The 130,780-nt window shown below is 48.2% G+C and overlaps 1 protein-coding gene across 2 annotated transcripts; it reads left to right on the top strand.

Annotated features, from left to right (window-relative positions):
• Window positions 1-33,511: 33,511 nt before the first annotated feature.
• LOC149429348 (sodium-coupled neutral amino acid transporter 3-like) lies at window positions 33,512-123,790 on the top strand. 2 transcript variants are annotated; one of them, XM_089666513.1, is made up of 16 exons: window positions 33,512-33,649; window positions 78,470-78,568; window positions 84,049-84,127; window positions 84,971-85,086; window positions 90,340-90,413; window positions 90,636-90,728; window positions 92,236-92,317; window positions 99,296-99,378; window positions 101,986-102,044; window positions 102,809-102,979; window positions 105,149-105,228; window positions 107,122-107,222; window positions 110,329-110,453; window positions 114,509-114,653; window positions 115,883-115,986; window positions 117,115-123,790. In XM_089666513.1, exons 2-16 carry the CDS (start codon window positions 78,480-78,482, stop codon window positions 117,217-117,219), a joined length of 1,506 nt encoding a protein of 501 aa, XP_089522639.1. In that variant the 5' UTR covers window positions 33,512-33,649; window positions 78,470-78,479; the 3' UTR covers window positions 117,220-123,790. The 2 variants fall into 2 exon arrangements, with proteins under 2 accessions (XP_089522639.1, XP_089522638.1); XM_089666512.1 differs by lacking the exon at window positions 33,512-33,649 and adding an exon at window positions 58,479-58,531.
• Window positions 123,791-130,780: the final 6,990 nt, after the last annotated feature.

Below are 130,780 nucleotides of genomic sequence, written 5' to 3'. Positions count from 1 at the left end.
ATGTGCATGCACCTTTTGCAAAAAAAAAAAAATTTTTTATTATAAACGCACACATTTTTTTACAAGTGAGTCTGAAAAACATTCGAACCACGATGGTGAGTGTGATGCCAGGCTCCTGCAGGCTCTTCCTCCAGCTCTATGTCTGGGATTTCACTTGGAGAGTTGGAGGAAGTGTCAATGGACTACGAATTCAGCGATTACCACACTCGAGTTCCATTGAGAACCACAAGAAATTGTGGGAAGCAGAACCTCCACATGCTGTCAGGGGGGGCCTTTCTGGGGGTGGTGTTAATCTGCATTTCGCTGTCATAACCCTAAATATGAGTGTAGTGCTCCATGATCAGTGGATGGTGTGTACAATGTCAGGCTCCTGCAGACTCTTCCTCCAGCTCTATGTCTACAGGCTTTCAGTTGGAGATTTGGAGGAAGTGTCATTGGACTACAAGGGCAGGGATCACCACACTCAAGGTCTATTGAGAACCACAAGAGAATGGGGGGAGAAGAACCTCCCCACGCTGTCAGAGGGGGTTTTATGGCGGTGGGGTGGGTCTGCTTGGCCCCATGTTATATGTCAGATATGGGTGTAGTGCTCCATGATCAGTGGATGGTGTGTACAATGTCAGGCTCCTGCAGACTCTTCCTCCAGCTCTATGTCTACAGGCTTTCAGTTGGAGAGTTGGAGGAAGTGTCATTGGACCACAAGGGCAGGGATCACCACACTCAAGGTCTATTGAGAACCACAAGAGAATGGGGGGAGAAGAACCTCCCTACGCTGTCAGAGGGGGCTTTATCGTGGTGGGGTGGGTCTGCTTGGCCCCATGTAATATGTCACACCCCAGATATGGGTGTAGTGCTCCATGATCAATGGGTGGTGGGTACAATGTTGAGCTCCTGAAGACTCCTTCTCCAGCTATATGTCCGTAGTAAGGTATGGGCTTTTAGTTGGTGATTTGGAAGAAGTGTCATTGGACTATAGGTCCAGGGATCACCACACTCAAGGTCTATTGAGAACCACAAGAAAATGGGGGTGAAGAACCTCCACATGTTGCCAGAGAAGGCCTTTATGGGGGTGGGTCTGCTTGTACCATGTTATATGTCACTCCCTAAATATGGGTGTAACGCTTACCCCAGAGGAGCCGATTCGTATGACAGGTTCTCTCTTCTTTGCCATGACTATGAAAACTACTTTGTCCCCTCTGACGCACCTGGTTAGGCCCTGAGATTCTTCAAACACCTATGAGCTCAGGCATTAGTGTACCAGTCACAACTATAATAGCATATAGGAAATAGGTACCAAGATAATAGTTGTGAATGAAGTCAGTATATTATCACAAGACAAAATAAGTGGCAAATTCATAAAAATCGATGAACAGGTAAAGGAGTTCATATGAATGCAATAAACTAACAGACATGAATACAAGGCTATAGTATAGCAATTAATCCAGTTCACTGTGCTACTAGGCAAAATTACCCTAATATCAGCAGCACTGGTGAAGAGCAGTATAAACAATGAACAGCATGAACAGTGAGGAAAAGTCTTACAGTACCCCTCTGCAACAAATAATCAAAAAGTGTCCCAGAATGCAGTCTGTGTATAACCCCTTTAATGTAGGTATATGTATAATTCCTGAAAGGAGTACCCCTGAGAGGCAATTGTACAGTATCCGGCGCCTGACTTGCAAACTTCAGCCAGCTAACGGTGGGGCCCAATCTGTATGGTAGTGCACTTTGATTACCGTCCTTTTAAGGCTGTATGCGGTGATCAGTTTTCGAGGTATAGGCAAATAGGCCTTCTCCTCTGATACTGAACTGCTAAACAGCGGTACAGTAAACACAGCTGCACCCGTCCACCAGTTCTGACACCCAGCAAACTTCTGGTCCTCAAGTATCCGATCCTTGATCTCTCAGCCCTTGCAATCCAGTTCTCACAGGCTAAGTCCCGGCACACCAGTCCTCAGTAGCTGGTTTCCAGCACTCTGGTCCTCGGTGGCTGCTTCCACTCTCTGCACACACAATATACAGGTCTCTCCAGCTCTGATCCCTGCACAGGAAGACCCTTTTCTCTCTCTCAGAGCACAGGAAAGCTCTCTCCTCGCCCTTCCTCTCACAGAGGTTTACTGGGCATTGCAGTTTGCATCCTCATTCACTCCACAGAACAGTGTTTCCACAGAGACTTCAATTCCCACAGTTCAGTGTGGCTGCATCATCAGGTCTCCCTAACCGCTGCAGGTAATGCCAAACGGTAGACAGCTCCAAGAGGGGGGATGGGTAGAAGGAGTGAGCAGAGGATCCCAAACAGCTTGTGCTATCAGCAGTAGAGACAGTGGCAGGGAGTCCCCAAGCTTCTCTTCCTGGTCTCCTAGGCCAAGGACCTGGCCACATGGCCGTAGCTTCAGCAGAGAGCCATACAGGGGATCAGTTCCAGCAAGGGCCCCCTCGCCATGCTGATCACCGAACGTGCCCACATCCGATTCACCCAGCTACCTGGGCCCCGTACAGGAGAACTGGTGGTGCCCCCTCACCATGCCGATCACCCAACTTGCCCACATCCCATTCACCCAGCTACCTGGGCCCCCCTGCTGGGCCCCGTACAGGAGGACTGGTGGTGCCCCCTCACCGTGGCGATCACCCAACGTGCCCACATCCCATTCACCCAGCTACCTGGCCCCCCTGCTGGGCCCCGTACAGGAGGACTGGTGGTGCCCCCTCACCGTGCCGATCACCCAACGTGCCCACATCCCATTCACCCAGCAACCTGGCCCCCCTGCTGGGCCCCGTACAGGAGGACTGGTGGTGCCCCCTCATCCATGGCCCTGACTCCACCTATTACATCACTACAAGAAGACTTTGCTGCAAAGGGAACCTAACACCCAATTACATGATTCCTTATTATCACCCCATCTTCAGACAGAGCCACCTAGTGGCAGATTAGCTAACTGCACCTGGTTACATACAGGTTAGGCAGGATAGGTAACATTTTTAACAATAATTAGACTTAGGCTTTTCCTCCATCTTATTGGTGGGCTATTCAGCCTTTAAAGAGCCAGACAACATAGGGATGAAAAAAACACTTTGGGTTTAGCTGAACATTTTTTTGCTTTTAACTCTTCATGGGCTATGTAACTGGTATCGTGATCTTTGCCTACACACCTCGGATATTAAGCAGTTCTTCCCACTGACACCAACAATGGAGCACTATTCCTCCCACTGATACCAATGATGGAGCACTATTCCTCCCACTGATACCAATGATGGGGCACTATTCCTCCCACTGACACCAATGATGGGGCATTATTCCTCCCACTGACACCAATGATGGGGCACTATTCCTTCCACTGACACCAATGATGGGGCATTATTCCTCCCACTGATACCAATGATGGGGCACTATTCCTTCCACTGACACCAATGATGGGGCACTATTCCTCCCACTGACACCAATGATGGAGCACTATTCCTCTCACTGATACCAATGATGGAGCACTATTCCTCCCACTGACACCAATGATGGGGCACTATTCCTCTCACTGATACCAATGATGGAGCACTATTCCTCTCACTGACACCAACGATGGAACACTATTCCTCCCACTGACACCAATGATGGGGCACTATTCCTCCCACTGACACCAAATATGGGGCACTATTCCTCCCACTGACACCAACAATGGAGCACTATTCCTCCCACTGACACCAGCAATGGGGCACTATTCCTCCCACTGACACCACCGATGGGGCACTATTCCTCCCACTGACACCACCGATGGGGCACTATTCCTCCCACTGACACCAACAATGAGGCACTATTCCTCCCACTGACACCAATGATGGGGCACTATTCCTCCCACTGACACCAACAATGGGGCACTATTCCTCCCACTGACACCAACAATGGAGCACTATTCCTCCCACTGACACCAACAATGGAGCACTATTCATTCCATCAACACCAACAATGGGGCACTATTCCTCCCACTGACATCAACAATGGGACACAATTCCTTCCATCGACACCAATGATGGGGCACTATTTCTCCCACCAAAACCAATGATGGGTCAGTTATTCCTCCTACTGACACCAACAATGAAGTACTATTCCTCCCACTGACACCAAATATGGGGCACTATTCCTCCCACTGACACCAACAATGAGCCACTATTCCTCCTACTGACACCAACGATAGGGCACTATTCCTCCCACTGACACCAACAATGGGACACAATTCTTTCTATTGACACCAATGACAGGGTACTATTCCTCCCACTGACACCAATGATGGGGCACTATTTCTCCCACCAAAACCAATGATGGGGCACTATTCCTCCCAATGACACCAAAGATAGGGCAATGTTTACTCCCGCTGGACACCAGGACATTTTCTACACCCACTGGCCAGAATCCGGCCCCCTAAAGTCTGTAGGACAGTAAGTTTGGGCCCTTTGTTTGGAAGTTTTGGAGACCCCTGATTAAGAAGTTGGTGAAAGGTGTGTTTTCTTACTTTTGATAAATAGCACATTTGTAGTAGAGATCCTTGTATCCGGCCAACTAAGGAGGTACCAGGAACAGGGGGACTTGATTCCAAATCAGGGAAGGCTAGGGGTTCATGTCTATGATACCCCTACATGTCAAACCCCACATTGCAGAAAACGAATCCCATCACACAGACATGAGATATATGCGATCATTTCATATATAGAGAGAGAGTTATTCATTGGCACGTAAAACTCAGAGCTGATGTCCAAGTATCGATGGAAAGTTTGCACTATACACGTTCCTCCGATTACGTGGTTTTTGATGGCCACCAAGTCATCCAGAGCCCAGAGAGGCCGAATGGTTTTGGAATTGTGAAGGATACAAATAGTGACCCCCCTATATAGGGGCACCACCCCGGGGACAGTTCAGTTAGGTGCAGGGCGGCTGTATTTACTCTTTCCACTAGATGGCAGCAGAGAACTTACACATTACAAACATTTTAAGCACAGATCAGACAAGATGAGCTAATGAATGACATATCGCTGACATATACCGCAGCGCCGTACAGAGATCGCTGACATATACCGCAGAGCCGTACGCAGATCGCTGACATATACCGCAGCGCCGTACAAAGATCGCTGACATATACCGCAGCGCCGTACAGAGATCGCTGACATATACCGCAGAGCCGTACGCAGATCGCTGACATATACCGCAGCGCCGCACGCAGATCGCTGACATATACCGCAGAGCCGTACGCAGATCGCTGACATATACCGCAGCGCCGCACGCAGATCGCTGACATATACCGCAGCGCCGTACAGAGATCGCTGACATATACCGCAGTGCCGTACAGAGATCGCTGACATATACCGCAGCGCCGTACGCAGATCGCTGACATATACCGCAGCGCCGTACAGAGATCGCTGACATATACCGCAGCGCCGTACAGAGATCGCTGACATATACCGCAGCGCCGCACAGAGATCGCTGACATATACCGCAGCGCCGCACAGAGATCGCTGACATATACCGCAGCGCCGTACAGAGATCGCTGACATATACCGCAGCGCCGCACGCAGATCGCTGACATATACCGCAGCGCCGCACAGAGATCGCTGACATATACCGCAGCGCCGCACAAAGATCGCTGACATATACCGCAGCGCCGTACAGAGATCGCTGACATATACCGCAGCGCCGCACGCAGATCGCTGACATATACCGCAGCGCCGTACAGAGATCGCTGACATATACCGCAGCGCCGTACAGAGATCGCTGACATATACCGCAGCGCCGTACGCAGATCGCTGACATATACCGCAGCGCCGTACGCAGATCGCTGACATATACCGCAGCGCCGTACAGAGATCGCTGACATATACCGCAGCGCCGTACAGAGATCGCTGACATATACCGCAGCGCCGCACAGAGATCGCTGACATATACCGCAGCGCCGCACAAAGATCGCTGACATATACCGCAGCGCCGCACAAAGATCGCTGACATATACCGCAGCGCCGCACAGAGATCGCTGACATATACCGCAGCGCCGCACAGAGATCGCTGACATACCGCAGCGCCGTACAGAGATCGCTGACATATACCGCAGCGCCGTACAGAGATCGCTGACATATACCGCAGCGCCGTACAGAGATCGCTGACATATACCGCAGCGCCGTACAGAAATCGCTGACATATACCGCAGCGCCGCACGCAGATTGCTGACATATACCGCAGCGCCGCACGCAGATCGCTGACAGATACCGCAGCGCCGCACGCAGATCGCTGACATATACCGCAGCGCCGCACGCAGATCGCTGACATATACCGCAGCGCCGCACGCAGATCGCTGACATATACCGCAGCGCCGCACGCAGAACGCTGACATATACCGCAGCGCCGCACGCAGATCGCTGACATATACCGCAGCGCCGCACGCAGATCGCTGACATATACCGCAGCGCCGCACGCAGATCGCTGACATATACCGCAGCGCCGCACGCAGAACGCTTACATATACCGCAGCGCTGTACAGAGATCACTGAGCCAGGCTGTACCCGTGGGAAGGTCTTGGTTGGCCACGGTGTGATCCCGGCACTCGGTGCCCCCCAGCCAGGCGCCCTCTATATCACCCAGCGAAGAGCTTATGGGATAGATCCGAGTGATCCTGGAAATCCTCCATAAGCACACAGAGTGATCATTAGAAGATTTGCTGATTACAGCGGTAATTGTCGCTGAGCTCCGGTTCTGTGCGGATACAATTGTGGTTTTGCTCTTTCTATGTCATAAATATACAATTCAAGTCATCGGGGTCTAAAGAGTTCAACTCAGCAGCAGAGGGTTGAGAGGGTGAGGTCCTGGAGATCAGAGTGCCCCGCCAGGACTGCTCAGTCCTCCTTTACCGAACACATCAAATGCCTTTACAAACCCAGATATGACCATGTAAAAGTAGCAGTGACACCATCACTGCACTGTACATAGCCTGTGCAGAGTTGTGGGAGGGGCCCAGGAGGCCCCACCCACTATAGGTTGCCTGCAGAAAGTAAACTACCGAAGGGGGGGGGGGCGGACACAAAACCAACCATTCTGCATAAGGAGAGAGAGCAGAGATGAGGGAGGGGCCAGGCAGGCTCCACCCACTGCAGGCTGCCTGCAGAAAACTGCAGGAGGGGCGGAGACAAGACCAGTCCCCCTGCACAAGGAGAGAGGACAGCAGTGAGCGGTCTATATTCCAGGAAGTCTCACACTGGATGACGGCTCAGATCTGGAAGAAATACACCGAGCTCACCGAGATCCCAGAAGAACAGAAGAATAATAGGAAGGAGTATAGAGAGTATTCACCTATCCCAGAGCTCAGCTTTAAAAAACAAAAACACATGATAGGATTAGGTGTTATTTTTCTGTTCTGATCAAATGTTCTTGGGGTCTTTCCTCTTAGGATCGAATGTTCTTGAAGTATTTTCTCTCCTGATTGAATGTTTTTAGGGTATTTTCTCTTAGGATGGAATGTTCTTGGGGTCTTTCCTTTTAGGATCGAATATTCTTGGGGTCTTTCCTCTAGGATCGAATGTTCTTGGGGTCTTTCCTTTTAGGATCGAATGTTCTTGGGGTCTTTCCTCTAGGATCGAATGTTCTTGGGGTATTTCCTCTACTGGTTGAATGTTTTTATGGGCATTTTTTAAATTGTTTCAAGGGTATTCTAGGGTATCAAATGTTCTTAAGGCTTTTTTTCTTCTGATTGAATTTTGCTTACGGATGTGCATGTTCTTGGGGTGTTCTCTCTTAGGATCGAATGCTCTTGAAGTATTCTTTCCTGGGTCAATGCTCTTGGGGTATTTCCTCTTCAGATCGAATGTTCTTGGGGTATTTTCTTTCCTGATTAAATGTTCTTCGGGTATTTTCTCTTAGGATGGAATGTTCTTGAAGTATTTTCTTTCCTGGGTCAATGCTCTTGGGGTATTTCCTCTTGAGATTGAATGTTCTTAGGATATTTTCTCTTAGGATAGAATGTTCTTGGGGTATTTCCTCTCCTGGTTGAATGTTTCTAGGGAATTTTAAGGTATCGAATGTTCCTAAGGATTTTTTTTCTTTTCTGATCAAATGTTTCTAGGATATTTTAGGGTATGGAATGTTCCTAGGGTATTTTTCTTATGAATGTTCTTGGGGGTGTTCTCTCTTAGGATCGAATGTTCTTGAAGTATTTTCTTTCCTGGGTCAATGCTCTTGGGGTATTTCCTCTTCAGATCGAATGTTCTTGGGGTATTTTCTTTCCTGATCAAAAGTTCCTCTGGTATTTTCTCTTAGGATCGAATGTTCTTTGGATATTTTCTCTTCTGATAAAATATTCTTGGGGTATTATTTCTTACGATTGAATGTTCTTGGGGTATTTCCTCTCCTGGTTAAATGTTTCTAGGATATTTTAGGGTATCGAATGTTCCTAGGGTATTTTGCTTATGAATGTTCTTGGGGGTGTTCTCTCCTGGGATCGAATGTTCTTTGGATATTTTCTCTTCCGATAAAATGTTCTTAGGGTATATTTGTAATTGTTTCTAGGGAATTTTGCTTATGATTGAATGTGGGGTATTTTCTCTTCTGAATGAATGTTCTTCGGGGATTTTCTCTACTAATCAAATGTTCTTAAGGTATTTTTCTCATCTGATCGAATGTTCTTAAGCTATTTTCTCATCTGATCAAATGTTCTTCAGGTATTTTCTCATCTGATCGAATGTCCTTAAGGTATTTTCTCATCTGATCGAATGTTCTTCAGGTATTTTTTCATCTGATCGAATGTTCTTAAGCTATTTTCTCATCTGATCGAATGTTCTTAAGCTATTTTCTCATCTGATCGAATGTCCTTAAGGTATTTTCCCATCTGATCTAATGTTTTTAAGGTATTTTCTCATCTGATCGAATGCTCTTCAGCTATTTTCTCATCTGATCGAATGTTCTTCAGGTATTTTCTCATCTGATCGAATGTCCTTAAGGTATTTTCCCATCTGATCTAATGTTTTTAAGGTATTTTCTCATCTGATCGAATGCTCTTCAGCTATTTTCTCATCTGATCGAATGTTCTCAATGTATTTTCTCATCTGATCGAATGTTTTAGGATCTTTTCTCATCTGATTCAATGTTCTTAAAATATTTTCTCATCTGATCGAATGTCCTTTAGATATATTTCTCATCTGATCGAATGTTCTTAAGATCTATTTTCATCTGATCGAATGTTCTTATTTATTATTTATTTATTTATCGAGTTTATATAGCGCCAAAGGGTTTGCTCAGCGCTGTACAATAGGGGGGGACAATACATGAAACAGAACAGTAACATCAAACAGTACACAAGGGGTTAGAGGGCCCTAAGATCTATTTTCATCTGATCGAATGTTCTTAAGATCTATTTTCATCTGATCGAATGTTTTTAATGTATTTTCTCATCTGATCGAATGTTCTTCAGGTATTTTCTCATCTGATCGAATGCTCTTAAGCTATTTTCTCATCTGATCGAATGTCCTTTAGATATATTTCTCATCTGATCGAATGTTCTTAAGATCTATTTTCATCTGATCGAATGTTCTTAAGGTATTTTCTCATCTGATCGAATGCTCTTACAATTTTTTTTCATCTGATTGGCGCAGCAAATCGTCTCAGAGGCAAGTTATTCGCTGTGTTGTGGGGGGGAGGGGTCGCAGAGGTGAGTTATTCGCTGCATTGGGTGGGGGTGGGGGGGCGCTCTGACAGTTTACATATTTTCCCCGTCGCTGATAGTGGCCCGGCGTGCTGGGAACTTGGCCATGAGAATCCGGCTTCATATCCAGATCTGGTAGGTGACATGAACGGCTGTGCCAGGTCAGGGCCGCGGTGTGATCAGCCAATCAGAGAGCAGGGATGAGGGGAGTGCAGGGGGCCAGGACGGTGCGGTGGGGGTGTGGGACCCGGGGGGGGGGGGGGGGGGGAGGCGCAATGTATATCAACACACTCTGTATTTATAGATTTGTGTGTAAACCTGCGAGTGACAACAAGGACACCTTAATGGCCTCGTAAATAGAGAGCGTCATGTGACCTGAACGCCGCCGCCGCGTTCGCACGTGACAGTCCCATGACCCAATGAAGGGTTCACAGTGCAATGATCTGGAAGAGGCGGGCGCGCTGCGAGAGCGGGAAACACCCACCTACCTGGAGAGACGAGCGCAATTCAGAACTTCTCCTTTCCCCGACATTTCCCGAAAAATCTGGAGATTTCAGCAACAATGTATCAAATCGGGCAAAAAAACGTAAAAAGTTTCCCGAAACGCGTGACAAAACGTGCATTCGGCAGCTCATTTCAGTGCCGCAAACGCACTACAAATACGTGTCGCACCGCAGCGGCGTTCGTTGGTATGTGGCGCGCGGCAAAAACACTCAGTGACCGTAAAGGCCGCCCATTGACACGACTCGCTCCAAAACGAAACGCGAAGGAATGCAAAGCTAATGCTGCGGTCGCGCTCTCGCGTAGTGGGAATAAGCACGCCCGCTCGCCATTTTGGTTGAGCGATTTGCACGCGATTTTGCGCTCATTTCACTTCACTTCATGGGCTGCTGGAAAAGACGCTCGTGCTCCTTTTTTTGGGCGACCAGAGCAGCATGTTTTTCAAACTCGCGTTTCGCCTCGATCGCCAGAATCGCATCGCATTTGGGGTGTTCAGGTGCTACCCATTATAATGCACCCGAAAAAGCGGTGCGGTTCTGATTGTCGAGCGATAAATGGCCACGTAATCGTGTCGCGTGACAATCGCGCCGGAGCCGCATTGCGTTTGGGGTGCCATTGATGCCCTATTCACACTACGGCATTTTGAATCGCGGGCAGAATCGTGACGCTCTGTTACAATGAAGGGAATCTACGGCTCCAATCCCACCGCACACAAATCGCATGTGATCTGCAGGGAATGCGGTGCGGTTCCTGAGGGAATCACATGTGATGTACCGCACCGCATGTATGTGAACACGGGCTTAACGTGTGCAAAAAAAAATTGCCCCGGACAGCAAGTGGTTAGAGGGCCGGTGCACTTTACGAAAAAGTTTCCCCCAGGAAACCCCGCCCACCTACCCACTTATATCTACCGACCTGCATTGTGGTGACAGAGCTCCAGCAATACCATCAACTTATCTTCACTGCCATTAGGGGGCGCTGAGAGACATTACAGGCAATGGGGGGGACAATGGACATGGACCCGGGACGTATCCGCTCCAAACATCCATCATGTGACCCCACACAAGCCCCAGGGGTCAGGTGTGCGTAATACACAGGTTGCAGGGGTCAGGGGTCTGTAATACACAGGTTGCAGGGGTCAGGGGTCTGTAATACACAGGTTGCAGGGGTCAGGGGTCTGTAATACACAGGTTGCAGGGGTCTGTAATACACAGGTTGCAGGGGTCAGGGGTCTGTAATACACAGGTTGCAGGGGTCAGGGGTCTGTAATACACAGGTTGCAGGGGTCAGGGGTCTGTAATACACAGGTTGCAGGGGTCAAGAGTACATAACGTGTATAACGTACAGAGTGCAAGGGTCAGGAGAACATAACACACAGAGTGTAGGAGCCAGGAGTGTATAACGCACATAGTGCAAGGGTCAATAATACATACCACACAGAGTGTAGGGGTCAGGAGTACATACCACACAGAGTGTAGGGGTCAGGAGTACGTACCACACAGAGTGTAGGGGTCAGGAGTACGTACCACACAGAGTGTAGGGGTCAGGAGTACGTACCACACAGAGTGTAGGGGTCAGGAGTACATACCACACAGAGTGTAGGGGGTCAGGAGTACATACCACACAGAGTGTAGGGGTCAGGAGTGCATATCACACAGAGTGTAGGGGTCAGGAGTACATACCACACAGAGTGTAGGGGTCAGGAGAACATAACACACAGAGTGTAGGGGTCAGGAGTACATACCACACAGAGTGTAGGGGTCAGGAGTACATAACACACAGAGTGTAGGGGTCAGGAGTACATAACACACAGAGCGTAGGGGTCAGGAGTACATACTACACAGAGTGTAGGGGTCAGGAGTACATACCACACAGAGCGTAGGGGTCAAGAGTACACAACACACAGAGCGTAGGGGTCAGGAGTACATACCACACAGAGCGTAAGGGTCAGGAGTACATAACACACAGAGCGTAGGGGTCAGGAGTACATAACACACAGAGCGCAGGGGTCAGGAGTACATATCACACAGAGCGTAGGGGTCAGGAGTACATAACACACAGAGCGTAGGGGTCAGGAGTACATAACACACAGAGCGTAGGGGTCAGGAGTACATACCACACAGAGTCTAGGGGTCAGGAGTACTTAACACACAGAGCGCAGGGGTCAGGAGTACATAACACACAGAGCGTAGGGGTCAGGAGTACATACCACACAGAGTCTAGGGGTCAGGAGTACATAACACACAGAGCGTAGGGGTCAGGAGTACATAACACACAGAGCGTAGGGGTCAGGAGTACTTAACACACAGAGCGTAGGGGTCAGGAGTACATAACACACAGAGCGCAGGGGTCAGGAGTACATATCACACAGAGCGTAGGGGTCAGGAGTACACACCACACAGAGTCTAGGGGTCAGGAATACTTAACACACAGAGCGTAGGGGTCAGGAGTACATAACACACAGAGCGTAGGGGTCAGGAGTACACACCACACAGAGCGTAGGGGTCAGGAGTACATAACACACAGAGTCTAGGGGTCAGGAGTACATAACACACAGAGCGTAGGGGTCAGGAGTACATAACACACAGAGCGTAGGGGTCAGGAGTACATAACACAGAGCGCAGGGGTCAGGAGTACATATCACACAGAGCGTAGGGGTCAGGAGTACATAACACACAGAGTGTAGGGGTCAGGAGTACATAATACACAGAGCGTAGGGGTCAGGAGTACATAATACACAGAGCGTAGGGGTCAGGAGTACACACCACACAGAGCGTAGGGGTCAGGAGTACATAACACACAGAGTCTAGGGGTCAGGAGTACATAACACACAGAGCGTAGGGGTCAGGAGTACATAACACACAGAACGCTGAGGTCAGGAGTATGTAACACGCTGCAGCCAGTGCCTGGTTTAGAGGTAACTAACGCACAGGAGTCGGGGGGTTCTGATGGGAACACTAATGTTAAGGTGGGCACTCTGGTGAGGACACTGATGTAAGGGGGGGGGCCCTGATGTGAAGACCCAACAATCGAGTTTCATGTATGGGGGCTGCTCGAATGAAATCTTTTTGATATTTTTCCCGCCTGATGCTGTGAAATCTGCAGCCGGAGATACAATAAGCAGATTATGTGAAAGTGTTTGAAGTTGTAATCATTGTGACCTCGGGGTGCAACCACCACCACTCACCGCAGCCAGCAGGGGGCGGGGTAAGAGCTGGGCCGGGGGTGGTACAAGGTCATTGGGGAAAGGCTGCTGGGAGGTGAGAGCGCCATGGCTGACAGCGGGAATATCACCAACAACGCACATTACCTGCGTCTGGGGTTTGTACAGAGCTGAGATATACTTTACATTTACAGCCAGGGGGCGCAGCTTTGGGCTCCTTTACAAGTATCAGGCTACTTACAACTGCTTAGCTGAAAAATCCTTTGTTTACAGAGCTCAATAGCTGAAGTTCAATGTACACACACAGCTGAACGAGTCTTATGAATAATTCACCCCGCCCCTCCCCCCAATCCCTGATTTTCAGTCTTGCACAGGTGTACTGGCTCCTCCCCTCCAATTTTGCACAGGTGTTCCGGCTCCTCCCCTCCAGTCTTGCACATGTGTACCGGCTCCTCCCCTTCCAGTCTTACACAGGTGTACCGGCTCCTCCCCTCCAGTCTTGCACAGGTGTACCTGCTCCTCCCCTTCCAGTCTTACACAGGTGTACCGGCTCCTCCCCTCCAGTCCTGCACAGGTGTACCAGCTCCTCCCCTCCAGTCTTGCACTGGTGTACCAGCTCCTCCCAGGTGTACTGGCTCCTCCCCTCCAGTCTTGCACAGTTGTAACGGCTCCTCCCAGGTGTACTGGCTCCTCCCCTTCAGTCTTGCACAGGTGTAGCGGCTCCTCCCTCTCAATCTTGCACAGGTGTACCGGCTCCTCCCCTTCCAGTCTTACACAGGTGTACCGGCTCCTCCCCTTCCAGTATTGCACAGGTGTACCAGCTCCTCCCCTCCAGTCTTGCACTGGTGTACCAGCTCCTCCCATGTGTACTGGCTCCTCCCCTTCAGTCTTGCACAGGTGTAGCGGCTCCTCCCTCTCAATCTTGCACTGGTGTACCAGCTCCTCCCCTCCAGTCTTGCACAGTTGTAACGGCTCCTCCCAGGTGTACTGGCTCCTCCCCTTCAGTCTTCCACAGGTGTATCGGCTCCTCCACTTCCGGTCTTGCACAGGTGTACCGACTCCTCCCCTTCGGTCTTGCACAGGTGTACTGGCTCCTCCCCTTCAGTCTTGCACAGGTGGCTCCTCCCCTGGACTGGACCGGCTTCCTCTGATGTCACTGCACACTGGGAGCTTCTCACAATGTGTATTAGAAGCTGCAGCCAGTGAGATAGAGCTCCGCCTCATTTCCTGGCTGGGGGACGTCTAGCAGCATCTAGTGCTTTCATCCCCAACCTGACTCTCCTTGGCTCCGCCCCTTTTATTCATCGGATTCAAGTTCTGTCAATCATAGAGGCTCAGCATCACCTGTGGGTGTTATCAATGCAAATACAGCCTTCCTAGAAACACCCACTCCTCCAGACTGACACCCGCCCACCAAGACATTTTGATATTTGCATAACTCCTCCCACTGCTTACATCAGGGCTGGGGAGCTGTGATGTTTTCAGGTAGCCATGTACAGCCCCTCCCACCAGCCATCATTTTTAAAGACATACAGTATATTTGAAATGTATTTTTTCAAATATTTTTCATATATTTTGTAATAAAAACGCATTTGAACATGCAGCGTATATATATATATATTTATCTATTTATTGAAACATATTGAATACGGCCAAAATTGTAACATTTCAAATATATGTCAATATATTTGGGAAGAGTATTTTTAAAATATATTTGCTACAATGCTACAATTTTGGCCATATTCAATATATATATATATTTTTATTATTATTATTACTTATTATTATTTTTAAAGAATCTTAAGAATATATTTTTAAAAATATATTCTTCAGATTTTTTTTTTACATATATAAACGTCATTTTAACATATATCTGCAAATGTAAAATGTAGATTTGTATTTTTAAAGACATATAGTATATTTGAAATGTATTTTTTCAAATATTTTTCATATATTTTATAATAAAAACACATTTTAACATACAGTATATATATATATATTTATTGAAATATATTGAATACGGCCAAAATTGTAACATTTCAAGCATATGTCAATATATTTGGGAAGAGTATTTTTAAAATATATTTGCTACAATTCTACAATTTTGGCCATATTCAATATATTTCACAATATATATATATATATATTTTTTTTTTTTATTTTTTTTTTGTTATTTTTTTTTTTTTTTTTTTTATTTATTATTATTTTTTAAAAATCTGAAGAATATATTTTAAAAAAATATATTCTTCAGATTTTTTTTAACATATATAAACATCATTTTAACATATATCTGTAAATGTAAAATGTAGATTTGAATTTTTAAAGACATACAGTATATTTGAAATGTATTTTTTAAAAATATTTTTCATATATTGTGTAATAAAAACGCATTTCAACAGACAGTGTATATATATTTATTGAAATATATGTTGATATATATTGAATACGGCCAAAATTGTAACATTTCAAACATATGTCAGTATATTTGGGAAGAATATTTTTAAAATATATTTCAAATATATTTTTCTTCCATATGGGACTGGGCGGGGCCAGGGACCAACAGGCCGGCAGGCTGGGGAGGAAAGAGCTAGAGGATGTCGGACGTCCACCAGCCGGGAAAGGAGGCGGAGCTCTATCTGATTGACACTCCTGGGTCTCTAATCATGTGAAACGCTCACAATGCTCCTGCTATCCAGGTATCCTGTGACCTCTGCTGAGGATTTGGGTCAGGCGAGTTTTGCTGGGCATCCGAATAGAATGAATTGGGAATGCTGACTTGTGTCGGAGGGATTTGTGCGTTTTAACGATCGGTCCTCTTTAAAGATCGCAGCTGCAGTTTGCTGTAATCCCCGCAGTGTATATAGCTGACCTGGAGGGGGGGGGATCACATTATAGAACAATGTCCCCTCTGTTCCGGAGTTCCTAGAAGCTGTCAATGGGGTTAACCCTTCCCGCCCCGGGGGGAGGGGGTGTCCGCCATTCCTGCCGCCCCGCCCGGCGAACAACGGGTGCCTCGTCGCGCTGTAATCCCGGGATTAGAGGGGCCGGATAAGCAGCTTTCTGGAATGAAGTGGGTTCAGTGGATTACCGCGGACACTCCGAGTGTTTCAAAGCCGCAATTCCATTTTCTGTGCCGCCATCATCGCCCGACGCATTCCGCGCTCTTTGATCAGCACAACCGCAATAGAAAATGAAATCCGTTCTTATAATCCGTTTTACAACAAGGCAGGTGTATGTATTAAAAAAAAAAAAAGGATAAAAAAAAAAAACTGGATGACGCGTTTCAACCACATGATCGAACGCGTTGTGAACGAGATAAAGGTCGACCCCTTTAACCCCTCGTCTACCAAGACACATTTATAAACGCCATGGTAGTCACGCCGTTGAAGCAAGCTCGCGGCCGCTTGATTTTTTTTTCCAGCCACGTAAAAGTGCTCCAGGATGTAGAGCCGCCCGACCGGTGCGGCGCTGAAATCGCGCGACTTTAAAAATGCGGGTCGGCGTGCAATTTGCACCTCCGGTTTAATTTTGCTTAACAGAAGTCTATGCAAGTTGCGGTGAAATCGGAGGGGGGGGGGAGGGAATGCAGGAACCGCTTTCAAAGTCGCCGCGGCTCGTGGCAATTTGAACGGTTCCGTTGCTGGCGATGGGGTGCGATTTTTTTGGAACTGTCCAAACCAGGGGTAGGCAACCTGCAGCTCTCTAGCTGTTGTGGAACTATATTTCCCATGAGGCATTGCAAAGATGACAAAACTGACAGTTACAGCTTGACTTGCAGAGGCATGATGGAACTTGTAGTCCTGCGGTTCTCAGGTTGCCTACCCCTGGTCCAAACGCATGAATGAAGGCTAACAGTACATTGAGAGCCCATTCCCACCAGGTGCGGTGGAACTGCGTTGGGCGCAATATCGCCGCAAGACAAGGCAAAATGCCACGCCTCCTAAGTGCTGCAAAAAAAAAAAATACTGCAGGCCATACTTTTTCAGTGCAGCGCAAGGCAATTCATTGCCTCGCACTGTGCGGCAGCCAATAGCATTTAATGAAATGTCACTATTTCAATAAAGTTTTTTTTTTTAAAGTGAAAAGTGCGATGTGCTGCGATTGGTGCCCTGGCACTGCAGTGATCCCACTGCATCGCACACTGACTGCTGTGTTGTAATGCCATAGGCCCAGGGGCGTCCCTAGGGTTGGTGTCACCCGGTGCAATAACACTTGGTGACACCCCCTCCAATGATCCCTGCAGGATGGATCGGATCTGCGGATTGAGTATAATGGATCGGAGTCCGATCCATTATGCTCCCCAATCCGCAGATCCCATCTATTCTGCGGGGATCATTGGGGGGGGGTGTCACCAAGTGTTACCGCCCCGGGTGACACCAACCCTAGGGACGTCAGCTAGGTTTCACCTGGTGTAGCGCGCACCCAGGGGCGGACTGACCATTCGAGCACTCAGGCACTGCCCGAGGGCCCAAGGTCAGTAGGGGGCCCCATGAAATGCCCCTGGTATCTTTTTTATAGGCTTTTTGGAGTGTGGGCAAGGACACAGAGGCCCCATGATCCCCTATTGCCCAGGGGCCCTATGAGTTGTCAGTCCGCCCCTGCCCTCACCTGCCTCAGAACACCACTGCATAGGCCATAGAAGAGTGCCCCCATCCCCTCTCACCAGCGGCACCTGCTGATGTTCCCAGGAGTAAATGGCTTCAGGATGCCTAGCGGATGCAGGGCTGGGACAAGGGGTGGGCAGAAGGGGCGGCTGCCCTGGACACAGCATGTATTTTAGAAATGGGGGGTGCCACAAGCTCCTCCTACTATAAATGCTGACAGTTGTAGTGACGTCACTATCACTTCTTTTGTCAGCTCAGCGCTGGAAACAACAAGGAGAGGAGAAGAGAGCCGGGAGGAGGCGCCGCCTGTGCTCTCTCTCCCATAGCACATAATGAAGGGACCACAATTTGGCATCTTTGCCCTGGGTGATCTTGTCCCGACACTGAGCGGATGCCCTGTGATCCTGGAATGTGGAAGCAACAAGGATTGTGTCACTTCCAGGGTGTCATGCCTTGGCTACTGTCGCCAGTGAAGCCGCTAACCAAGCATGATCTGTGCCTGATTAGCTGCAGTGGAGGGCCAGGATACATTGTTAGCCCTCTTGTGATAGCAATAAAGTTACACAATTGAAAAAAAATAATCATGCCAAAAAAACTCTTTTATGTAAGGCTAGTGATGATATGACGCCATTTATGATCACATCATTGTTTGGCTCCTTTTTAAATCCTAATGAGAACAGTAATACCCCTGGATCAGAAGTCTCCTCCCTCGGATCAGAAGTCTCCGCCTCCTGGAATGTTTGGCCTCGGTACAGGCACACAAGGGGACACACACGGGGTACAATGGCAATTAAACGGTTAATTTCCCACATCTGTGGCTTTTTAAATGGCAATTAGTGTCCGTGTATAAATAGTCAATGAGTTTGTTGGCTCTCATGTGGATGCACCGAGCAGGCTAGATACTGAGCCATGGGGAGCAGAAAAGAACTGTCAAAAGATCCGCATAACAAGGTGATTGAACTTTATAAAGATGGAAAAGGATATAAAAAGATATCCAAAGCCTTGAATTTGCCAGTCAGCGCTGTTCAATCACTTATTAAGAAGTGGAAAATTCGGGGATCTCCTGACACCGAGCCAAGGTCAGGGAGACCAAGAAAGATCGCAGTCACAACTGCCAGAAGAATTGTCTGGAATACAAAGAAAAACCTCCCACAGGAGGAACACAGGCTGCTCTGGAAAAAGACGGTGTGGTTGTTTGTTAAGGAGCACAATACAAAGATACTTGAACAAAAATGAGCTGCATGGTGGAGTTCTCAGAAAGAAGCCTTTATTGCGCCAATGCCACCAAATACCAGGGTACAATATGCCCGACAACACCTCACAGCTTCTGGCGCACTGTAATCTGGAGTGACGAGACCGGAACAGGGCTTTATGGTCACAACCATTAGCACCATGTTTGGAGAGGGGTCAGTAGTGACAACAATACCATCCCTACTGTGAAGCATGGTGGTGGATGGTGAATGTTTTGGGGGGGTGACCTCTAAAGGCACGGGAGATCTTGTGAGAATTGATGGCAAGATGAATGCAGCTAGGCAGACAATTTGTATTCTTCTGCAGGAAAGCTGAGCATGGGACGCTCTTGGACTTTCCAGCAGGACAATGACCCCAAGCGCAAGGCCAAGCTGAACCTCCGGTGGACACAGCAGAAGAAGGTGAAGGTTCTGGAGCGGCCATCATGGTCTCCTGACCTTCATATCATCGAGCCGCTCTGGGGAGATCTCAAACGTGTGGTTCATGGAAGACCACCAAAGACTTTGCATGACCTGGAGGCATTTTGCTTGCGGTTCATGGAAGACCACCAAAGACTTTGCCTGACCTGGAGGCATTTTGCCAAGATGGATGGGCGGCTCTACCACCAGCAAGAATTTGGGGGCCTCATAGACAACTATTACAGGAGAAGACATGCTGTCATTGATGCTGAAGGGGGCGCTACACAGGATTAGGGACTAAGGGGAGGCAGACCTTTGAGCACAACTGTACACAAGCATTGCCTTCTGAAGAGTGATCTGTGGTCATTCACCTTTTAGGCAGCTAGGAGGTGATGTCTTACCTCCCCACTGCTTCTTTTAACTCCAAAAAGCCTGCACCACATGCAGCAAATGCAGTTGTGGTGGGGCCCCATTTACGTGAATGGGTTGCATTCAGTGGGTGGGATCATTCTTGCCACTCGTGTCTATAGATGTGGCTAAACCACTTGTTTTTACCCTCCACCACCACCATCACCACCATCACCACCAACAACTGCAACTAGGCCTTATATCTGCCCAGAGTTCGGCTTTAATGTCACAATGTAATACAAAATTCCCACAAGAAGCAGAGATAATCTACAATGTCCAGGGCTCTCGAGTGCTGATTTTCCACTGATACCTACTTGGCAACAGCAGTTTAAAGAGTATAAAAAGTAGCGCCATGTATACAATGTTTCTGGTCTGATCTGATCTTACTCTTCCTGTGATGGATCGGCTTCAGTGCTGCTCGCGGTATGAAGGAACATTGCTGCTGCTGACGCCATAGACTTCCATCATGTGAATGTCATGTGGTTCATCTGGGAGTAATGGGAGCAACTAATGGGGACATTAGGTAACACAGATCTGTTTAAGCATCAATATTTATAATATAATTGTGGAAATACTGGTTCTGTCGGCTGTAGGAAACCTACCAAGGGCAGAGGATGAACCCATACAGAGGGTAAAGGACGATTCCTTTAAGGGAGGAAAGCAAAAGAAAATCTGGTTGGTTGCTATGGGTTACTGCACTTTGCTCTGCTCAATAATCATGGACCCACTCAGGGATGCTGTTAGAGATAATGGGGCCCCATACAGCACACCTGACAAGCTCCCCCCCCCCACCCCCAAAAAAAACAAAAACAGTTTACTATGCTTCAGTTATGAATGAACACAGAAAGTGATTGGTACTGACCACTCATAGTGTTCATTCAGGAAAGGAAGAGGCTGGTAAATGTGACATATTTACCGGACCGCTCCCCCACTCTCCTGTTGTGCGCTTGCAGGTGCCGGTGGGAAGGAGAGGAGGGAAGCCGGCAGCACTGTGGGATGGGGGGGCGTACGGGGGTCCTGGGCAGAAGAGGGAACCGTATGGTGCACAGGGAGGGTGATGGGTGCTGCGACGGGGGGGCGGGTAATTTCTGGAACCGATCCCCTGTATGGCTCTCTCTGCAGCAGCTGAAAGCCAGCGGGAGGGAGAAGAGAAGAAGCTGGCTTTCAGCAGCTGCAGAGAGGGCCACACAGGGGATCGGTTCCAGTAATTTCCCCCCTCCCCAGGGGCGTCCCTAGGGTTGGTGTCACCCGGTGCGATAACACTTGGTGACACCCCCTCTGATGATCCCCGCAGAATGGATGGGATCTGCGGATTGCACATAATGGGTCGGACTCCGGTCCATTATGCTAAATCCGCAGATCCGATCCATCCTGCAGGGATTGTCGGCTTTCTTTACAACTTACCTATTCGTGGAGCGGGTCCGGTGTCACCCCGTATAGGTTGCATGCCGACGATCCCCGCAGGATGGTTCCGATCTGTGGATCTGTGGAGCAGGTCCGGTGTCACCCCGTGTGGTAGGCGTCACCCGGTGCGGCGCGCACCCCCTGCACCAGCCTAGTGACGCCCCTGCCCCACCACCATGCCAATCTCCCTTCCTTGACCTCATCTGATTCACCCAGCTACCTGCACCCCCCTGCTGGCTTTGGCCCCCCTATACAGGAGGACTGGTGGTACCCCCATATCCATTGCCCAGGACCCACTGAAGGGGGTACATTAAAGGAAAAACGAAAATGGAAAAGGAAAGTACTGCCTTACCTGCCACAAGGTTTGCAATCCTGGCCAGGCAGGATTGTGATCCAGGCACCTCTGCCAGACAACACAGCCAGGTCTTGCACCCCCCCAAAGCAGCAGCTTGGTCAAGGACACCCCCCCCTTCGCCTTTGGTCGGACAATGAAGGAACAGCAGTGAGGTTACCCCTGTGTTCTACCCTCCTGTGTGCATGCTTGTAGTGTTAGACTGACAGCTCTGTGCAATGCAGTCCTCACTGGCTCACAATGCTGTTGCACTGGCTGAATCTTTACTAAACTGCTGGTTAGACTTTGGGGATTCCAGGAGAAGAGAATGAAGGTTTTCACCCACGCCTCCCTTGGATCTACTGATATTTATAGACTGCAGGTCTCTCAGCCTCATGTGTCAGACAATGATGATGATTTACTAAAGGAGTTAATCATCTTCAATTATTAAATTGTAGCCGAATTCCTCACCGAATCCTGTGCAGAGGAAATAAATGGGATTTTGGTTTCCTGTGAAAATGATCTCCTCTAGTTAATCAGCTCTACTAAGATCAGGAATCCCTGAGATCTCTGTGTATAAAACATTGGCTGTGTGGATGTCTTAACCCCTCACACCGGCACCGTGAATGCATGCCGCACTGCCTGTAATATAAGTATCTCCTATGATCGTCAGCTCCATCTAGTGGCCATAATACCGTATGTTCCTGAAATACCTGAAAAAAAAAAAGAATACTGAACTATGGGCTGTAGATGGAGCAGATGATCAGAAGAGATAATCACATTACAAACAATACAACGAACATTCGTGGAATACAACGGATGAGGAAGGATGGTGAGATAATTGGGGATTCAATACAGATATCACAGAGATAGAGAGGCAAGCAAAGAGAGAAATAATGTCCCCGGACTCCCCTCCTATCCCCCAATATTATCCCTTACCCCCAATAATGTCCCCGGACTCCCCTACCATCCCCCAATATTATCCCTGACCCCCGATAATGTAACTGGACTCTCCTCCCATCCCCCTTATATTATCCCTGACCCCTGATAATGTCCCCAGACTCCCCTCCCATCCCCCTTATATTATCCCTGACTCCTGATAATGTCCCCGGACTCCCTCCTATCCCCCAATATTATCCCTGACCCCTGATAATGTCCCCAGACTCCCCTCCTATCCCCTTTATATTATCCCTGGCCCCCAATAATGTCCCTGGACTCCCCTCCTATCCCCTTTATATTATACCTGACCCCCAATAAAGTCCCTGGACTCCCCTCCTATACCCTTTATATTATACCTGACCCCCAATAATGTCCCTGGACTCCCCTCCTATCCCCTTTATATTATCCCTGACCCCTGATAATGTCCCCAGACTCCCCTCCTATCCCCTTTATATTATACCTGACCCCCAATAAAGTCCCTGGACTCCCCTCCTATACCCTTTATATTATACCTGACCCCCAATAATGTCCCTGGACTCCCCTCCTATCCCTTTTATATTATCCCTGACCCCTGATAATGTCCCCAGACTCCCCTCCTATCCCTTTTATATTATCCCTGACCCCTGATAATGTCCCCAGACTCCCCTCCTATCCCTTTTATATTATCCCTGACCCCTGATAATGTCCCCAGACTCCCCTCCTATCCCTTTTATATTATCCCTGACCCCTAATAATGTCCCTGGACTCCCCTCCTATCCCCTTTATATTATCCCTGACCCCTGATAATGTCCCCAGACTCCCCTCCTATCCCTTTTATATTATCCCTGACCCCTGATAATGTCCCTGGACTCCCCCCCATCCCCTTTATATTATACCTGACCCCCAATAATGTCCCTGGACTCCCCTCCTATCCCCTTTATATTATCCCTGACCCCTGATAATGTCCCCAGACTCCCCTCCTATCCCCTTTATATTATCCCTGAACCCCGATAATGTCCCCGGACTCCCTCCTATCCCCCAATATTATCCCTGACCCCTGATAATGTCCCCAGACTCCCCTCCTATCCCCTTTATATTATCCCTGACCCCTGATAATGTCCCCAGACTCCCCTCCTATCCCCTTTATATTATCCCTGACCCCTGATAATGTCCCTGGACTCCCTCCTATCCCCTTTATATTATCCCTGACCCCTGATAATGTCCCTGGACTCCCTCCTATCCCCTTTATATTATCCCTGACCCCTGATAATGTCCCTGGACTCCCCTCCTATCCCTTTTATATTATCCCTGACCCCTGATAATGTCCCTGGACTCCCTCCTATCCCCTTTATATTATCCCTGACCCCTGATAATGTCCCTGGACTCCCCTCCTATCCCCTTTATATTATACCTGACCCCCAATAATGTCCCTGGACTCCCCTCCTATCCCCTTTATATTATCCCTGACCCCTGATAATGTCCCCGGACTCCCCTCCTATCCCCTATATATTATACCTGACCCCTGATAATGTCCCTGGACTCCCCTCCTATCCCTTTTATATTATCCCTGACCCCTGATAATGTCCCTGGACTCCCCTCCTATTCCCTTTATATTATACCTGACCCCCAATAATGTCCCTGGACTCCCCTCCTATCCCCTTTATATTATCCCTGACCCCTGATATTGTCCCCGGACTCCCTCCTATCCCCTTTATATTATCCCTGGCCCCCGATAATGTCCCTGGACTCCCTTCTATCCTCTTTATATTATCCCTGACCCCTGATAATGTCCCTGGACTCCCTCCTATCCCCTTTATATTATCCCTGTCCCCCGATAATGTCCCCAGACTCCCCTCATATCCCTTTTATATTATCCCTGACCCCTGATAATGTCCCCAGACTCCCCTCCTATCCCCTTTATATTATCCCTGACCCCTGATAATGTCCCCAGACTCCCCTCCTATCCCCTTTATATTATCCCTGAATCCCGATAATGTCCCCGGACTCCCTCCTATCCCCTTTATATTATCCCTGGCCCCCGATAATGTCCCCGGACTCCCTCCTATCCCCTTTATATTATCCCTGGCCCCCGATAATGTCCCCGGACTCCCTCCTATCCCCTTTATATTATCCCTGACCCCTGATAATGTCCCAAGGAAAGGAAAGGAAAAAGAAAAGGGAATGGAGAGGAAAGGAAAACAGAAAGGAAAGGAATGGAATTTATTTTAGGGCACACTCCTGGGGATTTTGGGTGGAATTGGAAGCACTGATATGGAAAACACAGTACAGGGTGAAGTCAGATATGAAGAATTGTATTTCTTACTTTGAGCTCTGTGACCGGACCTTTCACCCCCACATTCCCCTCCTGTGAATCCACCTAGACCTTTCTCTTTGCCCTCTTAACTGCTCCCTGTATTGACACACAATGTTCCAGTCCAGTCTAGACCGCCATTGGGTTATCTGTCCTTGGGACCAGATTCCAGCAGATCACGCTAAACACACTTCACAATTTATCTCACAATAGAAGTTAGTTAATGCAAAACTTTAATTAGCCATCAATAAAGACAGAACAATGCAGAACATGGGGGTGTGGGGGGGGTGGGTAGATGTGTGCTTTCTGAGATTGAAACTATGAAACTTTTTTATGTTTCCCATCATTGACCACAAATGACATTGTTAAAGAAGAATTCCAGGTAAGGATATGTCATGCATACACGGCTCGAAAAAATGAAAGGAAGACTCAGAAAACCCATCAGATCTCAATGGGGAGGAATCTCCTGCTGGATCTCTATACTGACATGGACGGGGTGATGTGTTGGGAACGTAAGGACGCCCCATCGTTTGATGGAAATGATCGACCTACAGAGGACTGAATTCAAAGACACCCCAAAATCAAAGTGAAAAAATGATGCGGCAGGCGAGTCCATTTTGCTGAAATGTCATTGCAACAACTCAGAATGGTCCTCAGTAGTTTGTGTGGTCCCCACGTGCTGACAACGTCGGGGGAGGCTCCTAATGAGACCACGGATGGTGTCCTGGGGGATTTCCTCCCAGATCTGGACCAGGGCATCACTGAGCTCCTGGACAGTCTGAGGTATAACCTGGCGGCGTTGGATGGACCGAAACATGACATCCCGAGGTGTTCTATTGGATTTAGGTCAGGCGAGTGTGGGGGCCATTCAATGGATCAATTCCTTCATCCTCCAGGAACTGCCTGCATACTCTCCCCACATGAGGCCGGGCATTGTTGTACACCAGGAGGAACCCAGGACCCACTGCACCAGGAGGAACCCAGGACCCACTGCACCAGGAGGAACCCAGGACCCACTGCACAAGCGTAGGGTCTGACAATGGGTCCAAGGATTTCATACCTAATGGCAGTCAGGGTGCCATTGTCTAGCCTGTAGAGGTCAGTGTAGGCCAGCCTTTTGCAACCTTTTAAGCATGGAGGAACCCTCGAAAAAAAAAAGTTCAATCTTAGGGAGCCCCTGCTAATAATGACTATATCTACAACTCCTGATATATTATTGTGAGGGTCAGTGGGAACTGTGCTCCTTATACTGGTCTTTGGGAAGAGTGACCCCTTTACAGACAGCTAACAGGATCAATGGTGTCAGTGGGCAGAAATTTCTCAAGGAACCCCTAGGAACCTCTGGGGGAACCCTTAGGGATCCACTGAACCCTGGCTGTGAAACCCTGGTGTAGGCAGACACAGCTCAGGGTGGCTCCAAAGGCTATCTCCAGAGAAAGGAGCCACCCTGAAACAGGAAACCTGGGGCAGCAGTCATGGTACCAACCTAAACTGGAATATGGGCGAGGATTAAAGTGACTGCAAAGTCTTGTTTTTTCGATCTAAAAAAAAAAATTAAAATAACAAAGAGGTTTACGCTTACCTGCTCTGCAATAGTGTAGCACAGAGCGGCCCCAAACCTTCTCTTCTGGGGTCCCCTGCCATTGCCCTTCTGTGTCTACTCCTATCACAAGTCCCTTGCAATGGGGTCAGATGCATGGGCTCGCCCCCCTAGTGGGACTGTGTGTGTCCATAGACACACACAGCCAGGCTTGGCCCAGACTCCGGCTCTCTGCTCACAGTATTTGATTGACAGCAGCAGGAGCCAATAGCAGTGAGACCTGGAAGACGGGAGAAAAGACCAGCAACGGGGCACAGAGCTGAATTAACAAAAGTTTTAGGAAGAAAGGGGAGGTGGGGGGGGGTTAACAGCCGGTGCAAGATTTCTTTTACCTTAAAGCAGAATTCCAGTCAAAAATGTTTTTTTTTTGTACCATGCAGAGGGGCTGTGCCCCCCACTGGATGGATCAGCTGCTCATTTTTTTCTAGGGGTGAGGACAGAGCTCATACTCACCTGACCCACCGATCGTATGGAAAACTGTGCTCCCCCATGGTCCAGCGGTAGACTGTTCCTGTCTATGGAGTGTACTGACATCAGGAACAGTCCATTTATACCAGACCTCTGGACCATGGGGGGGGGGGGGTTCAGGAGCTGAAAGGACCTGTCTTGTGTGGGTTGGATCAATAAGGTCAGGTGAGTATATCTTCCGTGTCCTCTCCCTGGGAATAAAATGAGAATTTACCCCGTGCAGTGCTGGCACAGCCCCACCGCATGGGCAGCACAGTGGCTAAATGGTTAGTACTTCTGTCTGGCAGTACTCGGGTCCTTGGTTCGAATCCCAACCATGGCACCACCTGCCTGGAGTTTGCATGTTCTCCCTATGCATGTGTGGGTTTCCTCCGGGTACTCTGGTTTCCTCCCACACTCCAAAGACATTCTGGTAGGCTAATTGGATCCTGTGTAAATTGGTCCTAGTATGTGTATGTATGAATGTGAGTTAGGGATTTAATTAAGGGTTAGGGACTGATGTGAATGTACAATATATATGTGTAAAGCTTTGTGGCAGCATAAGTGCCTGAAATCAATAAACATTCCCGGAATTCTGCTTTAATGCATAGAATGCATTAAATTAAAAAAAAAATCCTTGGATCTTTCCTCTGAGCGACCAAAGCGGAATTCTTGGCCTTCCTTTGGAACCGCACAACGAAGCATATCTCCTACCGACTTCTGGCCTTACCCAAAGAACAGGGGATCCTAGGGTTCCCGGATCCCTTCAAATACTTCTACGTAGTACATATGTCCCATACCCTAGACTGGATCAAACATAGGTCCGAAAAAGGAATGGTGGACCTGGAGAAATTTTTGTCACTACTCCCTTTACCGACGCTCCAGTGGCAAATATTACCTCTCCCCCCCAGAGGTCAAAATGCATCCTACCATAGGGACCACAGTGGCCAACCTGGCCAAAGAGGGCTGCCTAAGCTCCACAGTGCAGTCTTTATCCCTAATGTCCCCGATCATAGTGGCTCAGGAATTCTCCCCAGGAGTGGAGGATGCAAGATTTCGGGCCTTTCTATCCAATCAATTCAACATCCAGGACTTCTTAACGCTAGGCAGATGGCGTTCCATTTCTGAGATCCGAGAGACGCTCCCCACCCCCTCTAGACCTCTGGCGGGCTACGCAAATACGCCACTTTCTTTGTACCATCAAACTGAGCAAGGTACACTTGGGTAGGATTTCGTAATTTGAGCAACTTTCCTCACAAACCTCCTCCTTACGTCACACGCTCTCAATGACCTGTGATTTCCAAACCTCCAGAGGACTACGTTCTACCTTTTCTCTAGAAATGGGAAAGGGACATGGATAAAAACTCTGACTCCTGTGCAGAAAGCTCGGGTTCTCTCTTTTCCTTGTCCAGCCGATTCCAAGAGTCAGGCTACAAACTGCTGACCAGATGGTATAGGACCTTCACAAGATCTTCCCACTGGTCTCACCGTTGTGTTGGTGTTGCCAACAAGAGACTGGCACGCTGTTGTACATCTTTTGGTCATGCCCCGCGCTACAGTCCTTCTGGAAAGACGTTGAATGGATGATCCACAAACTTACCGATTTTTCTGTGGACCTGAAGTTTTCCTCCTGAACCTCACTCCCTTACCTAGCCGTAGGTAGAAGAAGTCCTTCCTGATCCACTTACTCAACGCAACCAGAGTGTGTATTCCACTGAAATGGAAACAAGCTGCCCCTCCGACGATTGGCCAATGGACAGCTGTACTGAACGAGATTAACGAAATGGAGCGATTGACAGCGGCCATGAACCATAGAGAGGAACTGTTTAGGAAAACATTGGTTTTATTGGCATGACTTCCAATGCACACAAGACTATGCTCTGCTTCTGTCTTCACAGGTTACATAAGTTCAGGCCCAGTGAAGGCTGACTAGGCTGTCCTGGGCATGCTATAGACGGGACTTCAGTCTCCTTCCCTCCTACAAACCCTTTTCCCCCCTAACCCTCCCTTCCCATATCCCTTTTTTTCCCCTCATCCTCTCTCTCTCTGTTATTCTTTCTCTCCTTATTCCCCCCCCATTGCTATCTTCTGCCTAATTTTCGCTTTAAAAATTTAATTCTAGACAGGGGTCTCCAAACTGCAGCCCAAGGGCCGGATGTGGCCCTTTGCTAGCCTTTATCTGGCCCTTGGGGCACTATTTCTCCCAATGATATGAAGCAGTGTTCCTCCCACTGACACCAACAATGGGGCACCATTCCTCCCGCTGACACCAACAATGGGTCACCATTCCTCCCGCTGACACCAACAATGGGGCACCATTCCTCCCGCTGACACCAACAATGGGGCACCATTCCTCCCGCTGACACAACAATGGGGCACCATTCCTCCCGCTGACACCAACAATGGGGCAGTATTTCTTCCACTGATAACACTTATGTGGTACTATTCCTCACATTAATACCAATGATGGGGCACTATTATTATTATTACAGGTACTTATATAGCACCATCAATTTACGCAGCGCTTTACATATATATTGTACATTCCCATCAGTCCCCGCCCCTGAGGAGCATAAAATCTAAGGTCCCTAATTTACATTCATACATACACATACTAGGGACAATTTAGACAGGAGCCAATTCACCTATCAGCATGTCTTTGGAGTGTGGAAGGAAACTGGAGTATCTGGAGGAAACCCACACAGGCACAGGGAGAACATGCAAATTCTAGGCAGGTGGTGCTGTGGTTGGGATTTGAACCAATGATACTAGTACTGCCAGGTGGAAGCGCTAACCATTTAGCCACTGTGCTACCCTACTACTCTTCCTCCTACTGACCACCATGACTGAGGCCATGTTTATTCTCACTGATGCTGGGACCAGAACATTTTTTACCCCCCACTGGCCACACTCCAGCCCTCTTAAAGTCTGAAGGACCATAAGCCAGCCCTTTGTTTGAAAAGTTTGGAGACCCCTGCTCTAGAGGCCCAAACCTGCATGGATGGGACCCAGGTTAATGCTCAGGAGGGGCGGCAAAGAGTTTGATTAAGGTCTTCTACCTGATATTTGGCCATTGATAGCACTTACGCCTTATGTTACTACCAGGGGCGTATTTACCACAAGGCATTTACCTAGGGCGGCATCTTTCAGGGGGGAAGTGCTGCTCTCCTAAAGAAAGGATGGAAGAAGAGACACACACAGCATTGGGACCAGCTGGGATCTGAGAGAGCCTGCGGGCTGCTTGATGGTGTATGCAGAGCCCGACTCTTGTTCCCGGGGATGTCCGGAGCTGTGAAGGTGTCTTCTCGCTCACTGGGGTGGGGGAGAGGTTGCCAGTGTATGGAGGCTGGTGGTAATGGAAGGCTCTCTCGGGTGGGGGGCTGGGGTGTTGTTGGTCAATGTCAGGCACTCTTCATGGGGGAGGGGGGTGTTGGTCAGTGTCAGGGTCTCTCCGTGGGGGGGGGCATTTTTGTGTTGCCTAGGGCAGCACGACACCTAAATACACCCCTGGTTACTACCCGCTGCTTCAAGTGAGTTGCAGTGAGACACTGATTTTCACGACATGGTTGCTACCAATGTTTGTATTTTGTGCTGATAAAGTTTCTTCCTGTCCCGCCATGTTGGGTGGAATTTTCATCATGATGTTGTAACATGTACTGCGCGGAAGAGTGAAATAAAAATGTAAATTTAAAAAAGAACAACAAATCCTTTAACGTTTACAATCACTTTAAAAGATAAAAAAAAAGTGGCATATTCAAAAAAATTAAAACCTGGAGTAATATCACTTTATTGTCATTCATTGGTGCCATCCAACAAGAAATTTCTACAAATTCTGATACAACTTCATCCAACAAACCAATCCAGACTCTTCACAGCAAACAAAGCTCATTGCTGCTGCCTGGCCACTGGATGGCGCTGTCACATTGGCCAATCTGATCTCATTGGAGTAGGTAAAAGATAGATATTATACAGGCCAAGAAGACATGGGGGGCATCAGAGGGCCCAGAGAGGTGGAGTGGCCACACACAGATACCCCCCCCCCCCCCCACCATAGCCATGTGCAGGGATAAATCTGTCCATCCTTTAAACAGTCACCTCAGCCTTGGGAATGGGATTCCGCAGCATGTGTGGGACTTCGATCATTTCCTTGACTCCATACAAAAGGAAAGGATGGGCCCCTCGAAGAAGAAACGTTTCTGTGTTTTCACAATTATCTGAGACCACTGCGGGGGGCTCATTATCACCCCCTGGAAATATGCACATGGCTGACTGCAAGGTGTAATAGGGGGTCTGTAGAAAAGGGGAGCAAAAAGAAGTATGTACTGAGGGGAGAATAGAGGGGTCTGGAGAAAAGGGGAGCAAAGTGAAGTGTGTATTGAGGGGAAGAATAGAGGGGTCTGTAAAAAAGGGGAGCAAAGTGAAGTATGTACTGAGGGGAGAATAGAGGGGTCTATAGAAAAGGGGAGCAAAATGAAGTATGTATTGAGGGGAAGAATAGAGGGGTCTGTAGAAAAGGGGAGCAAAATGAAGTATGTACTGAGGGGAGAATAGAGGGGTCTGTAGAAAAGGGGAGCAAAGTGAAGTATGTATTGAGGGGAAGAATAGAGGGGTCTGTGGAAAAGGGGAGCAAAGTGAAGTGTGTATTGAGGGGAAGAATAGAGGGGTCTGTAGAAAAGGGGAGCAAAATGAAGTATGTACTGAGGGGAGAATAGAGGGGTCTGTAGAAAAGGGGAGCAAAGTGAAGTATGTATTGAGGGGAAGAATAGAGGGGTCTGTGGAAAAGGGGAGCAAAGTGAAGTATGTATTGAGGGGAAGAATGGAGGGGTCTGTAGTTAGGGAATGAATATCAGGGTCTGTAATGAGAGGAGGATAGAGGGGGCTGTAGAGAAGGGCCAGATATAGGGGTCTGCAGTGAGGAGGGTAGGAGAGGTCTGTAGCGATGGGCAGGATTCAGACATCTGTAATGAGGAGGGTTTCGGTGTCTATAAAGAAGGGTCGGAAATAAGGGTCTGAGGAGGATGGGGTGGAAGGGGGGTCTGTAGTGAAGAGTAGGGGTCTGAGGTGAAGGGAAGATAGAGGGGTCCGTAGTGAGAAGGATGGTGGGGTCTGCAAAAAGGGGCAGAATATAAGGGTTGGCAGTGAGGGGAGGATCAGTAGAGATTGGCTGAATGTGGAGGTCTTTAGTAATGGGCTGGATGGGGGTCTGTAGAGAGGGGTATAGAAGTCCATGGTGAGAAGGGTGGTGGGGTTTGTAGTGAAAGGCCAAATATAGTGGTCTGTAGTGATAGACAGGATAGGGGCCTGTAGTGAGAATAATAGAAGATGGGGGGGGGGTCTGTAGTAAGGAAGGTGGTGGAGCCTGTAAAGAGGGTCAGATATAGGAATCTGTAGTGGGGAGGGTAGTGGGGTCTGTACAGAGGGTCTGTAGAGAAGGGCTGTATATGGGAGTCTGTTGTGATGGGAAAAATGGGGGTCTGTAGAAAAGGAAAAGGACATAGGAGTCTATAGTGAGGTGGGTGGTGGGGTCTGTAGAAAAGGGTCATATATAGGGATCTGTACTGATGGGTAGAGAGGTCTGTAGTGAGAAGAAGGAACAAGGTGTCTGTAGTGATAGGAAGGATGGGGGTCTGTAGTGAGGAGAGTGGTGGGGTCTGTAGTGATGGAAAGGATGGGGGTCTGTAGTGAGGTGGGTGGCGAGGTCTGCAGTGATGGGAAGGATGGGGGTCTGTAGGGAGGAGGGTGGTGAGGTCTGTAGTGATGGGAAGGATGGGGGTCTGTAGTGAGGAGGGTGGTGGGGTCTGTAGTGATGGGAAGTATGGGGGTCTTTAGTGAGGAGGGTGGTGGGGTCTGTAGTGATGGGAAGGATGGGGGTCTGTAGGGAGGAGGGTGGTGGGGTCTGTAGTGATGGGAAGGATGGGGGTCTGTAGTGAGGAGGGTGGTGGGGTCTGTATTGAGGAGGGTGGTGGGGTCTGTATTGAGGAAGGTGGTGGGGTCTGTATTGAGGAAGGTGGTGGGGTCTGTATTGAGGAAGGTGGTGGGGTCTGTATTGAGGAGGGTGGTGGGGTCTGTATTGAGGAGGGTGGTGGGGTCTGTATTGAGGAAGGTGGTGGGGTCCGTAGTGAGAAGGGTGGTGGGGTCTGCAGTGATTGGAAGGATGGGGGTCTGTAGGGAGGAGGGTGATGGGGTCTGAAGTGATGGGAAGGATGGGGGTCTGTAGTGAGGAGGGTGGTGGGGTCTGCAGTGATGGGAAGGATGGGTGTCTGTAGGGAGGAGGGTGGTGGGGTCTGTAGTGATGGGAAGGATGGGGGTCTGTAGTCAGGGGGTGGTGGGGTCTGCTTTGATGAACATGATGGGGGGGGGGTCTCTGAAGTAATGGAGGGGTCTCTGTGGGAACATACTGAGTACATGTAGAGGGGGGGTGAGGGGAATAAAAGATTCTTTCATGCTTCCTCCCCACCTCTCTGTGTACAGGGGGAGGGGCCACCAATCATTAACTGCACACACATAGGGGGACGGACCTTTAAATCCTCAGTCAGTGGCATCAACAGTCAGCTAGTGGAGTGCAGCTCAGCAGCTCCATCGCCTCCCTGCCTGAGATCTAATCTATTCCTTTCCCAAGTGTGGAGAACAGAAAGAAAACTTTATAACAAGGTGAGACTCCCCTCCTGTGTGACCTGTCAGTGCTGAGGCCCCCCCTTTATTTATATTATTGTAAAGTTGCAATGTATCTCTCTGTGTATGGGGATCCTGGGGAGGAAGAATTTACAATGTAAAATGTATCGTCTTCGGATCTCACATGTGATGTATGTATATGTATATATTATGTGTATATAGTATCCCCCACCCACAGTTGCAGAGCCACATGTTGCTGAGTGAGTGACATGTGTCCCATGTATCGGGGACTGTGGACTGTGGAGTGCATGGCTGGCCTCTCGCAGGATCTCGGTGTGCAGGTCCCGATGTCCCTCTGCTGGCTGCAGGTCTGGATCTACATGGATCTCATTAGTGTATGGAATGACATGTTCCTGACATGGAGGGAATAAGTCTTCATAAATGACCGATAATTCGGCAGAAGGTTCTGGATAGAGGCAGGCAGGGAAGTCCGGGGAAGTCCTGCTCATGCTTGGACTGGATTTCTGTTGGTGGATCTGATTGTATCCTCCTGACTGTCACCTTTACATTTCTGACACATTTGTAGAATTCTCCCCATTATGTCTGCAGGGTATAGCGCTCTGGTTTCTCTCAGTCTCTTTCCTTTTTTCTTTTTCTCTCTTTCTACCCATATCTCTCTGTTCCCTTTCTCTCACTCTCTCTATTTCTAATTTGCACTTTTTCTTTTTCTACCTATTTCTTTCTTTCTTTCTCCCCCCCCCCTCTCTCTCTCTCTCTCTCTCTCTCTCTCTCATTTTATCTTCTTTTCTCTTTTTCTCTATCACATTCTCTCTCTCTCCCACTATAATTCTATTTATGCCTCTATCTATCTATCTATTATCTATCTATCTATCTATCTATCTATCTATCTATCTATCTATCTATTATCTATCTATCTATTATCTATCTATCTATCTATCTATCTATCTATTATCTATCTATCTATCTATCTATCTATCTATCTATTATCTATCTATCTATCTATCTATCTATCTATCTATTATCTATCTATCTATTATCTATCCATCTATCTATCTATCTATCTATCTATCTATCTATCTATCTATTATCTATCTATCTATCTATCTATCTATCTATCCATCTATCTATCTATCTATCTATTATCTATCTATCTATCTATCTATCTATCTATTTCTCTCTCTTTCTTTCTCTCTCCCACTATATTTCCACTTCTCTCCCTTGCTGTCAATCTCTATCTTCCTCTTTTTATCTCTCTATTTCTATATCTCTTTATCTCCCCCCCCCCCCCCTTTCTAGTTCTCCCTCTTTCTCTCTCCCTCTTTTTATCTCTCTTTCTCTCTCTACTTATTTCTCTCTCTCTCTTTTTCTGTCTATATCTCACTCTCCCCTCCCCCTCCCTCCTTTTTATCTTTCTTTCTCTCTTTTTTCTAATTTTTTCTTTCTCTTTGTCCTGTTTTATTCCATCCCTCTCTCTTTTTCTCTATCACTTTCTCTCACTCTCCCACTATAATTCTATTTATATCTCACTATTTCTATATCTCTTTATCTATCTATCTATCTATCTATCTATCTATCTATCTATCTATCTTTCTATCTGCCTCTTTTTATCTCTCTCCCTCTTTCTCTTTTTTTTCTATGTCCCTTTCTTTCTCTCACTCTGTCTCTCTCCCCTCTCTCTTTTTCTCTCTATTTCTATCTCCCACTTTTTCTCTTTCTACCCATTTCTTTCTCTCGCTCTCTCTTTTCTCAGACTCTCTAACTTTTTCTCTCTATCTTGTTTTCTCTACCCCTCTCTATTTTTCTCTATCACATTCTCTCTCCCACTCTCCCACTATCTATCTATCTATCTATCTATCTATCTATCTATCTATCTATCTATCTATCTATTATCTATCTATTATCTATCTATCATCTATCTATCTATTATCTATCTATCTATCTATCTATCTATCTATCTATCTATCTATCTATCTATCTATCTATCTATCTGCCTCTTTCTTTCTAGGTCCCTTTCTCTCTCTCTGTCTGTCTCTCTCCTCTCTCCCTTTTCTCTCCATTTCTATCTCCCTCTTATTCTCTCTCACATTCTATCTCTCACCTTCTCTCTACCTTATTGGTTCCATGCACACTAGTGTTTTTCTTTTTTTTTTAAGCTAAAAAAATGCTGGATATAAATTGTTGATAATAGCGAGTTTTAGTAGCGTTCAGAAGCATTTGGAGTGTTAGCATTTTATTAGCATTTTTACAGTACATGTAGAGGAAAAAAGCTAGAAAAAAGTTGTTAGGAGTGATTTAGTAGCATTTAGCACCGTCAAGGAGAATTTAGCATTTTTGTATTCTGTTGGAAAAACGCTCCCAAAAACTCCACAAAAACAATTTTTTTTTCTGATCCTAGACGCTGAAGCTCAAAAAATGCCAATAGCATAAAGTAGCGTGCACAGACACATAGAAGAACACCATTTAGCTTCTAGAAGCAGAGAAAGAATGCTGATAACAGCTTCTAGGAGCTTAAAAAAACGCTAGTGTGCACGGAGCCTTGTTCTGTCTCTCTTTTTTTTCAGACTCGCTTTCTTTCTTTTTCTATCTCTCTATATCGCATTCTTTCTTTTTCTTTCTTTCTTTCTTTCTTTCTTTCTTTCTTTCTTTCTTTCTTTCTTTCTTTCTTTCTTTCTTTCTTTCTCTCTCTCTCTTTCTCTCTCTCTTTCTTTCTTTCTCTCCTCTCTCTTTGTCCCTCTCTCTTTCTATCCCCTCTTTTTTTTCTTTAGCTCTCTTTCTACCTCTCTCTCTTTTTTCTATCTCTTTAACGCTCTCTCTTCCATTATCTTTCTACTCATGTCTTTCTATTTCCCCATGCTCTCTCTTTTCTGATATCTCTCTTTTTAAATCTGTTCATCTCTTCCCCTCTCTCTTTCTCTCCCCCTTTTTTCTCAGACTCTCTCTCTCCCTCCCCCTCCCCCTCTCTCCCCCCTTCTCTCCCTCCCTCCCTTTCCCTCCCTCCCTCCCTCCCTCTCTCTCTCTCTCTCTCTCTCTCTCTCTCTCTTTCTCCTCCCCCCTCTCTCCCTCCCCCTCCCCCTCTCCCCCCCCCTCTCTCCCTCCCTCCCTTTCCCTCCCTCCCCCCCTCTCTCTCTCTCTCTTTCTCCCCCCCCTCTCACCTCTCAATTTACATTTTCTTTCATCGGTGGTATTGACGTCTTGCTGAGATATTTGAGTTTTGAAAATATTCTAAAAATTTGTGATATAAGAAATCATCAATACCAATAATTCACTAAATTGACCAAAAAACAAAATGTCAATCATTCATCATCATCTGGGCAGACCCGCCATGGATTTCCCTGTGTAGAATCTGCACACTTCCCAATCTGTCACTTCAATAACTGGATTATTGGCCGTTGGACAAGGATATCATCTAATGAATGGAATGTGAAGGAGATTAGCTCCCTATAATCTTCAGGATAAATTATCAAATTGTTGGAGCTGAAAATTCTTTGATGGGTTTATTTTCCTCCGCACTCTGAGCTCACCGATTGGGATTCTTCATCAGATGGCTGAAACAATTATAAAAATTGATCATTCTACCTGAAGTGGGATCTCCTTGCCATTCCTGTTTTTTTTTTTTTCGGTGGCAATAATTTCCCATCATACGGAATCATTGTTCCAAAGTAGTCTTGTGATTTCAGAAATTTTCAGATATTTTCAGCTAATAAGTATCTATGGGGTAGCCGTCGCTTTCCATGTATTTGTAATTCAATATATTGCTGTGTGTATAGGATCTTGGCTCAGTATGGAGCTATTTCAGATACATTGTATGGTATTTATATTGTGCTGTTATGGTTTAGAACAGCATTTCTCAACCTTTATTGTTCCAGAGGAACGCTTGAGAAAAATTTGAGATCCTAGGGAACCCCTTCAAAACTAAATTCATCTTGGGTCACTGGGAAAATGCCTCTTACATTGATGGTGAATGGGAAGAATGCCCACCTTACATATGGTATTGGTGTCGTCTGGCTGGATCTGTAAAGTGGTGTTAGCACTGGAACAATGCAGGTACCATCAGATGGGAAGTCAATCATCCTCTGCTCAAGGCAACCCTAGCAACCTCTAGAGCAGGGGAGTCAAACTCAATTTTATCATTGGCTGCATCAGCATTATTGTTGCCCTTAAAGGGCCAGTTGTATCTGTAATACTAGATATTCAGAGCACCCCCCCCCCCCCCCTTACATCAGATGTGATGTCAAGAGTCCCCCCACCATCAGAGGTCAACAGTCCTCCCCCCTCCCTTATATCACAGTGCTTGTGCTGATGCTCAGAAGAAGCTGTGGGCAGAACTGGGAAACATAAAGTGCAGGGTCTGGAGGAGGACCAGAGGAGGACTGGAGTCAGCTGTCGGAGTCTCCTGAATGCTAAGACCAGGGAAGGTAGAGATTTGGGGCTGTTGTGGCTGCACAGAGAGAAGCAGGATCTTTAGGAGGAGTTCTGTCCTCCTCTCTCCTGCTGACTGCTGAGACAGGTCGAGGGAGGGGTAGAGACAAGCCTCTCTGCAGCTGCACAGTGAAGCGCAAGATCTGGAGGAGGAGTTCTGTCCTTCTATCTGCTGCCGACTGCTGAGGCAAGGTGGGGGCGGAGACAAGGGGGTTGACAGAGCTTCAGGAGAGGTGCGAGTGCCACATGAAATAGCCTGGAGGGCTCATATGTCCGCGGGTCTTGTGTTTGACACTTGCTCTAGTCTAGAGGACCCTAAGGGATCCACAGATCCCGGGTTGAAGTAGATGGTTTAGAACATAAAGCAGATTTTTTTTAATAATTAGTTGTTGGGTATAATGATACATCAGTGAAAGTTCCATTCATGAAGGTCCTGAATAGTATAGCTCAGTCCAATACTAGTGATACATTAGTGCAGTTGTGTTCCAATTGCAGCTGTTTCATGTATGCCCAGGGGCGGACTGACCATTTGGAAACTCGGGCACTGCGCGAGGGCCCAGGGTCAGTAGGGTGCCCCATGAGATGCCCCTGGTACCTTTTTCATAGGCTTTTTTGAGTTTGGGCAAGGATACAGGGGCTCCATGATCCCCTATTGCCTGGGGGCCCCATGAGTTGTCAGTCCGCCCCTGTGTATGCCAGTTACTTCATTTAATGGTAATTATCTGTACAAGCCCCCCAAATACTTTAAGAATCATAGGAATCAGGTTGTCTGTCACCAATCCCCGAAAGTACAGATAGCTGGATCCACAGCAACACAAGCAATGGGCATCATATATAATTCATATATGATTGCGCAGAGTGAGAGGTCAATACAAGGCAGATTACCCAACTGGTGCCAGAAGGAAGCAAAAAGCAAGCGAGGTCTCTAAAACATCAAGGTTTGGGGGTGAAACCTTCTGAAGACTAGAGGTCTTTCCTAATGAAGGGGTTCACGTCGAAAGGTTGAGGGTGCTTTCAATGTATCAAGACAAACCCCTACATCAGGAGAAGACCAAAAACCTTAAAACGTACTTAATATGGTAACTATATACATACTAAACAGCTAAGCATCTATGGACACTTGATCATCACATCTCCATGAGCTTGCTGTCCCATTCCAGTACCATGGCCATACAATTAAAAACACAGCTATGCAACTTCCATTGACAAACATCAGTGTACAAAGACATTGTAGACAATCGTACTCTTCCAACCTTGTGGTAACAATTTGGTGAAGAACCTTCTGTGTTCCACCATGACTGTGTCCCTGTGTACAAAGCCAGCTCCATAAACACATGGTTTGACCAGCTCGGTGTGGAGGAACTTGAGCGTCCAGCATAGAACCCTGACTTCAACCCTACTGAACACCTTTGGGATGGAATAGGGAGCCAGTTCTTCTCATCCAACATCAGTACCTGACCTCACAATTGGGCACAAATCCACACAGACACACTCCAAAACTTTTTTGAAAGTCTTGCCAGAAGAGTGGAAGGTGTTCTAGCTGCAAAAGGGGCAACTCCATATTAATGGCCATGTTGATGTCCTTGGTGAGGGGTAACTCCTTATGAATCATCATGGTGGATGAAAACTCCATATTAATAGAAGGGGGTGACTGCATATTAATGACCATAGTGAGAGGCAACTCCATTTGATGGCCATGGTGGGGGCAGCTCCATATCGATGGCCTTTTTGGTGGTGGAGGCTGTAGGAACAACTACATGTTAATATCCTTGGTGAAGGCTAACTCCATATTAATGGCCATGGTAGGTGACAACTCCATAGTAAGGGCCATAGTAAGGGGGGGGCACTCCATATTAATGACCAGGGTGAGCGGCAATTTCATACTGATGGCTATGGTGAGGGGAAACCCCATATTGATGGCCATGATGAGGGGCAACTCCATATTGATGTCCATGGTGAGGGACAACTCCATATTGATATCCATGGTGGGGTACAAATCCATATTAATGGCCATAGTGGAGGGGGAGTGACTCCATATTAATGACCATGTTGAGAGGCAACTCTCTATCATTGGCCTTGGTGAGGGGAAACTTCATATTGATGGCCATGGTGGTGGTGGAGTGGGTGAGGACCACTCCATGTCAATGTCCTTGGTGAGGGTAACTTCATATTAATGACAATAGTGGGGTGGGGTAGGGGGGGGTGACTCCATATTGATGGCTATGGTGAGTGTATAGACTGCATGTAAGGGACACATACACTATACTGCCAAAAGTATTGGGCCGCCTGGCTTCCCATGCACGTGAACTTTAATGGCCTCCCAGTCTTAGTCCGTAGGGTTCAATATTATATTGAGTTGACCCCGCCCTTTGCAGCTATAACAGCTTCAACCCTTCTGGGAAGGTCGTCCACAAGGTTTAGGAGGGTGTCTATGGGAAGGTGGGACCATTCTTCCAGAAACACATTTGTCAGGTCAGGAACTGATGTCGGGGGAGGAGGCCTGGCTCGCAGTCTCCGCTCTAATTCATCCCAAAGGTGTTCTATGGGGTTGAGGTCAGGACTCTGTGCAGGACAGTCAAGTTCCTCCACCCCAAACTGGCCCCTCCATGTCTTTATGGACCTTGCTTTGTGCACTGGTGCGCAGTCATGTTGGAACAGGAAGGGGCCATCCCCCCAGCTCTCTACACACTGTTGTTGGGCTCCTCTGAAGGCCACACCAAGTTTGGTGGTCTTTAGCTATTGACTCTGCAGACAGTTGGCGACTTCTGCGCACTGTGCGCTTCAGCATGCGCTGACCCCGCCCTGTCATGTGACGTGGCCTACCACTTGGTGGCTGAGTGGCTGTTGTTCCCAGTTGCTTCCACTTTGTTATAATCCCACTAACAGTTGAGCGTGGAATATTTAGTAGTCAGGAAATGTCACGGATGGACTTATTGCCCAGGTGGCCACCTATCACGGGACCACGCTTGGAGTCACTGAGCTCCTGAGAGCGACCCATTCTTTCACCAATGTTTGTAGAAGCAGTCTGCATGCCTAGGGGTTGATTGTATACACCTGTGTCCATGGAGGGGATTGGAACACCTGAATCACATGATTGGGAGGGCGGGGCCAATACTTTTGGCAGTATAGTGTATATCTGTCCCTGTGTACATATAGAATTACACACTATACAGAGGACGAGGCTCATAAAATATTAACACAGCAGTAAGCTTTCCTTTATAAAGTAGAGGATCAAACAAATGTCGATGTGCATCTGCCAAGGTTACTTCTGATTCAGGGGCGGACTGACCATTTGGAAACTCGGGCACAGCCCGAGGGCCCGGGGTCAGTAGGGGGCCCCATAAGATGCCCCTGGTACCTTTTTCATAGGCTTTTTGAGTTTGGGCAAGGACACAGGGGCCCCATGATCCCCTTTTGCAAGGACACAGGGGCCCCATGATCCCCTTTTGCCAGGGGGCCCCATGAGTTGTTAATCCGCCTCTGTTCTGATTGGTTGCTGTGACACAGAAGAGTTCATGGCGTATATTACAAAGATTCACCATGCATCTACTGGAGGTGTTTCATCCCGGTTGCATGTGCTTGAAATGAATGACCTCCAGTGCATGTTTGGTAGTCATGTAGTGCATGTTTATAATGATGGCAGGAGTCACGGCAATGTTAATGGTGGGATTGGAAATTTTTAGCCAGTTCCATGACAGAGAAATCCAGTGAAGGTACATGCATCGCCTCGGATGATCTGCACATGTGGTATATGTGAGTGTCCCAGTTGCAGCTCACCAGGTACTCAGGAAATCTGCCTTGTGCAATGTTCTAGAACAGGGGTGTCAAACTCCATTTCATCACGGGCCATATTGGCATTATGGTTGCCCTCAAAGGGCCAGTTGTGTCTGTAAGACTAGATGTCCAGAGCACCCCCACCCCCCATTACATCAGATGTCAAGAATCTCCCACTCTTTCTAACATCACCGTGCACCCCCTTTGGGGGCAGAGCTGGAAAACAAACTGCAGGGTCTGGAGGAGGACCAGAGGAGGAGTGGAATCAGTTACCAGAGTCTGCTGAGTGCTGAGACCGGGGAAGGCAGAGATGAGGGGGTGCTGCAGCTGCACTGAGAGGTGCAGGATTTGGCAAAGGAGTTCTATTCTCCTCTCTGCTGCCGACTGCTGAGACAAGACGGGGGCAAAGACAAGGGGCTACCTGCAGGAGAGGTGCAAGGGCCACAGGAAATGGCCTGGAGAGCCAGATTCGGTCTTGTGTTTGCCACCTGTGCTCTAGAATGACAGTAAAATCAGAGATGACCGCATGGATTCTGCTCTTCATGGAAGCACGACCGCACGATGTTTCGGGTTCAGTTGGTTCTTCATCGGGTGACATGCTAGATCTGCGATGACAGAATAAATGGGATAATTGTTGTTATGATGCGGTCCTGTGTCGGGAGAATTGGACATTCAGCCCGGGTTCATGCTGATGCAGCGCAGCACATAGCATGTGATTCACACCAGAACCGCTCCTCATCCCTGTGCAAGTCACATGCGCACTCTGTGCGGTGCAATCGGAGTCGTACATTTTGTATGGCTCAGATCGCATCCGCTCCAAAATAGTGCAGGACCCTTTTTTTTTTTTTTGGTCCGCACTAGAATCGAATCACACAGGCATTCACACCTATGGGATCCTATTCTGCGCATCGCACCGCGTTTGCGAACCGATTTCGGGGTGTTATTAACTTAACATACAAATCCGCAGCGGTTCGCATGAACAGGGTGTGGTCATGATGCGGAGCAGAAATCACACAGTAAACGCTGCAAATTCTGCGGATCTGGGCTCAAGAATAAAACCGACATTCTCCTCATCAGGGCCAAATATAACTTAGAGCAGGGGCCCCAAAGTTTGTAAACAAAGGGCCACTTTACTGTCCATAAGACTTTTGGGGGGTCGGACTGTGGCCATCGGGAGTAGAAATTGTCCCGACATCAGTGGGAGTAAACAACGCATCTTTAGTATTACGAGGAGGAATAGTGCCAGATCATTGGTGTCAGTGGGAGGAATAGTGCCCCGTCATTGGTGTCAGTGGAAGGAATAGTGCCCCATCATTGGTGTCAGTGGGAGGAATAGTGCCCCATCATTGGTGTCAGTGGGAGGAATAGTGCCCCGTCATTGGTGTCAGTGGGAGGAATAGTGCCCCATCATTGGTGTCAGTGGGAGGAATAGTGCCCCTTCATTGGTGTCAGTGGGAGGAATAGTGCCCCTTCATTGGTGTCAGTGGGAGGAATAGTGCCCCGTCATTGGTGTCAGTGGGAGGAATAGTGCCCCTTCATTGGTGTCAGTGGGAGGAATATTGCCCCATCATTGGTATCAGTGGGAGGAATAGTGCCCATTCAATGGTGTCAGTGGGAGGAATAGTGCCCCTTCATTGGTGTCAGTGGGAGGAATAGTGCCCCGTCATTGGTGTCAGTGGGAGGAATAGTGCCCCTTCATTGGTGTCAGTGGGAGGAATAGTGCCCCATCATTGGTGTCAGTGGGAGGAATAGTGCCCCATCATTGGTGTCAGTGGGAGGAATAGTGCCCCATCATTGGTGTCAGTGGGAGGAATAGTACCCCATCATTGGTGTCAGTGGGAGGAATAGTGCCCCTTCATTGGTGTCAGTGGGAGGAATAGTGCCCCATCATTGGTGTCAGTGGGAGGAATAGTGTCCCATCATTGGTGTCAGTGGGAGGAATAGTGCCCCTTCATTGGTGTCAGTGGGAGGAATAGTGCCCCATCATTGGTGTCAGTGGGAGGAATAGGGCCTCACTGCTGGTTTCAGTGGGAGGAGTAGGGCCTCACTGCTGGTGTCAGTGGGAGGAGTAGGGCCTCACTGCTGGTGTCAGTGGGAGGAGTAGGGCCTCACTGCTGGTGTCAGTGGGAGGAATAGTGCTTCACTGCTGGTGTCAGTGGGAGGAATAGTGCTTCACTGCTGGTGTCAGTGGGGGTAATAGTGCCTCGTTGGTGTCAGTAGCAGTAATCATGCCCCATTGCTGGTGTGAGGAAAGGAATAGTGTCTTGTATCAGTGGGAGGAAAAGTGCCTTGAGGGCCGGATAAAGGCAAGCAAAGGGCCACATCCGGCCCCCAGGCCGCAGTTTGGAGATCGCTGACTTAGAGCAATACAAGGTAGAATCATCATTAAAATAACGAATTACCTGCTGTAAAAATTCTAAGCTCACTTAACTAGAGGATCTGAGACTTTATTCACACGGCCATAAAATGTTCCTGATGGTATTACAGGTGTGTTTTCTAGGAGAAAGTTCGGTCATGATTGGTGGAACACTCGGGTATAGATGCGTCATGATTGGTGGAACACTCGGGTATAGATGCGTGATTATTGGTGGAACACTCGGGTATAGATGCGTCATGATTGGTGGAGCACTCGGGTATAGATGCGTGATGATTGGTGGAACACTCGGGTGTAGATGCGTCATGATTGGTCGAACACTCGGGTGTAGATGCGTTATGATTGGTGGAACACTCGGGTATAGATGCGTCCTGATTGGTGGAACACTCGGGTATAGATGCGTCATGATTGGTGGAACACTCGGGTATAGATGCGTCATGATTGGTGGAACACTCGGGTGTAGATGCGTCAGTATTGGTCGAACACTCGGGTGTAGATGCGTTATGATTGGTGGAACACTCGGGTATAGATGCGTCCTGATTGGTGGAACACTCGGGTATAGATGCGTCATGATTGGTGGAACACTCGGGTATAGATGCGTCATGATTGGTGCAACACTCGGGTGTAGATGCGTCATGATTGGTGGAACACTCGGGTGTAGATGCGTCGTGATTGGTGGAACACTCGGGTATAGATGCGTCGTGACTGGTGGAACACTCGGGTATAGATGCGTCATGATTGGTGGAACACTCGGGTATAGATGCGTCATGATTGGTGGAACACTCGGGTATAGATGCGTCATGATTGGTGGAACACTCGGGTATAGATGCGTCATGATTGGTGGAACACTCGGGTATAGATGCGTCATGATTGGTGGAACACTCGGGTATAGATGCGCCATGATTGGTGGAACACTCGGGTATAGATGCGCCATGATTGGTGGAACACTCAGGTATAGATGCGTCCTGATTGGTGGAACACTTGGGTATAGATGTGTCATGATTGGTGGAACACTCCGGTATAGATGTGTCATGATTGGTGGAACACTCGGGTGTAGATGCGTCATGATTGGTGGAACACTCGGGTATAGATGCGTCTTGATTGGTGGAACACTCGGGTGTAGATGCGTCATGATTGGTGGAACACTCGGGTATAGATGCGTCATGATTGGTGGAACACTCGGGTATAGATGCGTCATGATTGGTCAAACACTTGGGTATAGATGCGTCATGATTGGTGGAACACTCGGGTATAGATGCGTTATGATTGGTGGAACACTTGGGTGTAGATGCGTCATGATTGGTCAAACACTCGGGTGTAGATGCGTCATGATTGGTGGAACACTCGGGTATAGATGCGTCATGATTGGTGGAACACTCGGGTGTAGATGCGTCATGATTGGTGGAACACTCGGGTGTAGATGCGTCATGATTGGTGGAACACTCGGGTATAGATGCGCCATGATTGGTGGACATCATTTGTTTTTATGATCCTTTATTTCTCCCCTTTGTTTAGGCCTCATTCACACAGCTGTAAAAAAGTTACTAATGTCACTAACCACGTGTCCTCTAGGAGGAGAGCTCCTGCGTAAGGAGTAGTAAAATACTCGCATACAAAGTCGATGTGTATAAACGTGTATTCGTGCGGGAGGAGACTTTATTGTTCCTTTTTGTTAAGACTTAAAGTGATACTAAAGTCTTGTTTTTTGTTGTTTTTTTTTTTGCACAGAGCAGCCCGGACCCTCCTCTTCCTGGGTCCCCCGCCAGTGTTCCTGGCTCCTACCCCCTGTCAGGTGCCCCCACAGCAAGCAGCTTGCTATGAGGGCACCTGAGCAATCTCGCTCCTGAGCCACTTGATAGATTTTTTTTTTTTTTCGGATGACTGTCATACCACCGCATAGAAAATCGGTCATTCGCATGCGAAACTACATTTTTCACTGTTCAACCGGATTTTTGTTTGTTCACAATATTGTTATCGGTTATAACATCCTGCTCATCAACGAAGAGAAAATCAGTCGATCGTTTGCTCAATGAAATGTTTAGTAGGATTTTCTTACCGTGTATTCCTGGCTTTAGGCAGTACAAATCCTAAATGCACTCCCGCCTGTACATGCGTACTTGTAGTCGTGTGAATGAAACCTCATTGATTATAAAATAATCCTTAGAATAAATAAATTATACTTAAATAATAAATATACACATATATATATATATATACTGTGTGTATATGTATACTGTATGTGTGTATATATATGTGTGTGTGTGTCTGTATGTATATATATATATATGTGTGTGTCTGTATGTATGTATATATATATGTGTGTGTCTGTATGTATGTATGTATATATATATATATGTTATTATTATTAGTATAATTTATTTATTCTAAGGATTATTTTATTATATATACATTGTGCGTGTATGTATGTATATATATATAGGCACCACAGTGGCTAAATGGTTAGCACTTCCACCTGGCAGTACTCGGGTCCTTGGTTCAAATCCCAACCACGGCACCACCTGCCTGGAGTTTGCATGTTCTCCCTGTGCCTGCATGGGTTTCCTCCGGGTACTCCGGTTTCCTCCCACACTCAAAAGACATGCTAGTAGGTTAATTGGCTCCTGTCTAAATTGTCCTTAGTATGTGTATGTATGAATGTGAGTTAGGGACCTTAGATTGTACACCCCTTGAGGGTTAGGGACCTTAGATTGTATGCCCTTTGAGGGCTAGGGACTAGGGTCATTGGTTTGAATGCCAACTATGGCACCAGCTGCCTGGAGTTTGCATGTCTCCCTGTGCCTGCCTGGAGTTTGCATGTTCTCCCTGTGCCTGCATGGGTTTCCTCCAGTTTCCACCTACACTCCAAAGACATGCTGGTAGGTAAATTGGTTCCTGTCTAAACTGGCCCTAGTATGTGTATGTATGAATGTGAGTTAGGGACGGTAGATTGTACACCCCTTGAGGGTTAGGGACCTTAGATTGTACACCCCTTGAGGGTTAGGGACCTTAGATTGTACGCCCCTTGAGGGTTAGGGACCTTAGATTGTACGCCCCTTGAGGGTTAGGGACCTTAGATTGGATGCCCCTTGAGGGTTAGGGACCTTAGATTGTACACCCCTTGAGGGTTAGGGACCTTAGATTGTACGCCCCTTGAGGGTTAGGGACCTTAGATTGTACGCCCCTTGAGGGTTAGGGATCTTAGATTGTACGCCCCTTGAGGGTTAGGGACCTTAGATTGGATGCCCCTTGAGGGTTAGGGACCTTAGATTGTACGCCCCTTGAGGGTTAGGGACCTTAGATTGTACGCCCCTTGAGGGTTAGGGACCTTAGATTGTACCCCCCTTGAGGGTTAGGGACCTTAGATTGTACGCCCCTTGAGGGTGAGGGACCTAAGATTGTACACCCCTTGAGGGTTAGGGACTGATGTGAATGTACAATATATATGTAAAGTGCGGAGTACATTGATGGCACTATATAAGTACCTGAAATAAATAGCGATCAGTGGATAATGTTACAAATGATATACAGTATATAGTTTTCAGATATAGAAATATAGGACATAAAGTCAAGTGAGAGGTAACATTGTAGACACGGATGCTGAAGGATTGATAGATTCATAATAAATGGCAACAATGTTACAACTTAGTGAAGATGATTGGAAACATTCTAATATAAAATGACAACTAGAAGGATACAAATTCAGGATATTGCTTATAAAACAAAATGGGCTGCCCCCACCTCTTCCTATAGTTGATAATGACCCCCCCTTCCTAGAGTTGATAATGCCCCCCCCCCCCGCCCCCCACCTCTTCCTATAGTTGATAATGATCCCCCTGCCCCCCCTTCCTATAGTTGATAATGACCCCCCCACATCTTCCTATAGTTGATAATGACCCCCCGCCCCCCCTTCCTATAGTTGATAATGACCCCCCCACCTCTTTCTAGAGTTGATAATGACCCCCCCTTCCTATAGTTGATAATGACCCCCCGCCCCCCCTTCCTATAGTTGATAATGACCCCCCCACCCCCCCTTCCTATAGTTGATAATGACCCCCCCCCACCTCTTCCTATAGTTGATAATGACCCCCCCGCCCCCCCTTCCTATAGATGATAATGAGCCCCCGCCCCCTCTTCCTATAGTTGATAATGACCCCCCCACCTCTTCCTATAGTTGATAATGACCCCCCGCCCCCCCTTCCTATAGTTGATAATGACCCCCCCACCTCTTCCTATAGTTGATAATGACCCCCCGCCCCCCCTTCCTATAGTTGATAATGACCCCCGCCCCCTCTTTCTATAGTTGATAATGACCCCCCCTTCCTATAGTTGATAATGACCCCCGCCCCCTCTTTCTATAGTTGATAATGACCCCACGCCCCCCCTTCCTATAGTTGATATTGACCCCCCCATCCCCCCAGGCTGTATATCCTGGCAATGTGCGCGCTCCTTTACATGGCGGTACGTGCAGCGCAGGAATCATGCAGTCTGGATGGATTACAGTATTTCTCTCTTTCTATTTATCCAACATCAACACAGCAGGACTTCCAGGGACGGCTCTATTGACCCTGTGCTGGAATGTGCACCCCTCTGGTACGGCTTCCCCTCCAGGATAGTCACTCGGAACTTTTCATGATAATCTTCATTTTCCTTTTTTTTTTTATTCCTCAACATTTCCCTCCTTTAATGTTCCTTTCATTTCCTGCCCTCTAGGCCTTGCCCGCTTTTCCCCAGTCTTGGCGGTTCCCATTGCAGGGACCTGGGCCCAGTACGTACAGAGCTGGATGGAATCACCCCAACCTAACTGCAGCAGACTGCCCATCGCACACAATGCGGCACGGGATTTCCTTCCAAAAATGACAGCTAGGATATCGTTGGCTGGTTTTTCACCTCCGACATCACCGTGGTGTGCTCTGATCACTGGGGGGGGGGGAGACTGAGGAAAGGCTTCCTGCTGCCTGCAGCGGACTGATGATATCATCTCAGCCTAGGCCAGTGTTTCTCAACTCCAGTCCTCGTGGACCCCCAACAGGTCATGTTTTCAGGATTTCCCTCAGATGAAACAGCTGTGGTAATTACTAAGGCAGTGAAACTGATCAAATCACCTGTGCAAAATAATGGAAATCCTGAAAACATGACCTGTTGGGGGTCCATGAGGACTGGAGTTGAGAAACACTGGCCTAGGCAAAGTCACTGACTGTTTTTCCGCATTCTGCAGAAATGGGTTGCATCTGAAAGCGCACAGCAACACGTTAATGCCATGGGCTGCATGGGTTTTTCAGTCAACCCCCCCCCATGGGTTTACTTTTACAAAGAGATGCCAACCTGATCCTGCCGGAACTACCCCCGGGGTACATGCAGCCCTGTGCAGGGACCTGTGCTATAAACTGGGTAAACAATGACTTGTGATCCCTTTCTCAGCACTATTAGTGACATGGCTTTGTTTATGAGCAATGTTATGTGATCCCTTTCTCAGCACTATTAGTGACATGGCTTTGTTTATGAGCAATGTCATGTGATCCCTTTCTCAATCACTATTAGTGACATGGCTTTGTTTATGAGCAATGTCATGTGATCCCTTTCTCAGCACTATTAGTGACATGGCTTTGTTTATGATCAATGTCATGTGATCCCTTTCTCAATCACTATTAGTGACATGGCTTTGTTTATGATCAATGTTATGTGATCCCTTTCTCAGCACTATTAGTGACATGGCTTTGTTTATGATCAATGTCATGTGATCCCTTTCTCAATCACTATTAGTGACATGGCTTTGTTTATGAGCAATGTCATGTGATCCCTTTCTCAATCACTATTAGTGACATGGCTTTGTTTATGAGCAATGTCATGTGATCCCTTTCTCAATCACTATTAGTGACATGGCTTTGTTTATGATCAATGTCATGTGATCCCTTTCTCAATCACTATTAGTGACATGGCTTTGTTTATGAGCAATGTCATGTGATCCCTTTCTCAATCACTATTAGTGACATGGCTTTGTTTATGAGCAATGTCATGTGATCCCTTTCTCAATCACAATTAGTGACATGGCTTTGTTTATGAGCAATGTCATGTGATCCCTATAGATGCAGTAATAGTGATGGGACTTTGTTTATAAACAATGTCACGTGCTCCCTAGGTCAGCACTGTTGGACATGGCTTGGCTTTGTTAGTAAACAATGTCATGTGATCCTTATGTCAGCACTGTTAACCACTTGCCCTCCAGAGGATTTCTCCCCCCCCCCCCCCTTCTTGACCAGGGAATTTTTTGTGTTACGGCGCTGCATTACTTTAACTGACAATTGCGCGGTCATGCAACGCTGAACCCAAATTAAATTTACATCTTTTTTTCCCCACGAATTTAAGTTTCTTTCAGTGGTATTTGATCACCTGTGCGTTTTTAATTTTTTGCGCTATAAAAAAAAGACTGACAATTTTGAGAAAAAAACAATATTTTTGACTGTTTGCTATAAATCATGTTATTTAATTTAAAAAATCAAATTTTATCATAAATTTAGGGCAAAATGTATTCTGCTCCATGTCTGCCTCCCCCCCCCCCCCCACACACACACACAAATTTCTCCCCAATGCATTTTGCTTTCTGGTGAAATGTTTATTGTACTGACCCCCCATTGTACTGACCCCCCATTGTACTGACCCCCCATTGTACTGACCCTCATTGTACTGACCCCCCATTGTACTAAACCCCAGTGAGGACTGCACAGATCTTCGTCAGCCTCCAATCAGAAATGAGCAGCCGGGGAGTCAGATGGAATTTCTAGAAAAGTTCTCCGGAGAGTGGAAGTTTTAGGGAAATAGTAAACTCTGAGGTCGGACTTTATGGGCGATGTCATAAAAAGTGATTATTACCTATAAAACGGGATATTGTTCTTGTGGAAAGTGCTGAGCTGTCACTGTTCTGCCTCCGAAATTCTTCCACCTCTCACCCTTGTTAAATCCCCCTCCAGTCATGCAGGTGTACTGGTTCCTCCCCTTCCATCTTGCACAGGTGTACTGGCTCCTCCCCTTCAGTCTTGCACAGGTGTACTGGCTCCTCCCCTTCAGTCTTGCACAGGTGTACCGGCTCCTCCCCTTCAGTCTTGCACAGGTGTGCCGGCTCCTCCCCTTCAGTCTTGCACAGGTGTATCGGCTCCTCCCCTCCAGTCTTGCACAGGTGTACCGGCTCCTCCCCTTCCATCTTGCACAGGTGTACCGGCTCCTCCCCTTCAGTCTTGCACAGGTGTACCGTCTCCTCCCCTCCAGTCTTGCACAGGTGTACCGGCTCCTCCCCTCCAGTCTTGCACAGGTGTACCGGCTCCTCCCCTCCAGTCTTGCACAGGTGTACCGGCTCCTCCCCTCCAGTCTTGCACAGGTGTACCGGCTCCTCCCCTCCAGTCTTGCACAGGTGTACCGGCTCCTCCCCTCCAGTCTTGCACAGGTGTATTGGCTCCTCCCCTGGACTGAAATGACTTCCTCTGATGTTGCTGCACACTGGGAGCTTCTCACAATGTGCATTAAAAGCTGCAGCCAGTCACATAGAGCTCCGCCTCATTTCCTGACTGGAGAATGTCCAGCATCATCTAACTCTTTCCTCCCCGGCCTGACTGTCCCTGGCCCCGCCCCTTTCATTCATTGGATTTCAGTTCTTTAAATCAAGGAGGCTCACCATCACATGTGGGCAATGCATATGCAAATCCAGCCTGCCTAGGAACGCCCACTCCTCCAGACTGACACCCACCCATCAAGGCATATGAATATTTGCATAACTCCTCCCACTGCTTGCATCTGGATTAAAGTCTCTTGAAAGGAGTACCGGGGCAGGGCACTGTGATGTTTTTGGGAAGTTAGGTATTGCCCCCCTGCTAGCCCCTCCTACCAGCCAGGGGCGGACTGACAACTCATGGGGCCCCCAGGCAATAGGGGATCATGGGGCCCCTGTGTCCTTGCCCAAATTCAAAAAAGCCTATGAAAAAGGTACCAGGGACATCTCATGGGGCCCCCTACTGACCCCGGGCCCTCAGGCAGTGCCCGAGTTTCCAAATGGTCAGTCTGACCCTGCTACCAGCCATGATCTGCCTGCATTGCATAGAGAAGCGCAGAGAGCCAGGGACTCGAATTAGGTATGTAATGAAAGCTGACGTATTTGCAGTAGTGTCGTTCTGAAGATTGGCCGTGGGGTGGAACGCTGATTGCACTATCTGAGCCTTCATGTGTGCTCTGTGATTAATCGTCTTTTTATTGATGAGCCCCGGGTGTCATAAATTGAATATCCTCCATTGTGAGCCGCGGATTGTAAATCTGTCACTTGTCTGATGTATATGGCTTTACAATACGTTTATAGTCCACGGTGAGCACGCCACATTCCTCCACCATGGCGTGTCTCGTATCACAGAGCCCCTGTCCCTGTCCCTGAATAAATGGTATGACCCTTCACTCCTCCCCCAGCAGCTGTCTAAATGGGTATGTAGGGAGCTGGGCCAGCACAGAAAGCATTACACACCCCCAGAATAGGAAGGGCCCATTTTATTTTTTTTCATTGTTGGCGGGCGCTCTGAGAAAAGGCGTATCGGCCGAGCAACCTTCAGAGACGATGTCGCTTATATTACAAATGTTCAAAATCAATCTCTCCCCCTGAATAGAGGAGGAATTGTAGCCCCCCCCCCACTCCTTTCATTATAATTATCAGCTGATATGCCGTGGCAAGCACTAGTGCACTAAGCAACATGTGACCGTACAGAGCCAATGGGGAGCCAGCTTCTGGCTGGGAGCTTCTGGCAGCTGAAGTCTGGGGAGTGCAGTGAGCGCGCTCTGTGCCAGTACATGGGCTGTTCCCGCCATCATTGTTAATGTTTCAAATGTAACTTTCTGATGGAGACGAAACATTTCAATGTCTGTAACGTCAGCGCCGATGTTCTGTGTGTGACGGGTTCTCTTGGATCCCCCTGTGAATGAAATGCGTACAGATGGCGTCCGATGAATGTACAGCTTTATTTATTATTATAACTGCAGATCACCCCCCCCCCCCCCACTGAGCGCGGTGTTACTCTTACCCCCCATATGTGTAGCATGAGATAATGACCCCCACAGTGTATACCCAGAATACACCTCTCCTGGTCAGGTCCCCCCCCCCCTCCGAGGGCTCTTCTCGTGTAAACTCAGCTATGTACATATATGTGACATACATCTGCTGTGTGTGCGACCTCCACCCCTCCCCCCCCTCTGAAAAATAAATGGCAGAATTTGCTAGTGTTGCAAATTTACTGTGACACCCCATCACCTCATCACCCCTTCACCCCATCATCCCTTCACCCCATCATCCCTTCACCCCATCACCTCATCACCCCTTCACCCCATCATCCCTTCACCCCTTCACCTCATCACCCCTTCACCCCATCACCCCTTCACCCCATCATCCCTTCACCCCTTCACCTCATCACCCCTTCACCCCATCTCCCCTTCACCCCATCACCTCATCACCCCATCACCTCATCACCCCTTCGCCTCATCACCCCTTCACCCCATCATCCCTTCACCCCATCTCCCCTTTACCCCATCGCCTCATCACCCCTTCACCCCATCACCTCATCACCCCATCACCTCATCACCCCATCACCCCTTCACCCCTTCACCCCATCTCCCCTTCACCCCATCATCCCTTCACCCCATCTCCCCTTCGCCCCTTCACCCCATCACCTCATCACCCCTTCACCCCATCACCTCATCACCCCATCACCCCTTCACCCCTTCACCCCATCTCCCCTTCACCCCATCATCCCTTCACCCCATCTCCCCTTCACCCTATCGCCCCTTCACCCCATCACCTCATCACCCCTTCACCCCATCGCCTCATCATCCCTTCACCCCATCACCTCATCACCCCATCGCCTTGTCATCCCTTCACCCCTTCACCCCATCACCTCATCACTCCATCACCCAATCAGCCCATCTCCCCTTCACCCCATCTTCCCTTCACCCCATCGCCTCATCACCCATCTCTCCTTCACCCCATCAACCCTTCACCCCATTGCATCGTCACCCCTACACACCATCTCACCATCTCCCCTTCACCCCATCGCCTCATCACCCCATCTCCCCTTCACCCCATCACCCCTTCACCCCATCACTCCATCACCCCATCACCCTTTCACACCATCACACAATCACCCCATCACCCCTTCACCTCTTCACCCCATCATCCCTTCACCCCATGATCCCTTCACCCCATGATCCCTTCACCCCATCATCCCTTCACCCCATCGCCTCATCACCCCTTCATCCCTTCACCCCTTCATCCCTTCACCCCATCTCCCCTTCACCCCATCACCTCATCACCCCTTCACCTCATCACCCCTTCACCCCATCACCCCTTCACCCCATCGCCTCATCATCCCTTCACCCCATCGCCCCTTCACCCAATCACCCCATCTCCCCTTCACCCCATCACCTCATCACTCCATCACCCAATCAGCCCATCTCCCCATCACCCCTTCACCTCATCTTCCCTTCACCCCATCGCCTCATCACCCCATCACCCATCTCCCCTTCACCCCATCAACCCTTCACCCCTTCACATCGTCACCCCTACACACCATCGCACCATCTCCCCTTCACCCCATCGCCTCATCACCCCATCACCCCTTCACCCCTTCACCCCTTCACCCCATCACCTCTTCACCCCTTTTCCCCTTCACCCCATCACCTCTTCACCCCTTCTCCCCATCACCCCTTCACCCCATTACCCCATCGCCCCATCGCCCCTTCATCCCATCACCCTTTCTCCCCATCACCCCTTCACCCCATCGCCCCTTCATCCCATCACCCCTTCTCCCCATCACCCCTTCACCTCTACACCCCATCGCCCCTTCATCACATCACCTCATTTTCTCATCACCCCATTGCCCCTTCACCCAATCAGCCCATCTCCCCATCACCCTTCACCCCATCTCCCCTTCACCCCATCGCCTCATCACCCCATCACCCATCTCCCCTTCACCCCATCACCCCTTCACCCCATTGCATTGTCACCCCTACACACCATCACCCCATCTCCCCTTCACCCCATCGCCTCATCACCCCTACACACCATCACCCCATCTCCCCTTCACCCCTTCACACAATCACCCCATCACCTCTTCACCCCTTCACCCCATTACCCCATCACCTCTTCACCTCATCGCCCCATCGCCCCTTCATCCCATCACCTCATTTCCTCATCTCCCCATCACCCCTCCACACACCCAACAATATACATGAAAATATTATTGGAAGAATAATTATCACCCCCCCCCCCCCCACCATAGACACAGCACTGCGGTATATGTCAGAGCTATATAATAATAATAGTGAGTGACTGTGGGGGAGGGGACATTAGAGTGTAAGCTCCTCCGGTACAGAGACTGATGTGACTGTGGGGGAGGGGACATTAGAGCGTAAGCTCCTCCGGCACAGAGACTGATGTGACTGTGGGGGAGGGGACATTAGAGCGTAAGCTCCTCCGGTACAGAGACTGATGTGACTGTGGGGGAGGGGACATTAGAGCGTAAGCTCCTCTGGCACAGAGACTGATGGGACTGTGGGGAAGGGGACATTAGAGCGTAAGCTCCTCCGGCACAGAGACTGATGGGACTGTGCGGGAGGGGACATTAGAGCGTAAGCTCCTCCGGTACAGAGACTGATGGGACTGTGGGGGAGGGGACATTAGAGCGTAAGCTCCTCCGGCACAGAGACTGATGGGGCTGTGGGGGAGGGAACATTAGAGCGTAAGCTCCTCTGGTACAGAGACTGATGGGACTGGCTCAGTGTTCTCTGTACAGCGCTATGGTATATGTCAGAGCTATATACTGTACAGGAAATGTGTAATAATAGTGTGTGACTACTGTGGTGTGGACATTAGAGTGTAAGACCTTCTCTACGGTAACACGGTCTGTGGTGACCCTGTCTGTGGTAACACGGTCTGTGGTGACCCCCTCTATGGTGACCCCATCGATAGTGACCCTGTCTGTGGGGACCCCCTCTATGGTGACCCCATCGATAGTGACTCTGTCTGTGGGGACCCCCTCTATGGTGACCCCATCTATAGTGACCCTGTCTATGGTGACCCCCTCTATGGTGACCCCATCTATAGTGACCCTGTCTGTGGTGACCCCCTCTGTAGTGACACCATCTGTGGTGACCCACTCTATGGTGACCCCATCTATAGTGACCCCCTCTGTGGTGACCCTGTGTGCGGTCCTGTTGGGTGTCCCTCATATCCAGGCTCTGGGTACACCCTGCGGGTGGTGAGTCAGTGTGTGGAATGAAGCTGGTATCTTATCACTCTGCTAAAGTATTTTTCCATTGTGGCCTCCTGAAGGTTTGTTACCTTAATTAGACTGAAGGCGGAATTCACATAAAAAGTTAAACAACTTCTGCTGTGTTCAGAGAAATGAATGTACAGCACCTGGGAACTATATACTGTGTGCTATATACTGTGTGCTATATACTGTGTGCTATATACTGCGTGCTGTATACTGCGTGCTGTATACTGCGTGCTGTATACTGCGTGCTGTATACTGCGTGCTGTATACTGCGTGCTGTATACTGCGTGCTGTATACTGCGTGCTGTATACTGCGTGATGTATACTGCGTGCTGTATACTGCGTGCTGTATACTGCGTGCTGTATACTGCGTGCTATATACTGCGTGCTGTATACTGTGTGCTGTATACTGTGTGCTGTATACTGTGTGCTGTATACTGTGTGCTGTATACTGCGTGCTGTATACTGCGTGCTGTATACTGTGTGCTGTATACTGTGTGATGTATACTGTGTGCTGTATACTGTGTGCTGTATACTGTGTGCTGTATACTGTGTGCTGTATACTGTGTGCTGTATACTGTGTGCTGTATACTGTGTGCTGTATACTGTGTGCTGTATACTGTGTGCTGTATACTGTGTGCTGTATACCGTGTGCTGTATACCGTGTGGCGTCCCCTAGAGATGAAGCAGAGAATTGTAATATGGGAATGGCAGGCACTTTGCGCACTGTCCTCACCCGCCCCGCACGGCATGCTGGGTGTTCTGCGCCTGGTCACCCCTCGGGCAGGATCCAAAGTTCCAGGAAAATGACCTCTGACCTTCTGCCTGCAGAATGTCTAAATATATCCCTGGTCTGGGCCCCGGGGCCCCCCCTCATCAAACAGTGGACAGGATGAGAGCCAGGTGACCCCAATCACGAGCCTCCGAGGTGGCAGCCAATGTGCCAAAAATCACAGATAGTGTGAGCGACCTTCACCACATTCAGCCCCAGAGCTGTGTACTGCGCTACTGCCGCTGCCTGCTCTCCACTGGGACCTGCAGATCTCCATGAATAAATCCCGGACACGCCCCAATATATGGAAACAGGACCACTGGGCACAGAAGAGCCACCACTTATCATTGAAAAGCCATCATTGAGCTCCACTCAGTGACTCTGCCTAGGCTGAGATGAGGTCATCAGTCTGCTGAAGGCAGGAGGAAGCATTTCCTCAGTCTCCCCTCCCCCAGTGATCAGACTGTACATTGTAACTTTGTAGAAGGAGGAGGGAGCTGTTCCTCAGTCTCCCCTCCCCCCCTGTGATCAGACTGTACATTGTAACTTTGTAGAAGGAGGAGGGAGCATTTCCTCAGTCTCCCCTCCCCCCCAGTGATCAGACTGTACATTGTAACTTTGTAGAAGGAGGACTAGAATAGGAAAAAAACATAGAATAGAATGTAAAGGAATAGAACAGGAAAGATTAAATGGAATAGAATTTTAAATAATAGAATATAAGAATGATAATAGAATAGAAAAAATAGAATAGAATAGAAAGAATATAGCTGTCTTCCGAAGCTCGAATTTCAAAAAGAATAGAGTAAAACAAAAAAGAACAGAAAAGAATAGAATAGAAAGAACAGAATAGTAAGAATACAGCCGTCTTCCTAAATTCGAATTTAGCATAGAACCAGCTATTCTTCACAGTGAATTCGGATCCATTCGATATTTTCGATTGGAATTCGATTTGAATACTTTGAATCCAACAAACATTTCTCATCCGGTCAAAAGATGAATAAACGAAATGAAAAGAAACAAAAACAAGTTAACGAATCGATCCGAAGCCACGGAGGTTTCCAGGTTCTGCACACACATCATGCGCACATCGCCCCGTCTCCGGCTGTGTTTTCTGGGTGGAAATAATCGCGGCGACAGACATAAACATGCACGCCCGTAGCCAGGCCTTCTCTCTGGTTCCTCTGCGTCATCGCTAGACGCGCGGACGGCCGCACTCAGCCGCTCGCGTCCTACAAATACAGAATGGGGTCACTTCTGAGCCGGGAGAGGTAACATTCCACTTCCCAGCCCGCGGCGGGCATGAGGGGGTTAAACGAGGTCATGGGGGAGGGGTGGGGGCTCTGGGGGGGGGGCTGTGGAGGTGTCGCATGTCTCTGTACAAATGCGAGTCCAACGTACAGAATCCGTACATCGCGTCCTGTCCATGACGAAAGCTGAGGGAGCAAATCAGCTGTGGCACCCCCCCCCTGCGCGTGTCGCCATTTCCTGCGTCACCTTATATTGGCGCTCTCTCTTCTCGCCACATTTCATGTCTTTCCTGCATTTTATTTTCGGAACGTGCAGCGATTGACAGCCGAGGCCGCAAAGGGTGGCGTCGCATGCACCCCCCCCCCACCCGGAGATGCAACGTCACGTATATATATGTGATTTTGCGCGCCCGTGCCGCCCTGTCGCCGTATCGGGAAACGGTTAAACAAATCTTTTTAGAGAAGTTGTTGTGTTCCTGAATACCAGGAAAGTCCATCATCATATTTTTTTTTTCGCAATAATTTTTTTCGGATTGATTGAAATTCATTACTATTGTGAATCGGAAATTTTGGATACATCTGCATCTCTGAACAACAAAAATGTCACCCGAGTTTAGATCTGTAACGATTCGCAGCGCTCGTGTCTAGTCAGGGGCCAGGCGCTGGGATCTGGGCTCCGGAAGCTGCGCTGACCACTTTGGAGATCTGTACTGGGTCAGGTTGTGGTTTTGTTTTTTGTTTTTTTGTTTTTTATATGTGTAAAATCAACTGGATACTTTGATTGTAATAGGAAGTGTCAGTGCTCCCCATATCGGCCAATCACATTGCAGCGAAGGCTGGAGAACGAATGATCTCGTACAAAGGCAGGGGCGTCCCTAGGGTTGGTGTCACGCGGTGCGGTAACACTTGGTGACACCCCCCCCGACGATCCCTGCAGAATGGATTGGATCTGCGGATTGAGTATAATGGATCGGAGTCTGATCCATTACGCTGCCCAATCCGCAGATCCAATCCATCCTGCGGGGATCGTCGGCATTCAACCTATACAGGGTGACACCGGACCCGCTCCACGAAAAGGTAAGTTGTAAAGGATGGATCGGATCTATGGATTGAGTATAATGGATCGGAGTCCAATCCATTATACTCCCCAATCCACAGATCCGATCCATCCTGCGGGGATCGTCGGCATGCAACCTATACGGGGTGACACCGGACCCGCGCCACGCAAAGGTAAGTTGTAAAGAAAGTCGACGATCCCCGCAGGATGGATCGGATCTGCGGATTGGGCAGCGTATTGGATCAGACTCCGATCCATTATGCTCGATCCGCAGATCCGATCCATCCTGTGGGGATCGTCGGAGGGGGTGTCACCAAGTGTTACCGCACCGGGTGACACCAACCCTAGGCACGTCCCTGAGTCCATGCACCGGGGGCGGACTGACCATTTGAGCACTCGGGCACTGCCCGAGGGCCCGGGGTCAGTAGGGGGCCCCATGAAATGCCCTTGGTACCTTTTATAACACTTGGTGACACCCCCCCCCCCGACGATCCCTGCAGAATGGATTGGATCTGCGGATTGAGTATAATGGATCGGAGTCTGATCCATTACGCTGCCCAATCCGCAGATCCGATCCATCCTGCGGGGATTGTCGGCATTCAACCTATACAGGGTGTCACCGGACCCGCTCCAAGAAAAGGTAAGTTGTAAAGGATGGACTGGATCTGTGGATTGAGTATAATGGATCGGAGTCCGATCCATTGTGCTCCCCAATCCACAAATCTGATCCATTCTGCGGGGATCGCTGGTATGCAACCTATACGGGGTGACACCGGACCCGCTGCACGAAAAGGTAAGCTGTAAAGAAAGCCGGCGATCCCCGCAGGATGGATGGGATCTGCGGATTGGGGAGCATAATGGATCGGACTCCGATCCATTATGCTCAATCCGCAGATCCGATCCATTCTGTGGGGATCGTCGGAGGGGGTGTCACCAAGTGTTACCGCACCGGGTGACACCAACCCTAGGGACGTCCCTGAGTCCATGCACCGGGGGCGGACTGACCATTTGAGCACTCGGGCACTGCCCGAGGGCCCGGGGTCAGTAGGGGGCCCCATGAAATGCCCTTGGTACCTTTTATAACACTTGGTGACACCCCCCCCCGACGATCCCTGCAGAATGGATTGGATCTGCGGATTGAGTATAATGGATCGGAGTCTGATCCATTACGCTGCCCAATCCGCAGATCCGATCCATCCTGCGGGGATTGTCGGCATTCAACCTATACAGGGTGTCACCGGACCCGCTCCAAGAAAAGGTAAGTTGTAAAGGATGGACTGGATCTGTGGATTGAGTATAATGGATCGGAGTCCGATCCATTGTGCTCCCCAATCCACAAATCTGATCCATTCTGCGGGGATCGCTGGTATGCAACCTATACGGGGTGACACCGGACCCGCTGCACGAAAAGGTAAGCTGTAAAGAAAGCCGGCGATCCCCGCAGGATGGATGGGATCTGCGGATTGGGGAGCATAATGGATCGGACTCCGATCCATTATGCTCAATCCGCAGATCCGATCCATTCTGTGGGGATCGTCGGAGGGGGTGTCACCAAGTGTTACCGCACCGGGTGACACCAACCCTAGGGACGTCCCTGAGTCCATGCACCGGGGGCGGACTGACCATTTGAGCACTCGGGCACTGCCCGAGGGCCCGGGGTCAGTAGGGGGCCCCATGAAATGCCCTTGGTACCTTTTATAGGCTTTTTTTGGGTGTGGGTAAGGACACAGGGGCCCCATGATCCCCCTATTGCCCGGGGGCCCCATGAGCTGTCAGTCCGCCCCTGGGTCCATACACACCTAGATTTGGCTGAAAAAAAAACTAGTGTGTTTCTAGAGGAGTTTTTTTTAGCTGTGAAAATGTGGTAAAACGCAGTAAACCGGCGTTTTTGGAGGTTTTTTTACCAAAAAAAACCGGAGAGTGCAAAATCTGGTGCAGCTCTGCAGAGTAACCAATCAGCTTCCAGGATTTATTGCCAAAGCTTCATTGAACAAGCTGTTGTTCGAAGCTGATTGGCTCCCGTGCACGGCTGTCCTAGATTTTGAGTGTTCCAATTTTCATAAATATACCCCATAGACTAATACAGGCCATACATGGTTCAAATTCCGAACGATTTTTGTACGAAAATCAAACCTAAGAATAATCGGCCGATTTTCGCTCTGTTAGTGGGGCAATGGCACTGACCTATTTTTGTGGTTCCTCCTCATTTTTTTTATCGGGCGTGCTGGAATATTCGTGAAAAACGACCGATTTTCGAAATCATTGGTGGCACCATCAGATTACAGAACGAATGACATTTTGGCTCGAAAAATCGTTCAGAATTCGAACCATGTATGGCCTGCAATCGGCCCCATGTACACGGGACACTTCTGAAAGATGGAAACTGACTGCTGGAAAATGTAGGTTAAAAAACGTCAGTTTAGCCGCGTTTGCATACCGCGTTTATGAGCGTTTTTTAAAGATAACCTCCACAATGCCCAGAATGCACTGAAAAACAGTAAAAAAAAATTGTGAAAAACGATCGATTTGTGAAATCATTGGTGGCACCATCGGATTACAGAACGAACAATGTTTTAGATTTTTGCTCGAAAAATCATTTGTAATTCGGTTTGTTGAGAGATCGCTTTGAACCATACCCCCATTAGCCCTAGCTGCAGCCATCTTGAGTAAGGACAGAAGATGATCCATGTAGCATTTACTTCCTGGAATCCATCTGCCCTTAGCTCAGGCATGCAAGCAGAAGGGTGTGCTTAGCTGAGAAATCCCCTCCTTGTAGGCTTGCTTTACAACTTACCTTTTCGTGGAGCAGGTCTAGTGTCACCCCATAAGGTAGGTGTCACCCGGTGCAGCGCATACCCCACCCACGCCTGCCTCGGGATGCCACTGTAGGACGGAGAGGGCTCCATCTCCTCACCTCTCCCCCATCCTCCTCTCCTCCTGGCCTCCTCGCCATTCCTGTCATTGTTGCGTCACCCGCTCTGGCCTGCCGTGGTGGCGCGCCGCCAGAATTCGCAATCGATCAGTGCGGAGCTGATAACGCTGGCGTCGCTCGTGTTTGACTGCAGTTTGATTGACAGCCAGAGTGAAATTCGTTGTGAAATCTCTTGAAATGTTGTGAACGCGGCGCGGGACTCATCACCGCCGGCTCTGTCGGAGATCATCGGAAGGATGGGAACGACGAGAGATTCCCAATCACGAGAATTCTTCTAAAAACGCAAAAGAATTCTTCTTTCTGCTGTTGCTTCATGGTTTCTGGCCTGGGCCAAAATGATGTCATACATCTTCAGGAGGGGTTTTCTCACCCTCCTGTCTGCATGCCTGAGCTAAGAGCAGATGGATTCCAGGAAGTAAACGCTACGTGGTTGATCTGCCCTTACTCAAGATGGCTGCAGCTAGGACTAACGGGGTGTTTTTCAAAGTGACGCGAGATTCCCAATCACGACAATTCATCTATCGGTACATCTTGCTGCTGTTGCTTCCTGGTTTCTGGCCTGGGCCAGAATGATGTCATACATCTTCAGGAGGGGAGGAGGGGTTTTCTCAGCTAAGCACAACATCCTGACTGCATGCCTGAGCTAAGGGCAGATGGATTCCAGGAAGTAAATGCTACATGGATCATCTGCCCTTACTCAAGATGGCTGCAGCTAGTACTAATGGGGTGTTTTTCAAAGTGACACCAGATTCCCAATCACAAGAATTAACCTATCGGTACATCTTGCTGCTGTTGCTTCCTGGTTTCTGGCCTGGGCCAGAATGATGTCATACATCTTCAGGAGGGGAGGAGGGGTTTTCTCAGCTAAGCGCACCCTCCTGCCTGCATGCCTGAGCTAAGGGCAGGTGGATTCCAAGGAGTAAATGCTACATGGATCATCTTCTGTCCTTACTCAAGATGGCTGCAGCTAGGGCTAATGGGGGTATGGTTCAAAGTGATCTCTCAACAAACCGAATTACGAATGATTTTTCGAGCAAAAATCGGAAAAACATCGTTCGTTCTGTAATCCGATGGTGCCACCAATGATTTCGCAAATTGGTCATTTGTCACAAATTTTTTTTACTGTTTTTCAGTGCATTCTGGGCATTGTGGAAGGTTTCCTGAGGTTATCTTTAACCACTTCCAGTCCGGACACTTTCCCCCCCTTCCAGTCCGGACACTTTCCCCCCCTTCCAGTCCGGACACTTTCCCCCCCTTCCAGTCCGGACACTTTCCCCCCCTTCCAGTCCGGACACTTTCCCCCCCTTCCAGTCCGGACACTTTCACCCCCTTCCAGTCCGGACACTTTCCCCCCCTTCCAGTCCGGACACTTTCCCCCCCTTCCAGTCCGGACACTTTCACCCTCTTCCAGTCCAGACACTTTCCCCCCCTTCCAGTCCGGACACTTTCCCCCCCTTCCAGTCCGGACACTTTCCCCCCCTTCCAGTCCGGACACTTTCCCCCCCTTCCAGTCCGGACACTTTCCCCCCCTTCCAGTCCGGACACTTTCCCCCCCTTCCAGTCCGGACACTTTCCCCCCCTTCCAGTCCGGACACTTTCACCCCCCTTCCAGTCCGGACACTTTCACCCCCTTCCAGTCCGGACACTTCACCCCCTTCCAGTCCGGACACTTTCACCCCCTTCCAGTCCGGACACTTTCCCCCCCTTCCAGTCCGGACACTTTCCCCCCTTCCAGTCCGGACACTTTCCCCCCCTTCCAGTCCGGACACTTTCCCCCCCTTCCAGTCCGGACACTTTCCCCCCCTTCCAGTCCGGACACTTTCACCCCCTTCCAGTCCAAACGCTTCCCCCCCCCCTTCCAGTCTGGACACTTTCACCCCCTTCCAGTCCGGACACTTTCCCCCCCTTCCAGTCCGGACACTTTAACCCCCTTCCAGTCCGGACACTTTAACCCCCTTCCAGTCTGGACACTTTAACCCCCTTCCAGTCCGGACACTTTAACCCCCTTCCAGTCCGGACACTTTCCCCCCCTTCCAGTCCGGACACTTTCACCCCCTTCCAGTCCGGACGCTTCCCCCCCCCCCTTCCAGTCTGGACGCTTTCACCCCCTTCCAGTCCAGACGCTTCCCCCCCCCCTTCCAGTCCGGATGCTTTCACCCCCTTCCAGTCCAGAAGCTCCCCCCCCCCTTCCAGTCCGGACGCTTTCCCCCCTTCCAGTCCGGACACTTTCCCCCCCTTCCAGTCGGGACACTTTCCCCCCCTTCCAGTCCGGACACTTTCCCCCCCTTCCAGTCCGGACACTTTCCCCCCCTTCCAGTCCGGACGCTTTCCCCCCGTTCCAGTCCGGACGCTTTCCCCCCCTTCCAGTCGGGACACTTTCCCCCCCTTCCTGTCCGGACACTTTCCCCCCCTTCCAGTCTGGACACTTTCACCCCCTTCCTGTCCGGACACTTTCCCCCCCTTCCTGCCCAGGCCAATTTTCAGCTTTCAGCGCTATCACACTTTGAATGACAATTGCGCAGTCATGCAACACTGCACCCATATGAATTTTTAGCATTTTTTTTAGACAGATAAAGCTTTATTTTGGTGGTATTTATTCACCACTGGGGATTTAGATTTTTTTTGCTATGTAAATGAAAAAGTCCAAAAATTTTGAAAAAAAGTGTTTTTCGTATAAAATTTTGCAAATAAATAAAATTTCATCATAAATCTTGGCCAAAATGTATTCCGTTATCTTTTTAGTAATGAAAAAAAAAACAAATTAGTTTATAACCAAAAAGTATCATTTTTAAACATTTTTTTTACATTTTTATTTTTTTTTTCATATTATTATTTATGTTTTGTTTTTTTTTTACATACTGTCACCCTAGCAGCACAGTGTCACCATGGTCCAAAAACACTAATGGATCGGAGTCAGGTAGAGTCAGGTAGCTGAGATGGGCTTGTGGTGGAGTACTGGAACCCAGAGGGGGTAGTTGAGATGTGCCAGTGGTAGAGTGCCATACCATAGAGTGAGAAGTTGAGATGTGCTGGTGGTGGAGTGGTGGACCCCAGAGCAGGTAGCTGAGATGTGCTGGTGGTGGAGTGGTGGACCCCAGAGCAGGTAGCTGAGATGTGCTGGTGGTGGAGTGCTGGACCCCAGAGCAGGTAGCTGAGATGTGCTGGTGGTGGAGTACTGGAACCCAGAGGGGGGTAGTTGAGATGTGCCAGTGGTAGAATGCCATACCATACAGTGAGTAGCTGAGATGTGCTGGTGGTGGAGCTCTGGACTCCAGAGCAGGTAGCTGAGATGTGCTGGTGGTGGAGTGCTGGACCCCAGAGCAGGTAGCTGAGATGTGCTTGTGGTGGAGTACTGGAACCCAGAGGGGGTAGTTGAGATGTGCCAGTGGTAGAATGCCATACCATACAGTGAGTAGCTGAGATGTGCTGGTGGTGGAGCTCTGGACTCCAGAGCAGGTAGCTGAGATGTGCTGGTGTTGGAGTGCTGGACCCCAGAGCAGGTAGCTGAGATGTGCTTGTGGTGGAGTACTGGAACCCAGAGGGGGTAGTTGAGATGTGCCAGTGGTAGAATGCCATACCATACAGTGAGTAGCTGAGATGTGCTGGTGGTGGTGAGCTCTGGACTCCAGAGCAGGTAGCTGAGATTTGATGGTGGTGGAGCGCTGGACCCCCAGAGCAGGTAGATGAGATGGGCTTGTGGTGGAGTACTGGACCCCAGAGCAGGTAGATGAGATGGGCTTGTGGTGGAGTACTGGACCCCAGAGAAGGTAGAGATGTGCTGGAGGTGGAGTGCCAGACCCAAAGCATGTAGTTGAGTCAAGCCAGTGGTAGAGTGCCATTCCCTAGAGTAAGGAGTTGAAATGCGCTGATGGTGGAGCATCACACAGCAGAGTGGGTAGTTGAGATGAGCCAGTGGTGGGAAACTGGACCCTAGAGCCAGTACATAAGATGTGTCAGAGGTGGAATCCTGGACCGCACAGCAGGTAGTTAAGATGTGTTAGTGATGGGGCGCCATACCCCAGAGAAGGGGGTTGAGCAGCGTTGGTGGTGGGGTGCTGGACCCCGAAGAAGGTGGTTGAGATGTACTGGTGGTGGGGTGCTGGACCCGAGAGGGGGTAGTTAAGATGTGCTGTTGGTGGAAGATATAGGTGGGCTATGCAGTGTATGGACAACCTCTACAGGTGCTGATTTCAACGATTGAACATTTTTTATGTGAAATGTAAAAATGTATCAACAACAAAAGATTTTGTGGTCATTCTGTATGTTCTTTCAGCAGTGATTGCGACATTTTGTTTCCCGTTCCAATGCGTTATTTGTGAGTTCGCGGTCTAATAATTAATAGAGGACATAGTGTACACATCATATGGAGAACAGGGAATGACAACACAGTGGTGGGTGGTCACCAGGGGCGGACTGACAACTCATGGGGCCCCCGGGCTATAGGGAATCATGGGGCCCCTGTGTCCTTGCCCAAACTCAAAAAAGCCTATGAAAAAGGTACCAATGGCATCACATGAGACCCCCTACTGACCCCGGGCCCTCGGGCAGTGCCCAAGTTTCCAAATGGTCAGTCCGCCCCTGGTGGTCACCGATCATTTATACAGAATTAAAGTCAATCTGAAGCCAATAACTTTTTATTTTTTAGTTTTGGTTTGCTTACATCCTCTGTTACAGCATTGGGGAGATTTCCCTTCACTTCCTGTCCTAGTGACACCAATGGACTGTCAATATATCCAAAGTGAGAGGAAATCCCCTTTCGTTATACACGGCTCAAAAAAATGGAAGGAAGACTTTGAAAACCCATCAGATCTCAATGGGGAGGAATCTCCTGCTGGATCTCTATACTGACATGGACGGGGTGATGGGTGAGGAACTTAAGGACGGCCCATCGTTTGATGGAAATGAAAATGATCGACCTACAGAGGACTGAATTCAAAGACACCCCGAAAATCACAGTGAAGAAATAATGCGGCAGGCGAGTCCATTTGGCTGAAATGTCATTGCAGCAACTCAGAATGGTCCTCAGTAGTTTGTGTGGTCCCCACGTGCTGACAACGTCGGGGGAGGCTCCTAATGAGACCACGGATGGTGTCCTGGGGGATTTCCTCCCATATCTGGACCAGGGCAACACTGAGCTCCTGGACAGTCTGAGGTGCAACCTGGCGGCGTCGGATGGACCGAAACATGACATCCCAGAGGGGTTCTATTGGATTTAGGTCAGGTGAGTGTGGGGGCCATTCAATGGTATCAATTCCTTCATCCTCCAGGAACTGCCTGCATACTCTCCCCACATGAGGCCGGACATTGTCGTGCACCAGGAGGAACCCAGGACCCACTGCACCAGGAGGAACCCAGGGCCCACTGCACCAGGAGGAACCCAGGACCCACTGCACCAGGAGGAACCCAGGACCCACTGCACCAGGAGGAACCCAGGACCCACTGCACCAGGAGGAACCCAGGACCACTGCACCAGGAGGAACCCAGGACGCTCTGCACCAGGAGGAACCCAGGACGCTCTGCACCAGGAGGAACCCAGGACGCTCTGCACCAGGAGGAACCCAGGACCCACTGCACCAGGAGGAACCCAGGACCCACCGCACCAGGAGGAACCCAGGACCCCCTGCACCAGCATATGGTGACAATGGGTCCAAGGATTTCATCCCGATACCTAATAGCAGTCAGGGTGCCATTGTCTAGCCTGTAGAGGTCTGTGCGTCCCTCCATGGATATGCCTCCCCAGACCATCACTGACCCACCACCAAAACAGTCATGCTGAACCATATTACAGGCAGCAGAACGTTCTCCACGGCTTCTCCAGACCCTTTCACGTCTGTCACATGTGCTCAGGGGGAACCTGCTGTCATCTGTGAAAAGCACAGGGTGCCAGTGGTGGACCTGCCAATTCTGGGGTTCAACGGCAAATGCCAATCAAGCTCTATGGTGCCGGGCAGTGAGCACAGGGCCCACTAGAGGATGTCAGGCCCTCAGGCCACCCTCATGAAGTCTGTTTCTGATTGTTTGGTCAGAGACATTCCCACCAGTGGCCTGCTGGAGGTCATTTTGTAGGGCTCTGGCAGGGCACATCCTGTTCCTCCTTGCACAAAGGAGCAGATATCCTCCATGCTCTTGTCTCCTGGAATCTCCTCCATGCTCTTGAGACTGTGCTGGGAGACACAGCAAACCTGGCAATGGCACATATTGACGTACCATCCTGGAGGAGTTGGACTGCCTGTGCAACCTCTGTAGGGTCCAGGTATGGCCTAATGCTATCAGTAGTGACACTGACCCCGGCCAAATGCAAAATGAGTGAAGAACAGTCAGAAAAGATGAGGAGGGAAAAAAATCAGTGGCCTCCACCTGTAAAACCATTCCTGTTTTGGGGGTTGTCTCATTGTTGCCCATCTAGTGCACCTGTTGTTAATTTCATCTGAAACTGATTACCACCCCCCTCTGCGACTTCCCTGACCAGATCGATATCCTGGGAGTTTCATGGACTTGATGCGACTCGGATTACAAAGCCTTCCTTCCATTTCTTTGAGCCGTGTATTCCCCACTATTCCTGTTCTGGTAACAATTGTAACATTTTGGAAAATATTATCGCTTTCAGTACCGGTGACAAAGGTGACCCCAGGAGAAAGGAAAAGGAAGAATCTTCCCAATGGGGACACAGACGGCAATAAAAAAAAACATCACAGGGGGACTAACCCCCTCGCTACCCCTGAAATGAAGATATTTGGGGGGATTCAGGTCATTCCCACCAGGCCATGTGCTGGGCCCATGTGACACCCATGCGGTGATCGCAGCGCAGGTCACGTGTCTGACGGTCCGGTGACACCTGCTTTTTCCGGATTCAAGTGGTTGTAATCAGATAAACCTTCAGTAAAACAGAAGCCGGTGGGCCGGGGGGGTGGGGGTGGGGGGGGGCAGAGGAGGTCAGGCAGAGTTCAGGGCTGATCGGAACTTTCACAATTCTGAACGATTTTGTCAGCCGCTGGAACATTGCGTTCTGCTGCGATGGTGACATCACAGGAGGGGGGGTGGGGCCGCCGCTACGAAACAACATCGTACTGTCACTTTATAACATTCTGCACTTCTGCCGGTAACGGAACTTCAACTCGGAACGGCTCGGCGCACGTCTGCCGTAAGTAGCACCGCCGATTGTTAGTACATAGCATCGTGGTGGCTGATGGATTGTTCGATGAGTCTCAGCATTCTGTCGTTCGGTCCTGGGAGAATGAGTGTTGGAGGGGATCATTGGGGACTGTACAGGACGGGGCACAGCATGGCACGGGGTGCAGGTCAGGGCGCAGCATGGCACGGGGTGCAGGTCAGGGCGCAGCATGGCGTGGGGTGCAGGTCGGGGACCAGCATGGCATGGGGTGCAGGACGGGGCGCAGCATGGCGTAGGGTGCAGGACGGGGCGCAGCATGGCACGGGGTGCAGGTCGGGGCTCAGCAAGGTGCGAGGTGCAGGACAGGGCGCAGCATGGCGCGGGGTGCAGGACGGGGTGCAGCATGGCGCAGGGTGCATGTCGGGGGCGCAGCAAGGCGCGGGGTGCAGGACAGGGCGCAGCATGGCGCGGGGTGCAGGACGGGGTGCAGCAAGGCGCGGGGTGCATGTCGGGGCGCAGCAAGGCGCGGGGTGCAAGACAGGGCGCATCATGGCACGGGGTGCAGGACGGGGCGCAGCATGGCACAGGGTACAGGACGGGGACCAGCATGGCGCGGGGTGCAGGTCGGGGACCAGCATGGGCGCGGGGTGCAGGTCGGGGCACAGCAAGGCTCGGGGTGCAGGACGGGGGGCAGCAAGGCGCGGGGTGCATGACGGGGCGCAGCATGGCGCGGGGTGCAGGATCATTGGTTTTATTTGATGCAGAAAACTACCTATAGGCCATCCAGGTATGCCAATTCTGTGCCAGTTTGGATCCAGCAAGGCCCTTCAGGCTATCCACAGCTCTGTATGCCAGCCTGTGCCCACCTCTATACCAGCCTGTGCCCACCTCTGTCAGCCTGTGCCCACTTTTACATCAGTCTGTGCCCACCTCTATACCAGCTTGTGCCCACCTCTATACCAGCCTAACACCACGTTTATACTAGCCTGTGCCTACCTGTATGTCAGCCTGTGCTCACCTTTACATCAGTCTGTGCCCACCTCTACAACAGTCTATCACCACCTCTATACCAGCCTGTGCCCACCTCTATAACTTCCTATTGCCACCTCTCTATCAGCCTGTATCCTCCTCTATCATGTTATCCTCTGCTTCCTCTATGCCAGGCTGTGCCCACCTCTATACCAGGCTATATTCACCTTATATCAGCCAGAACCCACCCCTATACCAGCGTGTTGTCACTTCTGTACCAGTCTGTGCCCTGTGGCCACCTCTAAACCAGCCTATGTCCACCTCTATACTATCCTATTCACACCAGCCTGTGCCCACCTCTATACTATCCTATTCACACCAGCCTGTTCTCACCTCTGTACCAGCCTGTGCCCACCTCTGTGCTCCAGCTGGTACAGACACGGGGCATGTGGTGTATCCTGGTCCTGGCAGAAAGGGTAGAACATAAACTGCAGGAATGAGAAGAGAGAGATGGGGGAGGGCGGCACCATCCATGAACATATTTAGAACTGTTGTGACCTCTAATTAGATCCAGGTGGTCAGAGGGGGCGGCTCAGAGGGTGTCAGGGTGTCAGACAGTGAAGGTCGACCCTGGTGAGAATTGCATCTCCACAACAGCTGGACCTCCCATGCTGCCAAAACTTCCAGAAAGATGAAAAATCTCCTAAAAAAAAAAAAAAAGAAATGTGAGGAATGGCAGCAACCAATCGGATTGATCAGATCACTGGAGGATGGACACTGATTGGCTCATCACCTTCATCAAGGGAACCCGGAATACTGATCTTTTCCTCTGTTAGTAAATCCTGCTGGGAATAGAACATAAAAACAAAAAAAAAAAAAGACCAAAATGACAAAAAAGACAAAAAAAGATGTCACCGATGTGACATCAGCAACAATGTACCAGAGTGAGAATTCCACACACAGGGCTGCACGGCCTTCCATAGACCTCCATCATCCTATGTGACGGACTCTTCTAGAGCCTGCGCGGACGGGAAGACGATCGACCATCTCATTGCCTGCCCGTCTGCTGGCTCGCTAGGAAGGTCGGGAACGGACGTTTCCTCTTTATCAGTTTTATCTTTTATCGGTGTTACCCTTTTTATATGTTTTTGGGAAGTTGCTTTAAATGACAAAAGGCTTCAATTTTATTTTATTTTTTTTAGTTTTTTTTTTTTTAGTTTTGTAGTGGAGATGGATTAATATACTGTAAAAAAATAAATATACAATACGATATAAATATAAAAAATATAATAATTATTATTATTATTATACAGGATTTATGGCGCCAACAGTTTGCTCAGCGCTGTACAATATAACGGGAGACAATACAGCAACAATACAGTTCAATACAAGAGGGATAGGAGGGCCCTGATCCTGGGAGCTTACATGTAATGTAAATATAAAAATATATCATATGATATAAATGTAAATACATAAAATATATAATATATCGTTAATATAAAAATATAATATGGTTTAAATATATAAATAAAAAATAAATATATAATATGGTGTAAATATAAATATAAAATAAATAAAAATATAATATACAAAATATATAAAATACTCTAAATATAAATATATCAAATATATAATATGGTGTAAATATAATTATATAAAATATATAATATACTGCAAACATAAATATATAAGATGATGTAAATCTAAATATAAAAAATATATAATATACTGTAAATATAAATAATAATATAATATATTATCAAAAATAATTTGTAGATTTTACAAAGATTTTTAACCTTTTTTTTTCTTTTTTTTTTGCTTAAGGAGCTGTTGAAGTGACACTAAACTTTGGTTTAAAAAGAAAACATTCTATTCAAGTGCTTATTTTTTTTTATCTCAGAAACGTCCCCTCTATTGCTCTCAGACTCCTACAAATTTCCAAATTCCTTTTTTTTTTTTTTTTTTTTTGTTGCTGCGATTTGACTTCCTGTTAGAGGGTGGCTACGTTCGTCCTCCATGGAATGTAGCCACCCTCTCTTGCTCGGTCCTGTGATGGACTATGGAATTTGTAGTGTACATGACCACAACTAATGAGCGCTGCTCATTCCACACAAGGGGAAGAATCCCCGTTGATCCTGCCAGAAATCCTGTGAGCTGATAACTTCCTGTACTGCACTCCTATCAGGTTATCCGTGAGGACGACAGAACACTTCCCTGCCCATGTTATGGAGATGAAGAAAAGGGGGAGGTGTTCTGTAGTCTGGTAGTAGGATGACAACACTATTCCCCTATAGATGCAGTACTGTGAGTGTTGTCACCCCGGTATCGGACTACAGAACACCTCCCTTTTCCTTCATCTCTATAACATGGGCAGGGAAGTGTTCAGTCATCCTCCCTGGGAAACTGATGAGAAGAAAGTGTGTTACTGGCAGGATCACTGGGTGAAAATAAAGGAGAAAAAATAGAAAACTAACGCAGCCGCCACATCTAAGGCTTGATTAGATGAAATTTGCTACATTTTTTGTTGGATTTTCTTGGGTTTGGATACATTTTAACCACTTCCCGTCTGGCCCATGTATGTAAACGTCCTCCCCGCTCCCTGCTTGTGCCCGCTCCCTAGGAATGCGCAGCCTGCTTTGTCCGAACACCAATCGTCGTACGGGACCTCTGTGCGAGGTCCCGATCATGTGATCACTGATTGGCCAATCAGTGATCACATGAATAGTAGTAAGCAAGATGTCACTTCTGACATCATTGCTTACTACATGTGAAATCTGTGAATGATCACAGAGATCACATGGTACAAGGCTATTCACAACACCCTTCTACCATGTGACAAGATGTGACCAATCACAGCTCACGCAGTATTTCTCAATGGCTGCAAGAATGCACACAGAGAGGAGGAGAAATGATCGCTTTTACAGCCTTTATGGGTGTAAAAGCAATCAGTGTAAAAAAAAAAAAAAATCTCCATCACCACCCACAAGTAGTACAGTGTCACCATGGTGATACTATACTGCTAGGGTGACAGTATTTAGAAAAAAAAACATAAATAATAATCTAAAAAAATAAAATAAAAATGTAAAAAAAAGTATAAAAATTATAATTTTTGGTTATAAACTAATTTGGGTTATTTTTTTTTTTTACTGAAAAGATAACGGAATACATTTTGTCCAAGATTTATGAAGAAAGATTATTTATTTGCAAAATTTTATAAGAAAAACACTTTTTTTCAAACTTTTTGGAATTTTTCATTTATATAGCAAAAATATAAAAATCCCAGCGGTGAATAAATACCACCAAAATAAAGCTTTATCTGTCTCAAAAAAATGCTAAAAAATTCATATGGATACAGTGTTGCATGACCGCGCAATTGTCATTCAAAGTGTGATAGCGCTGAAAGCTGAAAATTGGCCTGGGGGGGAAGGTGGGTGAAAGTGTCCGGACTGGAAGGGGGGAAAGTGTCCGGACTGGAAGGGGGTGAAAGTGTCCGGACTGGAAGGGGGTGAAAGTGTCCGGACTGGAAGGGGGTGAAAGTGTCCGGACTGGAAGGGGGTGAAAGCGTCCAGACTGGAAGGGGGGGAAAGCGCCGGGACTGGAAGGGGGGGAAAGAGTTTGGACTGGAAGGGGGGAAAGAGTCCAGACTGGAATGGGGGGAAAGGGTCCGGACTGGTAGGGGCTGAAAGCGTCTGGACTGGAAGGGGGGGAAAGTGTCCGGACCGGAAGGGGGGGAAAGTGTCCGGACCGGAAGGGGGGGAAAGTGTCCGGACCAGAAGGGGGGGAAAGTGTCCGGACCGGAAGGGGGGAAAGTGTCCGGACCGGAAGGGGGGGAAAGTGTCCGGACCGGAAGGGGGGGAAAGTGTCCGGACTGGAAGGGGGGGAAAGTGTCCGGACTGGAAGGGGGGGAAAGTGTCCGGACTGGAAGGGGGGAAAGCGTCCGGACTGGAAGGGGGGTGAAAGTGTCCGGATTGGAAGGGGGGGAAAGTGTCCGGACTGGAAGGGGGGGAAAGCGTCCGGACTGGAAGGGGGGTGAAAGCGTCCGGACTGGAAGGGGGGGGAAAGTGTCCGGACTGGAAGGGGGGGAAAGCGTCCGGACTGGAAGGGGGGGAAAGCGTCCGGACCGGAAGGGGGGGAAAGTGTCCGGACCGGAAGGGGGGCAAAGTGTCCGGACCGGAAGGGGGTGAAAGTGTCCGGACCGGAAGGGGGGGAAAGTGTCTGGACTGGAAGGGGGGGAAAGTGTCCGGACTGGAAGGAGGGGGGAAAGTGTCCGGACTGGAAGGGGGGGAAAGTGTCCGGACTGGAAGGGGGGGAAAGCGTCCGGACTGGAAGGGGGTGAAAGCGTCCGGACTGGAAGGGGGTGAAAGCGTCCGGACTGGAAGGGGGGGAAAGCGTCCGGACTGGAAGGGGGGGAAAGCGTCCGGACTGGAAGGGGGGGAAAGCGTCCGGACTGGAAGGGGGGTGAAAGTGTCCGGATTGGAAGGGGGGGAAAGTGTCCGGACTGGAAGGGGTTAAACTTTTTTTTCTGATCATTTCCAGAACCACGAGATTTTTTTTTGGTCTCAGAGATCAGAAATCCCCTTCGGCTCAGCAGAGTGCTCCTTTAAGTTTCCCGCGCTGACGTAGATTGTGAATTGAGTATGGGGGGGGGGGGCTGGGAGGTCATTGTGCCAAGTCTGCATGACACTGGGAAATCAGAGACGTTCCTGGTGATAGCGTTGTCACAACAACACCACGTGCGCACCCCCCTTCCCCCCCCCCCATTTGGTACGCAACCTGTAAGATGAATCCAGTCCATTCCTTCTGTACTGATATTTCCTCCATCGGGGAATCCTATTGGTCGGTTCCTGAAGGGCAAGTTGCTGCTTGTATTAGAGCAGAAAGTCTGAGGCTGGAGGGGGGCATAGTGGGGGATGGGGGGACATAGAGGGGCTTTGTCAGCAATGAACAGAAATTCTATCGGAGAACAGATGAGCTACCAGGTCTGTACACCCGCTGTGCCCATTATGAGGGGTTCCCACCATCCCTGTGCCGAGTTCCCGGGTCTGTACACCCACTGTGCCCATTATGAGGGGTTCCCACCATTCCTGTGCTGAGTTGCCGGGTCTGTACACCCGCTGTGCCCATTATAAGGGGTTCCCACCGTCTCTGCACTGAGTTCCCGGGTCTGTACACCCGCTGTGCCCATTATAAGGGGTTCCCACCGTCTCTGCACTGAGTTCCCGGGTCTGTACACCCGCTGTGCCCATTATGAGGGGTTACCACCTGCCCTGCACGGAGTTCCCAGGTCTGTACTCCCACTGTGCCCATTATGAGGGGTTCCCACCATCCCTGTGCCGAGTTCCCGGGTCTGTACACCCGCTGTGCCCATTATGAGGGGTTCCCACCATCCCTGTGCTGAGTTCCGGGGTCTCTCCAGTTCTACCCCTCCCTCTCCCTGACCTCTGACCTGTCGGTATGATCTCTGTGTAGAAGGACGCACTCAGCAGATTTGTTACGAGGTTTCCATTGTTGGGATTTACAATTCTCACTCCGGCAATAAAGCGATTTATAGGACGATCTTGCTGTGCCTGCACACGGGATGAATATAACACGCGTGTTCACACACTCTGACTGCTGGGCAGGGCTGGAGGTACAGCCGGGCACACTAGGCACCTGCCTATGGGGGGCAGAGGAAAGGGGCTCCCCGTCCCTATTGGTTGTGTAAAGCTGAGGATTAACCTGCTTATATTGCTTCCTTGGACCCCCCCCCCCCCCCATCTACAAATGAAGACATTTCCCACACATAAACATCTCCCTCCTCATTACACACCTTCATTCAAGATTCAACGATGTCATCACTGGGTCTCTGTGCATCTCAATGCAATGCAGGCTGGTGGGAGGGGCAGGGTGCTGTAGATTAGACACGTGCAAATCGGGAAAAAAAATCATTTAGTTTCGGATCAATTCGTTTATTTTGTTTTCGACCGGATTCAAATTTTTCCAATGGATTAGAAGTAGTTGAATCGATTTAGAATTCATTGTGAAGAGGAGCTGCTTCTAATTTATTTCAAATTCAACTTTCAGAAGACGGCTAAACTATTCTATCCCTTTACTTGTTATTTTATTCTATTTTTTCTTCTGTTTTATTCTATATTATTCTTTTATTTTCTATTCTATTATTTTATATTTGATTCTGTTCTATTCCTTATCATTATCATTGGTGTCAGTGGGAGGAATAGTGTCCCATCGTTGGTATCAGTGGGAGGAATAGTGCCCCATCATTGGTGTCAGTGGGAGGAATAGTGCCCCATCATTGGTGTCAGTGGGAGGAATAGTGCCCCATCATTGGTATCAGTGGGAGGAATAGTGCCCCATCATTGGTATCAGTGGGAGGAATAGTGCCCCATCATTGGTGTCAGTGGGAGGAATAGTGCCCCATCATTGGTATCAGTGGGAGGAATAGTGCCCCATCATTGGTGTCAGTGGGAGGAATAGCACCCCATCATTGGTATCAGTGGGAGGAATAGTGCCCCATCATTGGTGTCAGTGGGAGGAATAGTGCCCCATCATTGGTGTCAGTGGAGGAATAGTGCCCCATCATTGGTGTCAGTGGGAGGAATAGTGCCCCATCATTGGTGTCAGTGGGAGGAATAGCGCCCCATCATTGGTATCAGTGGGAGGAATAGTGCCCCATCATTGGTGTCAGTGGGAGGAATAGCGCCCCATCATTGGTATCAGTGGGAGGAATAGTGCCCCATCATTGGTGTCAGTGGGAGGAATAGTGCTCCATCATTGGTATCAGTGGGAGGAATAGTGCCCCATCATTGGTGTCAGTGGGAGGAATAGTGCCCCATCATTGGTGTCAGAGGGAGGAATAGTGTCCCATCATTAGTGTCAGTGGGATGAATAGTGCCCCATCATTGGTATCAGTGGGAAGAATAGTGCCCCATCATTGGTGTCAGTGGGAGGAATAGAGCCCCATCATTGGTGTCAGTGGGAGGAATAGTGCCCCATCATTGGTGTCAGTTGGAGGAATAGTGCCCCATCATTGGTATTAGTGGGAGGAATAGTGTCCCATCATTGGTATCAGTGGGAGGAATAGTGCCCCCCCCCCCCCCATTGGTGTCAGTGGGAGGAATAGTGCCCCGTCATTGGTGTCAGTGGGAGGAATAGTGCCCCATCATTGGTGTCAGTGGGAGGAATGGTGCCCTATCATTGGTGTCAGTAGAAGGAATGGTGCCCTATCATTGGTGTCAGTGGGAGGAATGGTGCCCTATCATTGGTGTCAGTGGGAGGAATGGTGCCCTATCATTGGTGTCAGTGGGAGGAATAGTGCCCTATCATTGGTGTCAGTGGGAGGAATAGTGTGGCCTATTAGTAAGGCAAACAGTGCCTCAAGAGCCTGATAAAGGCAAGCAAAGGGTCACATTCGGCACCCAGGCCACAGTTTGGAGACCACTGGGCTAAATGATGCTGGACATCCTCCAGCCAGGAAATGAGCCAGAAAGTGAAGGGGAGGTCGGAGGGGATTTACCTCCATATTCTGAGTCATTCTAGGTTGGACATTTTCAGGTATCGGAGGGGTGGGGATGGCTGCCATGTCTGGACTGTAGGTGCCGGTGTGGTGTCAGTTGTGGTGTCAGTTGTGGTGTCAGTTGTGGTGTCAGGTGTGGTGTCAGGTGTGGTGTCAGGTGTGGTGTCAGGGGCGGTATCAGGTGTGGTGTCAGGTCCGGCTCCTCTCCCGCTGCCGTTTGCTCTCCTTATCTTTGTTTGTTTTCAGGGAGCAGAAAGCAGCAGGAGGAGTGCGGAGGTGAGGCGTAAACATGCCGCGGATTGCGCACGCACACATGTTGTCTATACAAACACGACAGATCTGGGAATTCACGCCGTCCCGCGTTTTGTCTCTTGCAGCGCCCTGACCATGGACTTCACGGCACCGACAGAGATGGTGGACATGAGGCTGGGAGAGAAACTCAACGGGACGCTGGGCGCCGAGAGCGCGGACGCCAGGTACGGAGACGGGTGATTGGAGGGGGGGGGGTCTGTGACGCAACGACGCGCAACCACCAATAATTTACCGCTTGTGACGGATGTTTGCCGCTGACCCACCTACTGCGTATAGCGCCTTCAAGAAGTCCTTCTCCCCCGAAATGTCCCCCATGTTGTCATGTTACAATGTATTCCCCTCCCCCTGAAATGTCCCCCATGTTGTCATGTTACAATGTATTCCCCCTGAAATGTCCGCCATGTTGTCATGTTACAATGTATTCCCCTCCCCCTGAAATGTCCCCCATGTTGTCATGTTACAATGTATTCCCCTCCCCAAAAATGTCCCCCATGTTGTCATGTTACAATGTATTCCCCTCCCCCTGAAATGTCCCCCATGTTGTCATGTTACAATGTATTCCCCTCCCCCTGAAATGTCCCCCATGTTGTCATGTTACAATGTATTCCCCCTGAAATGTCCCCCATGTTGTCATGTTACAATGTATTCCCCCTGAAATGTCCCCCATGTTGTCATGTTACAATGTATTCCCCCTGAAATGTCCCCCATGTTGTCATGTTACAATGTATTCCCCTCCCCCTGAAATGTCCCCCATGTTGTCATGTTACAATGTATTCCCCTCCCCCTGAAATGTCCCCCATGTTGTCATGTTACAATGTATTCCCCCCTGAAATGTCCCCCATGTTGTCATGTTACAATGTATTCCCCTCCCCCTGAAATGTCCCCCATGTTGTCATGTTACAATGTATTCCCCTCCCCCTGAAATGTCCCCCATGTTGTCATGTTACAATGTATTCCCCTCCCCCTGAAATGTCCCCCATGTTGTCATGTTACAATGTATTCCCCTCCCCCTGAAATGTCCCCCATGTTGTCATGTTACAATGTATCCCCCCCCCCAAAAAAAATCCCCCATGTTGTCATGTTACAATGTATCCCCCTCCCCCCTGAAATGTCTCCCATGTTGTCATGTTACAGTGTATCCACCTCCCCCAAATATCCCCCATGTTGTCATGTTACAATGTATTCCCCCCCTGAAATGTCCCCCATGTTGTCATGTTACAATGTATTTATTGGGATTGGATGTGATGGACCGACAGTGACACACACAGTGAAGGAAATGTGTATTTGCTCCCCTGCTGATGCTGAATGTTCGCCCCTCACACAGAAATGATCGGTCTAACAATGGAATGTTCGGTGTAACACTGAGAGACAGAATACAACAACAAATTCAGCAGAAATGCGTCTAACAAATGATGACTGATCTGCATGTTCATTAGGGAAAGAAGGATTTGATCCCCTATCATTCAGCAGGATTTCTGGCTCCCAGGCGTCTCTCATACAGGTAACAAGCTGAGATCAGAAGCAGTCTCTTAAAGGGAGTGCTGCTAATCTCGTTATGTTACCTGTATAAAAGACACCTGTCCACAGGAGCCATCAAACCATCAGATTCCAAACTCTCCACCATGGCAAAGACCAAAGAGCTGTCCAGGGATGTCAGGGACAAGATTGTAGACCTACACAAGGCTGGACTGGGCTACCAAACTATGGCCAAGCAGCTTGGTGAGAAGGTGACAACAGTTGGTGCAATCATTCACAAATGGAAGAAACACAAAACAAGTGTCAGTCTCCCTAGGTCTGGTGCACCATGCAAGATCTCACCTCGTGGAGTGTCAATGATCATGAGAACAGTGAGGAATCATCCCAGAACTACACGTGAGGATCTTGTCAATGATCTCCAGGCAGCTGGGACCACAGTCACCAAGAAAACAATTGGTAACACACTATGCCGACAAGGACTGAAATCCTGCAGTGCCTGCAAGGTCCCTCTGCTCAAGAAAGCACATGTCCAGGCCCATCTGAAGTCTGCCACTGAACATCTGAATGATGCCGAGGAGGACTGGTGGGAAGTGTTGTGGTCAGATGAGACCAAAATCCAGCTCTTTGGCATCAACTCAACTCGCCGTGTTTGGAGGAGGAGGAATGCTGCCTATGATCCCAAGAACACCATCCCAACTGTGAAACATGGTGGTGGAAACATTCTGCTTTGGGGGTGTTTTTCTGCTAAGGGGACAGGACAACTGCACCGCATCAAAGGGACGATGGACGGGGCAATGTACCCTCAAATCTTGGATGAGAACCTTCTTCCCTCAGCCAGGGCATTGAAAATGGGTGGTGGATGGGTGTTCCAGCAGGACAATGACCCAAAACACACGGCCAAGGCAACAAAGGAGCGGCTCAAGAAGAAGCACATTAAGGTCCTGGAGTGGCCTAGCCAGTCTCCAGACCTTCATCCGATGGAAAACCTGTGGAGGGAGCTGAAAGTTCGAGTTGCCAAACGTCAGCCACCAAACCTTAATGACTTGGAGAGGATCTACCAAGAGGAGTGGGCCAAATCCCTCCTGAGATGTGTGCGAACCTGGGGGCCAACTCCAGGAAACGTCTGACCTCTGTGATTGCCAAGAAGGGATTTGCCACCAAGCACTAAGTCATGTTTTGTGAAGGGGATCAAATCCTTCTTTCCCTCATGAACATGCAGATCCGTCATCATTTGTTAGACACATTTCTGCTGAATTTGTTGTTGTATTCTGTCTCTCAGTGTTACACCGAACATTCCATTGTTAGACCGATCATTTCTGTGTGAGGGGCGAACATTCCATTGTTAGACCGATCATTTCTGTGTGAGGGGCGAACATTCAACATCAGCCGGGGAGCAAATACGCATTTCCTTCACTGTAATTGTGAGGTGGAAGGAAAATGAGAAATGGTTTCCAACATTTGTGACCAATAAATCCATGAAAAGTGTGGCGGCATTTGTATTCGGTCCCCCGGAGTCAGTACTTTGTAGGACCCCCTTTGGCTGCAATTCCAGCTGCAAGTCTTTTTGGGGATGTCTCTTTGCACATCTAGAGAGGGACATTACTGCCCGTTCTTCTTTGCAGAATCGCTCATCTCTGTCAGATTGGATGGAGGGCATCTGGGAACAGCAATTTTCAGGTCTGGCCACAGATTCTACATTGGATTTGGGTCTGGACTGTGACTGGGCCATTCTAACACATGAAGATGCTTTGATCAGAACAGGGGCGGATTGACAACTCATGGGGCCCCCAGGCAATAGGGGATCATGGGGCCCCTGTGTCCTTGCCCAAACTCAAAAAAGCCTATGAAAAAGGTACCAGGGGCATCCCATGGGGCCCCCTACTGACCCCGGGCCTCGGGCAGTGCCCAAGTTTCCAAATGGTCAGTCCGCCCCTGGACCGGAATCATTCCATTGTAGCTCTGGCTGGATGTTTCGGGTCGTTGTCCTGCTGGAAGGGGAACCTCCGCCCCGGTCTCAAATCTTTTGCAGACTCCAACAGGTTTTCTTCTAAGATTGCCCTGTATTTGGCTCCATCCATCTTCCCATCAACTCTGACCAGCTTCCCTGTCCCTGCTGAAGAAAAGCATCCCCACCACATGATGCTGCCACCACCATGCTTCACAGTGGGGATGGTGTGTTCAGGATGATGGGCAGTGTTAGTTTTCCCCCACACATAGTGTTTTGCTTTTAGGCCAAAAAGTTCAATGTTGGTCTCCTCTGACCAGAGCCCCTTCTTCCACATGTTTGCTGTGTCCCCCACATGGCTTCTCACAAACTGCAAACGGGACTTCTTATGGCTTTCTTCTTGTCACTCTTCCATAAAGAGCAGATTTGTGGAGTGACGACTAATAGTTGTCCTGAGGACAGATTCCCCCACCTGAGCTGTGATCTCTGCAGCTCCTCCAGAGTTCCCATGAGCCTCTTGGCTGCTTCTCTGATGAATGCTCTCCTTGCCCGGCCTGTCAGTTTAGGTGGACGGCCATGTCTTAGTAGGTTGGCAGTTGTGCCGTACTCTTCCCATTTCCAGATGATGGATTGATCAGTAAGATGGGCAAAGCTTGGGAGCTTTTTAAAAGCCTAACCCTGCTTGAAACTTCTCCACAACTTTATCCCTGACCTGTCTGGTGTGTTCCTTGGCCTTGATGATGCTGTTTGTTCACTAATATTCTCTAGCAAACCTCTGAGGGCTTCACAGAACAGCTGGATTTATACTGAGATCACATGACACACGGGGGGACTCTATGTACTAATTAGGTGACTTCTGAAGGCAATTGGTTCCACTAGATTTTAGTTAGGGGTATCAGAGTAAAGCGGCTGAATACAAATGCCGCCACACTTTTCACAGATTTATTTCTAAAACATTTTGAGACCATTTATCAATTTCCTTCTCTTTACAATTTTACAGTTTATAGGGTGGTCCCGCCCAGACCCCGCCTCTTAATACATAGGGACCACCCATCACACTCACTTTATAGGGTGGTCCCATCCAGACCCCACCTCTAAATATGCAGGGACCGCCCATCACACAGTTTATAGGGTGGTCCCACCCAGACCCCGCCTCTAAATACACAGGGACCGCCCATCACACTCACTTTATAGAGTGGTTCCGCCCAGACCCGCCTCTAAATATGCAGCGACCGCCCATCACACGCACTTTATAGGATGGTCCCACCCAGACCCCGCCTCTAAATACACAGGGACCGCCCATCACACTCACTTTATAGGATGGTCCCTCCCAGACCCCGTCTCTAAATATGCAGCGACTGCCCATCACACTCACTTTAAAGGGGGGTTCCGCCCAGACCCCGCCTCTAAATATGCAGGGACCTCCCATCACACTCACTTTATAGGGTGGTCCCGCCCAGACCCCACCTCCAAAATGTGCATTGACCGCCCATCACACTCACTTTATAAGATGGTCCCACCCAAATCCTACCTCAAAATACACAGGGACCGCCCATCACACTCACTTTATAGGGTGGTCCCACCCAAACCCCGCCTCTAAATATGCAGCGACTGCCCTTCACACTCACTTTATAGGGTGGCCCCGCCCAGACCCCGCCTCTGTATATGCAGGTACCACCCATCACACCCACTTTATGAATTGGTCCCACCCAGACCGTGGCTAGGTGAGGACCACCCATCGTGCCTACTTTACAGGTTGGCCCTGCCTCTAAATAGGTGCTGATTGCACATCATGTCCACTTTACAGGTTGGTCCTACTCAGACCCCGCCTCTAAATATGCAGGGACTGCCCAACTTGCACACTTTATAGGTTGGCCCCACCTAGACCCCGCCTCTGAATATGTGGAGACTACTCATTTGCAGGCCCCAGTCCCTGCAATGAATGCTTTTTTTTGAGATACAGACACTAAAACAGTGTTGATGCTGTGATTCCGGGACACGGCCCAGGACACATCTCCAGAGGGACAAAATGCGGGACTATCCCGGCAAATCTGGAACAGACTAAAGAGATTTAAAATTCACCCCCTTATATGATACATCTCAGCCCCCCACTCTGTACACTCATCTACCCCCCCCCCCACCACCTCTTCCCCTGGCTCTGTGCTGGCCCCCCTCCCCCGGGGTGACTCCGCACTAACATTCGTTCATATTTGAATTCTGTAGTTACACCGGAGCGGAGAATCAGGAGTTGGAAGAATTTCTGCCTCATGTCTCTGGGAAGGAGAAGCCACGGTTCACGGATGTGAGTAGAGTCTGGTGGGGTCACATAGTAAGGGGGTGGTGGGCTCCTTCCATCGGGGGTCACATGGTCAAGGGGTGATGAGCTCTGATTGGTGGGGTCACATGGTCAGGGGGTGATGAGCTTTGTTTAGGAGGACCCATGGTCAGGGGAGGTGATGAGCTCTGTTTGGGGGGCACATGGTCAAGGTGAGTAATGAGCTGTTTGTGGGGGGCCCATGGTCAGGGGGGTGATGAGCTCTGTTGGGGGGGGCCATGGTCAGGGGGGTGATGAGCTCTGTTTGGGGGGTCACATGGTCAGGAGGTAATGAGCTCTGTTTAGGGGGGCCCATGGTTGGGGGTGTGATGAGCTCTGCTTGGGGGGTCACATGGTCAGGGGCTGATGAGCTCTATTGGGGGGGCATGCTCGGGGGGGGGGGTAATGAGCTCTGGTGGGGGTCATATGGTCGGGTGGGGGGTAATGAGCCCCCTCGAACATATGACCCCCACCTGCTTGGGGGGCCCATGGTCAGGGGGGTGATGAGCTCTGTTTGGGGGGTACATGGTCAGGGGGGGAATTAGTTCTGTCAGATGATCAGGAGGGTGATGAGCTCTGTATGGGGGGGTGCCATGATTGCAGGGGGGGGGGGGTGATGACCTCTGTATGGGGGGGTAACATGATCGGGGGGGTGATGAGTTCTGTATGGGGGGGGGTGACATGATCGGGGGGGTGATGACCTCTGTATGGGGGGGTGACATGATCGGGGGGGGTGACATGATGGGGGGGTGATGAGCTCTGTACGGGGGGGGGGTCACATGATTGAGGGGGTGTTCAGCTCCTTTCTGATTGTATCTCCTCCTCTTGCAGTTCGAGGGGAAGACCTCCTTCGGCATGTCCGTGTTCAATCTCAGCAACGCCATCATGGGGAGCGGCATCCTAGGCCTGGCCTACGCCATGGCGAACACCGGAATCCTCCTCTTCCTGTGAGTACCGCCCCCTCCGTGTCACAGCCAATCATCACCTGATCTGTGGGGGGAATGCTGGGACTTGCAGTGTCCGATTCGCACTCCTCCCCCGATCACAGACACAAATATAGAGTCCCCCGCTGCCGCCCAATCCTGAAAATGCTGAATGACTGGCTTCAGTGCTGCAAGGCTGGAAGCAAACGTGCAGAAAAGGCGTTCTGACTTCACTGGCCGCATGCTTGTTCCAGATGATTGATACAGAAAGTCAGAGAATTAACATGGCAGCCAGGCACAAGGAGGGCGGCCTTCCCATGGATCTCAGTGCAGGTTGGCGCCGTCCTTCTGGAGAGAAAGGCAGATGAAGGCGTTGTCAGGGGGAGTCCGGGGATCACTGCGGGGAGCGATCTACAGACGCGCAGAACGAAAAAAAACAAAAATATTGAATTGATTCAAATTTACTGTGAAGAGTAGCTGCTTCTATTCTATTCTAAATTCAAATTTCAGAAGACGGCCTTATTCTTTCTATTCTATTCTTTTATTTTCTATTCTATTTTATTCTTTTTCGTTCTATTCCTTTATATTCAATTCTATTCTATTCTTTCATTTTCTATTCTGTTCTTTTCAAAATTCGAAATTCAGAAGAAGACTATATTCATTCTATTCTATGCTATTCTTTTATATTTTATTCTATTCCTTTATTTTCTATTCCTTTCTATTCTATTATTTTATATCCTATTCTTTCTATTTTATTCTATTCCTTTCTGTTCTATTCTTTTATTTCCATTCTATTCTATTCCATTCTATTACTTTATAACCTAGTCTATTATTTCTATTGTATTCTATTCTATTCCATTCTATTCTTGTATAGCCTATTCTGTTCTTTCTATTTTATTATAATCTATTAATTGTTATTCTATTCTTTTATATCCTATTCTATTTATATTTTATTCTATTCTATTCCTTTCTATTCTAGTCTTTTATTTTCCATTCTATTCTTTTTTTTTTTCTATTCTATTCCATTCTATTCTTTTATAGCCTATTCTATTCTTCCTATTCTATTCTTTTATGTTCTGTTCTTTATGGAATGTGAATTTCAGGAGACAGTTCTATTCTAGTGCACACAGTCCTTGCAGAAAATCCGCAATAGTCAGCAATACATTTACATTTTGAACTTCTTTTCAAATTCGATTTGAATACAGATAATTCGTTATTTCGGACATTTGTTACATTTGTTACTATTATAATTCGGAAATCAGGATACATCCAAATCTCAGAACAGCGAAAATCTCGCCCGAATTTCGATTGGAAATGAATCGATCGGCACATGACTAGCGATCGATACCTGGAAGGGCGACGCCCACATTAGGTGGGGATCCGCAGGTGTCAGGAAGATCAGGATGGGGGTTCGGTGACTCCATGGACGAATTCTCTGGCCGAGGCACGGAGACGCTGCGCTGGGATGTGTAATTCGAGTCGTGGGATGATCTGTCCGTCTCGGTGAGGCATGCGGTGTCCCTGCGGGCGGCACTGTGCCCAGGTGGCACCACTTCTTGCCATCCCAGCTTGGTGCCGGGACACCTGAGACACCCGAGACGCCCGTTCCGGGACCCCGCCGCCGCGCTCAGTGTAGCGGAAGAGGTTCCCCACTGCAGTAATGGCGCCGAGGTCCGGAGAGTCGCCGGTGTCGGGTTCCCCTAGTCTGGTGACCGCATGGAGGATGTGACTCGATACCCCGATGACCTTTCACCTTCTATAAATAGGAGCTGCACTGTTGTAGGTTCGAAGCTCCGCCCCCTGCCAGCTGAAAATAGGGCGAGACAAATATAGAGCGATCCTATACTGGCGAGCGGCGGCAGGTGTGACCCCGAAGCGGGCGACATTTACTCTGCTCTGCGCTCTCAACTATTGTCTTTCATTGTGTATTGCTTTTTTTTTTCTTTGTGATGTCTCAGCGCTGCTGATCTCCTGCAGCCTCTTTCCAGCCACTTCCCGTCTACATGTGATGGCTGCACAGCATTTCTCAGGGCGGGATTCCTGATGGTGACAACAGCGGACCGTGTGTGTGTGATGAGTGCTGAAACGGACGCTTGTTGTCTCTATTAGAAGCGGGTGTGACGGTGACAACGCAGGAGCACAATTTGGAGACAGGGACAGAGTGTTGTCACCCTATCACAGGAAGGCTCCTGAACAAGGATGACAGGGTGACAACGCAGAAGTACAATTGGGACACAGAGTGTTGTCAACCTAAAACAGGAAATGAATGAAAAAGACAAAAGGGTGACAACCTAGGAGCACAACTGGGAGACAGGGACAGAGCGTTGTCATCTTATAGCTGGAAGTGCCTGAACAAGGATTACAGGGTGACAACACAGGAGCACATTTGAGAGACAGGCACTGAGTGTTGTCACCCTATAACAGGAAGTGCCTGAACAAGGATGACAGGGTGACAACACAGGAGCACAACTGAGAGACAAGCACAGAGTGTTGTCACCCTATAACAGGAAGTGCCTGAACAGGAATGACAGGGTGATGACAACGCAGGAGCACAATTGAGAGACAGGGACAGAGTGTTGTCACCCTATAACAGGAAGTGCTGAACATGACCCTCTCATCAAATGCCCTCTAAAGTGCGATCCACCGCGGATATAATAATAGCCCCGCATGTGAATGAGCCCCAAAAATGAATTTTTAAAAATGTCATCCGTGGAAATTCCTGCCGGATACTTTGTATCTTCCATGGAAAGTCTCATCTGCGACCGGCGTGGGATGATCACTCGCAGCCAATCAGAGCTGTAGGGAGCAGCTGTTACCGGGCGGAATGTTCTCCCCGATATAGAACATAAATATTGATGTGACACGGATCTGTCCATACACTCATCATCCGAGAGGAGATACGGATCCCTCGGTGTCACATGACCTGGCCAATCACCGACACCAATACTGATCAGGACGGCCCATAGACAGGGAATACCTATGGCTGCCCCTCCCCCATACATGGCTCCTCCCCCCAAAAGTCACACCCCCATGTTTCCCAGCGAGCGCCATTCACATCTGTGCGACTTCAAATCGCAGCGACTCGAAAGTCGTTCCTGCACTACTTCTGTGCAACTTGCAGGCCATAGACTTCAATGTAAACCCTCCAGAGTCCCTCCTGAATGATAGACAAGCGACTTTGTAGAGCACACGCAATCGTCCTCCGTCAAAGCCAAAGTCGCACCAAAGCCGCACTCACCAGAGTCACACCAAAGCTGCACTCACCAAAGCCGCACTCACCAAAGCTGCACTCACCAAAGCTGCACCAAAGCTACACTCACCAGAGTCGCACCAAAGCTGCACTCACCAGAGTCGCACCAAAGCCGCACCAAAGATGCACTCACCAGAGTCGCACCAAAGCTGCACTCACCAGAGTCGCACCAAAGCCGCACTCACCAGAGTCGCACCAAAGCTGCACTCACCAAAGCCGCACTCAACAAAGCTGCACTCACCAAAGCTGCACCAAAGCTGCACTCACCAGAGTCGCACCAAAGCCGCACCAAAGCTGCACTCACCAGATTCGCACCAAAGTCACACTCACCCAAAGTCGCAACAAAGCCGCCCTCACCCAGAGTCACCATGAAAATCACACGTATGTGAAGTCACACAAGTGTGAATGGAGCCAAAAGCAAGTCCCACCAATCAGCTCCCTGCGCTTTCCTCCTCTCCGTGTGCCTCTCCGTAACCGCAGGACTAAGCACCGCCCACCTGCCACCCTCCCATCCAATGAGAGCGCCAATATCTGTCTATCGATCTTTCTATCTATTATCTAGTTATCTATAAGTGATCGATCTATCACCCCCCCCCACCCAGGAAGGCAGGGATGATGATTGGGGCTCAGTCAGCACAGTGGGGGGTGTTGCTGTTCCTCTCTGGGAGCGCTCACACCTGGCATGCAGAGCGGGATTGGCGATTCATCTCCTGACCCCCCCCCCCCACATACCAGCTGCTCATTCCCATGACTCAGGGTCAGTAACAGGATATGAACACCGTCTCCTGCCAATCCGGCCGCTCCGCCATGTGTAGCCGCGTCTTCCAATTCTCCCGACCCACTATAAACACGCTACATGACATGGAGCGCGAGCGACCTGTCCCAACACGCTTCATGTATGTTCTGCGATGGAAGAATCGACCAGCGACACAACCCAGGGACCTCCTCCAACTGCATTTCTCCCCTCCCCCAGTGATCAGGCTGTACATTGTAACTTTGTAGAAGAAGGAGGAGCCATTTCCTCAGAGTCTCCTCCCCCAGTGATCAGACTGTACATTGTAACTTTGTAGGAGAAGGAGTCATTTCCTCAGTCTCCCCTCCCCCAGTGATCAGACTGTACATTGTAACTCTGTAGGAGGAGGAGTTATTTCCTCAGCCTCCCCTCCCCCAGAGATCGGACTGTACATTGTAACTTTGTAGAAGGAGGAGGAGCCATTTCCTCAGTCTCCTCCCCCAGTGATCAGACCGTACATTGTAACTTTGTTGAAGGAGAAGGAGTCATTTCCTCAGTCTCCCCTCCCCCAGTGATCAGACTGTACATTGTAACTTTGTAGAAGGAGGAGGAGCCATTTCCTCAGTCTCCTCCCCCAGTGATCAGACCGTACATTGTAACTTTGTTGAAGGAGAAGGAGTCATTTCCTCAGTCTCCCCTCCCCCAGTGATCAGACTGTACATTGTAACTCTGTAGGAGGAGGAGTTATTTCCTCAGCCTCCCCTCCCCCAGAGATCGGACTGTACATTATAACTTTGTAGAAGGAGAAGGAGTCATTTCCTCAGTCTCCCCTCCCCCAGTGATCAGACTGTACATTGTAACTTTGTAGAATGAGGAGGGATCATTTCCTCAGTCCCGCCCCAAGTGATCAGACTGTACATTGTAACTTTGTAGAAGGAGGAGGGGCCATTTCCTCAGTCTCCCCTCCCACAGTGATCGGACTGTACATTGTAACTTTGTAGAAGGAGGAGGGATCATTTCCTTAGTCCCGCCCCTAGAGATCAGACTGTACATTGTAACTTTGTAGCCAGTCACAAGGTTTGAGTCTGCAGCAGGGGGCTGATCTGTGTCAGACATTTGTGAACACTGCCGAGGGGTATATTTATAAAGCAGTGAAGATGTTTTTTGTTGTTGTTACCGAACATTCACTGGTGGTGAATCAGTCACAGATGCTCCCGGAAGGTTCACCGTCGGTGAATGTTTGGTGAATGGCAGATCTCAGGTGTGTAACCTCCATCGTGTTCTTTGGATTCAGGTTCCTCCTCACGGCCGTCGCCCTTCTGTCCACCTACTCCATCCACCTGCTGCTGAAGTCCTCCGGGATAGTCGGTGAGTGTCATGTGACCGCGGGAATTCTCTGCCGGTAATCGCTCGCAGCTTGCTGACCTTTGACCTCTGAAAATGCCATTTGACTGGCTGCCGGGTTGATCCAGCACACAAGTCTGTGGTCAGTATGGAGCACTGAAGCTGGTGGGGCAGCCAGGCGGTCGGTATTTTCGGGGGGAGGTCATTGATGGCCGTTCATGCACCTGACTTCCTCTTCTGTCGCAGGGATTCGCGCCTACGAGCAGCTGGGGCTCAAAGCCTTCGGGACTCCCGGCAAGATGGCCGCCGCCATCGCCATTACGCTGCAGAACATCGGAGGTAACATTTCTCAGAAAATTATAATGTGATCAAAATCCCAGGAACTCCGAGATGAAGACAATACAAGGCGAAGCGATGGTGTCACCCTCCCCCGACTCCGCTAGTTGTGGGAGAGTGATACTTCCATGATTGCCTTGTGGGAGGAGCAGAGACACACATCTCATCATTGTGGGAGGGGCAGAGACACACATCTCATCATTGTGGGAGGGGCAGAGACACACATCTCATCAGTGTGGGAGGGGCAGAGACACATCTCATCATTGTGGGAGGGGCAGAGACACATGTCATCATTGTGGGAGGGGCAGAGACACATCTCATCACTGTGGAAGGGGCAGAGACACACATCTCACCACTGTGGGAGGGGCAGAGACACACATCTCACCACTGTGGGAGGGGCAGAGACACACATCTCATCACTGTGGGAGGGACAGAGACACACATCTCATCACTGTGGGAGGGGTAGAGACACATGTCATCACTGTGGGAGGGGCAGAGACACATCTCATCACTGTGAGAGGGACAGAGACACATCTCATCACTGTGGGAGGGGTAGAGACACATCTCATCACTGTGGGAGGGGCAGAGACACACATCTCATCACTGTGGGAGGGGCAGAGACACACATCTCATCACTGTGGGAGGGGCAGAGACACACATCTCATCACTGTGGGAGGGGCAGAGACACACATCTCATCACTGTGGGAGGGGCAGAGACACATCTCATCACTGTGGGAGGGGCAGATACACACATCTCATCACTGTGGGAGGGGCAGAGACACACATCTCATCACTGTGGGAGGGGCAGAGACACACATCTCATCACTGTGGGAGGGGCAGAGACACATCTCATCATTGTGGGAGGGGCAGAGACACATCTCATCATTGTGGGAGGGGCAGGGATACACATCTCACCACTGTGGGAGGGGCAGAGACACATCTCATCATTGTGGGAGGGGCAGAGACACACATCTCATCACTGTGGGAGGGGCAGAGACACACATCTCATCATTGTGGGAGGGGCAGAGACACACATCTCATCACTGTGGGAGGGGCAGAGACACGTCATCACTGTGGGAGGGGCAGAGACACACATCTCATCATTGTGGGAGGGGCAGAGACACACATCTCATCACTGTGGGAGGGGCAGAGACACATCTCATCATTGTAGGAGGGGCAGAGACACACATCTCATCATTGTGGGAGGGGCAGAGACACACATCTCATCATTGTGGGAGGGGCAGAGACACACATCTCATCATTGTGGGAGGGGCAGAGACACACATCTCATCATTGTGGGAGGGGCAGAGACACATCTTACCATTGTGGGAGGGGCAGAGACACATCTTATCATTGTGGGAGGGGCAGGGACACAAATCTCACCATTGTGGGAGGGACAGAGACACATCTCATCATTGTGGGAGGGGCAGAGACAAATCTCATCATTGTGGGAGGGGCAGGGACACAAATCTTACCTGTGAAGTTGACCACACCCTCTCTGTGTCCTCAGCCATGTCCAGCTACCTGTACATTGTGAAGTCGGAGTTGCCGCTCGTCATTCAGACGTTCCTCAAACTCTCCGAAAAAACTTCGTAAGTCACATTCCTGCTGTCCATGTCGCGGCGGATATTATTATTCATGATCCAATCGAATTCCCTCTACAGAATTGTATCGAGTTCTATGCAGACGATCGATTTGTATCCGTGTCATTTCCTGTATTGCTTACAGACAGAAAAATGGAGGTTTAAAATGATTCTATTGAATCCAAAATGTAACAAAGATTTGTCCTCGGATAGATTCGGATTTCACTCCCGGAATGGCCGGAGCATCTTTGTGAAGCCGAATGAAACCCCAAATTCAGCATTTATCACATCGCAGCTTGACGGTTCTTAGATGTGGCGGCTGCGTTCCTTTTCTTGTATTAGGCTTTCTTTCTTCTATTTTCATCCGGTGATCCAGCTGGTAAGAACACGCTCTCCTGCAGATGTATCAGTTACAGAGATGAGACAAACCATTTACCACTGACAGGGGTGCCGACAATGATCAGCTTTTATTTATTCATGTAAAACCTCTAGGGCCGGTTCACACTATAGAAACGCAGTTTAGATGTGTTCCGGATGCGTTTTTGCACGCATGTGTTTGGCACCTTCCAGTTCATTTTTACTCCGTTCCAGTACAGTTCTGTGCAGAAAAAATACCGCCTGTTCTACTTTTTTTCTGCAACCGGAACGCACCAGATATAGTGAATGCAGGGTCCGGGGAGAGCGGATATAGTGAATGCAGGGTCCGGGGAGACCAGATATAGTGAATGCAGGGTCCGGGGAGACCAGATATAGTGAATGCGGGGTCCGGGGAGAGCGGATATAGTGAATGCGGGGTCCGGGGAGAGGGGATATAGTGAATGCAGGGTCCGGGGAGAGGGGATATAGTGAATGCAGGGTCCGGGGAGAGCGGATATAGTGAATGCAGGGTCCGGGGAGACCGGATATAGTGAATGCGGGGTCCGGGGAGAGGGGATATAGTGAATGCAGGGTCCGGGGAGAGCGGATATAGTGAATGCGGGGTCCGGGGAGACCGGATATAGTGAATGCAGGGTCCGGGGAGACCAGATATAGTGAATGCAGGGTCCGGGGAGAGCGGATATAGTGAATGCAGGGTCCGGGGAGACCGGATATAGTGAATGCGGGGTCCGGGGAGAGCGGATATAGTGAATGCAGGGTCCAGGGAGAGCGGATATAGTGAATGCAGGGTCCGGGGAGAGTGGCTATAGTGAATGCAGGGTCTGGGGAGAGCGGATATAGTGAATGCAGGGTCCGGGGAGACCAGATATAGTGAATGCAGGGTCCGGGGAGACCAGATATAGTGAATGCGGGGTCCGGGGAGAGCGGATACAGTGAATGTGGGGTCCGGGGAGAGCGGATACAGTGAATGCGGGGTCCGGGGAGAGCGGATACAGTGAATGCGGGGTCCGGGGAGAGCGGATATAGTGAATGCGGGGTCCGGGGAGACCGGATATAGTGAATGCAGGGTCCGGGGAGAGCGGATATAGTGAATGCAGGGTCCGAGGAGACCGGATATAGTGAATGCAGGGTCCGGGGAGACCAGATATAGTGAATGCAGGGTCCGGGGAGACCAGATATAGTGAATGCAGGGTCCGGGGAGAGCGGATATAGTGAATGCGGGGTCCGGGGAGAGGGGATATAGTGAATGCAGGGTCCGGGGAGAGCGGATATAGTGAATGCAGGGTCCGGGGAGACCGGATATAGTGAATGCGGGGTCCGGGGAGAGCGGATATAGTGAATGCAGGGTCCAGGGAGAGCGGATATAGTGAATGCAGGGTCCGGGGAGAGTGGCTATAGTGAATGCAGGGTCTGGGGAGAGCGGATATAGTGAATGCAGGGTCCGGGGAGACCAGATATAGTGAATGCAGGGTCCGGGGAGACCAGATATAGTGAATGCGGGGTCCGGGGAGAGCGGATACAGTGAATGTGGGGTCCGGGGAGAGCGGATACAGTGAATGCGGGGTCCGGGGAGAGCGGATACAGTAAATGCGGGGTCCGGGGAGAGCGGATATAGTGAATGCGGGGTCCGGGGAGAGCGGATATAGTGAATGCGGGGTCCGGGGAGACCAGATATAGTGAATGCGGGGTCCGGGGAGAGCGGATACAGTGAATGCGGGGTCCGGGGAGAGCGGATACAGTGAATGCGGGGTCCGGGGAGAGCGGATATAGTGAATGCGGGGTCCGGGGAGAGCGGATATAGTGAATGCGGGGTCCGGGGAGAGCGGATATAGTGAATGCGGTGTCCGGGGAGAGCGGATATAGTGAATGCGGGGTCCTGGGAGAGCGGATATAGTGAATGCGGGGTCCGGGGAGAGCGGATATAGTGAATGCGGGGTCTGGGGAGAGTGGATATAGTGAATGCGGGGTCCTAGGAGACAGGATATAGTGAATGCAGGGTCCTGGGTGACCAGATATAGTGAATGCAGGGTCCAGGGAGAGCGGATATAGTGAATGCAGGGTCCGGGGAGACCAGATATAGTGAATGCAGGGTCCGGGGAGACCAGATATAGTGAATGCCGGGGTCTGGGGAGAGCGGATATAGTGAATGCGGGGTCCGAGGAGAGCGGATATAGTGAATGCAGGGTCCGGGGAGACCAGATATAGTGAATGCAGGGTCCTGGGAGACCAGATATAGTGAATGCAGGGTCCTGGGAGACCAGATATAGTGAATGCAGGGTCCTGGGAGACCAGATATAGTGAATGCCGGGGTCTGGGGAGAGCGGATATAGTGAATGCAGGGTCTGTGGAGAGCGGATATAGTGAATGCAGAGTCCGGGGAGAGCGGATATAGTGAATGCAGGGTCCGGGGAGAGCGGATATAGTGAATGCGGGGTCCGGGGAGAGCGGATATAGTGAATGCGGGGTCCGGGAAGAGCGGAAATAGTGAATGCAGGGTCCGGGGAGACTGGAAATAGTAAATGCAGGGTCCGGGGAGAGTGGCTATAGTGAATGCAGGGTCCGGGGAGAGTGGATATAGTGAATGCAGGGTCCGGGGAGAGTGGCTATAGTGAATGCAGGGTCCGGGGAGAGTGGATATAGTGAATGCAGGGTCCGGGGAGACCGGATATAGTGAATGCGGGGTCCGGGGAGACCAGATATAGTGAATGCGGGGTCCGGGAAGACCAGATATAGTGAATGCGGGGTGCGGGGAGAGCGGATACAGTGAATGTGGGGTCCGGGGAGAGCGGATACAGTGAATGCGGGGTCCGGGGAGAGCGAATACAGTGAATGCGGGGTCCGGGGAGAGCGGATATAGTGAATGCGGGGTCCTCAGAGAGCGGATATAGTGAATGCGGGGTCCGGGGAAAGCGGATATAGTGAATGCGGGGTCCGGGGAGAGCGGATATAGTGAATGTGGGGTCCAAGGAGGGCGGATATAGTGAATGCAGGATCCGGGGAGAGCATATATAGTGAATGCAGGGTCGGGGGGGAGACCAGATATAGTGAATGCGGGGTCCGGGGAGACCGGATATAGTGAATGCAGGGTCCCGGGAGAGCAGATATAGTGAATGCGGGGTCCGGGGAGACCAGATATAGTGAATGCCGGGGTCCGGGGAGAGCGGATATAGTGAATGCAGGCCCCCCCCAGACTGACAATTCTGCTGCGCCTCCTGTGCTCCTTCACCCAGAGTGGGGGCGCTCTATTACAGGAGGTGGCTGGATCACCAGGTGAAAACAGAGGAGAAAAGAAAACGAATGCAGCCGCCACATCTAGTGATTGGTAAGATCGGTAGTATATTATAGATTTGGGTTTAATACGGCTTCAGTTTGGCGCTGCAGCGTTCCGATTCCTCGCCATTCTCAATTCTCGCACCCCGGGATAAGGATCCTTATTATTTCCCATCCATCCAGTTACATGGCTGAAAATAAGGATCGTTCTCCTCGCGGGCGATCGTTGCTCCTGTGTTCGTCCTCCTCCGGCTCCGGATATGTTCAGCTCTCCTCTGGCATCTTCAGTAAAGCTGGAGAGCCGCCGAAAACCTGGCCGCTGATAAACGCTCAGCCTGTCTCGCGCTGCGCTCCCTCCCCAAAAATAAACAGCCCGCAGCACGTCCGCCGCTGTGAAAGGCTCCCTTATTGGAAGTGATGCTGAAAGGTGACCTGCACCCCCCTCGCCCCCCCCCCAGCCACCTCCCCCCTGTCTCCTGTCCAGCGGTGAACCGTTCCTCGCAGACGTGCGTCATCTCTCCATCCCCGTCCCACTCTCACAATGGCCGTCTATGTACAGACTGCAGCAGGGGGAACATACCGGCAGCACGTCCCGGGTTTGCTCCAGCGGGGGGGGGGGGGCGTCAGGTTGCTACGGGTTACCGCTCCTCGCTGCTTATGTTTTATAGCTACATACGTAGAACAGAAAAGACGCGTGTACATGTAGTTCAACCAAAAGACAGAAATTTAAAAAAAAAATTAAATCAAATCCCACCGAACATTCCCGGAGCCCGGAACCTCCAAAAACGTTCATTCTGGATCTCCAAAGCCGATTGGACGCTGAACCAGATCAGCAATCCGCAATGTCGTGTCTGCTGCGTATTCGTTACATTCGGATTTAGAATCCCTTCCTGCCCCATTGGAAGCAATCTACTGATCTGACTAGAAGCCGCTCCGGAGGTCTATTCCAGATTTCTGCAGCTCTTACTGTAAAGAACCCTTCCTGTGTTAGTGTACAAACTGCCTGTGCAGGAAGGGTGGGGCTGCGGAGTATGGGGGGTGCAGGAGTTTTAGTTTCAGACACTGAGGAGGGCAGAGTGCCTCTTCCCCTCCCTAGACCCCTCTCCACTACCTACCCCCTCCTCCCCCCCACCCTGTCACCCCATTTCCATTCATCCCCCAATTCTCCATCTCTATTTTCTCTATCCCCCTTTCCCTCTCTACTTATCTTTATAACCCCCCCCCCCATTCTTTCCCCTCCCTTTCCTATCTCCATGTCTGTACCCCCCTCCCCCCCCCCACACACTCATACGCTGACTTTATCCCCTCTCTCCCATCTCTTTACCCCTCATTCCTCCCCTCACTTCTCTATCCCCCCTTCTCTCTCTCCATCTCAATACCGCCCCCCCCCCTCTATCCCGTCCTCCCTCCTTCTCTCTCCATATCTAATACCCACCCACTTCCCCCTCTATATACCTCTCCTTCTCTCTCTCCATATTTACCTCCCCCCCCCGCCCCATATTCATCCTCTCTCTCACCCCTTTTTTCTTTCTCCATTGGTATTCCCTCCCATTCATGCCCTCTGACCTCTAACCCCTCCCCCCCCCCCTTTTACCCATTTTCATTCCATACATCCTCCCCCACTTCTCTCTTTCCATCTATATATATCACCCTCCTACCCTCCCCCTTTTCTCTATCCATCTCTATACACTCCCCCCCCCCCCCCCCATTCTCCCTCTTCTATTCCTAACTTTTCCTCTCCATACGTATTTCCCCTTCCAACATACCTCCCCCCCCCCCACACACACACATTCCTCCCCTTCTCCATCCTTTACCCCCCCCCCCCCATTCACTCCTTCAACCCTCCATACCCCCCCCCCCTCCATCTCTATACCTACCCCCCATTTTTCCCCTCTCTATCATCTTATTCTCCCCCTCTCACCTCTAACCCCCCCTTTACCCATTTCATCCTGTGTGCCCCCCCCTTCTCTCTCTCTATCTATATATATCCTCTCCCTTTTCTCCTCTCCATCCATTTACCCCCTTCCAACATTCCCCCACCCCCCTACTACATTCCCCTCCATCTCTTTACCCCACTCCCATTATCTTCACCTCTCTATCCCTCCATTTCCACTCTGTGTCCCCCCCCCCCCCATTATCTCCATCCATTTACCCCCTTCCAACATTCCCCCTCTCTCCATCTCTTTACCAGCCCCCCTCTCTCCCCCCATTTTCCCTCTGTCCCCCCCCCATTATCTCCATCCATTTACCCCCTACCAACATCCCCCCCTCGCCATCTCTTTTCCACCCCCCCTTTCCCCTTCATTTTCTCTCTGTCCCCCCATTATCTCCATCTATTTACCCCTTTCCAACATTCCCCCCTCCCTCTCCATCTCTTTACCACCCTCCCTCCACCCCCATTTTCCCTCTGCCCCCCCATTATCTCCATCCATTTACCCCCTTCCAACATTCCCTCCCTCTCCATCTCTTTTTACCACTCCCCTCTCCCCCCTATTTTCCCTCTGTCCCCCCCATTATCTCCATCCATTTACCCCCTTCCAACATCCCCCCCCACTCTATACCCCCACGTTCCCCTCTGCCCCCCCCATTCCATGCAGTGCTCTCACTGTTGCTCTGTACATGTCTCTGTACCCTGTGGATATCCACGTCTCCTAATAGAGCTGCAGCCGGCCCTTCCAGCCCCACATGAACTCACAGCTCCTAAAAATACCGCACAGAGCCGAGAGGGAGAAGTGGAAAAACACAGCAGAGCTGGCAGCACGTTGGGGGGTGTGCACCGGGGAACACCCCCTCTGACACTTCTCTGCCCCCCCCCCTCCCCTTCCTGGGCTAGGTTATCCCAGATTATTGAACCCAGGGCACACTGAGGAACTACAAGTCCCAGAATGCCCTACTAACAGCATGCTGGGACTCATAGTTCATCAGCAACTGAAGGGTTAACATCTAAAAGTTTATTAAAGGGGAACTCATACTAAAAAAAATGTTGTTTTGGATGGAGTGGAGAAAGGTTAGAACCTCTGTCTGCAGAGTGGCAGATTTCCCCTTATCATTCCCCTCTTACCAGGACAGGAAGTGATGGGAAATCTCCCCAATGGGGTCACACCTGGTAGTGACACCTAAGAGAGGCTCTAACCCTCCCCCACTCTGTCCACAATTAGCAAAAAATGTTCTGTCCGGAGTTCCACTTTAAACATGTGTTGGTGATTTTGCTGGTGAGAAGAAATGGCTCAGAGTTTAGGAAAAATGTAATTTCCACAAAAAGGGCCCAATATTGACCCCATGGTGCTGCACTCAGTCCATCTATTACCTCTGGCTAACCGTTGTGTGTCCCCCTTCCAGGGACTGGTACCTAAATGGGAATTACTTGGTGATCATGGTGTCCATCTGCATCATCCTGCCGCTGGCGTTGATGAAGCAGCTGGGTGAGTAATGTGGAGATTTGTCTTCTATATTTAATATGATGAATGCAAAAAGGCCGAATATCCCGACGGACATGGAGCACTGCTGACGTGATCCAGAGGATTCAGTGCAGATACAATGTGACAGCCACCGGACTGCATGAGATCATTTACATAGGAAATGGCAGGCACAGCATCATCTTCTATAGAAAGATAGGACCAGATTTGTCAATGTGTTTACCACCAGCCAGATCAGTGGTGAGGATGGGGACCTAGGGGCCCCTGTGCAAATGCTTCACCTGGACTCTATTTGGACCCCATTGCTGTTCCCTTAATTACATTTAGTTCCACCTCTGAGTTATTTCACTGCAGCAGTATAAACAGCCCTCTATGCAGAATGCTGACCTCTTTCCAGGTGATCTGTGAATCCTCCAGGTGGCCTGGGCTCCCCTTTCAGCATTTATAACTCAAATATTTGGACCCCATTGATGTTCCCTTCATTACATTTAGTTCCACCTCTGAGTTATTTCACTGCAGGAGTGTAAATAGCTCTTCATGCAGAATGCTGAGCTCCCTCTAGGTGGTCTGTGCACCCTAGAGGCCCCAGTGTAAATTCTTCACCTGGACACTATTTGGACCCCATTGCTGTTCCCTTAGTTACATTTAGTTCCACCTCTGAATTATTTCACTGCAGCAGTGTAAGTAGCCCTTTATGCAGAATGCTGACCTCTTTCTAGGTGGACTATGAACCATCCAGGTGGTCTGTGTGCCATTTACAGCACATATGACACAGCTATTTGGACCCAATTGCAGTTCCCTTAATTACATGTATTTGCACCTCTGAGTTATTGTACTGCAGGAATGTAAATAGCTCTTCATGCAGAATGCTGAGCTCCCTGTAGGTGGTCTGTGAAACCTCTAGGTGGTCTTGTGCACCCTAGGGGTCCTAGTGCAGATGCTTCACCTGGGCTCTGTTTGCACTCCATTGCTGCTTCCTTAATTATAGTTAGTTGCACCTCTGAGTAATTTCACTGCAGGAATGTAAATAGTTCTTCATGCAGAATGCTGAGTTCCCTCCAGGGGGTCTGTGAACCCTCTAGGTGGTCTGTGCACCCTAGGGGCCCCAATGCAAATGCTTCACCTGGACGCTATTTGGACCCCATTGCTGTTCCCTTAATTACATTTATTTGCACCTCTGAGTTATTTCACTGCAGAAGTGTAAATAGCACTTAATATTAAATGCTGAGCTCCCTCCAAGTGGTCTGTCAACCCTCCAGGTGGTCTGGGTTCCCCTTCCAGCACATATAACACACCTGCTATCAGATGATGACTGGTGCCGTCATTTGGTCATGTGACCTGCAGGCTGCAACCTCTGTGACTCTGCCACCAAATCAGGTTCAATCCTGAACTGGAAAATTAATGCTTGAAGCTGATTGGCTGTTGGGCAATACATGGAGATAATACTTGAGAGACATCAATAAATAATGTCTATATTAAAGTCAAGAAATCAAAAGTTCATCATGTCTCAGTAACATGGATCCAATAATAAGAAATGCAAATCCCCAGTGAAGATTCCGCCCTCTGTCCTCAGAACTGAAGATGGTGAGAGTCAGCATCAGAATAAAATGTTCTTGTTGGGTTTTGGGGCCGCATTACATGCGTGGTTTTGTAGCAGTGATTTGTGGCAGCCACAGAACTGCAATTTGTTGCTAGGAATCAGTTGCAGCCAATCCTGGTCTGTGTCACGGCAATTGCAGCCAATCATGGTTTGTGTTAACGTAATTGCAGCCAATCATGGTCTGTGTCACGGCAATTGCAGCCAATCATGGTTTGTGTCCCGGTAATTGCAGCCAAACATGGTCAGTGTCACGGTGATTGCAGCCAATCATGGTCTGTGTCACGGTGATTTCAGTTAGTCATGGTCTGTGTCACAGTAATTGCAGCCAATCATGGTCTGTGTCACGGCGTTTGCAGCCAATCATGGTCTGTGTTAGGGCAATTGCAGCCAATCATGGTCTGTTTCATGGCAATTGCAGCCAATACATGGTCTGTGTCACGGCGATTTCAGCCAATCATGGTCTGTTTCATGGCAATTGCAATCAGTCATGGTCTGTGTCACGGTGATTGCAGCCATTCATGGTCTCTGTGACACAGTAATTGCAGCCAATCATGGTCTGTGTCACGGCGATTGCAGCCAATCATGGTCTGTGTCACGGCGATTGCAGCCAATCATGATCTGTGTTAAGGCAATTGCAGCCAATCACGGTCAGTGTGTGTCATGGTGATTGCAGCCAATCATGGTCAGTGTCATGGTGATTTCAGCCAATCATGGTCTGTGTCACGGTGATTGCAGCCAATCATGATCTGTGTCGCGGCCTTACTGCGATTTGTGGCTCAGTCACTGAGCGACTTTTTAATGGCATTTAAAGCTACAGAATCACCATAGAAATGAGTGGAGAGATTTATAGCTGCTACAAAGTGACTCTGACCGTTGCCCAGCACAGACGCAGCATACAGCCATTTATCCAACTGCCACACAACTGTTTGGTACGATGAGATTTCATCAGTGCAGGATATGAAGTGTGACTGTGCTATCAGAATACCTGACATGTTTGTGTTTCCTCTGTACAGGGTATTTGGGCTACGCCAGCGGGTTCTCCCTGAGCTGTATGGTGTTCTTTCTGTGCTCGGTAAGTGACCGCTACATAGTACATTATATCACCGTGATCTGTACAGTATATCTATCCATCCATCCATCCATCCATCCATCTATCTATCTATCCCTCCCTCCCTCCCATATCTATCCATCTATCTATTATCTATCTATCCATCCATCCCTCCCTCCCTCCCTCCCATATCTATCTACCAACTATCTATCTATCTATCTATCTATCTATCTATCTATCTATCTATCTATCTATCTATCTATCTATCTATCCATCCATCCATCCATCCATCCCTCCCTCCCATATCTATCTATCTATCTATCTATCTATCCATCCATCCATCCATCCATCCATCCATCCATCCATCCCTCCCTCCCTCCCTCCCTCCCATATCTATCTACCAACTATCTATCTATCTATCTATCTATCTATCTATCCATCCATCCATCCATCCATCCATCCATCCATCCCTCCCTCCCTCCCATATCTGTCTGTCTGTCTGTCCGTCCGTCTGTCTGTCTATCGTTCTCTATCTATCTATCTATCGATCTATCGCGTCACCCAGCGTGGACCCGGGTGAGGGGGTGAGGTGGGTGTGGGGTGTTCCTTCACCTTTTCATTTTTTTTTTTTTCTGAAAAAGTGAAGAATGAACGCTTTGTGGCGTTGTTTGCATTCCTTAGCTCTGCAGGGCCGCAGCATGCTGGGACTTGTGGTTCAGAAAAAAAAAAAAAGCGACCTTCACATTCGGCGTTCTAAATTCAATCTGCTGTCTCTGCTTCACTTTCAGGTGATTTATAAAAAGTTTCAGATCCCGTGCCCTCTGCCGCTGGGCAGCCTCAACCAGACTATGGCCGAAAACTTCAGCCTGCCCTATGGGCACGCGTATCAGAACGGGCACGCCACCGTGGAGTCCGACGCGGGGCAGTGCGCCCCCAAACTGTTCGCCCTGAACTCCCAGGTATGGTCACATGACTTCCGCAATGTATTCACTCCACCGTTTATTCATTGTAACAACCGCAGACGCCGCTCCGCAGCTCAACATTTCTACATGGAAGACTTTGACTTTGTGAAATCTCCACCACAAATTTTTCCAGGAAAACTTCCCGTCTTTTAACCACTTCCTGTCCAGCCTATGTATATAAACGGCCTCCCCGCCCCCTGCTTGTGCACACTCCCTGAGAGCACGCAGCACCGCGATCCGGAGCCCGCTGTGTCCTCCGGACACAGTGGAACACCGATCGTTGCATGGGACCTCTGTGCGAGGTCCCGATCATGTGATCACTGATTGGCCAATCAGTGATCACATGCAGAGTAGTAAGGAAGATGTCACTTCTGACATCATTGCTTACCACGTGTGAAATCTGTGAATGATCACAGAGGTCACATGGTACGGGGCTATTCACAACAGCATTATGCCATGTAACAAGCTGTGACCAATCACAGCTCTCACAGTATTTCTCAATGGCTGCAAGAATACAGCCAGAAAGAAGGAGAAATGATTGCTTTTACAGCCTTTATGGGTGTGAAAGCAATCAGTGTAAAAAAAAATCTTCATCACCCCCCCACAAGTAGTACAGTGTCACTATGGTGACACTGTACTGCTAGGGTGACAGTATGTAAAAAAAAAAATAATATAAAAAAATAATAAAAATATAAAAAATTTTTTTAAAAAATTATAATTTTTGGTTATAAACTAATTTGAGTTATTTTTTTTTACTGAAAAGATAACTGAATACATTTTAGCCAAGATTTATGATGAAATATTATTTATTTGCAAAATTGTATAAGAAAAACACTTTTTTTCAAAATTTATGGACCTTATCATTTATATAGAAAAAAAAATAAAAATCCCAGTGGTGAATAAATACCACCAAAATAAAGCTTTATCTGTCTCAAAAAAATACAAAAAAATTCATATGGGTACAGTGTTGCATGACCGCGCAATTGTCATTCAAAGTGTGATAGCACTGAAAGCTGAAAATTGGCCTGGACAGGAAGGGGGGGAAAGTGTCCGGACTGGAAGGGGGGAAAATGTCCGGACTGGAAGGGGGGGAAAGTGTCCGGACTGGAAGGGGGTGAAAGTGTCCAGACTGGAAGGGGGGAAAGCGTCCGGACTGGAAGGTAGGGGGAAGTGTCCGGACTGGAAGGGGGGGAAAGTGTCCGGACTGGAAGGGGGGGGGAGTGTCCGGACTAGAAGGGGGTGAAAGTGTCCGGACTGGAAGGGAGGGGGAAGTATCCGGACTGGAAGGGGGTGAAAGTGTCCGGACTGGAAGGGAGGGGGAGTGTCCGGACTGGAAGGGGGTGAAAGTGTCCGGACTGGAAGGGGGGGGGAGTGTCCGGACTGGAAGGGGGGGGAAGTGTCCGGACTGGAAGGGGGGGGAGTGTCCGGACTGGAAGGGGGGAAAGTGTCCGGACTGGAAGGGAGGGGGAAAGTGTCCGGACTGGAAGGGGGTGAAAGTGTCCGGACTGGAAGGGGGGGGAGTGTCCGGACTGGAAGGGGGGAAAGTGTCCGGACTGGAAGGGGGTGAAAGTGTCCGGACTGGAAGGGGGGGGAGTGTCCGGACTGGAAGGGGGGAAAGTGTCCGGACTGGAAGGGGGGAAAGTGTCCGGACTGGAAGAGGGGGGAAGTGTCCGGACTGGAAGTGGTTAAATATTGAGACCGAACTCTACAAGAAACACATTTTCTGCCAGTAGAAGCTGTAAACACGACCTCTGAAATCTCATTTAAACTGTAACATGTTCATTGTTTACAATCCTTATAAATCTGCAGTTGTCATTATTATAATCCCTGGTGATCCTGCCATGAAGAGCCTTGTTTCTGCACTTCCTGTTTCAGTGACAACACTCTGCTCCCATCTCCCAACTTTGCAAAGGTGTTGTCACCCTGTCCCATGGGCTTCCTATGTGGCTGTTTCAATACACATTACTCAGGGAATGATCCACTGTAGTCACCAAAAGGAAGCCGGTCTAGATTAATGAGAAAGAAGGCCAATAATGTGAATGCCGGACTGCAGTGCCTGCCAACGCACACATTATGTCACTTCTTACCTGTACCTTTACATGCTTGTTTATTGTATGTGTCCAGTGTATGTTTTGTATGACGATGTCCCCCTCCCCCTCTCTGCAGACGGCCTACACTATTCCCATCATGGCATTTGCCTTTGTCTGTCACCCGGAGGTCCTTCCTATATACACTGAGCTGAAGGAGTGAGTATATACACATACCTGTGATGTCTCATCAGTACTGTCAGTGTCATCTCTGGATGAACAGGCAGGGAAAAGTGAACCGTGTCCATTCTCGATCAAACAAAATCCAGCAACTGAGCAGCATGTAGTGACAGGGCGGTCAGTGAGCAGTATGTAGTGGCAGAGCGGTCAGTGAGCAGTATGTACTGGCAGGGCAGTCAGTGATCAGTATGTAGTGGCAGGGCGGTCAGTGATCAGTATGTAGTGGCAGGGCGGTCAGCAAGCTGTATGTAGTGGCAGGGCGGTCAGCAAGCTGTATGTAGTGGCAGGGCGGTCAGTGAGCAGCATGTAGTGGCAGAGCGGTCAGTGAGCACCATGTAGTGGCAGAGCGGTCAGTGAGCAGTATGTAGTGGCAGAGCGGTCAGTGAGCAGTATGTACTGGCAGGGCGGTCAGTGAGCAGTATGTAGTGGCAGGACGGTCAGTGATCAGTATGTAGTGGCAGGGCGGTCAGTGAGCCATATGTTGTGGCAGGGCGGTCAGTGAACAGTATGTAGTGGCAGGGCGGTCAGTGAACAGTATGTAGTGGAAGGATGGTCAGTGAGCAGCATGTGGTGACAGAGCAGTCAGTGAGCCATATGTAGTGGCAGGGCGGTCAGTGAGCAGTATGTAGTGGCAGGCAATCAGTGAGCAGTATGTAGTGGCAGGGCGGTCAGTGAGCCATATGTTGTGGCAGGGCGGTCAGTGAACAGTATGTAGTGACAGGCAATCAGTGAGCAGTATGTAGTGGCAGGGCGGTCAGTGAGCAGTATGTAGTGGCAGGGCGGTCAGTGAGCAGTATGTAGTGGCAGGGCGGTCAGTGACCAATATGTAGTGGCAGGGCGTCAGTGAGCCATATGTTGTGGCAGGGCGGTCAGTGAGTAGTATGTTGTGGCAGGGCGGTCAGTGAGCAGTATGTTGTGGCAGGGCGGTCAGTGAACAGTATGTAGTGGCAGGGCGGTCAGTGACCAATATGTAGTGGCAGGGCGTCAGTGAGCCATATGTTGTGGCAGGGCGGTCAGTGAGTAGTATGTTGTGGCAGGGCGGTCAGTGAGCAGTATGTTGTGGCAGGGCGGTCAGTGAACAGTATGTAGTGGCAGGGCGGTCAGTGAACAGTATGTAGTGGCAGGGCGCCAGTGAGCCGTATGTTGTGGCAGGGCAGGCAGTGAGCAGTATGTAGTGGCAGGGCGGTCAGTGAGTAGTATGTAGTGGCAGGGCGTCAGTGAGCCGTATGTTGTGGCAGGGCGGTCAGTGAACAGTATGTTGTGGCACGGCGGTCAGTGAGCAGTATGTAGTGGCAGGGTGCCAGTGAGCCCTATGTTGTGGCAGGGCAGGCAGTGAGCAGTATGTAGTGGCAGGGTGGTCAGTGAACAGTATGTAGTGGCAGGGTGCCAGTGAGCCCTATGTTGTGGCAGGACGGTCAGTGAGCCGTATGTTGTGGCAGGGCAGTCAGTGAGCAGTATGTAGTGGCAGGGCGGTCAGTGAACAGTATGTAGTGGCAGGCAATCAGTGAGCAGTATGTAGTGGCAGGGCGGTCAGTGAGCAGTATGTAGTGGCAGGGCGGTCAGTGAGCAGTATGTAGTGGCAGGGCAGTCAGTGAGCAGTATGTAGTGGCAGGGCAGGCAGTGAGCAGTATGTAGTGGCAGGGCGGTCAGTGAGTAGTATGTAGTGGCAGGGTGGTCAGTGAGCAGTATATAGTGGCAGGGTGGTCAGTGAGCAGTATGTAGTGGCAAACATTGTTGGGGGGTTATGCTAATCTGCAAGTGTAGGCATGCTGGGACTTGCAGTTCCTCGGCGGTAGTAGGGCATGCTGGGATGGATGTGCAGACCGCTGGCATTTTGTCTGTGCTGATCATTGTTGTCCTCTGTGCCCGCAGCGCCTCGAAGAAGAAGATGCAAAGCGTGTCTAATATCTCCATTGCCGTCATGTACTGTATGTATTTCCTGGCCGCCCTCTTCGGATACCTCACCTTCTATGGTAGGTTGTGCAGCGTGAGCCCGCAGGGTGGGGGTGGGGTCCGTGTCATGCAGGGTGGGGGTGTGGGTCCGTGTCATCCCGGGAGACGTGTCTGGGATCAGCGGCCTGCCCATTGTCACTTTAATAGCACCGTTTAGTCATTATCTACGTTTATTTTTATCCGGGTGCTTTGTTTCCTCCCTGGAGTCTTGTCTCCTCTCCATCTTCCATCGTTTCTCCCCATACAGATGCGGCAACCCCCAACACTATCTGTTCTGCCCAATGCAATCGGCACCGAGAGATGATCAGTGCGACCTCTCTGTTCCTGATTATATACAAGAAACAATGTATAGAAAACCATTCATATGTAGCAGTGCAAAAAAAAAATCACAACCTTCGTCTCATAGAACTGCATTGACATTCGTTCTGTACAAAATTCAATGTTATTAGTCTATTCTCCTTCCAGGTCGAATGTTCTCCGCAGAGTAGATGGAGATGACGATCATAGTAACTAGGGACTTATTTCCTATGGTCACCAGCTCCATCTAATGGCCATAATGCAGTATTTTCTGTATATGTTCATTCTTCGCCTATAGGGGGCAGAATCGAATGTCGTTAGGCTATTTTCTCACCAGGTCGAATGTTCTTTATAGAGTAAATCACTGGATGGTGCTGACAATCACAGTAAATAACTATTTATTTTTCATGATCATCTAATGGCCATAATGCAGTACTTTCTGTATATGTTCATTCTGTGTGTATGGGGGGCACACACAAATGTCATTAGGCTATTTCCTCTCCAGGTCGAATGTTCTTCATAGAGTAAACTGCTGGAGAAAGTTGACGATCATAGTAACTAGGTATTCATTTCCTATGGTCACCAGCTCCATCTAATGGTCATAATTCTTTATTTTTCGTATATGTTCATTCTGTGTGTATGGGGGGCACACACAAATGTCATTAGGCTCCTTTCTCTCCAGGTCAAATGTTCATTATAGAGTAAATAACTGGATCATAACGATCACAGTAAATAGCTATTTATTTCCTATGATGATCAGCTCCATCTAATGGCCATAATGCAGTATTTTTTGTATAGGTTCATTCTGTGCGTAAGGGGGGCCACAATCAAATGTTATTAGGCTGTTTTCTCTCCAGGTCGAATGTTCTTTATAGAGAAAAATCAGGAAAATGCCTATTATGGCCATTAGATGGGACAGACAACCATAATAAAGATGTATTAGCTATGATCCTCAGCTCCACCTAATGGCCATAATGCAGTATTCTCCATGTCTACTCCTTCTGTGCGAATGGAGGCGTAATCGAATGTTATTAGGCTATTTTCTCTCCAGGTCGAATGTTCTTTATAGAGTAAATAACTGGATCATAACGATCACAGTAAATAGCTATTTATTTCCTATGACCGTCAGCTCCATCTAATGGCCATAATGCAGTATTTTCTGTATAGGTTCATTCTGTGCGTATAGGGGGCCACAATCGAATGTTATTAGGCTATTTTCTCTCCAAGTTGAATGTTCTTCATAGAGTGAATCAGGAAAACGCCACATTATGGCCACCAGATAGAGCTGATAACCATAACAAATAAATATTTATTACCTATGACCATCAGCTCCTCCTAACGGCCATAACAGGGGGACAATAGATTTGTATCAGCCTATTTTCCCTTCAGGTCGAATGTTCTTCATAGAGTAAATTGCTAGATGAAGCTGATGATCATAATAACTAGATATTTATTTCCTATGACCGTCAGCTCCATCTAATGGTCATAATGCAGTACTTTCTGTACAAGGTTCATTCTGTGCATATGGGGGCCACAATCGAATGTTATTAGGCTATTTTCTCTCCAGGTCGAATATTCTTTATAGCGTAAGTCACTAGATAGTGCTGACGATCACACTAAATAGCTATTTACTTCCTATTATCATTAGCTCCATCATAATGGAGGTCATAATGGAGTATTTTCGGTATAGGTTCATTATGTGTGTATAATTTCTCTCCAGGTCGAATGTTCTTTATAGAGAAAAATCCGGAAAATGCTCATTATGGCCATTAGATGGGACAGACAACCATAATAAAGATGTATTAGCTATGATCATCAGCTCCACCTAATGGCCATAATGCAGTATTCTCCATGTCTACTCCTTCTGTGCAAATGGAGGCGTAATCGAATGTTATTAGGCTATTTTCTCTCCAGGTCGAATGTTCTTTATAGAGTAAGTCACTAGATGGTGCTGACGATCACGCTAAATAGCTATTTACTTCCTATGATCATCAGCTCCATCTACTGGTCATAATGGAGTACTGGGGCACAATAAAATTTTCCCTCCAGGTCGAATGTTCTTCATAGAGTGAACCAGGAAAATACCTATTATGGCCACTAGATAGAGCTGGCAAGCATAGCAAATAAGCATTTATTACCTATGATCATCAGCTCAATAATAAAGTATTTTCTATGTATATTCCTCAGGCAAAACTGAATGTTATTAGGATATTTTCTCTCCAGGTTGAATGTTCTTTATAGAGAAAAATCAGGAAAATGCCTATTATGGCCACTAGATGGGACTGACAACCATAATAAAGATGTATTAGCTATGATCATCAGCTCCACCTAATGGCCATAATGCGGTATTCTCCATGTCTATTCCTTCTGTGCGAATGGGGGCAAAGACGGAATGTTTCTCTCCAGGTCGAAAGTTCTTTATAAACTGAATCTGGAAAATAACTCATTATGACCACTAGATGGAGCTGAGAAGCTTAGTAAATAAGTATGTATTACCTAGGGTCACCAGCTCCCCCTAATGGCCAAAATACAGTATTTTCCTGATTCACTTCATTCTGTATGAATGAATAACATTCGACCTGGAGTGAAAATAGCCTAGTAGCATCCAATTCTTCCACATTCCAGGTGTCTATGATGTTTCACAAGTTCCATTCAAACAAAACAACACAGAGAGACTCCAGTACTCTCAGTAAATGTTGTCACATGTGACATGTACAGTATATATATATATATATATACACATATATATATACACTGTATATAGATAGATGATGGACATATCGGCTTCACCCCTCCTCCCTGGCTCATGCGTTGTCTCGTCTCTTCCAGGCCAAGTGGAGTCGGAGCTCCTGCACACGTACAGCGCGGTGGACACCTTCGATATCCTGATCCTGTGTGTGCGAGTCGCTGTGCTCACCGCCGTCACCCTCACTGTCCCCATCGTCCTATTCCCGGTAAGTCGGCTGCTCAGGGGGGCGTAGGAGCTGACACTCTACACGTATAAATATGTGTTCACAGGGGCGGACTGACCATTTGGAAACTCGGCACTGCCCGAGGGCCCGGGGTCAGTAGGGGGCCCCATGAGATGCCCCTGGTACCTTTTCAAGTTTGGGCAAGGACACAGGGGCCCTATGATCCCCTATTGCCCGGGGGCCCCATGAGTTGTCAGTCCGCCCCTGCGTGTACATATACACTTTTACCTGCCGAAAACGACACAATTCTCTCCATTTACAGCGATGATGGAGGTAGGAGGCGCTATTCAGAGTGTGCAGCTCTGCAGCATCCTGTTCCACCTCCCTGCCTCTATCTGGCTCCTAATGCAGGCCATAGACGGTTCGTTTATCAGCCGATTTTTCGTCCTAAAAACGAAACATCGTTCGTTCTGTAAACCGATGTTGCCACCAATGATTGTGAAAATCGGCCGTTTTTCACAAATTTTCCAGCATGACCAATAAAAGAAATGAGGAGGAACCGCGAAAATCGGCCGATGCCATCGCCCAACTAACTGTGCGAAAATAGGCCGATAAACGAACCGTCTATGGCCTGCATTAGTCTTCTCTGTGCCCAGAGGCGGACTGACTATTTGGAAACTCGGGCACTGCCCGAGGGTCCAGGGTCAGTAGGGGGCCCCATGAGATGCCCCTGGTACCTTTTTCATAGGCTTTTTTGAGTTTGGGCAAGGACACATGGGCCCCATGATCCCCTATTGCCTGGGGGCCCCATGAGTTGTCAGTCCGCCCCTGGCTGTGCCCCCCTGCAAGCATTTACACATCTGGCTACTTGCTAAAGCCTTGCCCATATTATACCCCCAGTGGCTGCAACATGTTAGAATAACGGCCCAGAGTAATAAATAGCAGGAAGAGTAACAATAACTCATTACTGGGCAGGCATGGACTTGCAGAGCTGATGACAGGTTCTCTTCAATGGGCCATGCTATGTTATGTACTCATGGGATGCGAAGGGTTACATAGGCTCTGTTTTATAGATGAAATACAGAGAATTATAAAAGTATATATCAATATAGATCCTTTAACAAATAAAAAATATCATTTTAATTATTTCTGAATATTAATTTGTATACATTTATCATATTTTATTACTATTATATTACATGCACTAAATATTCTATTATTCTCTCTATATATATATATAATTTTTTTGTATATTAAAAAATATAAATGTAATTATATTTTAAAATAATTGAATGTATATTTATTATATTTTAATAACTGATATGTTAACTGTATTAAAGATTGTGTTTAATATTGATACATATTTGTAATATACATACAGTAAATATAATTTTAGAATATATATTTATTATATTTTAATAACTACTATTTTAGATTAATTATTGATTGTATGTGTTGTATATACAGGTGAAACTCAAAAAATGAGAATCTGGTGCAAAAGTTCATTTATTTCAGTGCAGCAACTTAAAAGGTGAAACTAATATATGAGACTCATTCCATGCAAAGCAAGATAGTTGAAGCCGTGATTTGTCATCATTGTGATGATTATGGCTTACAGCTCATGAAAACCCCAAATCCACAATCTCAGAAAATGGGAATATTGTGAAAAGGTGGAATAATCTCGGCTCAAAGTGTCCCACTCTAATCAGCTCATTCAGCCATAACACCTGCAAAGGGTTCCTGAGCCTTTAAATGGTCTCTCAGTCTGGTTCAGTAGGAATCACAATCATGGGAAGGACTGCTGACCTGACACCATCACTGACACCCTCCATAAGGAGGGAAAGCCTCAAAAGGGAATTGCAAAAGAAGTTGGATGTTCCCAAAGTGCTGTATCAAAGCACATTAATAGAAAGTTATGTGGAAGGGAAAAGTGTGGAAGAAAAAGGTGCACAAGCAGCAGGGATGACCGCAGCCTGGAGAGGATTGTCAGGAAAAGGCCATTCAAAAGTGTTGGGGACTTTCACAAGGAGTGGACTGAGGCTGGAGTAAGTGCATCAAGAGCCAACACACACAGACGGATCCTGGACATGGGCTTCAAATGTCGTATTCCTCTTGTCAAGCCTCTCCTGAACAACAAACGTCAGAAGCGTCTTACCTGGGCTAAAGAAAAACAGACCTGGTCTGCTGCTCAGTGGTCCAAAGTCCTCTTTTCTGATGAGAGCAACTTTTGCATCTCATTTGGAAATCAAGGACCCCGAGTATGGAGGAAGAATGGAGAGGCCCAAGGACCCCGAGCATGGAGGAAGAATGGAGAGGCACAAGGACCCGGAGTATGGAGGAAGAATGGAGAGGCACAAGGATTGGGAGTATGGAGGAAGAATGGAGAGGCACAAGGACCCGGAGTATGGAGGAAGAATGGAGAGGCCCAAGGACCCCGAGTATGGTGGAAGAATGGAGAGGCCCAAGGACCCCCGAGTATGGAGGAAGAATGGAGAGGCCCAAGGACCCCGAGTATGGAGGAAGAATGGAGAGGCCCAAGGACCCCGAGTATGGAGGAAGAATGGAGAGGCCCAAGGACCCCGAGTATGGAGGAAGAATGGAGAGGCCCAAGGACCCCGAGTATGGAGGAAGAATGGAGAGGCCCAAGGACCCCGAGTATGGAGGAAGAATGGAGAGGCCCAAGGACCCCGAGTATGGAGGAAGAATGGAGAGGCACAAGGACCCCGAGTATGGAGGAAGAATGGAGAGGCCCAAGGACCCCGAGTATGGAGGAAGAATGGAGAGGCACAAGGACCCAGAGTATGGAGGAAGAATGGAGAGGCACAAGGACCCCGAGTATGGAGGAAGAATGGAGAGGCCCAAGGACCCCGAGTATGGAGAAAGAATGGAGAGGCCCAAGGACCCCGAGTATGGAGGAAGAATGGAGAGGCCCAAGGACCCCGAGTATGGAGGAGGAATGGTGAGGCCCAAGGACCCCGAGTATGGAGGAAGAATGGAGAGGCACACACTGCAAGATGCTTGAAGTCCAGTGTGAAGTTTCCACAGTCTGTGTTGATTTGGGGAGCCATGTCATCTGCTGGTGTTGGTCCACTGTGCTTCATTAAGTCCAGGGTCACCGCAGCCGTCTACCAGGAGATTTTGGAGCACTTCATGCTTCCTTCCGCAGACAAGCTTTATGGGGATGCTGACTTCATTTTCCAGCAGGACTTGGCTCCGCCCACACTGCCAAAAGCACCAAAACCTGGTTCAACGACCGTGGGATTACTGTGCTTGATTGGCCAGCAAACTCACCTGACCTGAACCCCATAGAGAATCTACGGGGCATTGCCAAGAGAAAGATGAGAGACATGAGACCGAACAATGCAGAAGAGCTGAAGGCCGCTATTGAAGCATCCTGGTCTTCCATAACACCTCAGCAGTGCCACAGGCTGATAGCTTCCATGCCACGCCGCATTGAGGCAGTAATTGCTGCAAAATGGGCCCAAACCAAGTACTGAGTACATATGCATGCTTCTACTTTTCAGAGGTCTGATATTGTTCTATGTACAATCCTTGTTTTATTGATTGCATGGAATATTCTCATTTTCTGAGATTGTGGATTTGGGGTTTTCATGAGCTGTAAGCCATAATCATCACAATGATGACAAATCACGGCTTGAACTATCCTGCTTTGCATGTAATGAGTCTATCTCATGTATTAGTTTCACCTTTTAAGTTGCTGCACTGAAATAAATCAACGAATGCACAATATTCTCATATTTCGAGTTTCACCTGTGTGTGTATATATATATATATATATATATATATATATAAAGTGTATTTTTATTATACATGTATACAGTAGATATATACAGCAAATATAATGTTGTAATATATATTTATTATAGCTTTATTACTACTCTTTGGAATATATTAGGTTATTAATGATTGTATTTAATAGTAATTAATGTATTAATAAATAAATATATCTATGATTATAGACTTCTAGATAGTTGGTGTAGCGGCATTATGCAGCGTGCGTACTAATTGCGCTCACCTTTGCCCGCTCGCGCTCCTCATTAGATGCGGCCACACGACTTCTCTGTCTTCTCCGTTAGGTGCGGCGCGCCATCCAGCATATGTTGTTCCAGAACAAGGAGTTCAGCTGGATCCGCCATGTCATCATCGCCATGGTGCTGCTGACGTTAATCAACCTCTTGGTTATTTTTGCCCCGAATATCCTGGGAATATTCGGCATTATTGGTGAGTTATTGATAACTTTCCCTCTGGTTTGTAATGAGAGTCCCGATATCCGGCGTCGCTCCCAGAATCTGAGAAACACTGAGACAATATATGAAAAATATGTTAAAAAATACATTTCAGATATACTGTATGTCTTTAAAAATACAAATCTACATTTTTGGAATGCATTTACAAATATATGTAAAAATATATGTTAAAATGACTTTTTTTATATGTTAAAAAAAATCTGAAGAATATATTTTTAAACATGTATTTTTTTTTATATATTCTTCAGATTTTTTTTAACATATAAAAAAGTCACTTTAACATATATTTGTAAATGCATTCCAAAAATTTTTGAAATGCACTTACAAGTATATGTAAAAATATGTTAAAATGAATTTTTTTATGTTAAAAAAATCTGAATAATATATTAAAAAAAAAATACATGTTTAAAAATAAATGTTTTTAAAATATATTCTTCAGATTTTTTTTTTTAAACATATAAAAAAGTCATTTTAACATATATTTTTACATATATTTGTAAGTGCATTTCAAACATTTTTGGAATGCATTTACAAATATATGTTAAAGTGACTTTTATAAATGTTAAAAAAAAATCTGAAGAATATATAAAAAAAAATACATGTTTAAAAATATATTCTTCAGATTTTTTTTAACATTTATAAAAGTCACTTTAACATATATTTGTAAATGCATTCCAAAAATGTTTGAAATGCACTTACAAATATATGTAAAAATATATGTTAAAATGACTTTTTTATATGTTTAAAAAAAAAAATCTGAAGAATATATTTTAAAAACATTTATTTTTAAACATGTATTTTTTTAGAATATATTATTCAGATTTTTTTAACATAAAAAAATTCATTTTAACATATTTTTACATATACTTGTAAGTGCATTTCAAAAATTTTTGGAATGCATTTACAAATATATGTTAAAGTGACTTTTTTATATGTTAAAAAAAATCTGAAGAATATATAAAAAAAAATACATGTTTAAAAATATATTCTTCAGATTTTTTTTAACATATAAAAAAGTCATTTTAACATATATTTTTACATATATTCATAAATGCATTCCAAAAATGTAGATTTGTATTTTTAAAGACATACAGTATATTTTAAAATGTATTTATAAGAAAAATATTTTTGAAAATACATTTTAAATCCTTGAGTTCTGCTCCTGGAGAACGTCACCGTCTCCCGCTATTTGTGTCCCCCCAGGTGCCACGTCCGCTCCGTGTCTGATCTTCATCTTTCCCGCCATCTTCTATATCCGGATCATGCCCAAAGACAGGGAGCCCATGAAGTCCCCCCCGAAGATACTGGTAAGAGACCAAAATAAGCAGCACACAGGATGCGATTTTGGAGGTTTATTATAAAAAAAATATTTTTTTAAACATGTATTTTTTAAAAATATATTCTTCAGATTTTTTTTAACATATAAAAAAATAATTTTAACATATGTTTTTACATATATTTGTAAATGCATTCCAAAAATGTAGATTTTTATTTTTAAAGGCATACAGTATGTTTAAAATGTATTTTTAAAAATATGTTTCATATAAATACATTTCAAATATACTGTATGTCTTTAAAATACAAATCTACATTTTTGAAATGCATTTACAAATATATGTTAAAGTGACTTTTTTATATGTTAAAAAAAATCTGAAGAATATATAAAAAAAAATACACGTTTAAAAATATATTCTTCAGATTTTTTTTTAACATATGAAAAAGTCATTTTAACATATATTTGTAAATGCATTCCAAAAATGTAGATTTGTATTTTTAAAGACATACAGTATATTTGAAAATGTATTTATATGAAAAATATTTTAAAAAATACATTTTCAAATATACTGCATGTCTTTAAAAATACAAATCTACATTTTTGGAATGTATTTGCAAATATATGTAAAAATATATGTTAAAATGACTTTTATAGGTTAAAACAAAATCTGAAGAATATATTTTTAAACTTATTTCTTTAATATATATTCTTCAGATTTTTTTTTACGTGTAAAAAAGTCACTTTAACCTATAATTGTAAATGCCTTCCAAAAATGTAATTTGTATTTTTAAAGACATACAGTATATTTGAAATGTATTTTTAAAAATATTCTTCATATAAAAACATTTTCGAATATACTGTATGTCTTTAAAAATACAAATCTACATTTTTGGAAGGCATTTACAAATATATGTTAAAGTGACTTTTTTATATGTAAAAAAAAATCTGAAGAATATATTTTTAAACAAGTATTTTTTTTATTCTGTGTGCAGCGCAGAATAAGACCCACCTTGGTGCATGTTCGGCCAGAAGGGGTTAAAAACCATCAAAAGCCGCCTTCGTTTCACCTTCCCCAAAATTGGGAAATTTCACAATTTTCAAAATTTTGGAAAACTTTCTTCATCCTATAAAATCATGTTCTGTATTTTTTTTTTTGCAGGCCGCTTGCTTTGCCGGGTTGGGCGTTCTCTTCATGATCATGAGTCTTAGTTTCATCATCATTGATTGGGCAACCGGGAGCAGCAAAAGTAGCGGCAGCCACTAATCCCACCGGAAACCTTCTACCGCAAACCCCCCTCCCCCGTCTCCCCCATCACCCCAGGACTTAACAATGCAAACTGACAATGCTGCTGGCTCTTCAGTGAACATCAGGATGAGGACCTGTCATGTGTTCCTATTTATCTTCACTGGGAGGGGGAGGGGTTAATATTGGGTGTCCAGATGGGGGACTACACCTTTTTCGACCACTGTTGGGGTGGGCGAAGGTTCTTATCCAGCTGCTAGTTAGAATGGTACATATCTCACAGCCCGACTCTGGGAGGGGCATACTCCGCGGATGACAGGTCCCTCTCATTGGTCTGTTTATTAGCCCATAGGAGACGAGGGGCTGTACATAGTTCGGGAGGTTGGGTTATCATCAGTGTCTACTTGTATATAGAGGAGGATGAAGCAGTTAGAATTTTTCATACTGTTAGCTAAATGTTGCACATAAGCCATTTGTACGTGGAAGGACTTGACTCAGTTTCTTAATTGGACCCTTCAAGATCCTCCTACAACAATATGGTCCTTCAAGTTTTCATGGCTGGGGGTTTGTGTCTGATACACTCTTCCAATTTACCCTCATTTTCTAATTGAACCCTTTGAGATGTCTTCTACAACAATATGGTCCTTCAACTTTTGTGAGGGGGTTTGTCTGATGGAATCTTCCAGCTTACCCTCGTTTTGAGATAACTCAAGTTTTTGAAGGGAAAAAAAAAGATCACAAAATATATTGAAACAACATCAACCAACCCAAAATTTGATACATCGCCAAGAATATTCCAAGAACAAGAGCCATTATTCCCAGAGAAGATCTGTAAACAAGGAGGAAAGTCGAACTAAAAGCCCATGACTTCCAGCGACCATTCCCACCAACACACGTCTAGGTGATGTCATTGTGAATGTTGCCCCTTGCATGTTGGATCCAATGGCAGAGGGCAAATGCCCTCTAACTGGACCATTTAAGATGTCTTTTACGACAATATGGTCCTTCAGTCTTTAGTGGTGGGGGGTGTGTCTGATGGACTCTTCCAATTTACCCTCATTTTCTAATTGAACGCATTGAGATGTCTTCTACAATATGGTCCTTCAGCCTTTCGGGCCGGGGGGTTTGTGTCTGATGGACTCTTCCAGTTTACCCTCATTTTCTAATTGAACCCTTTGAGATGTTTTCTACAACGATATGGTCCTTCAACTTTCGTGAGGGGGTTTGTCTGATGGAATCTTCCAGCTTAGCCTTGTTTTGAGATAACTCAAGTTTTTGAAGGGAAAAATAAAGATCAAAAAGTATATTGAAACGATAACCAACCATAAATTTGATACATTGCCAAGAATATTCCAAGAACAAGAACCATTATTCCCAGAGAAGATCTGTAAACAAGGAGGAAAGTCGAACTAAAAGCCATTTGTTTTCCCATGACTTCCAGCGACCATTCCCACCAACACAGGTCTAGGTGATGTCATTGTGAATGTTGCCCCTTGCATGTTGGAGCCAATAGCAGAGGGCAAATGCCCTCTAACTGGACCATTTAAGATGTCTTTTACGACAATATGGTCCTTCAGCCTTTCGCGGGGGTTGTGTGTCTGATAAATTCTTCCAGTTTACCCTCATTTTCTAATTGAACCCTTTGAGATGCCTTCTACAACGATATGGTCCTTCAGCCTTTTGCGGGGGTGGGGGGGAAATGTCTGATGGACTCTTCCAGTTTACCCTCATTGTGAGACTAATTGACAAGTAGTCTCAAGAACAACAACCATGATTCCCCGAGAAGATCCATAAACAAGGAGGGGACCCAAGCTTAAAAGCCATGTGTTTTCCCATGACTTCCAACGACCATTCCCACCAGCACAGGTCTAGGTGATGTCATTGTGAATGTTGCCCCTTGCATGCTGGAGCCCATTGCAGAGGGCAAACGCCCCAGGGTGACTGACCACACTTGATTGAGGAGAACACTGAGGGCTGCTTCAAGAAGAGAAACAAAGAGGAGAAGAGGAGGGAACCCCGGGAAGAAGGATGGACAAACAGGCAAAGCTTCAATGAAAGGCCTGAAAAAGCTGTGGCTTGGCCAACAAAGGCTGGCACATACTGAATCAAGTCACGTCTGCGATTGGGCACAGGGCCTCCCGGGGGAGGGGGACCCTGTGTATTGAATTCCTCCTCTGGGACAGCCTGTGACATGCAACTCTCAGCTGAAATTAAGAAAAACAATTGGGAACTTTACATTCTGTGGAAGTTTTCTGTAGCCGTGCAACTGGTGGAGAATCTGGGCAGTGTGTCATCATGGAGACAAGTACTGGGATGGGAATCATGGCAAGCCAATACCCAGTAACCCCTTCATTGCTGGAAGAGACAGAAAGTTGCAGTGGGGGAGGGGGTTTCAATCGATGTAGGTACAATATGGAGGGTGAGAGCGGAGCTATCCAATTAAAAGAGCTTCCTCTATAACACACTGGAAATTAGTCATGTGATGTGGACAATCGTCAATATATATAATCTGCTAATAAATTGTAACTTCACTTTTCTTCCTATGACACCAATACCATTCGGTGCCACAAGGAAAAGTTGGCTACTCATGTTTTCATATGTTTCAGCTGCATTTTTTGACCACAGATGGATTTCTGAAGCTCCTACACATCAGAGTGAACTATAAATAGAGAATATAAGAATTTTATTTAGTATTTTTTAATCTTCATAGAGCTCAGGTGAGATAAATGATTCCTAAATTGTTTAAGGCTTTAGGCACATGGAGTATTTGGACCCATCTATACCCCATCACATTCTTGGCAGAAGATGGGAGTGGTGGGACACAAGTCCATCTAGCCTAGAGGACAATATCCAGTTAGGTTCCTCCCAGGTTTCTGGGGATCCTGGGATATATTTTATGGTGAAAAATTGGGGTGTGTGTTGACGGGCTCAGCAATTATTGGGCGGGATTAAATGTGGGTGCAATTTAGAACTGCCTGATCTTCTAAGCCTGTAGCCATTGAGTGCTGCCTATGGACAGAGGGAAGTCAGACATGCAGGCATGATCTGATTACCGAAAGATCTTTCGACAAACAAGCACATTCGGATTGACTGAATATATGTTTCTTCATATGGAGAAGGGAGAGGACGCGTCATTAGACACACCAACAAAAGTTTATCTTGGGGGCAGTGGACAATACCAGTTGTCTAGGAACATGCAACCCATTAATTTTTTTTTCCTTCAGAACCATTTAAGGGATGGCTGGAGAAGTCAGGGAGCAGTTCCATCCTTTGATTCAGAGGGGTAAGTACCCAGAGGGTGGGCCTATATCTGATTTACCTGCATGGCCCTTCTGAAGGAAAGAATCAATGAGTTACAAGTTCCTAGACAATTGGTATTGTCTAGGAACATCCAACCCATTGATTCTTTCCTTCAGAAGGGCCATTTAAGGGATGACTGGAGAGGTCAGACTACAGACTTATATTTGGTGGCCCATCAAACATAAGTCTGACCTGCACCCTAGAGAAGAGGCAGGTGGCTGTCTCTTCTCTAGGATGCAGGTCAGTAGATTACCTTCTTGTGGTGGTTCCATCTTTTGATTCAGAGGGGTAAGCAGCCAGAGGGGGTAGGCCTATGTCCCATTCACCTGCATGGCCCTTCTGAAGGAAAGAATCAGTGGGTTACATGTTCCTAGACAATTTGTATTGACTAAGAACATCCAACCCATTGATTCTTTCCTTTAGAAGGGCCGCTTATGGGATGGTTGGAGAGATTGAGGAGCACCTACAGATTTATGTCTGGTGGCCAATCTGGCTAGGGCAAAGATCACCCTACACCTTACTGCCACAAGACACCCAATAATCAGTTTATCTTAGCAGCGGTGGAAAATATTAACTCATTGATTTTTCCTTACGAAGGGCCGTTTAGGGAGTGACTGGAGGGGTCGGAGAGCACCTACAGACTTATGCTTGGTGGCCAATCTGATCAGGTCAAAGACCAGCTTGCTGCCACAAGAACAGAATTATGTTTGGTAGACAATAGATGACCTTCTTGTGGCAGTTCCATCTTTTGATTCAGAGGCGTAACCAGCCAGGGGGTGGGCCTATGTCCCATTCTCCTCCATGGCCCTTCTGAAGGAAAGAATCAATGGGCTGCATGTTCCTAGACAAGTGGTTTTGTCTAGGAACAATCAACCCATTGATTCCTTCCTTCAGAAGGGCCATTTAAGGGACAGCTGGAGAGGTTGGGGAGCACCTAGAGACTTAGGTTTGGTGGCCAATCTGCCCAGGTCAAAGATCACCTTACACCTTACTGCCAAAAGGTCATTTACTGATCTGCACCTTAGGGAAGAGGCAGGTGGCTGTCTTTTCTCTAGGATGCAGGTCAGTAGATGACCTTCTTGTTGCAGTTCCATCTTTTGATTCAGAGGCAAAACCAGCCAAGGGGTGGGCCTATGTCCCATTATCCTGCATGGCCCTTCTTAAGGAAAGAATCAATGGGTTGCATGTACCTAAACAAGTAGTATTGTCTAGGAACAATCAACCCATTGATTCTTTCCTTCCTTCAGTAGAGCCATTTAAGGGACAGCTGGAGAGGTTTGGGAGCACCTAGAGACTTAGATTTGGTGGCAAATCTGCCTAGGTCAAAGATCACCCTACACCTTACTACCATAAGGTCATTTACTGATCTGCTTCTTAGGGAAGAGGCAGGTGGCTGTCTTTTTTCTAGGATGCAGGTCAGTAGATGACCTTCTTGTGGCAGTTCTATCTTTTGATTCAGACAGGTTAGCAGAGTATGCCCACATTCCGTTCACCTGCATAATGGGGCAATATACTGGTCTTTTCCTACTTAAAATAAACTTGTCACTGTGTTCTGTAGGGCACTAGGTGAGGTGGGATAAGAACAGGAGCTCCAGACTCTGGAGATCGGTTGGTGGATACGTGGTCAAGGTTCAGGGTGGCTTCAAGCACACCTAGAAACTCTGCTGCCCATCAATCCCGATCCTCCACCATTGCTAAACTGGTCATTACCATCCCCTCTTCTTATTCTGCACTGTAGCTTTGACCTATCTACCCCTCCCTGGCTGCCAAAAAAAATTATGGAAATCTGCAGCTAGAGAGAAGATCCCTACGAGGAAGCTTTGAGATCAATTCTACCAAGCTGCACCTGTTGTGGGAAGCCTTGAACCCGTCTGCCTCAAGTGATCTGCAGAGCATTGCGCTCAGAGATGCAATCTGTAACTCGAGTATCTTGGAGCAGAGCGGGGGGGGGGGGGATCAGTTGTCCAAGTCCATCAAGGGATATTGGCTGGCAACTGTCGCTGAGGATTGTGAGATCCCTAGCTACAAAAAATATGAAATATGTCAGGAATTTATGTAGAATATTTCCACTGTGCTGAGCAACGGGGGTGTGAAAATACAACGTGGAGTAAACTGCTAATTAAGCAGAATTGCAAAAAAATTGTAAAGGGCGGAGGATGCGGGCAAAATGACAGGGTCTCTTTAAAGCCCTCAACCCAGTTAGAAACATAGCGTCAAAGCTCCTTCCCTAGCCAATATTGGCGCTTTCAGGGGGTGATGGTGTCTCCTCCTTTTGTCATGTGACTTCGGCATGAGCACGGCATCATTGAAGGAGATGATACCCAGAAGCACCGATGTTCTGATGGTTTTGATGGAGGAAGGAGTAAACGATCGAGCGCTGTGACGGTGAGCATTGTCTCGGGGTGGGCTTTAAAGAGAACCTGTCATTTTGCCCTGAATGGCCTCTTTACAATGGAATTATTCTATGGTGACCCTTGCATTAGTGTACTTTTTTTCTGCCTTGAATTAACAAGGTGACAGGGTCTCTTGAAACACGAGACAGCTAAATTAGTTGAAATACATAGTTTATATGGTATGTTTTACTTGTTAAGAGATTCTAAATTCTGTTCGGCCAGCCTTGTGATCCGGGCACCTCTGTCATACTGCATAGTGAGGGGTGACAGCTGCTCTCTGGCGAATGAATAGGCGGGGAGAAGAAAGACGTTCTCAGTCCAGTAAGTGACACAGGAAGCTGTAATGGTGGACAGTGGTGACTATGTAGAACCATAAGACCGGCTGAACAGAGTTATAAATCCTAAGAATTGCTGCCAGCCATCTGGTGTTTATTCAGTGATATGGGCCATACAGTCTGCGGTTTCCTGTAAAAGATACTCACTAGAAATGTCAGATGTAGAAAGTCTTCCTCTGTATTACAGTTTAACCTGACATTTTGCTGACATGCGTTTCTCCAACTTCCCTACAACACAAGGTGTCCTTCCAGTCCCCGCCCCCGCGGAGCTTTTTGCTCCTCCTCCCTAGCCGACGCTGACCGATCCCTTTATTGGGGGAGGATTGTTGTGCTGTTCTTGTTTTTACTGTACTTTTAACTACTTTGTATTAAAACTGTCATAGATTAATATCATTGTCCCCTCCCCCCCCCCGCCTCCATGTACAGCCTGGCTGGGGGGAGGGTAGGGGGGTGTAGTGTAAGTAGTTTAAATTATAAAGAAATGACTTATTTTTGGGAGAAGGGAAATGTTTATAGCAGAGAATTTATTGAATCTTTGTACTTGACAATAAAATGTGAACGGACCCAACGTGTCAGCTTGTTTGTGAGTGTGCGGTGACGCGCGGGGGGGGGGGGGGAGAATACACCTGGGGGGGAGAGAATACACTAGGGAGGGAATATACTGCTGAAGGAGAGAGTAGACTGGGGGGGGGAGGGTGTACACTGGGGGGGGGGAATACACCGGGGGAGAAAATATACCTGGAGGGGAATACACCAGAGGTTGGCATATGGGGGAGGAAGAATACACAGGAGGGAAAGTATACACTGGGGGAGGGGAAGGATAAACAGGAGGGTGGCATATGGGGGGGTAGAATACACTGGGGGGGAGAGAATAAACTGGGGGGGGGGGAGGGGAGAGAATACGATGGAGGTTGGGATGTGGGGGGGGGGGGTAAAATACACTGAGGGGGAGAGAATACACTGGGGGGGGAGGGGAGAGAATACACTGGAGGCTGGCATATGGGGAGGTAGAATACACTTGGAGGGGAGAGGATACACTGGAGGTTGGCATACGGGGGGGGGGCAAGGGGAGGCTGGCATATGGGGAGGTAGAATACACACGAGGGAGAGAAAACACTGGAGGCTGGCATATGGGGGGCAGAATACACTGGGGGGGGGGGGAGAAAATACACTGGGGGGGTGGCATATGGGGGAGGGTAGAATACAGTGGGGGGAGAGAATACACTGGAGGTTGGCATATGGAGGGGTAGAATACACCGGGGGGGGGGAGAATACACTGGAGGGTGGCATATGGGAGGTAGAATGCACTGGGAGGGAGAGAATACACTAGGGGGGTGGCATATGGAGGGGTAGAATACAGTGGGGGGAGAGAATACACTGGAGGTTGGCATATGGAGGGGTAGAATACACCGGGGGGGAGAGAATACACTGGAGGGTGGCATATGGAGGGGTAGAATACACCGGGGGGGAGAGAATACAGAAAGAGGGGAGAGAATGCACCTGGGGGAGAGAATACAGTGGGGTGAGGGGAGAGAATACCCCTGGGGGGAGAATACCCCTGGGGGGAGAATACATGCACCTGGGGAGGATAGAATACATGGGGAGAGAATACATCTAGGGGAGATAAACTACATGATGAGGGGAGAATACACCGGGGGGGGGGGGGAGAGTACACCTGGGGAGGAGAATATGCTGGGGGGGAGAGAATACACCTGGGGAGGACAGTACACCAGGAGGGAGAATACACTGAGGGCGGAGAGAGTACACCGGTTGGGGAGGGGGAATACTCTGAGGGGTGAGAGAGTACACCGGGGGGGGGGGAGTACACCGGTTGGGGGGGGGATACACTGAGGGGTGAGAGAGTACACCGAGGGGGGGAGAATACACTGAGGGGTGAGAGAGTACACCGAAGGGGGGAGAATACACTGAGGGGTGAGAGAGTACACCGAGGGGGGGAGAATACACTGAGGGGGGAGAGAGTACACCGGTTGGGGGGGAGGGGAATACACTGAGGAGGGAGAGAGTACACCGGTGGGGGGGGAGGGGAATACACTGAGGAGGGAGAGAGTACACCGGTTGGGGGGGAGGAGAATTCACTGAGGGGGGAGAGAGTACACCGGTGGGGGGGGAGGGGAATACACTGAGGAGGGAGAGAGTACACCGGTGGGGGGGGGGGGAGAATACTCTGATGGGGGAGAGAGTACACCGGTGGGGGGGGGAGAATACACTGAGGGGGGAGAGTACACCAAGGGGGGGAGAGAATACACCTGGGGGGGAGAATGCAATGGGGGGGAGTACACGGGGGGGAATACACTGAGGGGGGGGAGTATACAGAAAGACAAGAAACAAATTAAAAGCAGAGAACTTTCCCTGCAGAGATCAGAGTCCGCTCAGTCTACCGATGTAGGACGGCTGCCACTGCTGACCTCTCCTTGTGAGAATGCTGCTTCCCTGGTTGTCATGCTGATCCCCTCTCATCATCAGGCACAGCACACTGCTCCAGGTCTAGCTCCAACTCAGCGCAGCATACTGGTCTCTTTATCCCCAACCCTGACCCCGTCATCCTAATCCTTACTTTAACTCTAAGGGTTTGTTCACATGTGCGGATAACCTAGCTTTTCCTCTAAAAAGCAGTCCATGGTGGATTGCTTTTCAGAGGGCGTTTGAGAGGCACCGAGGAGTCGCCTGTTTAAACCCTTAAAATGCCGCACCAGAACTTTAATGGATCCTGTTCGGTGGTGGTCCCGCCAGCTGAAAGTGACATGATGTTTGATTTTTGCTGCAGCCGTAAAGCAAGTCATGAATGTGTACAGCCATGAGCAGCTGCATGCCCTTGTTCAGGCGGGTGGTAAAACTGAGGCTCAACCACCTGATTTTACTGCCCTGTGGCTGTTCGTGTGACCGAGCCCTATCTCTAACCCTAGCCATAATCCTTGAACCCTAACTCTAACCCAAACCTTCTCATTCTAACCATAACCCCCCCTTATCTACACGAATTATATTGTCAGAAGTTACCTCTTCTATCCGTAGCCAAATGTGATCTTCAGAATTGCCAGAAAATTCCAGTTTGCCCGGAACAACGAGAAGATTTCATGTAGTGCAGCGATCCATGACAAGAACAAAGTCGAGATAAACTGCTACAAACCCATTGCAAAGAAACTTCAGCAGTAATTTGCCCCTGGCCCCGCCTCCTGGGAGCTGAACTGCACCTTGCTGGAAAATGAGGGGCTGCTGGAGGAACTCGGGGAAGCCGGGAGGAGAAGAGATCCTTTGGGAAGGTGAGTGACTGGAGGGAGTTTGTGAAAGTCAATCTGCGCAGCTCCTTTCAGGCAAGAGGACACCAGCAAGTGTGTGCTAGGTGGTGGGAACTCAGGAGACTCAGTTCTTGCAGGACCTTCAACACAATGGCTGGGACATGAGGAAGGACCTGGAGGACACCAAGAGGCGGCTCAAAGAACACTTCCAGGAGGAATCCAGGCACATCGTCTTCTGTTCCGTTGGTAGCAGGTGTAATAAAGTCTGTCTTAGAAGCCACCAGGGTCTTGGAACTCTCTTCTTCAGAGTTACAGACAAGGAATATACATGACACATATGAAGTCCTAGAAGCCAAGTCAGAATAAAACCGGCTGGAACTGTCAATGGGTGAGAACCAAGAGGTCCACCTAAACTAAGAGGAGAAACACAACAGAAGCCTAGGGAGGTGAACACTCTTATCTCATGTTGGTCCTAGTCTATGTTCTTTTAGCCACATTTGCACAATATTCTGTCATATGAGGTTTATTAGCACCCTTTTTACATGAACACAAAATATCTGCAAGGCTGGTGTCACAGAGAAGATTGTGGGGATGTTATAGGCTGAATACTGAAAGAGAACATCCAAGAGTAGGCCTAGTACTAACCCCTCAGCCCTAGCTGTAACCCTCTAACCTAAACTTTAGCCCTCTAATCCTAACCCTCTCTCCCTAACCATATCCTCAAAATGTAGTCCTATCTAAATATCTCCAAGGCTGGTGTCACAGAGAAGATTGTGGGGATGTTACAGCCTGAATATTGGAAAAGAACATCCAAGACTTCATGCAGGCCTAGTACTAACCCCTCAGCCCTAGCTCTAACCCTCTAACCTAAACTTTAGCCCTCTAATCCTAACCCTCTAAACTAAATTCTAACCCTCTCTCCCTAACCATAACCCTCGGCTTATCTAAACATCTCCAAGGCTGGTGTCAGAGAAGATTTTGGGGATGTTACAGGCTGAATATTGAAAGAGAACATCTAAGAGTTCATGTAGGCCTAGTACTAACCCCTCAGCCCTAGCTCTAACCCTCTAACCCAAACTTTAGCCCTCTGATCCTAACCCTCTAACCCTAATTCTAACCCTCTCTCCCTAACCATAACCTTCAAACTGTAGTCTTATCTAAACATCTCCAAGGCTGGTGTCACAGAGAACATTTTGGGGATGTTACAGGCTGAATACTGAAAGAGAACATCCAAGAGTTCATGTAGGCCTAGTACTAACCCACTAACCTAAACGTTAACCCTCTAATCCTAACCCTCTAACCCTAGTTCTGACCTTCTCTACCGAACCATAACCCTCAAACCCTAGGCTTATCTAAACATCTCCAAGGCTGGTGTCAGCAAGATTTTGGGGATGTTACAGGCTGAATATTATTATTATTATACAGTGTTTATATAGCACCAAAGGGTTTGCTCAGCGCTGTACATTATAGTGGGGGACAGAACATGAGACAATACAGTAACAATACAATACACGAAGGGATCGAGGGCCCTGCTCCTTGGAGCTTACAATCTAGGAGGGAGGGGATAGTGGTACAGGAGGAACTGGTTGTGGGGGATGGAGTGGTGGGAGGAGTGGAGGAGGTCAGTTGCAAGGTGAGGGTGGGGTAGGCTTCCCTGAAGAGGTGGGTTTTCAGGGTGCGCCTAAAGGTGAGGAGGGTAGGTGACAGTCTGATGGATTGGGGTAGTGAGTTCCAGAGGATGGGGAAATTCCTGCAGAAGTCCTGCAGTCGGGCGTGGGAGGTGGAGACCAGGGAGCTAGGAAGTAGGAGGTCTTGTGAGGAGCGAAGATTACGGGTTGGGTGGTATTTGGGTATCAGGTCGGTGAGGTAGTTTGGGGCGGCATTATGAATGGCTTTGTACAGTTGCAAGAAAAAGTATGTGAACCCCTTGGGATTGCGTGGAGACAAGACAGTAACAATACAATACACGAGGGGTTCGAGGGCCCTGCTCTTTCGAGCTTACAATCTAGGAAGAGAACATCTAAGACTTCATGTAGGCCTAGTACTAAGCCTTTAGCCCTAGCTCTAACCCTCTAACCTAAACGTTAGCCTTCTAATCCTATCCCTCTAGTCCTAATCCTAACCCTCTAACCCTAGTTCTAACCCTCTCTCCCTAACAATAACCCACTAACCCTAGACTTACCTAAATATCTCCAAGGCTGGTGTCACAGAGATTTTGGTGTTGTTATAGGTTGAACACTGGAAGAGAACATCAAACACTTCATGCAGACCCAGTACTAACCCTCTAGCCCTATTTGTAGCCCCCCTAACCCAACTCTGATCTCTGTCTCTAACCATAACCCACCAACACTTTAACTCTGACCAGAACCCTCTCACCCCAGACTTATCTACATATCTGCAAGGCTGGTGTCACGGAGGAGGTTTTGGAGTTGCTAAGAGATGTTTTGTATATTCAGATTAGTTTCTAATATACATTATCCTCAAATCGATTCAATATTCTATTCATTTATTTTGATTCTATTTATTATATGCCTTTATTTTCTATTCATTTATTTTTATTCTATTCCTTTATTTTCTACTCTGTTGTTTATTTTATTACTGTATTTTCTATTCTGTTCATTCTATTTCTTTATTTTCTATTCTGTTCTGTTTATTCTATTCCTTTATTTTCCATTCTATTTCTTTATTTTATATTCTGTTTATTCTATTCCTTTATTTTCCATTCTATTTCTTTATTTTCTATTCTGTTTATTCTATTCCTTTATTTCCTATTCTATTAATTTTCTATTCTATTCTGTTTATTATGTTCCTTTATTTTCTATTCTATTTATTTGATTCATTTATTTTTCATTCTGTTCTATTCTATCCTTTTATTTTCTGTTCTATTTTATTCTATTATCTTCTATTCTATAAAGCAGCCTAAGCAGGAATCACCATCTTATTTCACTTTTAGACCTTACTTGTATTTATTACAATATGTTTCCATTTCGAGTTCAGATTCATTTTCAAATTCAGATCATTTGTTTACTAAAAACGTAACTCGGATTCATTGCAATTCGTTACTATTGCGATTTGGAAATTCAGATACATCCGAATCTCTGAATAACGAAAATTTAGTCTGAATTTCGATTTGTAATGAGACGAATTGCACATGTCTAGCTGTTATAGGCCGAACATTGGAAGAGAACATCAAAGACTTCATTTAGACCCGGTACTAACCCCCTCCTGAACCATAACCCATTAACCCTTTACTTCTACCCAGATCCCTCCACCCTCATGGAAAAGCTCTTGGTGTTGTCGGCTCAACATTGGAAGAGAACATCAAAGACTTCATGTAGACCCGGTACTAACCCTCTACCAAAAACTCTAACCCCCTCCCGAACCATAACCCATTAACCCTTTACTTCTACCCAGATCCCTCCACCCTCATGGAGAAGCTCTTGGTGTTGTCGGCCGAACATTGGAGCAGAGCGTTATTCCATCCCCACAAAACCTCCACGAAGACCCAGATAACCAGACCATCACGCAGCGTGTTTATCCTGAATGTCGTGTTTTGTCTGCGTCTTTCATACATCACTGAGCAGAGAGGAAAAGCCAGCGATGGGACAATCCAGGACACCCTGACACACTACCCCATTATGTGGCTGCGCACGTGCTGCATGTAGGTCGCTCACAAGCGTCTCCCTGTCCTCAGAACTCATCACATTTCTACATCTTTGGCAGGCGAGTCTGCGATGGGCGGCTTTCCCATAATCCCCCTCTCTGGATTCTGTCCTGTCCTTCGTTCCAGTGACCTGACATCTCTGATGTTTCCTAATAGTGAGATAAGAGGCAAATTTACCAGGTTGGACGCATCAATGATTAATTACACAGACGTAGGCCTAGAAATAGGAAGGATCCTAGCCTGCTGAGCTGACATTCGAATGACTTAATAATGCCGGATGGGGGACAACCTGTGTGGTTATATCATTTGTCTGTAGGATCTCCACCAGATCTAAAGGGAGCCCAAAGTTATTATTGGGACAATAATCTGAAAGTCATTTTTTATTGTAACTTGTATGTCCAGTAAACATTATAGATTCTCTAGTGCAAATCTATATACATTACATGGACACAAACCCCCTTTATAAAATATTGTATGGTGTGAAGGAACTCAAGTGGTCTGCATGGTCTGATCATTTTGGCATTGAGGAACTTGAGTGGTCTTGATAGAGCCCTGACCTCAACCCTACTGAACAGCTCCATAAAGGCATGGTTTCACCAGATTGGTTTGGAGGAACTTGAGTGGTCTTCACAGAGC

The sequence above is a fragment of the Staurois parvus genome, unplaced genomic scaffold, assembly GCF_062004578.1.
Source record: "Staurois parvus isolate SC_StPar_1 unplaced genomic scaffold, SC_StPar_1.0 ptg002749l, whole genome shotgun sequence".
NCBI lineage: Eukaryota > Metazoa > Chordata > Amphibia > Anura > Ranidae > Staurois > Staurois parvus.
The sequence above is the reverse complement of the archived record's forward strand: the minus strand, read 5'-3'. Positions and strand labels throughout refer to the sequence as shown.

Excerpts from the sequence above, each read along its gene's own strand:
- LOC149429348 (XM_089666512.1), top strand. The coding sequence starts at position 58,506 with ATGGGGTCACTTCTGAGCCGGGAGAG. Across the intron at positions 84,128-84,970 it reads AGAAGCCACGGTTCACGGAT|TTCGAGGGGAAGACCTCCTT; the intron begins GTGAGTAGAGTC and ends CTCCTCTTGCAG. Across the intron at positions 115,987-117,114 it reads AGTCCCCCCCGAAGATACTG|GCCGCTTGCTTTGCCGGGTT; the intron begins GTAAGAGACCAA and ends TTTTTTTTGCAG.